Source organism: Salvelinus alpinus, chromosome 2 (assembly GCF_045679555.1).
Source record: "Salvelinus alpinus chromosome 2, SLU_Salpinus.1, whole genome shotgun sequence".
In the NCBI taxonomy this organism is placed as follows: domain Eukaryota; kingdom Metazoa; phylum Chordata; class Actinopteri; order Salmoniformes; family Salmonidae; genus Salvelinus; species Salvelinus alpinus.
Window position 1 is genome coordinate 56,732,326 of NC_092087.1, and position 134,812 is coordinate 56,867,137.

The 134,812-nt window shown below is 41.4% G+C and overlaps 1 protein-coding gene and 1 long non-coding RNA gene across 2 annotated transcripts; one reads left to right on the top strand and one right to left on the bottom strand.

Annotated features, from left to right (window-relative positions):
- Window positions 1-7,032: 7,032 nt before the first annotated feature.
- LOC139565425 (uncharacterized) lies at window positions 7,033-9,349 on the top strand. The gene is made up of 2 exons (XR_011672902.1): window positions 7,033-7,493; window positions 7,877-9,349. It is a non-coding gene; the product is annotated as an uncharacterized lncRNA (long non-coding RNA).
- A 3,965-nt stretch (window positions 9,350-13,314) lies between these two features.
- LOC139565436 (eyes absent homolog 2-like) lies at window positions 13,315-74,820 on the bottom strand. The gene is made up of 16 exons (XM_071385783.1): window positions 74,347-74,820; window positions 40,917-40,985; window positions 36,892-36,932; window positions 35,551-35,675; window positions 35,133-35,246; window positions 29,202-29,278; window positions 28,715-28,895; window positions 28,431-28,570; window positions 27,896-27,979; window positions 22,087-22,176; window positions 20,145-20,203; window positions 19,046-19,206; window positions 18,637-18,751; window positions 18,126-18,247; window positions 17,644-17,744; window positions 13,315-17,169 (listed from the first exon to the last, which is right to left on the bottom strand). Exons 4-16 carry the CDS (start codon window positions 35,651-35,653, stop codon window positions 17,089-17,091), a joined length of 1,428 nt encoding a protein of 475 aa, XP_071241884.1. The 5' UTR covers window positions 35,654-35,675; window positions 36,892-36,932; window positions 40,917-40,985; window positions 74,347-74,820; the 3' UTR covers window positions 13,315-17,088.
- Between the last annotated feature and the right edge of the window lie 59,992 nt (window positions 74,821-134,812).

Sequence of the window (134,812 nt, forward strand, 5' to 3'; positions counted from 1 at the left end):
TCCCATTTTACTGAAGTGGTTAACAGACCATACCACAATGTACACAGGCACCAAAGCACAGAATGAAATTATGAACATCATAACAGTCATTCGAGGCATCGCAGCTGAGATTAGGTCTCTTCCGATTGTACAATTTTCAGTAATTGTTGATGGTACTCAAGATGTCTCTGGTGCTGAACAGGAGAGTGTCTGCCTGCGTTATGTTGACCATGACCTTGTCCCTCACGAGGAGGTTATTGGGCTATACAGGGTGTCGGAGACAACAGGCGAGGGCATTGCGAAAGTGGCAACTGATGTGTTGTTGAGGCTCAATTTGCCCATGTCTGGCTTACGTGGGCAGAGTTACGATGGTACCTCAAACATGGCAGGAAAATACACAGGTGCACACGCAATTGTGAGGAGGCAGCAGCCATTAGCCCTCTATGTGCATTGTGGAGCACACTGTGTAAATCTGATTACACAGGCTGGCTGCTCAGCCTCCACACTGATCCGGGATTCCCTTTCTTGGGTCCATCAGTTAGGTGTCCTCTATGTCCAGTCAGGAAAGTTTAAGAGCATGTTTGAATCAATTGCCATGTCCGAAGATACACATCTGACCACCCTGAAACCCCTATGTCCAACAAGGTGGACTGTGCGGAATACTGCTATTAGAGCTGTTCTAGGGCAGTATGAGCGGGTTTTTAACAGCCTAGAGGAGAGGGCAAAAACTGAATCCAAGACAGCTTCAACTGCCAGTGGCTTATTTGAGCACTTCAGCAAAGGCAAGACTGTGTTGGGCCTCACACTTGCCTCTGCTGTTCTTGGAGCGCTGGAATGCGCCTAAACATTTCACTGCAGAATACTGAGACCAACTTTGTGATGGTTCTCAATGGAGATTATTTTAGATGAGATCGCACGATGCTCATTGTATTTACGAAAACTGCACCCATACACAGTGTACAGTACCATTGCCACCTACTGGCCTTTCTTGGTATTGCTGGTTGTAAATACAAATACCTGCATACATACTGGACTGATAAGGAACACTGCTATAACTATTATTTGTAGTAGTATTATAATGATTTAAAAATCAGTTAACTACCTATCAATTATCCAGTAGTAGTAATTATGATTCCACAATATACATTTAACGTATTACAACGTAGGCTATGTGTTACAGCTCTACTTTTGGTGTCCCCCTCAGGAATTTCTCTTGAGAAAATGTCATGTAATTGTCCCCTCCAAAGTTGATATCAGATTTTCGACCCTGGACAGGAGTAATTATAGAATTTTGGCAAAACATGAATTTACTTTAGGGCAATTCAGCATCCTAACAGTGCACTGTTCACTCGCCAACTTTCCTTTCCAATTCGCAAGAGGTGGAAACTAGAGGTCCGTATGTAATGACGAGATGCTCATGTCTCCGCCCTGACAATGGGAGTCTTTGTCCCAGAGGCGGGAAGGCAGGAGACAAGCTTAGGTCTGTATATTATTCCTATAGAAACGCGTTGGGGTTATACTGGACAAATTTTGGCGAGAGTAAGCCCTCTCGCTTTGCCTCTTCCTCTCTACTGAAACTAAATCACAGGAGAAATTATCTGAGTGAGCGAAGCAGCGCCCCTCTATACTGCCCTACCAAGCAAAAAGGAAGTAACTGCTCATAGCGTGGAACTAAGAAAAATTGCTTTTATTTACCTTGGTTTCACAGTAACTGTATGCAGTTACTGCTAACATGACCCCCATTTTCTCCAAAACACAATAGAGGCAGGATACTTGTCCACATGATTAAGCATGTATTTAACATGGTCTACACATAGTGAGACAGAGGGGCGCTATTTCGCTCACTCGGATGCTTCAAATGAGATTGATGTCTTTCTGTCGGCGAGCGTCTCGTCAAATAAATTATCAATATTTAAATATTTTACCCATAACACCGGCCCTAAATTACAGCAATAAATAATTTTGAATAAGATACTACCAACTCTGTACAAGTCTTAGGGAAACATACACTACATGTCCAAAAGTACTGTATGTGGACAACTGCTCATTGAACATCTCATTCCAAAATCATGAGCATTAATATGGAGTTGGTTCCCCCTTTGCTGCCATAACAGCCTCCACTCTTCTGGGAAGGCTTTCCATTAGATGCTGGAATATTGCTGTGGGGACTTGCTTACATTCAGCCACAAGAGCATTAGGGAGGTTGGGAACTGATGTTGGGCGATTAGGCCTGGCTCGCAGTCGGCGTTACAATTCATCCCAAAGGTGTTCGATGGGGTTGAAGTCAGGGATCTGTGCATGCCAGTCAAGTTCTTTCACACCAATCATTTATGTTTGGGCCTCGCTTTGTGCACGATTTTTACGCGCTACTTGCTTCAGCACTCAGCCTTCCCGTTCTGTGAGCTTTTGTGGCCTACCACCTTGCGGCTGGGCCGTTGTTGCTCCTAGACGGGGCAGTTCCAGCAGTGCAGAAATGTGACTGACTTGTTGGAAAGGTGGCATGCTATGACAATGTCACGTTGAAAATCACTGAGCTCTTCAGTAAGGCCATTCTATTGCCAATGTTTGTCTATGGAGATTGCATGGCGGTGTGCTCGATTTATTTACACCTGTCAGCAATGGAGGAGGCTGAAATAGACAAATCAACTCATTTGAAGGGGTGTCCACGTACTTTTGTACATATAGTGTATATCCATTGTTTTTCTCAAAATTGCTTAAGCTCAGTAAATGTGGTTAGGAATCATTGCTGGACAGCAATATTCAAACCTTGTCCCACACTTTCAAGCAGATTTAAAACAGGACAGACTAGACTCCTCAGGAACACTCAACACCTCTTGGAAAAACATTCTGGTGAGTCTTTGGCATTAAAATTAGTGTAATTGTCCCACTGAAAAATACAACTCTATCCCAGGGTTAGGTATTTAGAAGACTGAGGCACTGTGGCCAGAGGTGCTGTCTGACAGACATAGGTGTGATCTTGTCAAAAAGGGACCAAAACAGATCAGAGATATTGTATTCCCTCAAAGTGGGGACCCAGTCCCTTGAAGATTTAGCAGTGACAACTATGAAAAAATATATATTTCACACAGACATGGCTTCTGTATTCAAGTAGAGCTGATGCAGCTTTTTGTTTTTGTTGTCGCATTTTTGGAAAAAGTGACTTATTTGAGCAGTGATGGTTTTTGTAACTGGAAGAATATCGGGACCAATTTAGAAGCACATGAGTGTTATACTGAGCATTTACAAAACATGGAGAGTTGGCGACACCTTGCGGAAAGATTGAAAACATGCACAATCATTGACGCAATCAACCAAGAGTTAATGGCACTTGAGGTAAATCACTGGCAGGTGGAGTTAATGGCACAATTTGACCCTGTAATGAGTGAACGTTTGAGAAAGTTTGAAAATCAGGAAATAAGTGACTGTTATCTTAGCAAGAGTATCAACTTATAACTCTGGTTGCACATAAAACCATAGAGGGAATTGAAAAGATTAATAAGGTAAAATGATTTGCTGTCATCATGGACTGCACGCCAGATATAAACCATACTGAACAGCTGTATCATACACTGTGTGTGCAATACAATGATGTTGCCATTGACGAGCACTTTATGGGGTTCATCAATGTTCCCAAGAAATCTGCCTCCAGAAATAAAGCTTCTCCCAAGTGGGTGTGACACCTACTTCCGCTGCACTGCTGCTTGGATTCCACCTGGCGATCTGTTCACCGTCTACCCCTGTCTGGTACAAGTACCCCCACCACACTCCCCCCTCTCTACCGAGCTTTCGATCGCCTCGAGCACACAGGCACTGTTGGGGTGAGTGACTCAACTTCCAATGGCTAGCCCCAAGTCGTTGTTTTTTTCTTGTGCATTTTGCTATTTGTCTCATGACTCCTGCATGCTTTGTTGACTATGAACTTTCTTGTTTACCCTATCGTGGGTCAGACTATGTTTGTTCCCACACTCGGGACTTTGGCTCTCTATTGGTTACACTGAATTTTGACCGCTATTCTATTCTAACCACCTCTCGCTGGCTTTGTATTCATGTTACCTGATGAAATTGCTGTATAATATGATCCTGTTGCCGTCTAATGCACATTCAAATGTCATAAATCAACACTGCAGAGCTCTCCCTGTCCTCTGCTGTGCTTGATTGTATTACTGTTGATGATATCTGTAAGTCGCTCTGGATAAGAGCGTCTGCTAAATGACTTAAATGTTAAATGTAAATATCTGGAAATGTGCATGTACACTCTGGCCCATCTACTGTTGCTAGCCCCAATTCTGACTTGTGCGCTGATCTCTTTCACTGATTTCTGCTCTTGTAAAAGCCTGAGTTTTCTGCACGTTAACACCAGAAGCTTATTACCTAAAATGGATCAATTGAAGGTGTGGGTTCACAGCTCCAATCCAGATGTGTTGGTCATTACTGAGACGTGGTTAAGAAAGGTTAACATCAGTATTCAAAACACTCTTTCTGGCTATAACCTTTTTCGTCAAGACAGGTCTTCCAAAGGTGGTGGAGTGGCAATCTATACCAAGGATCACCATCAGTGCTCGGTTTGTCCCCAAACAATTTGATTCACTGGTTTTAAGCATTCAACTTTCAAATTGCTTTTTGTTGACTGTTGTGGGGTGTTATCGTCCTCCATCAGCACCGGCCTGTACCCTACCTGCCCTAAGCTCTCTCCTGGCCCACTAAGTCAGAATTTTTCCTGCTGGGTGACCTGAACTGGGACATGCTTAAACCACCTGACCAAGTCCTAAAGCAATGGGACTCCCTAAATCTTTCTCAGATTATTACCAATCCCACAAGGTATGACTCCAAACAACCAGAAAAGGCTACTCTCCTCGATGTTACCAGTCTGGTGTTTTCTGTAATGACCTTAGTGATCACTGTTTTCCAGCTTTTGTTCATAATGGCTGCTCAATGAAACGTCCTGTCCTGATTTGTCATAGACGCTTGCTAAACATTTTTAATGAGCAAGCCTTCCTTCATGACCTGGCCTCTGTAAATTTGTATAGAATCAGCTTGATCCCCTCTGTCGAAGAAGCTTGGACCTTATTTTTTTTATATTTTCAGTGATATTGTTAACAAACACGCCCCATAAAGAAAATGAGAATTAAAAACAGGTTCAGCCCCTGGTTCGACCGTGATCTTGCAGAGTTACTCCACCTCAAGAATTGCATTTGGCGAAAGGCTCGGCACACGCATACTGACTGGCTCTCGTTCAGGCAAATGAGAAATAAGTGCACTCAGGCTGTCCGGAAGGCCAAACTTAGTTAGTTTAAGGAGCAGTTCTCTCTCTGTGGTTCTAAACCCAAGAAGTTCTGGAAAACGGATAAAGACCTGGAGAATAAACCCTCCTCCTCACAGCTGCCCATGTCCCTTAAAACCTCTTGACACTACAGGGGGTGCTGTTTCAACTTGGACATTTATCGTTCCCAAATTAAACTGCCTCGTACTCAATTCTTGCTCGTACAATATGCATATTATTATTACTATTGGATAGAAAACAATCTCTAGTTTCTAAAACCGTTTGAATTATGTCTGTGGGTGAACCAGAACTCTTTCTGCAGCGAAATCCATGACAGGAACTGCGAAGGTCTGAAAACGAGGCTCTGTTCTCAGATCAGTTTAAAGCTCTGTATGTATCCTATGGGTCGACATGAACTGCACCCGCCTTCCCCTGGATGTCAGTAACCAATGAGAAGTGGAATGGAGTGTCTACGTAGTTCTCAGAGCTTATAAAAGGCCAAGGAACGAAGTGCGCTCTCTTTTCGTCGTTCGTCATTGCGCAAAGCAAGACCTCAAGATGGCATTTTGAAACGCTCAGTTATCGGCCTTAGCTATATCCGTCTGTAATTTAATTCGATATAGGTGTTAGAAACATCATAACGAAGTTATTTTAAACCGAGTTATATCAGTTTATGCGAGTATATTGCTATTTTCGGAATTTCCTTAGTATTGCGTTTTGGGGATTTGGGAATGTTGTGGCCACATAGCTATTGTTAGCTGCTAATTCCGAAGTTGAAGACGACGTTTTACAACCAAGCAACGATTCTTTTGGACAAAGGACACCTTGCCCAAGATTCTGATGGAAGCTCGTCCAAAAGTAAGAACTATTTATGATGTTATTCCGTATTTATGTGGAAAAATGTAAACGCATTTGTCCGCCGTTATTGCGGCACTAGTCTGGCTGTAACGCACACTGTATGTCTAGTAACGTTAATTTTAAAAATCTAACTCAGCGGTTGCATTAATAACTAATGCATCTTTCATTTGCTATCCAACCTGTATTTTTTAGTCAATCTAATCGATAAATAATTGTAAACTTAGGTGCCTTTCCAAGATGGCGCCAGCCAGAATGCATGACCTGTTGCCACTGATCACATTGTATAACAACGATTTGTGCTGCTAAATATGCACATTTTCGAACAAAACCTATATGCATTGTGTAATATGATGTTACAGGACTGTCATCTGACGAAGTATATCAAGGTTAGTCCAAAATTATATATCTTTTGCTGTATTGTTACGATCGCTAACCTGTGCTGCTGGTAAATTGCTTGTGTTTCTGGCTATTGTGCTAAGCTAATATAATGCTATATTGTGTTTTCGCTGTAAAACACTTAAAAAATCTGACATATTGGCTGGATTCACAAGATGTTGGGCTTTCATTTGCTGTACGCTGTGTATTTTTCAGAAATGTTTTAAGATGAGTAATTAGGTATTTGACGTTGGTCTCTGTAATTATTCTGGCAGCTTCGGCACTATTTCAGATTGCAGCTGCAATGTAGAACTGTGATTTATACCTGAAATATGCACATTTTTCTAAAAAAACATATGCTATACAATAAATATGTTATCAGACTGTCATCTTATGAAGTTGTTTCTTGGTTAGTGGCTATTTATATCTTTATTTGGTCGAATTAGTGATGGCTACTGATGGAGTAAAAAACTGGTGGAGTAAAAAAAGTGGTGTCTTTTGCTAACGTGGTTAGCTAATAGATTTACATATTGTGTCTTCCCTGTAAAACATTTTAAAAATCAGAAATGATGGCTGGATTCACAAGATGTGTATCTTTCATCTGGTGTCTTGGACTTGTGATTTAATGATATTTAGATGCTAGTATTTACTTGTGACGCTATGCTAGGCTATGCTAGTCAGCTTTTTTACTGTGGGGGGTGCTCCCGGATCCGGGTTTGGGAGGAATTAGAGGTTAAAGTTGGTGATGTGGTTATTACTGACAAGAAGCACATGGCTGAGCTCTTTAATCATCACTTCATTAAGTCAGGATTCCTATTTGCCTCCGCCATGTCTCCTTGGCCGTCCAACATTTCCACATCTCCCACCCCTTTTAATGCGACTAGCCCTGATGATTCTCCCTCTTTTTCCCCATGCCCTGCTACAAAGTTTCTCCCTGTAGGTAGTCACTGAGTCCGAGGTGCTAAATGTGGTTTTCTTTCAAAAACAAGGACATTTCTAAGTGACCCCAAACTTTTGAACGGTAATGTATATATTTTTTTCAGAACATTAACCATGTGTGTTCTCTTGTTTTGTAGTTTTGACCCAATGATTTTTTTTTTAAAGAAAAGGCACTGAAACCAAAATACCTTTAGTTTTGGTGATCCTCTCAGCTCTGGCTCATAATGGCTTATTTTGCAATCCAATGCATTGAACGAATGTATTAATTACAGTGATTTACTATTCTCATTCTCGGACTGGAAACATTGTTTGCAGAGTTCACGATCTCATTTTCAAATCCTTGTTTATAAAATAACGATATTTTGGAGATTATTTGGTTTTCAAATAACCGAAAGTCAGCAGTTGTAATCTGAATAAAGGCCAAATAATATTAATGAAGGCCAAAATATTTATTTCTGTTTTTAGAGGGAGAGAAACCAAAAGCCTACCTTGCCTATTTTTTGGACATGGACATCCCGGGCCGGCCATACCCTCCCCTAACCCGGACGACGCTGGGCCAATTGTGCGCCGCCCTATGGGACTCCCCATCACGGTCGGATGTTATACAGCCTGGGACTGTAGTGATGCTTCTTGCCTTGAGATGCAGTTCCTTGGACCACTGCGCCACTCAGGAGCCATGACCAACATGACCATTATATATTGTCCTGCTAATAGCCCATCCTAGAAACGTTGTTTACAGAATTCACAGCCTGCTTCGCTTGTGAAAAACAGGGTTAATAATAAGAACAATACTTTTTCCCCCTTCCTCTTGTTAAAGGTTCCAATTGATAAAGTTTTTTTAATCAATTAGTATATTTGAGTTTAACGCGGGTAGGCTATTGCTTCAAATCCTATTGCTTTTATATAATTCTAAATTAAATATAATAATTGTTTTGTTAAAAAAATTGTGTCTCCCGGTCATGGCCAGCACGGGTATCAAACCAGCATCTTTAGCAACACAGTTTACACTGTAATGCAGTGTCTTAGACCGCTGCGCCACTCTGCTGTATTGTGATCCAAAGCCATGAATGAGTGAGTCACTCAGCTTTATGTAGGTGCCGAGGCTATATGACTGCGCTACCAACTTGATTATTTAGCAGACATCACTTCCTTATTCAGTCAACACATATATTTTAAGAATATCATGGAATATAATTGAACATTTCTCTTAGAATAAAAACTTTAGTGTAACAACAGTTTTAGTAAGTAATACTGACGAGTAGTAACAAAAGAAAGTGTATTTTTCCCAGGACAGAGGAATAATAATTCTTACACTATTGTTCTAAATTCATTCACCTTTTTCATCATCATTCAATTTTGAAGTCGTGCACAATGATCAGTTTCTATTTGGTTTATGTCACCCATTCATTGTCAGTTAGACACATTAGCGCCTTGGAACTGAGAAGTGGTCTGTGGTCACCACCTGCAGAACCACTCCTTTATTGGGGGTGTCTTGCTAATTGCCTATAATTTCCACCTTTTGTCTATTCCATTTGCACAACAGCATGTGAAATTTATTGTCAATCAGTGTTGCTTCCTAAGTGGACAGTTTGATTTCACAAAAGTGTGATTGACTTGGAGTTACATTGTGTTGTTTAAGTGTTCCATTTATTTTTTTGAGCAGTGTACATTTGATTGATTGAGATCAGTGCAGTAAGCATCCACCTGAGGGTGCTATTGGCCCACATTTTCTCATTTTTATTCCTGACAATCAAAAAAATCTAAGTTAGTTTAAATACATGACCTAATCATTTTATTTGCTTGAGGTATCTGTACGCTAACCTCTCCAATTATTATTTGGTTTGAATGCGTTCTGGTTGAATATGAGTAAAAAAAATTATATTTGTCTTCAATTTGTTCAATCATGGCATCTTGAAATAAAAGTTATTGTGCTGTCTTCTCATGGGATAGTTCAATGTCAGAAAAATGTACATTCAGTTAAGGTCTGAAATGTTACAGATTGTGCAATAGAAACTTAACCGTTGTGTAGTAAAAAATTACCCACCTTCACTAAACCCCTAAAATAAAGCAGCTTAATTTAATTTTAAACCCCAAATCTATTTTGCATGAAGAAACAACCTGTCATTCATCACAAACTTCGTGAATATCTGGGTTGTTCCTCTTCACAATGCAGAAAGACTGCATTTAATCAGTGGACACCACTCGTTTTTATTACAACACACCTGTCATAATTGTTTTCTTTACTAAAGTAGAGGTTTATTATTATTATTATTGCTAAAGGTACTGCATAGGTGTAAACATACATTTTATAGCAAGAGATAGCACTTGCATAGCCTAAGAAAGTAGCAGAAATGTGCAGAAAGTAGTTTTGAATGCATTTTATTGAAGGGGAACAATAACAGTCTTGAACTTTTTGGCAACATAGTGATATATTCTTATATACTGTATGTACGAGGAATTCAACTACAAAATACTAGTCTTCTCCCATTTTTTTTAACCATTGCCCACACCCACAAGGTGTATAAACAGTAAATAAGAATAAGATAATAGATACTAAACAAAAAACGTGAAGAACATACATTTATCAACTCTAATAAGCACATGTAGGACAGTATGCAAGTGTGTGCATGGACTTTGCAGATGTATTTCTCACATGTGCAGCACATATTATTTGTTTTACAGTCCTTCTTTGGGGGACAGAATTGGCATATCTTCTTGCCTGCCCCAGCTGCAGTCTCAGGTGGATCAGGACAAGATTCAGCCCCCTGAACAGTTTTCACAAGCGCTGCAGAGGCTGCTGTGCGGGGGAGGCGCTCCCTTCTTTGAATGTGTGGGGTTACAAGTGCCTTTCCCAGCTGCTCCAGGAACACCCTACTCTTGTTCCGTCAATCAGGCATCCAGGTAGGGTTGATCTTGTTCCAGATCACAAAGGCATTGTATGAGGACACATCAATGATGTTATGGAAGATGACCAGGGGTCAGCGGGCAGTCATCCTCCTGCAGCTGTAAGTTCCAATCACCGTGTCCAGGTTGTCCACGCCTCCTGTGTTGTGGTTGTAGTCCAGAATGATGGCTGGCTTCCTGTCCTCATGATCACTGATTTCAGCTGTTTTGTGCAGTGTGCTCAGGAGGACCACATTATTGTTCCTCTTTGGGAGGTAAGAAACTAGAGTGGTGGTGGGGGTGAAGGCAAACTTTGATGAGAAGGCCTCTCTCCCCCTTGTTGCGAGGAGTGTAGGGGGGAGTTCAGGCTTGTTCTTTCGAACTGTGCCAACCATGGTGATCTTCCTCTTCAGGAGCTGCTGGCTGAGTTCAATCAGTAGCACACATAATCTCAATTTCTCATTGAATGTGTGTGTGTTTTTTTGTGGTGTGTAAATATTTGTAGAACTGCCGGGCCAGAAATTACCCTAAGATAATCTTTGTACCCTGGTGGTGTACAGATTTCATGGAAATATGTGACCCGACTCAGGAAACTAGGCGTATATCGCAAGTAACGACTTCACAGGAGAGCTGTTTGAACGTAATCATTTTTTTTTTGTGGCAGAAATGCCTTCTCGAACACGTGAACTTTCATGTGCGTTAATATCAAACTCATATGCCATCTGTAAATGCGAATAAAATTGTTAAATTACGAAGCCTAGTTGGTTCAGCCACAGAAAAGGGAGCAACCTTCCCACTAGCCATGATTGGCTGAGATAATGAGTGGGTTGGACATGCCGAGAGATGAGTTTGGATTGGTCTACCATATAGCACGTGTCTGTCTATTGGAGCTGGTCAGTATGTTTAGGTAATCGTGTCGAACGCGGCTTAAAAAAAAACATTTAGTACAACTGCATAAACCTAATGTCAAGTTAAAGTGTACTGTTAGCTAGCTAACGTTAGCTGGCTGGCTGGCTCGCTAGCTAACGTTATGTGTATGCTCTCCACTTTCTGGAGGACCGAGTTTTGAAATCATTGGAATTCGAGTATGATAGCTAAGGAGATGGAGAAAACACCAGTCTGGATTACTTTGTCAAACTAAGGCAACCATGCATGGCATCAGATGTGTCCAACCACGATGTATACTGGTTATATTTTCAGATATTACACGTTTCTAATTTTGACAGAAAGTGGTTTCATTTCAAGTGTACTGTTAGCTAGCTAACGTTAGCTGGCTGGGTCGCTAGCTAACGCTATGTGTATGATCTTATTCTTCGTATCTCAGACACATTTGCTTGACTAGTTATAGCCATATAACCTGGTTGGTTAGCTACCTGCAGATTCATGCAGGGTAGTAACGTCATGAGTTGTGATAATGGGCCATTGTTTAGCTAGCTAGCTACATGTCTTAACAAAAGACTCCACTCTAATTTTGACAAAGTGTTTTAATTTCAAGTTAAAGTGTACTGTTAGCTAGCTGGCTCGCTAACTAACATTACTTCATGCGTTGGGATTCATTGTTTACCTAACTAGCTATCTAGCTACATTTCTTAGCAAAAGACTATCGTCTTATTGTGCCAGAGCGCAGAATAACACCAGTTGAATATGTCCGGTGTCAGTAAACGTCGGCAACAAAGCGTAATTCAATTGTTGCCAGCAGCACAGTTACAGTCACCAACTCTCTGGATAACATGAAAAAAGCCTAACCAGCTCTGCTAGGGCGAGTAAAATGGTCTGAGTGGGGTGTTCTCTCATTGGCTAGCTACTTCCAGACACACAATGTTAGCCAGTTAGCTTGGGTGCTTGACTGTAGTTGTGAGGTCAGAGCTTTCGGAACAACCCTACTTATTGGCCAGAGCGTCCAGTGTGCGCTCTGAACGTGAAACCACAGATAGAGCAATAGGGCGAGTAATATTCAGTGAGCTTCTCTCTCTCTCTCTCTCTCTCAGATATCTGGAAGTAGCTGGCAAGTTAGGAAGTTGGATCAACCCTTAAAGAGATGGGTGGGGCTAAGGCTTAAAAGGGTGCGAACAATGCTGAATGGGTGTAGACAAAGAAGGGCTCTCCAATAGTTGACCCATAACATTGAAAGACGGTTTTCTCAAAAGTGAGTTTACAAGTTGATCAACTTTCAAAAGCAGAATTACTCTCCCGTTGTTTCCTCAAATGCAGTGCATGATATACAATTTTGTAGCTCTGAGTCTCTACTTTTATCCAATGTCAAAAAACATTAAAACATTAAGCTCTTTCTATGACATAAGCTGATCCCTTATTGATGTTATCACATTTCAAGTAAGACCCAGATGCAGACAACGTCGAAGTAACAACAGTTTATTAATCCAACAGGGGCAGGCAAAAGACAGGTCAAGGGCAGGCAGTAAAGGTCAACACCGGGAAAACAGGAACAATCGAGAGACAGGAACAGAGGGGAAAACGCTGGTAGGCTTGACGAAACAAAACGAACTGACAACAGACAAACAGAGAACACCGGTATAAATACACAGGGGATAATGGGGAAGATGGGCGAAACCTGGAGGGGGGTGGAGACAATCACAAAGACAGGTGAAACAGATCACGGTGTGACAGATGTAACTTATTAAATCCACTTCAATATCAGTGTAGATGAATGGGAGGAGACAGGTTAAAGACGTATTTTTAAGTCTTGAGATAATTGAGACATGGATTGTGTATGTGCAGGACACAATATTTTAAGTGCCTTTGAATGGGATATGGTAGTAGGTGGGAGTCACACCTGTTTGAGTGTCTCAAGAACACAACTGTGGGAAGCATTGGAGTCAACATAGGCCAGCATCCCTGTGGAACGCTTTCGACACGTTGTAGAGTCCACGCCCGACAAATTGAGGGTGTTCTGAAGGCAAAAGTAGACGTCAAATGACCTAATAGCTGAAAATTCTGGAATACAGTTAAAATGTGTAGTCAGTGAGCAATTCGATCTTAAATAAGATACACTTTTCTCAGAATGTAATTAATTTATCTTTATTAATCTATTAGAATTGTCCGTCAAAACAAATCAACAATAAAACCTTATATACAAATCATAGCTAAGCTGACAGGCAGTGTAATAGGCACATGCATGTCCAAAGACAATCACACCATTTTCATTACATACAGGCTATATAAACATTCATGGAGAAAGATAACAACAATTGTACACCCATCAATTCATGAAACAGAATAAGATTCAATCACCAGACTAAGTGCTCTATTCAATCTGTAAACCTGAAGTGTTACATATTCTGGAATAGAAATGTAAAGGTAATTTACAATTGAGCCGACCCATTGTGAATGCAATCCCCGCTAAAGCAGGAACATTGCCTTTAAATTTCAGTCACGCTTTAAAGCTGAACTTCCGCAATGCGGATTGAATAGAGCCCTATGTCCTCTCCATGACAAACGTATATGCTAAAAAGACTTTTCACAAGGAATTTATATTTCTTAAGTTAAGTATATGATTTCCTTGTGCTTTGTCAGGTTGCTTTGTCTGTTTGTCTTTCTGTCCGTCTTTCTGAACCTCTTTGCTTAGTTGCAAATGAAGGATGCAGAGTTGGCTTTTACCACTTTAAAAAAAAAAGAATGGCATGGAATGGATAAGATATTTGAGTATTAATCTTTGGTATATTAGATAACATTAAACAGTCATCTCCGGTAGGATTGGAAGTATTTTGTCCGGTTTAGATTGACTGCATAAGTGTGTTTGTTGCAAATCAATAGAATATTCAATTAAATGATTTATGACATATCATGGGTCAATGGACTATGAATCAAATGGTATGGTAAAATCAGAAAATGGTTGCTATCTCCATCTTCATTTTTGGATAATTGTCATTGGTAGGTTTTGCGAAAATCCTCTCCCATTTCTTTCTTTTAGGTCTCAGCTCATAATTTTGTGATTGGACACTTGACTGATTTTGTATTTTCATCTACAATATAATTTTGATCAGGCATAACTGAACTGATCAATAAATACCGTAGGTCACAAATTATAGGTAAAAAAATATAAATATTTAGACTATGAATGAGTCAATAACCTGCTGAATGAGACAGAGCTACTATTGGGGCCATAGTTGTAATAGAAATGTACAATGTATCATAAAAGCCATGTGAAAAGATCAAGTCAAGGTAGGATTTATCTTTAATAACTTGCTGGTAGTGTCTACTAGAAGGTCTCTTATCTTAACAATTTCCTCTATCCCATTCCTAATAAGAAAAGTGAGCACACAACAAACAAATAAACTAATCATCCCCCACGTAAGGACTAAATGCACTTAGTTGAAGTCGGAAGTTTACATCAACTTAGGTTGGAGTGATTAAAACTCGTTTTTCAACCACACATTTCTTGTTAACAAACTATAGTTTTGGCAAGTCAGTTAGGACATCTACTTTGTGCATGACACAAGTCATTCTTCCAACAATTGTTTACAGACAGAATATTTCACTTATAATTCACTGTTTCACAATTCCAGTGGGTCAGAAGTTTACATACACTAAGTTGACAGTGCCTTTAAACAGCTTGGAAAATTCCAGAAAATGTCATGACTTTAGAAGCTTCTGATAGGCTAATATACATCATTTGAGTCAATTGGAGGTGTACCTGTGGATGTATTTCAAGGCCTACCTTCAAACTCAGTGCCTCTTTGCTTGACATCATGGGAAAATCAAAAGAAATCAGCCCAAAAAATCATTGGGAGCAATTTCCAAACTCCTGAAGGTACCGCGTTCATCTGTACAAACTATAGTACGCAAGTATAAACATCATGGGACCACGCAGCCGTCATACCGCTCAGGAAGGACACGCGTTCTGTCTCCTAGAGATGAACGTCCTTTGGTGCGAAAAGTGCAAATCAATCCCAGAACAACAGCAAAGGACCTTGTGAAGATGCTGGAGGAAACAGGTACAAAAGTATCTATATCCACAGTAAAACGTGTCCTATATCGACATAACCTGAAAGGCCGCTCAGCAAGGAAGAAAGCCACTGCTCCAAAAATACCAATAAAAAAGCCAGACTACGGTTTGCAACTGCACATGGGGACAAAGATCGTACTTTTTGGAGAAATGTCCTCTGGTCTGATGAAACAAAAATAGAACTGTTTGGCCATCATGACCATCGTTATGTTTGGAGGAAAAAGGGGGACGCTTGCAAGCCGAAGAACACCATCTCAACCATGAAACACGGGGGTGGCAGCATCATGTTGTGGGGGTGCTTTGCTGCAGGAGGGACTGGTGCACTTCACAAAATAGATAGCATCATGAGGTAGGAAAATTATGTAGATATATTGAAGTAACATCTCAAGACATCAGTCAGGATGTTAAAGCTTGGTCGCAAATGGGTCTTCCAAATGGACAATGACCCCAAGCATACTTCCAAAAGGTGTGGCAAAATGGCTTAAGGACAACAAAGTCAAGGTATTGGAGTGGCCATCACAAAGCCCTGACCTCAAACCTATAGAAAATTTGTGGGCAGAACTGAAAAAGCGTGTGCGAGCAAGGAGGCCTACAAACCTGACTCAGTTACAGCAGCTCTGTCAGGTGGAATGGGCCAAAATTCACCCAACTTATTGTGGGAAGCTTGTGGAAGTCTACCCGAAACGTTTGACCTAAGTTAAACAATTTAAAGGCAAGGCTACCAAATACTAATTGAGTGTATGTAAACTTCTGACCCACTGGGAATGTGATGAAAGAAATAAAAGCTGAAATAAATCATTTTTCTCTCTACTATTATTCTGACATTTCACATTCTTAAAATAATGTGGTGATCCTAACTGACCTAAGACGGTGATTTTTTTACGAGGATTAATTGTCAGGAATGGTGAAAAACAGAGTTTAAATGTATTTTGCTAAGGTGTATGTAAACTTCCGACTTCAACTGTAGATCACCTAGGTCAGTCATGGGCAACTTTGATGGGTCTGGGGGACACAAAAAACTGAACTCATTATGAGGGATGGTAGTTGCTTGCGGGTCACACCAACCACATTGATAGCAAAGCATTTTAGCAGCCTTCCTCTTGACAGCGGAGAGACATTGTTTTATAGTTAATTTCATGCAATTCTACACATTTTGCCATGGGGCGTAGAGAAAATGTGGAGCTTTAAAGAAAGTTTGCTACAATTCTACACATTTTGCCATGGGGCGGATAGAAGATTTAGCAATTTTGTAACACATTTCCTGCAATTCTACTCATTTTGCCATGGGCGGAGAAGAACATTTGCTGTTTTACAGCAACATTTTTGTAATTCTACACATTTTGCCATAGGCTGGAGAGAAATGTTTGCAGTATTTAATATGATATCTGAGTGAGACTGACTAAGAAAATCAATGGTGGCCCCCGGCCGGTAATTCAACCATGATTGCTGGTTTAGATAGCTGACCGCTAGACGAACTTACCAATCTAAAACATTTTAGCTGATATGGGCTAATTGACATAACAAGAGAAAAACTGCTGAAGCCACCAGTTGCCCATCCCTGACCTTGGTCATTATTTTCAGTGCAACGCTCTAAAGTTCCAAAGTGGGATACCTTTCACATGTAAAAGTCCCTGTGTGAACGGGTGAAAGCACATGTAAAATTTCCAGTAACAATTGCGATTCCCTGCTGATACAAAGATTGGTCCGTCATTCTTTGCTTTTGTGTGGTGGTGAATCGTCGCCGCCCTCAACCCAATTGGTCCATTGGACAGAAAGCGGCATCACCAGGCAGGAACTGGCTAAAGGCATGATGGGATTGTTATAGCGCTCACTAGAGGTAGTCCAGCTCCAGTGCATGACTTAGAGCCTCCAGGTCAGGCCGACACGACACTCTCCAGAAAGGCATGTTCTTCTGCAAGACACAAACAGACATGTTTAGAACATTGACTAAACTAGCTACTGCAAGGTACAAAAGGACATGTTTAACATGTAGGGCACTGGCTAAACTACATACTGAAAGACACAAACAGAATTTTTTTAAATGCTGAACACTGGCTAAACTAGGTAGCTAATGTAACTAGCTGAACACTGACTAATGTAACTAGCTGGCTATTATTGTTCGGTTAACCACAGTCAAGTTGCCTAAGCTTGGCGAGCTAATACAATCTTAGACAGTGTTGGAGAGGGTTCAGTCAAAATAATACCGAACACAATTTCATCCTGCAGGATATAAACATTATTTTGTTTTTTTCAAATAATAAGCAAACGCATCAAATAATGTGTGGGTGCATATTCGATTTAATCTGACTTCCTAGCATGAAAAATAAGGCAGGGGGTAATATCTTGTGTACCCCCACCCCTTTTCCTGGTTACATGTGCGTCTCACCTTCTTGGCTACAGACTCTTCCTCCACTCCGTCCCCTATGACCACGTACACTGCTCGCCGGCCGAACCTCTGGGCCACACGCTCAAAGCAGCTCTCTTTCCCTGGAAAATAAGTGTTGTGTTACTTTTTAAAAATGTTAAGTGTTTAAAAGTAACAGTTAACAAATAAGTGTTAAACATATGTAAGTGTTCAAATTGTTTACAAATTAAGCGTTAAAAGTGTTAAACGTAAGTGTTAACAAATACGTGTTTAAATAACCCTTTTTAATAAAAAATTCACAAACATAAACAAGGATCGCACAAAACCAAAGTCTGCTAGTACTAGATTGTTTTCGCACCGTGGTTGGGAAACATTTTCTGTCGGGTACTACTATCTGTGCACAATCAGCCCAACTGTAAATATAATATTCCTTCCTTGACACAATGACTTGCGCTTTTTAACCCTGACAAGTGTGCTACGCCATATGCTGTGTGCTACCTCACCTGTCTTGGTGGCACTGTAGATGTTCTCTATGGGGAACGCTGAGCCCAGACCGTAGAGCAGGACCTTGGACAGGGCTGGGATCAGCTGGGTGGTGGTCACCAGCACATTCACACAGTTTGGTCTGGAAACAGAGAGATGTCAACACATGATGTCAATATGTGTGTCATGTTCAAACAAGTACGATAATTGCATTGTGTCAGTTTGAATGGGACAAAAAAAAGTGTGACAAGGAAAAAATACCAGCCAAAGGGTATTTCAGCTCCCGATCTTAGTCTTGTCAATATTTCCTGGTTGTGAATATACTGTAGCTCTATAGAGCTCCAGGTTTAATTTCAATACTTATTTATTATATTTATTAACCATGCAAAACATTAATCGTCAATACATTTGGAGTACTGTCCGTTTCATTTTTATGGATTACATAGGCTAATATCACTTTACATTGTGTATTATTTTCTAAATAGTTCCACCATAGAGTAGCTAGGCAGTTGAGAAGGGGTGTGTCCTGACCTGGAGTTAATGAGGGCCAGGGCCTTGACAGCCTGGGTCAGCCACAGATCTGTCAGGACCTCCATCTCCCTCCGCAGCTGCAGCCATTCCTCCCGCTTGGGGCTGCCCACCAAACCTGACACAATCACAATCACACACTAACACATTATTCATCATCGATTGGTATACAAAAACAAAACACCGATTGATAGCTGAGCAGTATATGAAGATGCAAGGTTCATTATTTATTATGATCATGATTATACAGAATGAACAAATAAAATTTACATTGTGATTTGTATATCAGTTAACCGCTAGAGAATATTTTACACACACACACACACACACACACACACACACACACACACACACACACACACACACACACACACACACACACAGCCCTCTTCTAGCTCCTGTCAGAACCCACCTCCCACGTTGTTCTTGTAGGTGTTGTAGATCTCCTTTACTCTCCGGTAGCGGAAGGCTAGTTTCCTCATCCAGTCCACCCCACCATGGACACCTGAGCCCAGGCACAGAGTGCCGGCACCCGCAGGGCTCTGGAACCCGTCCGTGCCAAAGTTATACATGCTGCAAGACAACAACCAGGAGAGAGCTAAGCATGCGATAGAAGCATGCCAATGGCTAATGCCTAATCAATGTATACATTTAGTTGATGTTTGGTGGGATTTGACCAGTGCCTAAGACCAGAACCTGTAGTTACATGGAGTAGGCCTAGTATAATATAATAACTGAAGTAAGGTAACGAAATAATGGATTAATGCATTATGCAACAAAAAAAAGAGACCAATAATAAAAAGAAAGATGCCAACCATGAGAGAGAGAGGCCTTTGGTTTTAAGACCAATAGCTAACAGTATAATTGACACAATAAATCAAACAAATTGAATATAGAATACATCAATATTATAAGTGCGTTATATTTAAATGGGAGAACATGCAGTTTGCGAATCCAATGTAATGAGGTTCATAAATATTTTTGTGTGGAAAAGGGTAACATGTCCAAAAGCACTTAAACGGTAAGGAATACACATTTTGAGCAACGTCTTGCACTTTTTCAACTATTTCTTTGAAATCTATCCTAAAATTCTCCATCAATTTATGTAGTAAAATGTCTGGAATAAGCCAGACCGAGAGAATGACAGTACTGTTCTGATGAGACGTTGAAGAATGATGATACTGTTATTAAATTGCCATGGAGAGCGAGCGAGAGACGCATACACACACGCACACAGAAACACACACACAGAAAGGGACAGAGAGAGAGAGAGAGACAGCCCACTGGGCACAGATGTCAAGTCAACGTCTATTCCACGTTGGTTCAACGTAATTTCACTGAAATGACGAGGAAACAACGTTCATTCAACCAGTGTGTGTGCCCAGTGGGAGACGTTTTCAAGAAAGAGAGCAGGACATATTTTCAACATACCCCCCTCCTTTACTAAACCCACTCAGTGCTGGTTTAAGTGTGGGGCCGAGTTGAGTTCAAGAGGAAAACCTGTACAGTACCTCAGGTCCTGCCCATTGTCGTCTGACGCCACGTCATCAATATGAACTTGGTCACATTCCTGGGGAAGGAGAGGGAAAGAAAGCGGATATATTAGAGAGGGAGATCCGTTTCAGAGCTGTGCACGGGCAGGTTTCTTCTTAAGGGAGCCTAGGGGAACGATAGAACAAAATAAAACATGTTCAACAAAAGACAACAGGGAGGCGGAAATAGGCTGCTGGGACATCCAGGCGCCAGAAGACGAAAAAAATGTACTTGGAATATGGGAGCGTACCAGCTCTACCTGACACCACCACACTCCACTAATAAACCCCACTAAGATTTACACCACATCAACACCTTTTGCCAACTGCCAAAGAACCTTCAGATATATGCCCACTAAAAACAAGATCCGCTGAACAGTATTTTGTGTAGTATTCATGTATTATTATTAAATTATTAAGATTTCTGGACTTTTGATATATTGGAAGTAAGGTCTATAGTAGATATAAGGCAGGGTAGTGAACTACTATGCAAAAAGTAGCTTCCTCAAACAAATCCTAAAAACGAATTTCCCATGACGCTACTATACAATAGATGCACTATCCTCCCACCTCCTCTCCACCAAATCCCTTTGAATCTCCACTTCTGATCTGCTCTTCTCATTTCTTCCCTTCTTTTATCCCCTGAAACCTACTTCAGTAACTACTGACTTCAATCTCTTCTCTCACACAGCTACACCGGACTGAGACACAGGAAGACGCTAACTCATCACACTTACATATCAGCATCCCTCATTCCCCCAATGCTCCCCTGCGACCCAGCTCCCACAGACACAGAGGGAATCGATAACACGACCCACAGAACGCAATAGGCTAAGCTAGTTTTTTTTATAGGCAGCTCTAGACCCCGCAGCAGTCATTTCAACACCTCTCCAACTAATAGTGATTTAATGACATGAATTGGCATGTAAGGACAAGTACATATCTGACGTGCAAAATGAACAGTGGCAGATTTTAGGCTATTCTCATAGTACAAGACCACCACATTGTTGGAGTTAGTTAAATTAGCCTCCATTTCTTCTGAAAGCATGTTTCTCTATAACCTGGTTATCATAGAGCCTTTCCTAGCTCGTATCTCTTCGTCGCGTACAGGTTACTCAGCCTGTGGCATCTATTGACGCTCTATTAGCTGACAAACCTGAAGGAAAATTCCTTCATAAATCAACCACAGCATATGACTAACAAAGATGGCCGACACTAGTCTACTGTTTGTATGGGGAACTAACAACAGAGGCTGACAAATGGAAGGAACTTAAAAAGCGGGTTTGAAAACTGCTTTTTCTGCCTTCTTCCCCTCAGCTGTTCCTCCTCCCCACAACTAATCTCCCTTTAAGAGACAGACACACACCTATAATTAACAACTCAGTGTTCCTTCTCACCACAAACCAAATTTAAGCCTGGTCTTTGTTAGAACAAGGCCGTGGAATGCACAGAGAAAAACCTACCTGTTGTTCATGATGTTAAAAATGCTCAAGTTTAACCCTAGCCCACTTAAACAGTTAGGCTTTCAACTCAAATCTTTTGAGAATATGACAGAGTAACCCTAAAAATATGAAAGGGAATCTTTTTTTTTTTTTAAACGTGATGTAATATTGTCATGAGGATTGTCACATAAATCCTGGGAAAACTCCTGGCCCTACTGATAGTATCAATTGAGGATGATGGATATAAGCAATGTTATGGATGATGCATAATAAAGAGGATGGATGATGTATGTATGATTCATAATAACAACAGTATGGATGATCAATGATGGATAATAAGCACAAATATGGATGATAGATTATAAACACAAATGTGAATGTTAGATGATGGATGAGCAACAGTATGGATAACGGAGGATGGATAATGAGCAAAGGAATGGATAATATATGATCTAATCCATTAGGTAAATGAGTCTCACCTCCAGGTCGTTGAAAAATAGCCGTGAGTCGGCCAAGTTGAAGATCATTTCCTCCATCCACAGCCCCAGCGACACTGCCTTGGATGAGTCCTGCCAGGAGACACAAAGACATTACAAAGGTCAATACAGCTGTTTATACAAGGATGTACTTAGTTTTCATCTACTCTCCCATTGACACCAATGCATAACTAGGTGAAAATTTGACTAAAGTGGAAGTTAGGTTTCGCCCCTTCATGAACCAGTTGTTTACATGTGTTTAAGAGGACTTACTCTCGTAACATTACTTACATAGGTCATTGTTCATCTCAGGAAAGAAAATGTTGTCTCTCTTGATGTTATTGGGTATAAAACAGGTAGGACGTTTGGCACAGTGGTAAAGGATGTATGAATATATGAATGTTGATTTTCTGCACGACACACCGTTGAATCAGCAGGACACAACCAAGCTTCAAATAGCAAATGAACTTGACTCCATATCCACACAGATAGAATTGAAGTTCAGTTGAATAGACCTGACTGAGATGTCATAAGAGGTTTGGTATGTAATTATGACAAAGTGTTTAGTCTGATTATCTAACACAGGGTTTCCCTACCACTGGGCCCCGGACGGGTACCGGGCTGCAGAGAGTTTGCTACCAAGCTGCCTTGGCATAATTATATTTTTTCCCCTAGCCCACAGGATGGGTAATCAATTCACTCGGTTCTGCCAAGTCTGTGAGCCAGTAGTGCATGTCTTACTCCCTACAGCATCTTTGTGAAAATAGTGACACTCACAACACATGCTAATTGGACGGACTGGACCCCCATCATGTCTCTGACACAGAGCGAAAGCGCCTTGGTAGTTACAGTAGCAAGCTTACATGGACATGATTGAAGTGAGGTGAGTAAATAGCCTATGATCTAATAACTTTGCTAATAACAAAAGCCCCTAATTTCTTTAGCCAGCTAGCATCAGGGATATCTCTCAGGGATCCAACAATGGTTAGTTGAAATGGATTTAGTATTCTCCCAAGTGAAGCTTGCTTGCTAGACAGGAATTAGATTAAAATAATTGCAGAGGAAAATAAGAGGCAATATACAGTTGAAGTCGGAAGTTTACATACACCTTAGCCAAATACATTTAAACTCAGTTTTTCACAATTCCTGGCATTTAATCCTAGTAAATATTCCCTGTCTTAGGTCAGTTAGCATCACCAATTTACTTTAAGAATGTGAAATGTCAGAATAATAGTAGAGATAATTATTTATTTCAGCTTTTATTTCTTTCATCACATTCCCAGTGGGTCAGAAGTTTACATACACTAAATTAGTATTTGGTAGCATTGCCTTTAAATTGTTAAACTTGGGTCAAACGTTTCGGGTAGCCTTCCACAAGCTTCCCACAATAAGTTGGGTGAATTTTGGCCCATTCCTCCTGACAGAGCTGGTGTAACTGAATCAGGTTTGTAGGCCTCCTTGCTCGCACACGCTTTTTTTCACATTTTCTATGGGATTGAGGTCAGGGCTTTGTGATGGCCACTTTAATATCTTGACTTTGTTGTCTTTAAGCCATTTTGCCACACCTTTTGGAAGTATGCTTGGGGTCATTGTCCATTTGGAAGACCCATTTGCGACCAAGCTTTAACTTCCTGACTGATGTCTTGAGATGTTGCTTCAATATATCTACATAATTTTCTTTCCTCATGAAGCCATCTATTTTGTGAAGTGCACCAGTCCCTCCTGCAGCAAAGCACTCTCGCAACATGATGCTGCCACCCCCGTGTTTCATGGTTGGGATGGTGTTCTTCGGCTTGCAAGCATCCCTCTTTTTCCTCCAAACATAACGATGGTCATGGTGGCCAAACAGTTCTATTTTTGTTTCATCAGACCAGAGGACATTTCTCCAAAAAGTACAATCTTTGTCCCCATGTGCAGTTGCAAACTATAGTCTGGCTTTTTTATGGCGGTTTTGGAGCAGTCGCTTTCTTCCTTGTTGAGCAGCCTTTCAGGTTATGTCGATATAGGACTCGTTTTACTGTGGATATAGATACGTTTGTACCTGTTTCCTCCAGCATCTTAACAAGGACCGTTGCTGCTGTTCTGGGATTGATTCGCACTTTTCACACCAAAGGACGTTCATCTCTAGGAGACAGAATGCATCTCCTTCCTGAGCGGTATGACGGCTGCGTGGTCCCATGATGTTTATACTTGTGTACTATTGTTTGTACAGATGAACGTGGTACCTTCAGGCATTTGGAAATTACCTTAACCAGACTTGTGGAGGTCTACAATTTTTTGGGCAGATTTCTTTAAATTTTCCCATGATGTCAAGCAAAGAGGCACTGAGTTTGAAGGTAGGCCTTGAAATACATCCAGAGGTACACCTCCAATTGACTCAAATTATGTCAATTAGCCTATCAGAAGCTTCTAAAGCGATCATTTTCTGGAATTTTCCAAGCTGTTTAAAGTCACAGTCAACTTAGTTTATGTAAACTTCTGATCCACTGGAATTGTGAAACAGTGAATTATAAGTGAAATAATCTGTCTGTAAACAATTGTTGGAAAAATTACTTGTGACATGCACAAAGTAGATGTCCTAACGGATTTGCCAAAACTATAGTTTTTAACAAGAAATTTGTGGAGTGGTTGAAAAACGAGTTTTAATGACTCCAACCTAAATGTATGTAAACTTCCGACTTCAACTGTATACCGCTATGGTATATAGACTGTAATCAGAAGAAATACTTGTAGATGCACTTGTTTTGAGTCGCGTGTGCACCAGGTGCCATTCTAAACTCCAACCCCCCCTAACAGTCATTATTTTCTCCCTGTCCAAACAGCCTTCTAAAGACACTGGCAGCCCTTCTCTCAGATTGACAGGACAGGTTCTATCACCTGAGCAGGAAGTCTGATTACCTTTCTGTCAATCATTCTTTCCACCAAACTGCACCCTGCTTTTTCTCTCTTTCTGTTTCTGTCTCTTTCTCTACCTCTTTCTTTCTGTCACACACACAACACACACTCGCACATGTACAAATGCACAAACACACACACACGCACGCACGCACGCACGCACGCACGCACGCACGCACGCACGCACGCACACACAGTTATTGAAGAATTCAGGAATGAAGAAGATACGCTTTTCTAATGATGGGAGAATTACAAATCTTCCGCAGAGAACAGAGAAATCAGTTTGTCAGAAAACAGTCCAGTACATTGTTGTTGTGGGGAGTGGCTGGGCACCAGCAGGGCAGGTGGCTGTGTGCTATACTGTACTGGGGCTGTGGCTGTAGTGGTGGTTCTACAACTTGGCAGTGTGACAAAATTGGAGGAGTGAGGCATCAGTCAAAGGAGTGTTAGATTTGGAAAAATGACAGCCTTCCTCCCACCTCCAATTGATCCACAGCAAAGTGGATTTGGTGAATGAGGGGGCGAGGGAGGAAGGGGGGCAGAAAGAGAGTGTTGGGATGATGAGAATGAGGGGAGGTGGAGGAGAGGGAGGGAGTGTTTAGTTTAAATAGAGATAATTATCCGTAATCACACTCTCTGCTAAGTCTTCTTCAATGCAGAGGGAGGTAGCAATAACAATTACAGAGGTCCAGCTTACTCTTCTTGCTAATTACAGGCAGGAATACAGGCAGGAACAAGAAAATATCATAAAGCACAAAAACATCCAAAATCCAGACAATTTCACTGATGCCTTCAGTGGTGGACTTTTGTATTCAAATCGTTTACGCATAGAGGAAATTCACACTCTCTAAGAAAGAGAGAGAGAGCAAGAGAGAGAGATGGCGCAGGCACTGTATGAAAAATAAAATGCCATTGGACCAATAATGTAGGGAATAAACTCCTTATGTGCTCTAGAGTTTACCTTGGTTTTTCAAAGGCAGTGAAAACAGTTTTTCATCACTACCATTTGTTTTCTACCCCTTCCTGGGTCCAGGCTTCCCTTGCTTGCCTGAACACAGGCCAAACACTTGTTTACCTCAATGAGTTTGGTCATGATACAATGACTGTCATAAGGAAGGAGTTACAATATAGTCTGTCTGGTATAGACACAGCATAATTTTTTTTTTAAAGAAAAGTTGGGATCCTGTTTCTTTAATATAGGGAAACCTAAGCTAACATAAACATTGGTCATTGCCTGACAGTGAGCATTATTGTGAGAAGACATATCAAACTCACTCCTACCTAATTGAAAACCAATTCCTGGCTCGTAAATAATCCCACTAGGCCTTTGGTCGGAATCTTTTTTGGGGGATTTGAGGATTCTACCCCCCCCCCCCCTACCCAAAACCTTTTTTTTCTCTGGCATGTCTAAATTTTGATGTCAGAGCATGTCGGATTGAAGTTTGCCGTTTCAGCGGGGAAGCTGGGTGGGTGGAATCAGGAATTTGGCACATCAGTCAAATGTCAGCACTTCCATCCTCTCCTTTCTCCCCGACAATATGTTGAAAAAGAAACAACGGAGTGCCGAAATGGTGGAGCGCTTAGGCCTAATACTTGTTACTCTCTCCCCCTCTGGCTCTCTCTCTCTCCAACTCCACATTTACATCGTGTCAAACCGCAGCGGGACCGTGAGAATTCAAAACACTGTTGTGGCCAAAAAAAAGAAACATGACTATTGTTGCCCTCATCAGCTGCCTGTCTATTATGTAAAGGTTAATCAGCTGTCAATCAAACAGTGGGACGTGGGTTGGCCAAACAAGTCCCCTGGATTATATAAAGAGACAAGAGGGCACAGAAGGAAAACACCAAGCGTGTGAAAAGTCAAGGAGAGAGCAAAGGACAAAAACACTTCTTAAAAAGTTAGGCTTTAAGGAGTGAATCCTAACTTCCAGTAGAATATTAATTTAGTCCCATTGACATCAACGCACACAATTCCACTGGAAGTTAGGATTCACCCCAACTGATATTACATAGTTTATATCATCAAGTATTAGGGTTGCAAAGGGAGAGAATATTACTGGAAACATTTTAAGTTTACTAGTAAACCACCAGAATTTTGGTAACTTTCAAGTTTGTATTTTTATTTGATCAGATTACATCTAGTGGCCTTTTTGGGTACTTCAGATTATCACAGGTGTCTAATTATCTCTGGCCGTATCAAATGTAAAATATATACAAATAGGCCTCCTGAGTGGCGCAGAGGTCTAAGGCACTGCATCGTAGTGTTGTGGCATCACTACAGCCTGGGATTCGATCAACCGGCCGTGACCAGGGGTCCCATAGGGTGGCGCACAATTGGTCCAGCGTCGTCCGGGTTAGGGGAGGGTTTGGCCGGTGGGGCTTTCCTTGGCTCATCGCGCTCTAGCAACTCCATGTGGCGGGCTGGGTGCCTGCAGGATGACTTCAGTTGTCAATTGAACAGTGTTTCTTCCGGCACATTGGTGCAGCTGGCTTCTGGGTTAAGCTGGCGGGTGTTAAGAAGCGCGTTTTGGCAGGTCATGTTTTGGAGGACGCATGACTCGACCTTTGCCTCTCCCGAGCCCGTTGGAGAGTTGCAATGATGAGACATGATCGCAATTGGATATCACGAAAAAGGGGGTAAAATTACAAGAGAAAAACCCCCACTGTATATACAAATGACAAAATAAGAATGTGTTATGCTAATTACATTTTATTCAAGTATAAATGACCCAATGACCATAAATGACCTGTTATTCACCAAAATTACAGATGATTCCACTAACTTTGTTAAATTACCAGTAGCTTTGCAACTCTATCAAGGATTAGTTTAAATAAGCCGTCAAATACTTTCAGGGTTATTTAATTTGAAAAGTGATATGGGAGAGAGTGTTTTAAGTCATAAGTCCATTTTCTATACCTTGCCAAATCGTGTGGAGAAGCTCCCTGTGAGCAAAGAGTGGAAAATGATGATGGTCTCGTCAAGGTCCCACACAAACACACGCTGGAAAATAAGACAAAGACATATTTAGCCAAATAGAAAAAGAACATAATCTCTACGTTGAAGAGAAAATGACAGTGCGGGCTACACATACAAACTGATCAATCAGTAGAAAAATGACTTGGAAAATCATAAAAGACCACCAAGAGCTACTAAACTGTTCTGCCATTATTTGTAAATGTTGTGCACTCTTTTATGACTTTTACTGAGCGAGGTCTATAAATGACACTACTGATGATTTCTTTACAGTTATGAAAGTGCAACTTCACTTTAAACCAGCTGTCTAACTGTCAGTAACCTATGTTCTTACCTTTTTAATAACAGTATGTCTGTTGTGTGCCTATGTGTCTATAGTGTCTGTGGTCATATTGTAGCTTACTGTGTCAATGGCTACCATTGACGGGATGTGTGTGTGTGTGCACGTGTTTGTGACTTCCATGGACTGTAACATTACCTCTATATCTGAGTCCAGGGGGGGCTGTGGGTCACTGACTCTTTTCCTGCCCCTCAGTTTCCCGTCTGAGCTCCGTCTGGCTGGCACCCCCTCTGGCTCTTTCCCTGGGGTGGGGGGGCTAGGCGGCGGATGGTACTCTCCTGGAACACACACACACACACACACACATCCCGTCAATGAAAATGTCTAAAACACCAAAGAATACGACAGAAAGATAAATAGAATGTTAATAGGACAATAAATCATTCTCAAATAAAGAGACGAGGCGGGCCAACCATCTGTACCTGGGTGGGACTCAGGGCTGTGATTGGGCACCACGGCAGGGTGTTCTGGATGCTGATAGGGTATGGGCGTGGTGATGGCGCTAGGGCTGATGTTGCTGCTTGCGAGGTACGGGCTGTTGTAGTGTGTGTTGTAGTATGGCGAGTACTGGCTTTGGCTGTAGCTAGAGTACGCTGAGAAGTCCTGACAGATGGAATAGGATGAATATTAAACACTTCATAAGATGTATGAAAGAAAAATACATATTACAAATGATCACGTATTGGGCTTCTCTTTCTTCACAGATTTATAAAAAATATATATCTACCATGTCATGAAAGAGGCTATCACTGAAGCCAAATGAGTGGCACATTCTATTGTATGTTGCAGTATTCCAAACCCATTTAATGCCATCCCAGCCATTTGGAAACTTTTTGTACTGCGAGAGCTGTTTTTATTTGTATAAAAGATGTCGTCCATAATGGTGTGCGTATTACATCCTGTACTGACCTGTTGTGTGGGGTTGAATGGAGTTGAGCCTGTGATGGGGTTGGCGCCCTGGAAAATCCCAGAAGAAATACTGCTACCTGGAAAACAACATTAAACCAACGTTAAAAACGGACTCACATTGACTGACATTTACAGAAGTTGGACTTGCACTGAAAGCTCCATTGAATATATATTTTTATTGGTATTGTAATACCAATAAATTTCACAAATGGAAATAAAACAGGCAAATTTAAGAACGCAAGGCAGTTAAACGTAACTCAACAGAAATTGCACACCTATCGTACAAGTATATCAGTCAATTACCCCTCATTAATAGGCATAACTATGCATTTGTAACGATGTGTACTAAGTGGATCGTGAGACAGCATTAGCCCTAGAGTTGCAAAATTATGGTAACCTTCTGGTAAAATTCACAGGTTTTCCAAAAATCCCGGTTGGAAGATTTTCAGAATAAGCAGGAAACAACACCTACTGTAATGTAATCAACTCAACATGAATCACAGAAGTAGCTTCACAACATGGCCTTCAAACATTGACTTGCCTCAACCCCTCCAGGGAGTATGGCGCTTGATTTATGAGTCCCAACAAGAACAATGCAGTTGGGGGGGGAAGCCTGGTGTGCTAGCTAGCTACTCCATCAGTGTTATCAACTCTGCTGAAGGAATACCTTCCTCTGGGCTCTTTTCCCCAGCCACACTCGTTTGTTACCCCTCAACATCCCCTCTTTCCCTCCATCCCACCACCCCAAAACCTAACCTTAGATGAATGACTACCCAGAACCACCCGGGAGTCTCCCAGGACAACAAAACATAGTCTTCAAAGCAACAACACAAAGAAACCAGAAGGTCTCCAAATAAACAGTGGAGTTTCTGGTTTTGATTTGGTCTGTCCTTTGTAGTGTAGTGTGTGGTGTGTGTGTGCGTGTGTGTGTGTGCGTGTGTATGTGGGATGAAAGGTCTGGTGGTCTTGTACATGGAGTTGCCATGGGAGTTTGTTTCAAGCCACTCTAGGTTTTTGTTTACCTGTACTGAAACACATGAAAGAAAGCAGAGTCGTCCCATGTATTCCATTGTTAGAATACCAGTGTTTCAAGTCTTACTTTCTGACAACAACGGTAGCTGGCTGAAGCTGGAACAGACTGACATTTCGTCCAAGCTTAGATTTATGAATCTGCTACAAAATACAGAGCAAGACAAATATAACAAATATACAAAACTCTCTTTGAAGATCAATGTGGATTCTATAAACCTGCTTTGCTATAGGGCCATATTCTCATCTCTCAAGTTTTTTTATCTTGAGTCTCCTCTTTTGGGTCGTATTCATTAGGATCAAACAGAAGAAAACTGAACTTGCCCAATAAAAAACGCTCATTTCGGTTTTCCATTGCTACAGTGCGTACTCATGAATACGACTATGTTAACAGTGGCCCTGCATTCCCCTGTCAGTAAGTCCATGCAGTTCCTTCATTAGCCTCCCCTCCCAGCACCACAACATGCACCTTAACCTCTAACCTCTGACAGAGCAAGGTCAATTTCACGCTGCTTTGAAAGCCATCAAGTCCTACTGAGCCAAGCATGCTTTGGGTGCCGAAGAACTGGGGAATGTGTGGAGCACAGACACACACACGTGGAACACACGGACGCACACACAAACACACACAAGAGCGTGCTGGTTCGGGCCGGGCCGTGGTGTGGGTGTGTGGGGATGAAGGGGCCTGACCTCCAGAGAGGAGAGAGAGAGAGATTGCTGACGCCAGGCACCCAGACCGCAGCTAATGGAGAACAGGCGTGGAGGAGGACAGACGGGCACTGCTACGGACACCCACCTGGAAATGACAGGACCCCACTCACTCGGCTCCTAGTCAGAGGGCCACATCATGATGGAGAGATCAGAGAGAAAAAGAAAGCGAGAGGGAGGGAGGTACAGTGGCTTGCGAAAGTATTCACCACCCTTGGCATTTTTCCTATTTTGTTGCCTTACACCCTGGAATTAAAATAGTTTTTTAGGGGGTTTGTATTATTTGATTTACACAACATGCCTACCACTTTGAAGATGCAAAATATTTTTTATTATGAAACAAACAATAAATAAGACACTTTTTTTTTTTTACTTGAGTGTGCATAACTATTCACTCCCCCGAAGTCAATACTTTGTAGAGCCACCTTTTGCAGCAAATACAGCTGCAAGTCTCTTGGAGTATGTCTCTATAAGCTTGGCACATCTAGCCACTGGGATTTTTGCCCATTCTTCAAGGCAAAACTGCTCCAGCTCCTTCAAGTTGGATGGGTTCCGCTGGTGTACAGCAATCTTTAAGTCATACCACAGATTCTCAATTGGATTGAGGTCTGGGCTTTGACTAGGCCATTCCAAGACATTTAAATGTTTCCCCTTAAACCACTCGAGTGTTGCTTTAGCAGTATGCTTAGGGTCATTGTTCTGCTGGAAGGTGAACCTCTGTCCCAGTCTCAAATCTCTGGAAGACTGAAACAGGTTTCCCTCAAGAATTTCCCTGTATTTAGAGCCATCCATCATTCCTTAAATTCTGACCAGTTTACCAGTCCCTGCTGATGAAAAACATCCCCACAGCATGATGCTGCCACCACCATGCTTCACTGTGGGGATGTTGTTCTCGGAGTGATGAGAGGTGTTGGGTTTGCGCCAGATATAGCGTTTTCCTTGATGGCCAAAAAGCGCCATTTTAGTCTCATCTGACCAGAGTACCTTCTTCCATATGTTTGGGGAGTCTCCCACATGCCTTTTGGCGAACACCAAACATGTTTGCTTATTTTTTTCTGGACACTCTTCTGTAAAGCCCAGCTCTGTGGAGTGTATGGCTTAAAGTGGTCCTATGGACACATACTCCAATCTCCACTGTGGAGCTTTGCAGCTCCTTCAGGGTTATCTTTGGTCTCTTTGTTGCCTCTGATTAATGCCCTCCTTGCCTGGTCCGTGAGTTTTGGTGGGCGGCCCTCTCTTGGCAGGTTTGTTGTGGTGCCATATTCGTTCAATTTTTTTAATAATGGATTTAATGGTGCTCTGTGGGATGTTCAACGTTCTGGATATTTTTTTAAACCCAACCCTGATCTGTACTTCTCCACAACTTTGTCCCTGACCTGTTTGGAGAGCTCCTTATTCCTCATAGTACTGCTTGCTTAGTGGTGTTGCAGACTCTGGGGCCTTTCAGAACAGGTGTATATATACTAAGATCATGTGAGAGATCATGTGACATTTAGATTGCACACAGGTAGACTGTATTTAACTAATTATGTGACTTTTGAAGGTAATTGGATGCATCAGACCTTATTTAGGGGCTTCATAGCAAAGGGGGTGAATACATATGCACGCACCACTTTTCTTTCTTTCTTTCTTTATTTATTTTTTGAAACAAGTTATTGTTTTCATTTCACTTCAACAATTTGGACTATTTTGTGTATGTCCATTACGTGAAATCCAAATAAAATTCCTTTTAAATTACAGGTTGTAATGCAACAAAATAGGAAAAACACCTAGAGGGGTGAATACTTTTGTAAGGCACTGTAAGAGAAAGGACTGGCCATAGAAAAAAGGATAGATCTCAGCAAAAGAGAGAGGTAAAGTGAGTGTGTATGTGTGTGAGAGAGAGAGAAATAGAGGGAGGGATACAGTAAGGAGGAATGAAAGAGGGTAGGATGGCTAGCCATTTGTAAAGTAGCGAAGAGATCAGAGCGAAAGGCACAACGAGAGGTGGAGTACTGACCTTGTATGTATGTGTATTTGGGTGTTTGTGTGCCAGTATGTGTGCCAGTATGTGTGCATGCAATCATCTGTGTGTCCGTCTGTATTCATCAAGATCTCATTGTTTCCATTTGAAACTCGAAGTATGCACGTCTATTTTTTACCCATTCATGCTGCTTGGTTAGAGGGTTAAAACAGAAACAATTCAAAGGTTAACAGTTTAGGCATTATTTCAGAGTGGTTAAGGCAAGGGCTATGGTTTGGGGAAGGATCTGCAAAACTACCGACCTCATACCATCAAGTATCATCAAGTATTCTCACGGCTTGCTAGAGTATTCTGAACTGCCGTAGCGCAGTGGTCTGAGCAGCGCACTTTGGCTCCAAGCATCACCAGTTCCCACCCAGTGCTGGGCAAGTGTGTGTGTGTGTGTGTGTGTGTGTGTGTGTGTTAGGGTTTAATATTTTCCAGATAATCAACACATTCTTTCCCCCGAGAAAATTGAGAAATTACCAGACATCCTGGTATTACCGTGAAAACCAACAGTGCTATTTGAAAGCATTCACTGACTGTACAAAACATCTTCCTCATATTGAGTTGCCCTCGGAACAGTTTAAATTCATTGGGGCGTGGACTCTACAATGTGTTAAAAGCATTCCACAGGGATGCTGACCCATGTTGACTCCAACACTTCCCATAGTTGTGTCATGTTGGCTGGGTGTCCTTTTGGCGGTGAACCATTCTTGATACACATGGGAACCTGTGAAAAACCCAGCAGCGTGGCAGATCTTGACACACTCAAACCGGGGCGCCTGGCACCTACTACAAACCTCGATCAAAGGTACTGAAGTCTTTTGTCTTGCCCATTCACCCTCTGAATGGCACACATACACAATCCATGTCTCAATTGTCTCAAGGCTTAAAAATCCTTCTTTAACCTGTCTCCTCCCCTTCATCTCCACTGATTGAAGTGGATTTACAGTAACATGTGACATCAATAAGGGATCATACTGTAGCTTTCACCTGGTCAGTCTATGTTATGGAAAGAGCAGGTGCTCCTAATGTTTTATACACTCAGTGTCTGGAGAGACCTGATAATAGCTGTGCAGCAATGCTTCCCATACAACCTGGCAGAGCTTGAGAGGATCTGCAGAGAAGAATGGGAGAAACTCCCCAAATACAGGTGTGCCAAGCTTGTAGCGTCATTCCCAAGAATACTCAAGGCTGTAATCGCTGCTTCAAAAAAGTACTGAGTAAAGGGTCTGAATACTTATGGAAATGTGATACTTCAGTTTTGTGTTATTTAAATTAATTTTAAAACTTCTAAAAACCTGTTTTTGCTTTGTCATTATGGGGTATTGTGTGTAGATTGATGAGGGAAAAACCACAATTTAATACATTTTAGAATAAGGCTGTAATGTAACAAAATGTGGAAAAAGTCAAGGGGTCTGAATACTTTCTGAATGCAGCGTACACTGCTCATTCCCCTCCCTATATCGCAATTCAACCTCAGTCCTACCTACCTAAAGGTTACGGAAAATTTGCTCTTTCAGTATTTCTCCAGTAGGTCTCCTGAAGGAGAAAGCCTCCACTTCGATGTGAAATATAATAAAACAAAAACACTATAGTAAATACTACAGTAAAGTCTGCAAAAACACTACAGTGAATACTACAGTAAAGTCCGCAAAAACACTATACTATGGGGCCTCCCGGGTGGCGCAGTGGTCTAGGGCACTGCATCGCAGCGCTAGCTGCGCCACCAGAGTCTCTGGGTTCGCGCCCAGGCTCTGTCCTCTCACCGGTTGTGATATGTTCAAGGGATTCTTGGGGAGGGTAGGCTATGGCCATCCTTTTTTTTTTTTTAGCTCTGATCTGATGTTTCCTGTAGGCCTACATCTGTTTGCAATGGCATGGTAGGAGAACCTGTAGGACGCAGCGACCTTGTGCAAGTAAAAACGGTAGGCTACAACAGCACACACACTCACACTGAGCGTTAATTATGCAGATAGCGAAGCAGAGAAGTCAGATTTAGACATTGCATATAATTTAACAGTTCCATTTCCCAGGCTGTTCATAGAAATAATGTATTATAATTTACTAGTTTCTCAACATGATTTATCTCGGGAAACGAGAATGGGTTTGGGCAGGATATCCCAGTAAAACTTGGTAATCCGGTTACCGATATTAAACCCTAGTGTGTGTGTGTGTGTGTGACTGACCGTGTGTGGAGTAGCTGTAGAGGCCCTGGCTGGGGGGAGTGCTGCTGAAGTTGGAGTAGCTCAGCAGACTGTTCTGTCCTGGAGAGTGGCTGAGGCCATCTTCTGTCTTAATGTCTGCAGAGGAAAGGACATAAGGAGATAAATGATCTACACTGGATTCAGTTACTGAAACTGGTTACACTGTATTTTACAGAGGGACATGGTGTAAAACTGGGTGTGTTGTAAAATGCGGGCAGCATTAAATCAGTTTGCGAGCCACATTTGGCCTGTGGGCCTGTAGTTTGAGACCCTGGTGTAAATGGATGTGGAGTTGTGGTTCCTATTCACGGTGCCTTAGATGCCATACTTTCAAGACAACTTTTAAACAGCCATATCCCCACCTCTTCACCCCCGTATTGAATGATATGACGGTACTTACTGTATGAGGGCATGCTGTAGCCCTGGGTGTGGTATGTATACGGTGTGTAGGGTCCCGCAGGCTGGAGGGCAGGGCTGTACTGGGTCTGTCCGTACGCCGCCATGACAGCTCTTAGGTCAGCTGATCTAGAAGGAGGAATTAAAGACTGGTAAGTTCCTAAGCAACATGGGGACTATATGTATTGTCCAAATTGCCATGTTGGCTGCTTAGCCTATGCTATGCTAAGCTATGACTAAGAATTGTCACACATCAGATGGCGTCACTCCTCCAGGACGCTCGTCCCTCAACCAATCTGTCTTGTAGGACCTGGAACTCTGAATATTGACAATTCAAAAAAGTAAAACATAGTTCCAAATTTCATAATATCACTGCACTCTCGTATGACTCTCCATGAAATAGACAAAATAACTAGCAAGCTAAATTATTACAAACGCTGTGGCAGTGATTTAATAGTTTGCATATGAATATAAAAAAAGCAGGTGGCGATCTGCGGCACAAATTCTGGTCACCAGTGCAGTGACTTGATCAGCTGTGTAGCTAACTGTTGTAGTTAGCTACTTTACTGACACAGTTAGCTAGCTAGCTCTTCCTTCACTTACATAAAAAGCTTGCTTAGCCTGTTTAAATTACCCTGAAGTTGTAGACATGTAGCCCCACAATTAAGAGGGACTGACTGTTATCAGAAATCAGCCCGTAGATCAGCATGTTTCTCCGCGATCGTATCGTTAGGTCAGCTGAGCACAGTCAGCAGCTGACTCCGGAGGCTACTGCAATGACTCATGGCAGAAGAACAGCTGCTTCATGAAAACTCATAATATTGTAAGCATTAGCACTACTAGCTACTGTAGCTTGCTAACTAGCTTTTGTTGGAAGATTCAACATTGTGTGTGCAGTAGGTAGCTGGTTGGTTAGCAGCATCGTTGCAGTCAAAGATGATTTCAGTGACTGGCTCAGCTAAAGTTAGCAAGCTAACGTTAATGTTGGACATATTATGCTAGCTTTTGTGCCATAGTCAAACTTCAGAAATACTGCTCATTGAAGCACTATAGTTCTTAGCTATATGTAAAATGGAGCGACTAAGACTTCCTCACCACAAAAGCATCAACATTATTGGCATATTAATTGTTTTCGCTTATATTATTTCAGACAGTTTTGATGCAGAAATGGGGTTCAGCAGATGTCACCTTGGTAATATTTTCAAATGGTAGACAGCACATTGTAGCATAACTACTTTTGAGCTATCCTATTACCCGTTGCAAGATACAAGACAGATCAGTGCAGGCGAAATCAACGTGCTATCTAACGTAAGAAAATGATGACTAAAACCTCAACAACACTCACTTGCAGATGAAGGAAGAGTCTGATATGGAGTCTTAGTGTCCCTAGATGAGAAAACAAATAAAAGAAACAGAGAAACATGTATAAATACCAATAAAAAATCATATTCACTGAGAAATGAAAAGGGCAATAAATAACTTGAGATATGGTTTCACAGTGATAAAAGGCTTTATACGATTCCAATTTCAACACTTAACCATAATGCCATAGTATGACATTTAATAAAACCTGTCTGATCCCACAGTGACTGTACATGCATACCCCAACCAGAAGCCATGGATTACAGGCAACATTCGCACTGAGCTAAAGGGTAGAGCTGCCGCTTTCAAGGAGTGGGACTCAACCCAGAAGCTTGTAAGAAATCCCGCTATGCCCTCCGATGAATGATCAAACAGGCAAAGGGTCAATACAGGACTAAGATCGAATCGTAAAACACCGGCTCCGACGCTCGTCGGTTGTAGCAGGGCATGACAACTATTACAGACTTCAAAGGGAAGCACAGCCGAGAGCTTCCCAGTGCCACGAGCCTACCAGACGAGCGAAATAACTTCTATGCTCGCTTCGAGGCAAGTAACATTGAAACATGCATGAGAGGATCAGCTGTTCCGGATGACTTTGTGATCACACTCTCCGCAGTCGATGTGAGTAAGACCTTTAAACAGGTCAACATTCACAAGGCCGCAGGGCCAGACGGATTACCAATATGTGTACTCCGAGCATGCACTGACCAACTGGCAAGTGTCTTCACTGACATGTTCAACCTCTCCCTGACTGAGTCTGTAATACCAACATGTTTCAAGCAGACCACCATAGTCCCTGTGCCCAAAAACACTAAGCTAACCTGCCTAAATGACTACCGACCCGTAGTAGTCACGTCTGTAGCCATGAAGTGCTTTGAAAGGCTGGTCATAGTTCACAACACCATTATCCCAGAAACCATAGACCTACTACAATTTGCATACCGCCCCAACAGATCCACAGATGATGCAATCTCTATTGCACTCCACACTGCCCTTTCCCACCTGGACAAAGGGAACACCTATGTGAGAATGCTATTCATTGACTAAGGCTCAGCATTCAACACCATAGTGCCCTCAAAGCTCATTAATAAGCTAACACCTCCCTCTGCAACTGGATCCTGGACTTCCTGACGGGCCGCCCCAGGTGGTAAGGGTAGGTAACAACACATCCACCACGCTTATCCTCAACACGGGGGCCCCTCAGCGGTGCGTGCTCAGTCCCGTCCTGTACTCCCTGTTCACTCATGACTGCACGACTCCAACACCATCATTAAGTTTGCTGATGACAGAACAGTGGTAGGCCTGATCACCAACAACGATGAGACAGCCTATAGGGAGGTCAGATACCTGACAGTGTGGTGCAAGGACAACAACGTGATCAAGACAAAGGAGATGATTGTGGACTACAGGAAAAACGTATTGTTGGATAAGCATTGTTGGATAAGGGCATGTAAGTAAGCATTTCACTAAGGTCTACCTACACCTGTTGTATTTGACGCATGTGACAAATACAATTTGATTTGATTCCTCTGTTTAAGTTACGTTAAATACCTGCTATTTCTTTAATGGAAAATACAGTGTGTTACAGCCTTAATAAAAAAAAATATTACATTCAGGTTTTGTGTCACTGGCCTACACACAATACCCCATAATGTCAACATGGAATTATGTTTTTAGAATTTTTTACTAATTAATAAAAAATTAAAAGTTGAAATGTCTTGAGTCAATAAGTATTCAACCCCTTTGCTATGACAAGCCTAAATAAGTTCAAGAGTAAATTAAATAGTGCTTAACAAGTCACACCCCTGAGTGAACAGAATCACCTTTGCCAGCAGTTACTGCTTTGAGTCTTTCTAGGTAAATCTTTAAGAGCTTTGCACTAGAGGTCGACCGATTAATCGGAATGGCCGATTAATTAGGGCCGATTTCAAGTTTTCATAACAATCGGTAATCGGTATTTTTGGATACCTATTTGCCGAATTGTATTTATTTATTTTTAAAATGTTTTTTTTACACCTTAATTTAACTAGGCAAGTCAGTTAAGAACACATTCTTATTTTCAATGACGGCCTAGGAATGGTGGGTTAACTGCCTTGTTCAGGGGCAGAACGACAGATTTTTACCTTGTCAGCTCGGGGATTCGTTTTTGCAATCTTCCGGTTACTAGTCCAACACTCTAACCACCTGCCTTATATAGCCTTATAACCACGATGAGCCTGCGTGGCAGGCGGACTACCTGTTACGCGAGGGCAGCAAGAAGCCAAGGTAAGTTGCTAGCTAGCATTAAACTTATCTTATAAAAAAACAATCAATCTTAACATAATCACTAGTTAACTACACATGGTTGATGATATTACTAGTTTATCTAGCGTGTCCTGCGTTGCATATAATCGATGCGCCTACTTCGACAAACGGTGATGATTTAACAAGCGCATTTGCGAAAAAAGCACTGTCGTTGCATCAATGTACCGAACCATAAACATCAATGCCTTTCTTTAAAATCAATACACAAGTATATATTTTTAAACCTGCATATTTAGTTAATATTGCCTGCTAACATGAATTTCTTATAATTAGGTCAATTGTGTCACTTCTCTTGCGTTCCGTGCAAGCAGTCAGGGTATATGCAGTAGTTTGGGCCGCCTGCGAACTGTGTGAAGTCCATTTATTCCTAACAAAGGCCGTAATTAATTTGCCAGAATTGTACATAGTTGTGACATAACATTGAAGGTTGCACAATGTAACAGCAATATTTCGACTTAGGGATGCCATCCGTTAGATAAAATATGGAACGGTTCCGTATTTCACTGAAAGAATAAACGTTTTGTTTTCGAAATGATAGTTTCCGGATTTGACCATTTTAATGACCAAAGGCTCGTATTTCTGTGTGTTATTATGTTATAATTAAGTCTATGATTTGATAGAGCAGTCTGACTGAGCGATGGTAGGCAGCAGCAGGCTCGTAAGCATTCATTCAAACAGCACTTTCGTGCGTTTGCCAGCAGCTATTGCGCTGTTTATGACTTCAAGCCTATCAACTCCCGAGATTATGCTGGTGTAACCAATGTGAAATGGCTAGCTAGTTAGCGGGGTGCGCACTAATAGCGTTTCAAACGTCACTCGCTCTGAGACTTGGAGTAGTTGTTCCCCTTGCTCTGCATGGGTAACGCTGCTTCGAGGGTGGCTGTTGTCGATGTGTTCCTGGTTCGAGCCCAGGTAGGAGCGAGGAGAGAGACGGAAGCTATACTGTTACACTGGCAATACTAAAGTGCCTATAAGAACATCCAATAGTCAAAGGTATATGAAATACAAATCGTATAGAGAGAAATAGTCCTATAATTCCTATAATAACTACAACCTAAAACTTCTTACCTGGGAATATTGAAGACTCATGTTAAAAGGAACCACCAGCTTTCATTTGTTCTCATGTTCTGAGCAAGGAACTTAAACGTTAGCTTTTTTACATGGCACATATTGCACTTTTACTTTCTTCTCCAACACTTTGTTTTTGCATTATTTAAACCAAATTGAACATGTTTCATTAGTTATTTAAGGCTAAATTGATTTTATTTATGTATTATATTAAGTTAAAATAAGTGTTCATTCAGTATTGTTGTAATTGTCATTATTACAAATAAATGTAAAAAATTGGCAGATTAATCGGCATCGGCTTTTTTTGGTCCTCCAATAATCGGTATTGGTATGGCGTTGAAAAATCATAATCGGTCGACCTCTACTTTGCCACCTGGATTGTACAATATTTGCACATTATTCTTTAAAAAATTCCTAAAACTCTGTCAAGTTGATTGTGATTTTGAGATATTTCTGTATTTCATTTTCAATAAATGTGCTTTTTATTTTTTTAAACATGTCATTATGGGGTATAGTGTGTAGATGGGTGAGATTTTTTTATTTGATCCATGTTGAATTCTGGCATGTGGAATAAGTCAACGGGTGTGAATACTTTCTGAAGGCACTGTATATTTTGCAAATGTCTGCACTACTTACTTGACTCTGTAAAGAGAGGGTTTTCTTCCCTGGCAAGGGTGTCACTCAAGGTCCTCGCCGTCAGCTTTCCTGTGGAAACAACAGTGAATAAGCATTGGAAGTATGCGGGTGCCGGACAAAGCAACATGCCTCGGGCACTGACTTACTTAAAAGTTGGAACAGAACTCAAATTTGGGCCAAAAGAGCAGGGGGATAATTATCGTACTTGGAAAGTTCACAGAGTGATTTAGGTTTAGGAAAGAATGGAGTTTTTGACAGAGAAAAAGAGACTGACAGCCGGACAGACAGGCAGACAGGCAGGCATGCTACAAGTCGGAGAGAGCTGACGAGGTTGATACAGTGTAAGAATGCACCATAAGGGATGCCACTGACAGACAACAGTCAAATTACACCCGTTTTTTCTTCCTCGTCAATCAAAATGGCTGTTTGTTAGTAAGAGCTTGACGGATGACATAGTTTCCTGGGAAAGCACAGAAGAATTCCCGACTTCTTTGCTTCTCTCTGTCTCAACACCTTGGCACCTGTACAGAGGTGTCACATCACAATGACTGCGGAGGTAAACTAGGTCAAGTTAACTGCATAATCGGACAGAACAGAGTTGTATGTAAAGCACTTACTTAGAATGACCTGGAAGCACACGTAAACTCAGGCACACTGTAACATTTATGTTGTACAGAAGTGTGAAATGCCAATATACACAAAGTACCAATATACAGTAACAGTCAAAAGTTACTTTCCTGTGGCGGTCCTCATGAGACCCAGTTTCATCATAGCGCTTGATGGTTTTTGCAACTGCACTTGAAGAAACTTTCAAAGTTCTTGAACTTTTCTGGATTAACTGACCTTCATGTCTTTCTCTTTGCTTATTTGAGGTGTTCTTGCCATAATATGGACTTGGTATTTTACCAAATAGGCCGAACTTCTCTATACCCCCCTACCTTGTCACAACATAACTAAGTGGCTCAACGCATTAAGAAGGAAAGAAATTCCACAAATTAACTTTTAACAAGGCACACCTGTTATTTGAAATGTATCCCAGGAGACTACATCATGAAGCTGGTTCCGAGAATGCCTAGAATGTGCAAAGCTGTCATCGGGGTAAAGGGTGGCTACTTTGAAGAATCTAAAATGTAACCTATATTTAGATTTGTTTAACGCTTTTTTTGGTTACTGCATGATTTCATATGTGTTATTCCACAGTTTTGATGTCTTCACTATTATTCTACAATGTAGGAAATAAAGAAAAACCCTGGAATGAGTAGATGTGCCCAAACTTTTGCCTGGTAATGTATCCCAATTCAGTTTAGCATAATGACACCTTCACCTTAATATGTAGCTATCCTAATATATTTAATAAACAAATAACAATAAACAAGCATTAAAATGGACTACAATAGATAAGGATGGGAGAGTGTGTGAGAGTGAGGGAGGGAGGGACGGAGTTAAAGCCAACAAGCTATTCCTGGAGTCGTCCTGTCCCTACTGTTACCTCCCTACCCCCTCTTTCTCTGTCCTTCTGTCTCTCTCTCTCTCTTGCAAAGCCCTAACGGGGACATAAACTTCTCCAAACTATGCGCTGACTATGTGCTCGATGGGCGAATTCAGACCAGAGTTACGTGCATGTAAATAGAACTTAATTCCCTTTTTATGCACTTTTCTCTCTACGGGTATTCTGACCTTGAACTTAAGCATGGACCAGTCAGCTATACATTTGGGGTGGAGATCACATAAATGGAGGTGTGACAGAGGTGTGTCTTCAGATACACAAATTCTGACCTTGACTTAATTCCCTCATAATTCCACAACCTTTACACGCGAGCAAACCATGAATAAGGTCGAGCACCTGTCGGTTCCAAGTGGAAAAACACAACAACCAAAAATTCTGATAGAAATAACACCATTCTCCATGTACTGTAATTTAAAAACTAATAAGAGCTAGGCAAATGAGTAATCCGTTTGGAGAAGCAGATTGTAAATACAATCAAATCTACAAAAAATAGTTGTAGATGATTTTTCCTTATGATCGCTGGATACAAATGTGAAACCAGTCATATGGAAGCAAACTGAAAATCATATCAACATGTATTTTGGCCCTTTTTCCAGTAGGCTATAAATAGCTGTGCTGTACTTTTTCGTATTTCTTTTTTTTTATTACAATTTGTATCATGTTAAATATGATCCATTATTGGTAGCCACCGTCAGTAATACTCACATACACTCATAACTGTCATTTTAGTGTTCATTTTCTTCCATTTCTAGCCTGTACATTTTGCAACATTCGATTCCGTTTACCTTTCTTTCCTCTATCAATATTTTGAGATATACAGTACATGTATGTAGCCTCTTTGAATCATTATGGAATGCAGATCACACTTAGCCGTTTAAACCTGGAGCCTAGCGCATGGGTTCAAGACGACTGGACCGTTGTCATTATAGTTCCATGATTAGTGAGGATTATTAGGGTAGATTTATAGGACTATTGTTCATCCCCTCTGGTACACTTTTCTCACGTTCCAATATTTCATGGATTGAACAATTTGAATATGGTAACATTCAGCATGAATCAAACCACTGTATTTTTGTTTCATCAATATATTTTGTGCATAAAGATTCTCCAAACCTGTTTTTTTTTTTTATTCATAAATATTTTCGAAATCTAAATCTCCAAGATCAGAGTATTTTGAAGTCTACCAATTGCTGCTGAAACGGAGACGAATATGCATATATGGATTTCTTTCATTGAGCCCTAATATTCTCAACCCATTCTTTTGATACTATATACAGTATTAAAGGTATACCGTATTTGAAGGGATGGCTTTAGAAACATTTACTGAAAACACTAACAAATGAAATTCCACGGGGAAATCTGACGGCCAGCAACTGGGAGGGTTTGAACGGTTGAATTAAATGTATTCAGTGTGCGCAAGGGAACCATACATGCAGAGCACTTCACGGGCCTGCTTAAGGTAAGTCTGAATACCAACTACTGACAAGCGCTTAGGGTTGCAAAGGGTTGGCAACTTTCTGGGTAAATTTCCAGAATTTTTCGGATATCTTCCATGGGAAGTTAAACCAGGGAATTTGGGGAATTTTGCTTAAATTCATCAAAAAAGTAACTTTTTTTGTGGGATACACATAAGGCAATTCTAGGTGTTGTGGCATATTTTGGTTAAACTATTCCCAATTCAATGGAATTGCAACCCTCTGCATGCACAGTGCATTCTTCCATCACATGTACAGCTGATTCTCAAGATCTTGCATACTAATGAGACGCTATTGAGCCCACACTACTACACTGTCTGAGCCAAGGACTACATGCTTTCTGGCAAGTTTTGATTACAATATTGGGTTGGGTGAATATATTTTATGACATACATGATTTTTTGTTAACTAGTAAATAGTGGCCTACAGCAAAGTGTGTTTAAATCATTTCTAACTTGTTAATTTCTGCTAGTTAGTTTTTGCTACCATGTAGGTTTTAGCTTGTTTGAGCCTGCTAACTGATGAGTGTTAATTCACCTGTTTCCATACATGTTTCATTTGAAAACATTTATCTTACAAAGGAGTTGTTTATCTAACTGCTTAACTATTTATCTGTACATGGAATTGTATTTGATTTTTGTTTTTACTTATTTTTTTCTAATCTTTACAGGAAAATGCCACGGGCACTATCTGATGTGTGGAGACATTTCACTGTAGCTAATGTAGAAGGAAAAGCTGTGTACATTTGCAAACACTGTGCCAAATCACATGTGAAGAATGCAACAAAGATGCAGAATCATCTGGCCAAGTGCATCAAGTTCCCTCAACGCTCACAACAAGCAACATCTGACAAAAGGCCCTCTACTTCTATTCCAGGTGAAAATTATGAATCAGACACCTTATTGATAGCAACAGCTCATGGTCCTCCTGGAATCAGAAGTTTTTTTTGACTCAATGGAGGAACGTAGTCAGAGAAATTTTGATGAATGTCTTGCTCAAGCTGTGTATGCAACTGGTTCACCTCTGATGCTCACAGGCAATATGTATTGGAAGAGATTTCTGAATGTTCTTTGCCCAGCAAACACCCCTCTAACCAGACATGCTTTATCTACTCATTTGCTGGATGCAGAGTTCAACAGAGTTCAAGTGAAGGTCAAGCAAATCATAGAGAAAGCAGACTCTATTGCAATCATCTCTGATGGGTGGTCGAATGTTCGTGGGCAAGGAATAATTAACTACATAATCTCTACCCCTCAACCAGTATTCTACAAGAGCACAGACACGAGGGACAACAGACACACCGGTCTCTACATTGCAGATGAGCTGAAGGCAGTCATCAATGATCTTGGACCACAGAAGGTATTTGCACTGGTGACAGACAATGCTGCGAACATGAAGGCTGCTTGGTCTAAAGTGGAGGAGTCCTACCCTCACATCACACCCATTGGCTGTGCTGCTCATGCGTTGAATCTGCTCCTCAAGGACATCATGGCACTGAAAACAATGGATACACTCTACAAGAGAGCCAAGGAAATTTATAGCAGCAATCGACCTCACCAAGCAAAGTGAGAAGAATTGAAGCTTCCCAGCAACACCCGTTGGGGTGGTGTTGTCATCATGTTTGACAGTCTCCTTTAGGGGAAGGAGTCTCTCCAAGAAATGGCCATATCACAGTCTGCCGATATGGAAAGCCCCATCAAGAGAATCCTCCTGGATGATGTATGTTGGGAGAGAGTGGTAAGCATCCTGAAACTCCTGAAATCTATAGCAGTAGCCATTGCACGGATTGAGGGAGACAATGCCATCCTGTCTGATGTTCGGACTCGGCTTACAGATGGTAGAGAAGAAATCCGTACTGCCCTGCCTACTTCACTGTTGCTCCAAGCAGAGGAAACTGCAGTTCTGAAATAGATCAAAAAGCCGCAGCGTACATGTTGGACCCCAAGTATGCTGTCAAGAGCATCCTGTCTGGTGCAGAGATCAACAAGGCCTATGGTGTCATCACTACCGTGTCTCGCCACCTTGGCCTGGATGAGGGCAAGGTTCTTGGCAGTCTGGCGAAGTACACTTCTAAGCAAGGGCTTTGGAATGGAGAGGCTATATGGCAGTCGTGGCAACATATCTCATCAGCCACCTGGTGGAAGGGACTTTGTGGATCTGAGGCTCTTTCCCCGGTTGCCTCCGTCATCCTCCAAATCCCACCAACATCAGCCGCCTCAGAGTGCAACTGGTCCTTGTTTGGCAAATTTGAGGCTTTTTGAGCCTGACAACGAGCCATCCTCAACATGGTTGGAAAGTGACAGTGAAGATGAGGCCTCAGAGTCTGATGTTCAAGAGGTGGACATTGAGGAGGTCCAGGGATAAGACATGGAAGCCTGAGAGGATGACAACCAAAGCTTTAGTTTCTAGACTATCATTTTACAGATGTATTCTGAAAACATTTTTTGGCGATGCACTGGATCATTGGGGATCATTCAATATTCCATTTATTTTGTTGTTCAGTGAAATTATCCCATGTGAAGAGTCAACTCATTTATTTAAAGTTAAATTCGTAACTAAATAGTTTATTGCTTTTTTTCTATTGGAAGGATTTAATAATTTGCAATTATGTCTAATTATGATAAGGTAAAAGGTTTACCATATGATATGGTAAATATATCCAATGCAAAAAACATCTACATTTAAATCGTATTAATATTAATATGCATATATTTCCGTTAATTCCCATATATTCCCATTAATTCCCATATATTCCCGTTAATTCCCACAGAAAGTTTCCACCTCTGAATATTCCCTAAAATGTGTAACCCTACAAGCGCTTAAATCAAAACGATTAAAAAAGTCTGAATCGAACCCTATGTGTTTATAAGCACTGTTTTCAATCAAAACGTGTGTTCAGGTTTCCTTGGTAAGAAAAAATAAATAAAAAAACATAGTGAGGAAGGGTTTGGATTCATGTAATTACTGTCTGAAAGAAATAGAGACTGCGGTTCACTTACCCTCGCCTTATGACCTTGGGGGAATCCCCGTCACCATCTTGAAGGGCCGTCCAAATGAATAGCCAAGCATGGGAAGTTTAAAACGTAAGCCCCTCAGCCCCCGCTTTTAGTCGAGTTTGCGAGTGTACAATTATGTTCAATCCGTGGCCTGAAACGACCCATAATTCAATTCGCGACGATTGTATTCCCGCTAAGAAAAGTCCGCCAAAACTTAAAAACAACATCAATGAAGAAGTCAACATACCTGTGTAAGAAAAAAACGAATGCAAATAAGTTAGAAATTGTGCTACTAATGCACATGACGGCACAAACACGTCTCGTAAACAGTAAATATGTTTTTGATTGGTTATCTTTTGGAAATTGTATGAATTAAAAAAAATTAAACAAGTTCCAGCTAGGCAGGCTAACATTAGTTAGCTAATTAATTTGCTAGCTATTATACAGTAGGCGTATATTAATAATTATATAGTTAATATAAGTATACATGCAATCATAATTGACTATAGCGCATATAAAGCACCCACAAGCTACCGGTGGTGAATGCTGGTAGCTGAATTTCCGGGCCATTTAAAAATCATTCCTTCCTCCCTCGCCCCTTGTCCTGCAAGTGTATACTCGTCAGACGTCATGATACATCATCAAAAGTGTCCACTTAATTTGAGGGCTGAGGGGATAGGGTGTGTCTTTTAAGTGTTTGGACTGCGGCCAGAACCTCACTGCGTAACAACTTGAACATGCTCTCATCTTGCAGGTCAAGAAGATTGAATGACCTAACTTAAAAATGTGATCTAGTGCTATCCTCCCGACAGAGTACCTCCAATGTGTTTTCAGTCATGAGTTTTCCTGCCTTGATTTGACATATTATGTAACTGTAAATATAATATAACAATTGTCACTTTCTCCCGTAAGTTTCAGACCCACTCTTCAATAAGTGGCTTGAAAACTGTTTATTTACATAGCAATTACATATGTGGATACAGTGGAATTTCAATGTAGACACATATCCATGTTGGTACATAGCACTTACAACTGTTCAACCTGTTTGTGGCAATTAAGTTAAGATATTAACTGAGAATAACTGACGGTGAGAGAGAGGAAGGTTGACAGTAAGAAAGAAAAAAAAGAAGAGTAAGAGCGAGTGAGATGTGTATATACACAGGGGCAAAAAAGTATTTAGTCAGCCACCAATTGTGCAAGTTCTCCCACTTAAAAAGATGAGAGATGCCTGTAATTTTCATCATAGGTACACTTCAACTATGACAGACAAAATGAGAAATAAAAATCCAGAAAATCACATTGTAGGATTTTTAATGAATTTATTTGCAAATTATGGTGGAAAATAAGTATTTGGTCACCTACAAACAAGCAAGATTTCTGGCTCTCACAGACCTGTAACTTCTTCTTTAAGAGGCTCCTCTGTCCTCCACTCGTTACCTGTATTAATGGCACCTGTTTGAACTTGTTATCAGTATAAAAGACACCTGTCCACAACCTCAAACAGTCACACTCCAAACTCCACTATGGCCAAGACCAAAGAGCTGTCAAAGGACACCAGAAACAAAATTGTAGACCTGCACCAGGCTGGGAAGACTGAATCTGCAATAGGTAAGCAGCTTGGTTTGAAGAAATCAACTGTGGGAGCAATTATTAGGAAATGGAAGACATACAAGACCACTGATAATCTCCCTTGATCTGGGGCTCCACGCAAGATCTCACGCCGTGGGGTCAAAATGATCACAAGAACGATGAGCAAAAATCCCAGAACCACACGGGGGGACCTAGTGAATGACCTGCAGAGAGCTGGGACCAAAGTAACAAAGCCTACCATCAGCAAGGGCATTGAAGATGAAACGTGGCTGGGTCTTTCAGCATGACAATATCCCAAACACACCGCCCGGGCAACGAAGGAGTGGCTTTGTAAGAAGCATTTCAAGGTCCTGGAGTGGCCTAGCCAGTCTCCAGATCTCAACCCCATAGAAAATCTTTGGAGGGAGTTGAAAGTCCGTGTTGCCCAGCAACAGCCCCAAAACATCACTGCTCTAGAGGAGATCTGCATGGAGGAATGGGCCAAAATACCAGCAACAGTGTGTGAAAACCTTGTGAAGACTTACAGAAAACGTTTGACCTCTGTCATTGCCAACAAAGGGTATATAACAAAGTATTGAGATAAACTTTTGTTATTGACCAAATACTTATTTTCCACCATAATTTGCAAATAAATTCATAAAAAATCCTACAATGTGATTTTCTGGATTTTTTTTTCTCTCATTTTGTCTGTCATAGTTGAAGTGTACCGATGATGAAAATTACAGGCCTCTCTCATCTTTTTAAGTGGGAGAACTTGCACAATTGGTGGCTGACTAAATACTTATTTGCCCCACTGTATAGGAAGAGAGTAAGGTTGAGAGTGAAAGAACGGTTGAAAGTAAGAGCGAGTAAGGGGGTTCGTCATGGTTGAGGACAAAAAGCAACAGCTCTTTCCACTCCCCTGATGTTGACAGTGGTCTATTTAAGCAATAAGGCCCAAGGAGGTGTGGTATACAGCCAATATACCAAAGCTAAGGGCTGTTCTTAGGTACGACGCAACGTGGACATGACACAACGCCTGGACACAGCCCTCAGCCCAAACCTGCGAGGTAACTTATTGCTATTATTAACTGGTTACCAATGTAATTAGAACAGTAAAAATACATGTTTTGTCATACCTGTGGTATACGGTCTGATACACCATAACTATCAGTCAATCAGCATTCAGGGCTCGAACCACCCAGTTTATAAGTGCCCTAAAGGCACCTTAATCTGGCCATGCAGAACACTACTGCTTACTGTGGCCTCATCACCGACATAAGACTGACAGAGACAGAGGAGAGGCAAGACAGATGAAGACAAGAGGGATATTAGCAACTGCATAGCAGAACGAGATAGGGCCCCAGGGGATGAGAGAAAGAGGAGGGAGGGAAAGAGAGATAGAGAGAGGGCGGGCGTACACGCGAGAGAGAGAGAATGGAAAAAAGCTAAATTGAGACATCTCATCACGTAGAAAGAGAAAGCAAAAATTGTTATAACTAGAACATTTGAAAGAGGATTGGAGTTACATAGGTTGTGACACATAATATTGAACAGCAGACTTGACCCCAAAAAAGTCTGTGTAGGGTCTACTTTACATCTACAGAGGCTAAAGCTTTTCACGTTAGCACATTAGCCCCAAAAAATACATTGCACATAATGATGAATCATATGTTTTGGCAACTCCAGCTGACGCAGCCGACCTCCCAGCTTCTCCAAACACGGTGTCGTGAGTCATTGCAGTACAGGCTGTTTTCATAGTAAATCATAGTATTCCTACTGTGGAGAGGGCAAAGGACTCAAAAAAACACTTATGTGCCTGCGTTAATGACCGAAAGGAAAACATAAACACGGTAAGACCGTAAATGTGTTAGGGAGCCGGGGTGATGTATGGTCAATAGTAGCTCTGGTAGTCGATAAAATGTATATTACCAAATGTTCCAGTACACCAAAACTACTGTTTTAAAAAATAGAAAGTTCCCATAAAAGGAATGAATAAAGAAACACCCTTCACTATCCATGTCTGGGATTGTCTTTAAAAATGAGAAAATGTAATTATATAATACAAGATCTGATGAAGATATAAACAAAAATATGCTATACTGTTCAAGTCTGGGAATGTTTTAAAATAATTTGTTTTTGCATACAGTTGAAGCCAGAAGTTTACATAGACTTAGGTTGGAGTCATTAAAACTCGTTTTTCAACCACTCCACAAATGTCTGGCTAACAAACTATATAGTTTTGTCAAGTCGGTTTGGACATCTACTTTGTGCATGACACAAGTATTTTTTTCAACAATTGTTTACAGACAGATTATTTCACTTAAAATTCACTGTATTACAATTCCAGTGGGTCAGAAGTTTACATACACTAAGTTGTCTGTGCCTTTAAACAGCTTGTAAAATTCAACAGCTTGTAAAAGTACAAAAGTATCTATATCCACAGTAAAACAAGTCCTATATTGACATAACCTGAAAGGCCGCTCAGCAAGGAAGAAGCCACTGCTCCAAAACCGCCATAAAAAAGCCAGACTACGGTTTGCAACTGAACATGGGGACAAAGATCATACTTTTTGGAGAAATGTCCTCTGGTCTGATGAAACAAAAATAGAACTGTTTGGCCATAATGACCATTGCTATGTTTGGAGGAAAAAGGGGGATGCTTGCAAGCTGAAGAACACCATCCCAACCGTGAAGCATGGGGGTGGTAGCATCATGTTGTGCGAGTGCTTTGCTGCAGGAGGGACTGGTGCACTTCACAAAATAGATGGCATCATGAGGGAGGAAAATTATGTGCATATATTGAAGCAACATCTCAAGACATCAGTCAGGAAGTTAAAGCTTGGTCACAAATGGGTCTTCCAAATGGACAATGACCACAAGCATACTTCCAAAGTTGTGGCAAAACGGTTTAAGGACAACAAAGTCAAGGTATTGGAGTGGCCATCCGGGTGAATGACTGTAGACAGAAAAAACGGAGGTAAGTTCAAGGCAAGCAAGACGCACAAAACAACAAAACAAACTGGAGGCTGATACGCTGGCACAACATACTGTTCATGGCTAACGATCCGGCAGGGAATGGATGTCAGGTCAGCGCTTATGAAGTGGAGGGGTGATGATCAGGACCAGGTGTGCAGATAGCTGATGGGATACAGGTGCGGGTACTCAGAGATCCTCCAACTAGCTACGTCGCCCGGCAACCAGACAGGGTGCGTTCCAGGACACCGAAAAAAACACTCCAGGACAGAACACAGGCAAAAACAGACTCAGGAAGCGGGATTCGTGACAAGTATATTCATTACCGGAGATAAATAACGGAGTGCGTGCCCTATTCGACGCACGCCACATTACTACAGCCAAAATGTGAGCCACCTAGAAAAACTACAAATTCTAAAGACTGTTGACATCTACTGGAAGCCCTAGGAACTGCAATCTGAGAGGTATTCCATTGATATTCCCAAAGACAGCCATTTCAATGAGTGGTGAGCTCAAAAAAAATCTGGATGGATTCTCCTTGGGTTTTTGCCTGCTATATCAGTACTCACAGACATTATTTTAACAGTTCTGGAAACTTTTAGAGTGTTTTCTATCCAATACTACCAATTATATGCATATCCTAGCTTCTGGGCCTGAGTAAAATCTGTTTACTTTGGGCACCTCAGTCATCCAAACTTCCGAATACTGCCACCTATCCTGAAGAAGTTTTAATGTGAAACCTGTTGTATTCGGAGCATGTGACAAATAAAATGTTATATAAATGACTAACAATATTTTTTCATGCATGTACAGTATGTGTTAACTGGCAAGTCAAATCAATCCTTGCACAATAACATCAGTGTAGTGACAGAGTTCAGATTATAAAACATGTATTAGCAATGTACGTCACCCTTATAAACATTTAATTAACATTCATAATTTAATATGCCAATAAATTCAATGAGGTGTGTCACTTGTTTACTCCATGTCAAGCTTTGGCTGTTGACATATACTTTCAAAAGTATTCAAACATTATTAATGATATATGTACAGTCAGATCCAGAAATATAGGCATCGTTGATAAAGATGAGCAAATATTTATTTTTTTATACTAATAAACTTGCTCAGAGAAAGATTTTGTTTAACAAGTAATAAAATCCAAATCAAAAAAAAGATGGGGGTCAAAATTATTTGGCTCCTGTTTTCAAAAGTCTGGCACCCTCCCCTTGTGAGGATAATGGCACTGAGCCTTTTTCTAAAATGTTTTATTTGATAACACATTGGGAGGGATGTTAGACCATTCCTCCATACAGAATCTTGTCAAATATTTGATATCCCTCGCCTGTGCTTATGGAATGCACTCTTTAATTCAAACCACAGGTTTTCAATGGGGTTCAAGTCCAGAGACAGAGATGGCCATAGTAAAATTTGTATTTTGTGATCAATTAACAATTCTTTTGCGATTTTAATGTGCGCATGGGGTTATTGTCTTGTTGGAAGATCTAATTGAGGTCAAGTTTCAGCAACCAGATTTTGGGAAAATATTTCCTGGCAATTGGTAGAGCTCATGATGCCGTTGACTTCATCTGCCACCTAAAAATAAACGTTCCCAGAACAGGCTCAATATTCACTTCCGTTTTCAGAATTTGAAAACTTTCTGTTTTACCGGTCAGGTAACGAACTTCCAAGGAACCACATGTGCTAGCTGGGTGTTTACCTAATTTGAAAATAAAAATCCCACACGAGTTATACATTATTTCAACATAATATGTGTGGGACTTTTGGCGTATGTGCACAACTTTTATTTTGACATGAGGTAAACAGAGAGGAAGTGGGTCTACAGACATAGGTTTGGAAATTCTGTTTGATAATAAGATCCTTTAGATATTTTGTCTCAAATTCCCCCCGTCATAATGACCAACCGTCCTGCCCATTTGCACAGTAAAATTAAATTATATTACAACCAAATACAATTTAAAAGTAATGCTAATGTATGTAAATAGACCCGCATTGTTAAAAGCACCTAGAGGACTGGGTGTTCCTGTCTTTCGCTGAAGCAATTAACACAAAAAGTTTGAAAGAGTGTCTCTGAGATTGGACTGGAATAAATGCATTTTGGATTCTCCTTTTCAGACAAAAAAAGCTATTTAGGGTATACTGTGATCAGCAAGCTGGCAATATTAAACAGTTGAGTATAACAATAGGCCAAGAGGAGGTATTGTGTTGCATTGACATTTTGGAAAGCTATCCATATATTGTATTCACAACGCATCAGGAGAAGATAATTACTGTCCATTTTAAGTCATTTCTCTTTTGTTTTGTGTTTCTTGAGGATGGAAATGTCAGGCTTGTTCAAAACTGCTATGTTTACAAGGCACCAGAACCAAGTACGCAACACCCTTAATACTTCTCATTTTACACTCAACCGACCATTTGAAATGAACCTCGCCGAATGCAGACAGGGGTCTATATTATTGCAATTTCTCTATCAATTTGGTAGATTGATACATTAGTTGAATTAGCTGTCCCTTTGCACTCATTGCGGTTTTGAAGAGGCAGGGCCTCTCATGATCCACAGGTAGGATTAGGGCTTCTGGCAGAGACTATTTCCAACAACATGATAGTGCATTGTAATGAGCCTTTACTGCGCCACACAGATACATTCAATCTCCCTCTCTAATCACCGCCAAGGAAGAGGCTCATCCTTGCTTCCTCGAGATGGAAAGGGGGATTTGCACCTATTCCCTATCCTCTGACATCCCAGCAAGCACATTTGGTTCCTTGGAAGTTGTGGGAACGTACAGTAGCAGTCAAAAGTTTAGACATACCTACTCATTTCAGGGTTTTTCTTTATTTTACTATTTTCTACATTGTAAAATAATAGTGAAGACATCAAAACAATGAAATAACACATATGGAATCATGTATTTTATATTTGAGATAATTCAAAGTAGTCATCCTTTGCCCTGATGACAGATTTGCACACTCTTGGCATTCTCTCAATTAGCTTCATGAGGTAGTCACCTGGAATGCATTTTAATGAACAGGTGTGCCTTGTTAAAAGTTAAAATTGCATTTGAGCCAATCAGTTTTGTTGTGACAAGGTAGGGGTGGTATATAGAAGATAGCCCTATTTGGTAAAATACCAAGTCCATATTATGGCAGGAACAGCTCAAATAAGCAAAGAGAAACGACAGTACATCATGACTGTAAGACATGAAGGTCAGTCAATGCGGAAAATTTCAACAACTTTGAAAGTTTCTTCAAGAGCAGTCTGTAACGGTTTTCTTCCTGGGATGAAGGAGAGGACCAAAACGCAGCGCGGCTAGTGTTCAACATGATTTAATAAAGAATATATTAGAACACTACAAACAACAAAACAAGAAATGTGAAAACCGAAACAGTCCTATCTGGTGCAGAACACAGAAGACAACCACCCACAATCCCCAACACAAAACAAGCCACCTATATATGATTCTCAATCAGGGACAACGATTGACAGCTGCCTCTGATTGTGAACCATATTAGGCTGAACACAGAAACAGACAAACTAGACACACAACATAGAATGCCCACCCAGCTCACGTCCTGACCAACACTAAAACAAGCAACACACATAAGAACTATGGTCAGGACGTGACACAGTCACAAAAACCACAAGAGCAATGATGAAACTGGCAGAGTTACTTCTGCTGCAGAGGATAAGTTCATTAGAGTTACCAGCCTCAGAAATTGCATCCCAAAGAAATGCTTCACAGAGTTCAAGTAACAGACACGTCAACATCAACTGTTCAGAGGAGACTGTGTAAATCAGGCCTTCATGGCCGAATTGCTGCAAAGAAACTACTACTAAAGGACACCAATAAGAAGAAGAGACTTGCTTGGGACAAAAAACATGAGCAATGGACATTAGACCGATGGAAATCTGTGCTTGGTCTGATGACTCCGAACTGGAGATTTTTGGTTCCAAATGTCGTGTCTTTGTGAGATGCAGAGTAGGTGAATGTATTATCTATGCATGTGTGGTTCCCACTGTGAAGCCTCCTGGAGGGATAGGTGTGATGGTGTGGTGGTGCTGTGCTGGTGACACTGTCAGTGATTTATTTAGAATTCAAGGCACCCTTAAGCAGCATGGCTACAACAGCGTTCTGCAGAGATACACCATCCCACCTGGTTTGCTCTTAGTGGAACAATCATTTGTTTTTCAACGGGACAATGACCCAACACAACTCCAGGCTGTGTAAGGGCTATTTGACCAAGAAGGAGAGTGATGGAGTGCTGCATCAGATGACCTGGCCTCCACAATCACCCGACTTCACCCCAATTGAGATGGTTTGGGATGAGTTGGACCGCAGCGTGAAGGAAAAGCATCCAACAAGTGCTCAGCAGATGTGGGAACTCCTTCAAGACTGTTGGAAAAGCATTTCAGGTGAAGCTGGTTCAGAGAATGCCAAGATTGTGCAAAGCTGTCATCAGCTGGCTACTTTGAAGAATCCACAAATATAAAATATATTTTGATTTGTTTAACACTTTTTTGGTTACTACATGATTCCATATGTGTTATTTCATAGTTTTGATGTCGTCAATGTTATTCTACAATGTAGAAAATAGTAAAAATAAAGAAAAACCCTTGAATGAGTAGGTGTGTCCAAACTTTTGCCTGGTACTGTATACACAGTGCCTTCGGAAAGTATATAGACCCCCTTGACTTTTTCCACATTTTGTTAGTTTACAGCCTTAATCTAAACATATTGAATCACTTTTTCACTCATCAATCTACACACAATATCCTATAATGACAAAACAAAAACAGTTTTTTAGAAATGTTTGCTAATTTATTAAAAATGAAAAAAACTCGAATAATACATTTACATAAATATTCAGACCCTTTACTCTGTACTGTGTTGAAGAACCTTTAGCTGCGATTACCGCCTCAATTCTTCTTGGGTACGACGCTACAAGCTTGGCACAATCATCCTACAAGATTGGCACAATTGTATTCGGGAAGTGTCTCACATTCTTCTCTGCAGATCCTCTCAAGCTCTGTCAGGTTGGATGGGGAGCATTGAAGCACAGCTATTTTCAGGTCTCTACAGCGATGTTCGATCAGGTTTAAGTCCGGGCTCTGGCAGGGACACTCAAAGACATACATAGACTTGTCCCGAAGCCACTCTTGCGTTGTCTTGGCTGTGTGCTTAGGGTGTCTTGGCTGTGTGCTTAGGGTAGTTGCCCTGTTGGAAGGTGGACCTTCGCCCCAGTCTGAGGTCCTGAGAGCTCTGGAGCAGGTTTTCATGAATGATCTCTCGATGCATCCATCCTGACTAGTCTCTCAGTCCCGGCCGCTGAAAAACATCCCCACGGCATGCTTCACCATCGGGATGGTGCCAGGTTTCCTCCAGACGTGACGCTTGGAATTCAGGCCAAAGAGTTCAATTTTGGTTTCATCAGACCAGAGAATCTTGTTTATCATGGTCTGACAGTCTTTAGGTGCATTTTGGCAAACTCCAAGCGGGCTGTCATGTTCCTTTTACTGAGGAGTGGCTTCTGTCTGGCCCCTCTACCATAAAGTCCTGATTGGTGGAGTGCCGCTGAGATGGTTGTCCTTCTGAAAGGTTCTCCCATCTCCACAGAGTAACTCTGGAGCTCTGTCAGAGTGATCATCGGGTTCTTGGTCACCTCCCTGACCTTCTCCCCCGATTGCTCAGATTGGCCGGGCGGCAAGCTCTAGGAAGAGTCTTGGTGGTTCCAAACTTCTTCCATTTAAGAATTATGGAGGCCACTGTGTTCTTGGCGACTTTCAATGCTGTAGAAATGTTTTGGTACCCTTCCCCAGATCTGTGCCTCGACACAATCTTGTCTCAATTGACAATTGTTGACAATTCCTTCGACCTCATGGCTTGGCTTTTGCTAATAGCTTTTGCTATTCACCTGTCATGAAAAGAGCAGGTGTTCATAATATTTTGTAAACTTTTCCACATGTTACGTTACAGCCGTATTCTAAGTTTGATCAAATATTTTTTCCCCTCATCAATCTACACACAATACCCCATAATGACAAAGCAAAAACAGGTTTTTAGAAATGTTTGCAAATGTATACATTTTTTAAAACTGAAATATCACATTTACATAAATATTCAGATCCTTTACTCAGTACTCTGTTGAAGCACCTATGGCAGCAATTACAGTCTTGAGTCTTCTTGGGTACAAGCTCAGAACAACAGTATTTGGGGAGTTTCTCCCTTTTTTCTCTGCAGATTCTCTCAAGGTCTGTCAGGTTGGATGGGAAGAGTTGCTGCACAGCTATTTTCAGGTCTCTCAAGAGATTCAAGTCCGGGATCTGGCTGGGCCACTCAAGACATTCAGAGACTTGTCCCGAAGCCACTTCTGCGTTGTCTTGACTGTGTGCTTAGGGTCATTGTCCTGTTCGAAGGTGAACCTTCGCCCCCAGTTTGAGGTCCTGAGCAGGTTTTCAAGAATTTAGATATCTGAGAGAGCCATGTGAGTGAGTGGTGCTTCGGCACACACAGCCCAACGAGGGGAATCATAATTATTATATTCAGTCCAAGGGCACATGTAGTTTTTAAGGGGACATTACGGCCACACAAGGGGGATGCTGCCGGGAAATTCAAGCCATTACCAAATGCTTGTCAAATTGTGAATGGGAGACTGATGAAGGGTGTGCAGCCTGTGCAAAAAACTAAGCAGAGCACATGCCTTTCATGCGACTTCAAATCATCATTAGAGTTGCATCATGCAGCCTTAGAATGTACTAAAAATGAAAACATATAGCCCATAGTTTGTATCACAACAAAAGTTACTAAACATATAGGAGGACCTGTTTTTTTTGTTAACCGCTCAACACAGATTAGCCGCATGTGCGCACTCCCTCAGAAACCATTTGGAGAAAATATCCTTTCAAATTTATTACGATATGTTGAATTGTATTCTCCATACTATAAAATAATATAAAATAATGCCACAGAATTCTAAGCAATTCTTATCTGCTAAAGGAACTAGATGTAGCCCACAGCCATATGGCATAGCCAGATCAGGGCCTAACATAAGAACTACTTAGAGTATGCTATTCTGTTCTTCTGAAATATATGAAATACATTTTTCTTTAGATCTGTCTATGCATGGAAGCAGACATGCTGTCAGAGAGTAAAATGTGCATTCTAATAAACCTATTCACCCAAATTTGGAATCATATTCTAATATTATATATTTCCATACCTAAATAATTTACAGTTTTATGAAGCGGCACCCAGAAGTATCCATCCGTATCCCGCAAGCAACCAGTCTGGCTCGAGCTGTTGGCTTCACCCCCACCATGACCTCTACCCCTGCCACAACCTCCGCCACAACCTCTGCCAACAACATCAACCTCCATCCCACAGCCTGCCCAGCACCCACAGGTCTTCAGTGACCTTGCTCCGAATGTTGGTAAGAAAAAACATCAGCATTCAGTTTAGGAAATATATAGTAGCATATAGAGTGATTAGAAATACTCGTTTATTAAACCAATATGCATGAGTTCTTGTTGTTGTTTATTTATTAGTTTGTTTGTTTGATTTTGTTCAAAGTACCAGTTCTACAACAACAAACTGTGGCAGAGGTCATCTTGGAGTTGTCCCCCAGGCCAAGGATACAGGACGTGAGGCCTAGGAAAAGAAAGGCTACAGTCCTAACAGCCTCACCCCACAAGAGGTTTCTGGAGAGCAAGGCAAACAAATAAGAGAGAAGGAAGAAAGCAAAGGGAGAAAGAAACCTGTGATACTGAAGAAAGCTGTGACGCCACTGAAAAAGGTTGTTCCAGGTTCCAAAACCACAACAAACACCCTAAAAGAAGGGGATGCAGAATGCTTGTTCTGTTACGAGCTCTTCTCTGTTACCTTGGGGACTGGAAACGGTGCGAGCAGTGTCAGAGGTGGGCTAACGAGCTATGCTCAAATTTAACTGGCGTGGGATTAACCTTACCCCGGTAATCTGGGGAAAATGTCCCTTTCCTAAAAAAATAATTTGATTAAATAACTACAAATCTGTTAACTGTAGCCATTTTATTTTCCTTTATAGTTTGTTACCCTAAGCATGGCCATCATCCAGCTACAATTGTTCTTTCCAAACTAAGCTTTTTTATGTCAGCAATTAGACATTGGTCTTAGGGAGGGTTGTCTTACCCCATGTTACCCTACTACCAACTATCACCCTCTGGCGCTCAAAGAGATTATAAATATTATGGACACGTTGGAATTGACGGATATTTGGAGGCTTAAAACCCGGATCTCGTAAGATATACTTGGAGAAGGCATAATCAAGCTAGTCGGATTGATTATTTTCTGGGATATTTTTCTATGGTGCCAAAAGTGAAAAAGGTATTGTTTGACGATCAAATGTGATCAATCATCAACTTATATCCCTCCATATAGCTATGACAGACTTTCCACAAGGATGGGTATATTGGACATTTTACCAGGGTTTATTGACTGACACTACTTAACAAAAACTAAATTCAAAAGACTTTTTCTTGCATAATACAGGTTCAGCGAACCCACATCAGCCTTTAGAAGCCATTCACTTCAATTTTCATCATAAAAACAAAAACGATATCGGTCAACAGAGAAAAGACTTACAACAGAAACATAAAATCTAACATTAAACATGAATGGTGTAGATACATGTAATACAGAAGCACTGAATAATCTAGACACAAAACAAAAGGAGTTTGAGGAACTTATTCAGGAATGATCGAGTTCCATTTATTTAAAAAGAACTGAGCACATTATCCCCAAAAATTCCTAAACCTTCAATATAGAAACGAATCCTTATCTCATAAACAAAGTTGCTCACTTGACGATGGGTTTTGTGATATCTTTCTCCCCCCAAAAAACATGTTAAACTATCTGCGACACAAACAAAATCTCGCGAAGGCCTAATTACACACGACGAACCATGGTTGGATTGACTCCTTTCAGACGAGGAAAACACCTGGACTCGATGGCATTCCAATAGAAATATATCAAACTTTTTATGAAATACTGAAAGAGCCATTATTATCATGTTTTAATTACTCATATATAAATGGCAGACTGTTGGACACACAAAAATAGGTGCTATTTTCTCTCCTACTGAAGCAGGAGCCAGGGGGGCAATACAAAGAAGAAAAAATATTGGGAAAATGTATTGCTCAAAAAAAAAATAATGATCGTACCGGACATCACTCATCACGATCAGATGGGATTCTTAAAAGAAAGATATATTGGAGACCACTTTAGACAACTACAACAAAATTTGAGAATGCAGGGTAACCAGGTATAATATTTCTAGCAGATTTTGAGAAAGCATCTAGAATCTGTTTATAAGTGCCTGGATTTTTTTTCTTCTTTGGAGAATCTCTCATTAGATGGGTATACCTCATGTACAACAATCCTTTATGTAAAATAATAAATACCAGTTCATTCTCTGAGAACTTTGAATTGTCAAGAGGAGTAAAACAAGATTGCCCTCTGTCACCATACCTATGCATTATGGCCATTGAACTGTTAGCTTTAAAAATGCAATGATAACGTAAGGGGCTAAACATTTATGTATCAATGTACACCGATGATTCAAGTTTTCTCTTAACCTTGAAGGGCCTCATTGAGGACCTGGATCATTTATCCAGTTTCTCCGGACTAAAACCCAACTATGATAAATATACTATATTATGGATAGGGTCTCTAAAAGATACAAACTTGAAATCAAACTTTCAATTGCCTTGTGGTCCCCCGATTAAATGGGCGGATGATGAAATCAATGTGTAGTACCCTCCAAACTCGTCATCAAGCTCGAGACCCTGGGTCTCGACCCCGCCCTGTGCAACTGGGTCCTGGACTTCCTGACGGGCCGCCCCCAGGTGGTGAGGGTAGGTAACAACATCTCCACCCCGCTGATCCTCAACACTGGGGCCCCACAAGGGTGCGTTCTGAGCCCTCTCCTGTACTCCCTGTTCACCCACGACTGCGTGGCCATGCACGCCTCCAACTCAATCATCAAGTTTGCGGACGACACTACAGTGGTAGGCTTGATTACCAACAACGACGAGACGGCCTACAGGGAGGAGGTGAGGGCCCTCGGAGTGTGGTGTCAGGAAAATAACCTCACACTCAACGTCAACAAAACAAAGGAGATGATTGTGGACTTCAGGAAACAGCAGAGGGAGCACCCCCCTATCCACATCGAACGGGACAGTAGTGGAGAAGTGGGAAAGTTCCTCGGTATACACATCACGGACAAACTGAATTGGTCCACCCTCACAGACAGCGTTGTGAAGAAGGCGCAGCAGCGCCTCTTCAACCTCAGGAGGCTGAAGAAATTCGGCTTGCCACCAAAAGCACTCACAAACTTCTACAGATGCACAATCGAGAGCATCCTGTCGGGCTGTATCACCGCCTGGTACGGCAACTGCTCCGCCCACAACCGTAAGGCTCTCCAGAGGGTAGTGAGGTCTGCACAACGCATCACCGGGGGCAAACTACCTGCCCTCCAGGACACCTACACCACCCGATGTCACAGGAAGGCCATAAAGATCATCAAGGACAACAACCACCCGAGCCACTGCCTGTTCACCCCGCTATCATCCAGAAGGCGAGGTCAGTACAGGTGCATCAAAGCAGGGACCGAGAGACTGAAAAACAGCTTCTATCTCAAGGCCATCAGACTGTTAAACAGCCACCACTAACATTTAGTGGCCGCTGCCAACATACTGACTCAACTCCAGCCACTTTAATAATGGGAATTGATGGAAATTATGTAAAAATGTATCACTAGCCACTTTACTAGCCCTACATTACTCATCTCATATGTATATGTATATACTGTACTCTATATCATCTACTGCATCTTGCCATCTTTATGTAATACATGTATCACTAGCCAATTTAAACTATGCCACTTTATGTTTATATACCCTACATTACTAATCTCATATGTATAGACTGTACTCTATACCATCTACTGCATCTTGCCTATGCCGTTCTGTACCATCACTCATTCATATATCTTTATGTACATATTCTTTATCCCTTTACACTTGTGTGTATAAGGTAGTAGTTGTGGAATTGTTAGGTTAGATTACTTGTTGGTTATTACTGCATTGTCGGAACTAGAAGCACAAGCATTTCGCTACACTCGCATTAACATCTGCTAACCATGTGTATGTGACAAATAAATTTGATTTGATTTTGATGTGCTTGGTATATATATCCCGAACAAGGGATATGTTGAGCGTTCTTGCAAATTTTTACTTTGATAGAAAACTTAGCAATTAAACTCAGCAAAAAAAGAATGTCCTCTCACTGTCAACAGCGTTTATTTTCAGCAAACTTAAAATGTGTAAATATTTGTATGAACATAACAAGATTCAACAACTGAGACATAAACTGAACAAGTTCCACAGACATGTGCCTAACAGAAATTGAATAATGTGTCCCTGAACAAAGGGGAGTCAAAATCAAAAGTAACAGTCAGTATCTGTTGTGGCCACCAGCTGCATTAAGTACTGCAGTGCATCTCCTCCTCATGGACTGCACCAGATTTGCCAGTTCTTGTTGTGAGATGTTACCCCACTCTTCCACCAAGGCACCTGCAAGTTCTGGGGGGAATGGCCCTAGCCCTCACCCTCCGATACAACAGGTCCCAGACGTGCTCAATGGGATTGAGATCCGGGCTCTTCACTGGCCATGGCAGAACACTGACATTCCTGTCTTGCAGGAAATCACGCACAGAATGAGCAGTATGGCTGGTGGCATTGTCATGCTGGAGTGTCATGTCAGGATGAGCCTGCAGGAAGGGTACCACATGAGGGAGGAGGATGTCTTCCCTGTAATGCACAGCGTTGAGATTGCCTGCAATGACAACAAGCTCAGTCCGATGATGCTGTGACACACAGCCCCATGACGGACCCTCCACCTCCAAATCGATCCCGCTCCAGAGTACAGGCCTTGGTGTAACGCTCATTCCTTTGACGATAAACGCGAATCCGACCATCACCACCGACCAGTACTGTCTGGTCCAGCGACGGTGGGTTAGTGGCCATAGGTGACGTTGTTGCCGGTGATGTCTGGTGAGGACCTGCCTTACAACAGGCCTACAAGCCCTCAGTCCAGCCTCTCTCAGCCTATTGCGGACAGTCTGAGCACTGATGGAGGGATTGTGCATTCCTGGTGTAACTCGGGCAGTTGTTGTTGCCATCCTGTACCTGTCCCGCAGGTGTGATGTTCGGATGTACCGATCCTGTGCAGGTGTTGTTTCACGTGGTCTGCCACTGCGAGGACGATCAGCTGTCCATCCTGTCTCCCTGTAGCGCTATCTTAGGCGTCTCACAGTACGGACATTGCAATTTATTGCCCTGGTCACATCTGCAGTCCTCGTGCCTCCTTGCAGCATGCCTAAGGCACGTTCACGCAGATGAGCAGGGACCCCGGGTATCTTTCTTTTGGTGTTTTTCAGTCAGTAGAAAGGCCTCTTTAGTGTCCTAAGTTTTCATAACTGTGACCTTAATTGCCTACCGTCTGTAAACTGTTAGTGTCTTAATGACCGTTCCACAGGTGCATGTTCATTAATTGTTTATGGTTCATTGAACAAGCATGGGAAACAGTGTTTAACCCCTTTACAATGAAGATCTGTGAAGCTATTTACATTTTTACGAATTATCTTTGGAAGACGTGGTCCTGAAAAACGGACGTTTCTTTTTTTCGCTGAGTTTAGATAGAATCTTGAAACCGTGGAGAGGGAAACACTTACTCCTATCCATTTACGGGGAAATTACCTGATTAATTCTCTAGTGATATCGCAGTTTACATATTTATTCATGGCTCTACCGACTCCTGGAGAATCCTTTTTCAAATAATGCGAGAAAATATTATTTCACTTTATTTGGAATGGCAAACCAAGTAACGTTAAAAAAGCATATTTATTGGTTAAACTATTAAATATTAAGGCATTAAACCTCTCTCTTAAAGGCTCCATTGTTCTGAAATTGTATCTAAATCCAAACTGGTTTTCTAGCAAGCTATTAAGAGAGTCCCATCCTATGTTTAAGAGTGGGTTCTTAGCCTTTTTGCAGATTAAAACCTTACATTTTCAGGGGATTGATAATGGATCGCTGTTTAAAGTCAGTTTGATATAATTTTAATTTCATCCTCCAGAAAAGGCAGCTCTAATATTACAGCAAATAATATGGCTAAACTCCAAAGTACTGATAGAGAAAAAACAAATTTTCTTGGAAAAAATTTACAAGAAGGGGATAATATTTATGAACGACATTGTAAACAAGGACGGTAAAATTACGTCACACAAGCAACTAACAACCGTGTATGGAGGTGTACGCTAAATACAATATTATAACCAACTCATCGTGGTACTGACACAAAATTGGAAGAGACAATTAATTTAAAGAAGAAATTACAGAATTAGTCACCCATTAAAAATCATGTGTAAAAGGTCTGACAGCAATGCCATATAAAATTCAAGATAGTTGGGAACAGGTCTTTGATGTCCCAATACCTTGGCATCTGGTCTATGAACTGATATAAAAAACAAAAATGGACGCAACAATCCGTTCGTTCCAATTTTAGATATTATCTAAAAGACTTGCTACAAAAATAATTGTTTACAGGAAACAGCCTTGTGCAGCCTTTGCCACAAGGAAAAATAATCAACAGAGCATCTTTTCTGGTACTGTCCATCGGTATCTCGCTTTTGGAGTCAGTTCCAGGAATGGTTGTTATGTCATAATATCAGGGTTCAGACCTGCAAACTGTATTGTTAAGGGATCTGAAAAACCATGATCAGTCATTGGGAAATATCATTATAGTCTTCGGTAAAGTATTTATTTTTAGGGGAATATCGGTAGAAATGTTACAAATAGGGAGGTTCAGGACCCTCGTAAGACATCACAGCAAAATGGAGGGATGTCACGTTTGTCGTATGAATCGGACCAAGGCGCAGTGTGGTATGCGTACATTCTTTATTATTATAACAATTTTTATTTTTTTATTTTTAAGTTTACGTTCAAACGGCTCTCCTGTGAAGTAGTGACCCACGACATACGCCTAGTTTCCTGAAACGGTTCACAAATGCGGAATAAGTCAAGGGGTATAAATACTTTGTTAAGACACTGCATGTAGATATATAGTAGACTGATGTCACTGGACAGGGAAGCCGCGAGGCTGGATAGACACATTGAAGCATATACTGTAAGAAAGGTGACACTTTAGTTTACAACTCCATTTCACCTGGTATCTTCTCGGTATTTTCGGAGAAAGTATTTGGTAACTATGAGTACTTTTTGATGCATACTTTAAAAAAGTATACATTATTTGAGCCAAACTACTTGCATAAAATGATTCATAACGGTTCTTGTTTGAATTTAATCCTAAAACAGAGTAACCTAACTCATTATTATGTCATACTGAGTCATTACCATTCTATTATATACCATTCTATTCTCAGTAAACGCCAGATAAACATTAGGGATAAAATAATAACCAGAAACAATGACTAGAAGCCTTAGCAGTGAATCATCATGCCCAAATCTGACCTCTTCCAGTCAGCTGATTCGTAAGCGTAAAAAGTAATCCCACCACACAGTACAAGGAAAACACACTTGTTGACTCACGGTTGTACAAAGAGGATATAATACTAAGCAGTACGCACTACATAGCAGACTGACCATGCCATGCTAGTGGGGAATTGAACATGGGAAAGTAAACGGTGACAGCCCTGTCCAAGCCCCCTGACTTCCCCTCTCATCCCTGTGATGTGCAGGGTGCTTCCTGGTAGAGTCCAGAGGAGCCCAGCAGCGGAGCAAAAGGGCATGGGAACACGAGGAGATCTGGACGGTTCCAATTGAAACCGAAGAGAAAACAAACCTCAACAGGGCCACGGCCCCATTGGCCTCGGTCGGCCTTGGTTCACCTTCCCGACTTCATTTTTGCAAGAGCTGGCTTTTTTTCACGGATATCGGATTCTGGTGCATTGAATGACGCGTTGCATCATACATACAGTATATCTATCTCTCTCTGACGTTTGGAATGACAATGGAAGATATTTCTAAATTGTCCTTCGGAACTGTTCATTGCCTGAATAAATGAAAGTGTGGTTACTTTTGCTTTAAAAATGTGTATGTACAGTATATCCTAAGGTACTATACGAAAATATGCATCTAGTCTAGTCTGAAGAAATGTGTGTGTGCGTGTCCTTTCGTGCATCCATCCATGCATGAGTGGATTAGTGTGTGTGTGCACGTGTGTCTGTACGTGTGTGCCAGTGTGATGGATGGCAGGCAAGTCGCACAATGGCAATGACCTCTAAATGAGCTGACCTCTCCCTGCAGCATAATGGCTCCATGTGACATGCATTACAAGGTGGAGAAGGTGACCGAATACCTCTTAATGACACCATATGGACCTCCACCTGGAACCCTAAATTCTGCACCACCGACTGCCTGGGGGTACTGAATACACTGTCTCACACAGACAGACCCCCGCTCTCTCTTCAACAAAGGCCCCTGAACAAGACTTCAGTATTGTAGCCCTGCCATGGCTAAACAGACTCCGTTCTGGATGTTAGTGCCATCTGCCCGTAATAACCTCTATGACCTTGTGTTTGCCCTTTGGCACAGAACTACAGAGCAATTAGATAGAAAAAACACTAAGAACAGTAAAGAATAGTACAAAGAGATAAGCCTATCTGAAAATATGTACTGTAATAAGTCAAGTGTGCATCATCTAGGTCGTCGACAGTACATTCGGGAGTAATTGGGCATCAATACTTATTTTGACATTAACTAGAGAGGCGCGTACAAGCAATAAGGTAATGTTCAGCTGAGACAACATAATCACAGAGAGTTTACAAAGTGTACAGTCAAGTCGCGGTATTGGGTATGAAATTGCTAAGGGAGTCATATAAACACAACACAAAACTGTCATACCCCAACAATCCTCTCAGGCTCTGCATAGCCAACCCACATACAGACTAGAGTAGAATAAGTAGAGTACAGTAGAACACGATAGAATAGAACACAATAGAATAGAATATAATAGAACACAATAGAACAGAATAGAAAATTACCATTATTATTCACACGGGCAACTTTCCACATGGACACTCAAATGTAATTCTATATATTATACCCTAGGAACTGACACACACACACACACACACATGCTCACTGGACCTGTCCCCACTCAGAGCACACAGAGCCTGCGGCTTCACCCCGTCTGCAGCCTTTGAACCGCATGGCTCGTAAATAAGGCTGCCTGCCACACTTGTGTGTGTGTGCTTGTGTGTGTGCATGCCTGCGCATGTGTGTGTCTGACACTGTGAGCAGATGTGAGGGGCGATTAGAGTCCAGTAATGGGCTCCTGAGAGAGAAGACTCTTACACAGGGATGACCTCAGAGCCCAGGGATTTCATTAACACTAGAACACTGAACACACACAAACACACACTAGAACAGAGCCCCCCCCCCCCCCATGTTGGCAGTAGGAGGAAGTAGCCCCTATACACTGGTCTTGGGTAATTTTTGTGCTTCCCCACTAATGGTTAATTTTAGGATTTTGGGAGAGAAAGCTCATCCTAGATCTGTACCTAGATATGTACCCTAGTTTCCCCAGTCCTAATCACTGCTTCTGGAATTCAATTCAAAATAACTTGAATCATCGTGAATGCTGTACATTTATTTTTTTTGACAGTCATTGAAATTCTCTTTTAAGAGGTGAACAATCTTTAAAAAAGTTGATTCTGTCAAAGGTCAGATGGTCAGATAATCTTTGCTAGTGTAATTAGCAAGTCTGCTATGAGACAACCATCGCTGTTGGTGTGGGGAAGGACATTCAGAAAGATGAAAGTGTTATTGACAATAATGTTAATGGGATGTGTTTATTGATTCATGTGTTCATTGATTGAACCATATGATCGGGACAAACAAATAAATACATATAGGCCACCTTTATGGCTCAAAATCATCTCCTGTTTTTGGAAAACCTGCTCCACATGTCCACGGATACAGCTGAGTGGAGCAAGGCAAGCCAAGTCAGGCTATGTGTGAGGTGAGAGAGTTTTAAGTTCATTTCCGAGCTTGAATTTGCCTCAGTAATGTACTATCAAACTGACTAGGCCTATGCTGATAGTTGCAGGAATGACAAAGATTCCTAAGTGGAAGAAACTAAAGAATCTAAATAAAAGCATAACAAATCATATGAAATGGCCAATAATACTGAAAGTATTCATTGAAATAATCGAAGAAAAAGTTTAAATAATGAACCCAGGGATAAATGTGACAAATGTACTCAACTCAAACAAGCTGCTACTATGCTCCATTGTCCATCAAAAACAACAAATGAACCAATAAAATCCAATTTAACATTCAAAAGAAAAGAGAAAATGGCAATTAAGTGGCTTTGAGCTCATAAAAGGTTCCTCCCTCTCGTACCTGTTGCCATTTGACGTTTGTGTGTGTGTAACACTAGCTGAGAGACTTGGTGGCCTTTTCCTTTCCACTTGGCGGACTCCAACCAACAAGCCTGCTTTTATGCCAGCTGCACGGGGGTCTGCACCCCCCTACCCCGCGTAATCGAGCCGCCTTTCATTCAATCAAGCTACCATGGATCTCTCTCCCTCTTTTATCTCTGTCTCATTCCCTCTCTCTCTCTCTCTCTGTCTGTCCTTATCCCCCCCCCCACTCTCTTGCTATCTATCCACCCCTAATATACCCCGTCCTAAAACAGCCCCTTCCACCTCCACCGCTACCATCACCTACCCCCCCACCAACTCTTGCCCAGAATCAGTGCCCCGGAACAAGGGTCAGGGAGAGGGACAGCTGGCAGACCTACCGGACGCCCCCTTAAAAACGAGGTGTGGGCCAGAGCGGTGGGTGACCCCAGTCAGATGGTGGTCTGCTCTCAGGTAAAACATCTGGTTCACTGATGAGAGAGGGGGGTAGGGACACACACACAGGCACACGCGCAGGCACACGCACACACAGTCAGGCATACATGCATGCAAAAAGCAGGGAGGCAGGCAGGCAGGCACCTAGGAACACACACACAGACTGAGCAGGCCTCTTTATTAGTCATTTGGACAAAAAGCGCTGCCCTCCACCCTTTCCCCTCTGTCTACACATTCAATGACAACGCCCGCCCTAGTTGCCAGCAGCTGTCCAGAGCTCACCAGCACACACAAACACACACACACACTGGAGCGAAGCATACAGCCATTACCCAAAGACGTGGCAACATTAGCTAGTGCCTGGCTGAATGATTTACCTGTAGTTTACTTGACGTGACAGAACTTGCCATTCCACCACATTAGGAGTAACAGCTAAATGACTCTCTGTAGGGGAAACTCATCAGTTTAAACTTAATATCTGAATGTGTTTTTTCCCATGGTAAACAGCCCAGTGCAACTGTATGTTATAACACAGGTGTCAATGATACAGCTACTGTATAAAAACTAATAATGTATGATGTATGTTAGCTAGGTCAGAATTCCCGATACAGAGCAGAATATGTGAATATCCTCAAATCTGGAGCTAGGCTCTAGTGGAAATTGTGAAAGAGGAAAGCAACAGGTGTGAACAGGTTGAACACAACAGCATGGTGTGTGTGTGTGTTTGTGTTTTTGTGTGTGTGTGTTTGTGTGTGTGCGTGTGTGTGTGTCCTCTCTCCTGGTCTGTCAGAATTAGAATGTGAAGGCCTCCCAAGGTGTTCTGTAGTATTTAGAGGAATTGTGTGTGTGTGTTCCTTATGCGTGTGATGTGTGCGTATGTGTGTGCTTGTTGTGGGTGTGGGTGTGTGTGCGTGTGTGTATCTGCACGCATATGTGTGTGTGTGTGTGTGTGGGGGGGGTATGGAAGCTTCTCCACAAACTGCTCAAGCAGAGCAAATGAGACCCACCCTCTCCTTCAAATCTCCCTTCCTCATTTCACCACATTCACTCAGTGTTCCCTCCTCACACTCCCCATATTCATCCAACACAATAGATCCATTGCTCGTGGTAATCAAGGATTACAGTGAACCTGTATTGCATTCGCCTCTCTCTTTCTAAAGCCTAAATGAAATGGTCATTGTAGGGGTTATTGGGTAAATGGTCACTGCAAAGAGACAGTGAGACACGGAGGTATGAGGATTTGATAACTATGAGATTATTATGAGACATTATAAAGGGGGTCGTATGCTTATGATAAGTCTTATAATGCGTTGTTTCTGCATCATCAGGCAATATAATTGCAAGCTTTAAGTCAAGTGTTACTAAGGTTTTAAATCAACAGATGGAAGTTAGGTTCTGATTGTTAAAGGGGAACAATCATTTGATTTTACAATTAGAATAGGAATAGTTATATTTAAAAACCAAGAAACAATGTCCTTCAACGTTTTATCTCAAACGCTGTTCTTGTTCTAATTGTTCATTGTGAAATCTAAAATCATAGTTCCACAGACGGACGTTGTGGTCAGAGTTCTTTGGTTGCAGCCTATGGACCGAAGGCTTAAATCCAGAGGCGTATTGTTGATGGAAGTTTTACACACAGTTCAGTTCAATGCTTTGACTGAGTTGCATTAAACCTGCCTCGTGATTTAAAATGTGTTTTTGGATGAAATAAATTGATAAGTGAATGTGACCAAAACAGCTGTATGTTACATTAAGCTTGCTGCTTTTATGGCCATTAGCTGTCCCCAGTGAATATAAATACAGTATGAACTACTAAATAAATATTAAGACATCTGGGTTGAGGGTTAACAACCAAAACGGTGAGATGCTGCTGTAATTTAAATAATTTGATTATTGAGAACCCTATTTGCATTTGATGAACAGTGAATAGAAGAGAATACTATATTCTGGTTGACAGATTGATTTTGCAAATAAAGTGCAGTTCACTAGTCCCTTTGAAAACACAATCTTTTGACTTATTCAGAATATCTGCACGTGCTGCTTTAGTGCACACACTTAGGACAGTCCCAATCCATTGCATTTATCCCGAGTGGTTCAATTGAATTTAACCCGAGTGGCTCTATTGCACAGAGGATTGGTTGAGCATACAGGCTGAGTCCCAGAATTCAAGCCCCCTGACTCCCAGTGAGAGACAAATGTGCTAGCTGTGAAATAATGAAATTAGTGGAGATAAAGTCAGGACGAGCAGAGTTTCCTATGAAAATATGTATAATTCCACAAACTTTTGGCTACAGAGGAGTTTTGAATTAATTTGTGTTTTCTTAAGAGGGGGTGCCTCGTGGTACAGGATGGGGAATTCTCCTCGATCCAGGACTTTGGGCTCCTGCTTATTCACTATTTATTAGACTCAAGTAATAGGAACCATGAAGGGAGAGGGTCCCGCGAAGCAGAAGGCCATTCCAAAAATGGGGCCTAATATCATTAGGATACGAAACAGAGTGTTAAATCAAACACACCCCAGTACACACTGCCTTCGGTATGTGGTCCACTTTTTTTTATTTCCCCAGATGTTGTTTGTGTGGGTAGAAATTCAGATATGGAGCAAGTTCCTGATCATTTATATTCAGTTGTATATATTATATTCAGCATTGATACAAAAAATATACTGGTTGAGCTGATATTTGCTCCACAAGTATATTTCAGATAACTAATTGACTTGGACGAGAGTTGATGAGTCAAAGATTTTTTATAAAATTTGGGAAAATAGTTGATATGAGGCATATTTTACTAGATTTAATACTTGGTTGTTTGCTGAAATACAAAATGGTGGGTTGTAGTCTTTCTGCCCATTCAGTTACATGAAAAATGTAAAATTCTGATGGATTTGCTCAAAACTTTGTAATCGGTTAGATACAAAACTAATACACTTCCTGGGTCTACACCACATGCATATATATGAATTAGGGCACAATTGAGTACAATTTCAGCCAAAGCAGCTGAATAATTGTATCTTCAGTTAACTGATTAAGTTAAGTAGGCCTACTAGTGTTCAGCACTAGATTATATTCATTTTAATAAAATAAGGGTATTGTAATAGCGTTCTTATTTTTCTGATGGAAAGGTATGCATATTTGATCACCTCAACAAGTCAAAGAAATGTAATATCCATATGCAAGCAATGACTGAACATTTGCCACATGCACTATTAAGTGTGGATCAAGATGTCAATGGAACCATTGTCTGCATTTCTCAGACACCGAATAATGGTTTTGTTATTTTTGTGCTGCGAGCAAGAAGGAGAGATCCAGACATGGCTACTTCTGACTGAAGCTCTCATGATCTATGAGTGTTTAAAGGTATTTGGAATGGCTACCAAAACACAGGAGGCGATTTTAGATTGGAGCTATGAAGGGGTCCTTGAGAAATATGAATACCCGTCTTTGAAAAATGCTTAGCGTGGTTCCCGTAAATTACTTAATTAGGTTCCTGGCAAGGAAAGGGCCTCCGTGATTTAGGTGTAATCTTCAGTACTTAGGCCAAGAACAAGTGTTGAAAGGATTCAACTGCCACGAAGGAAAACAAAGAACTTTAACGAAAAGTAGGACAGAATGGTAAACTCCCCCAACGTTCCCCGTAGTACACAGACAGACACTTTCCTCAAACACACACACACACACACACACACACACACACACACACACACACACACACACACACACACACACACACACACACACACACACACACACACACACACACATACACACACACAGAGACAAAAACGAAGTGATTTAGAATAACTGTGAAATTAACTGTGAAATGTATATTTTTCTAAACTTACTAGGCAGTAACTGGACAACTCACACCAAGTTATGTTGCCTTAAACTGTAATTGCTGCCATAGAGTAAAAAGGCAACGTTAGGTAATAGATTATGGGTGCATGTAAAAGTTGGATTCCCTGGAAACTTAACTATAGCTTATAATATAATGTACAATGGCGCAATGGGTATTGTATGCAATATGCATAGAAGTATATTAATCATAACTCATAGATCATAGCTATTGTTTTATATTATAATATTTGGCTGTCAAGTAACGTTAGGCCTTAACCTGCAGTGCAATATATTTCAGTTTTAAATTAGGAAAATATAGATTACTGTACATAGGCTACTCATTGGAAATAGGATTGAAATGTCTTTGAAATTGTCTGATGGGCTACTTCATTAAATGCATAGTAATTTGCTGTAATTCCATTCCAATTTAACTAGAGTAAATAAAAATACAAACATGTAAGAGAAAGGAAAACGCTGATAAGAAATATCAGTCACTGTCTCATATACTGTAGCCACATTTACAACCTGTGGATGTGTTTGGTTTTCAAACGGGTAGGCTTGTAGGCTACTGGCGCTTGAGCTATAAAGTAAAATGCGTATTGGCGATAATTATTAAAGAATGATTCAAAACTGCTGTACATTTTTACCAATAATGTTCCAAATGAAATTTAGTGGCTACTGAAACAGGATACAGGTGGCTTACGTAGTCGTCAGTTGATACGGCTAGGGCATGAGTTGTCATCAACTCAAATGCAAAAAATTGCTGATTAATTTTTTGATAAATTTGATAAATTGTTGGTTTAAAAATACAATAGGCACAAGCGCAACACATATTATCGTTACATTATGTAATAGACTAATATTGATATCACATTGCCTCGCTCTAGTAAAGTATTGTTTGTATAGTTTATTATAGTGTACTATGACAACAACAAAAACATACAGGCCTACTTTAAGTTAAATTGAAACGTGTTCTGTAGCATTGTAGCCTGACCTATAGGCCCACGGATAATTCAAGTGCTCAAAAAATCGTTTAATTCCACACATAATGAACACATGCTATAACACTTTTTCTGAACAGGCAATGAGACTTTCGAAAAGCAGCATGACATGATACGTTCAATCATATACTATTAATCCACTTACCATGATTTGTGTTTAGGTCAGGAAAAAGAAAATGCCGGTATTTTTTTTCAACAGTGTTGTCTCTCCATATCACGTAGTGGGTTCAACACTCTAGAGCAAAACGTCTTCCACAGATGAAACTGGAACGCTCAATGGTCAAGCTGAAGTCACAGCACGTCTTTTATCACTGTCTATGCATATATCTTCTTCAAAGTGATGACTGTAAGATTTTAGAATTGTATGCGCACTTCGTTTGGACTTCTTGAATCGTTCGTGTATGGTCGAATAACCCGAAATGGCAGCTATCGACCAAATCTAAGGGTACGTTTTCATCCAAAACATTGCGCCGTTTCTCGATTAGTGTCATATACACCTTCTGGAGCGTGTTTGCTTTGACGCTGGTAGGGAAGTGATGTTATGCAAATAGAAAAATCTTGGTTCCTCCTCCTGAGGATGTTCTCAATACCCACGAGCCGAGTGCTGTACAGTGCATTTGTGTGTGTGTGTGTGTGTGTGTTTGTTTGTTTGTGATCCCCGCGCGCGACCGTGCGTGTTCCATTACGCAGGAGTTGCTTTCAATTGGCTCTCTATTCTTCAGTTAACAAAATAGCTCAAGCAGAGTTGAGCTCTTCCTTTATCTCTTTATCTCACATTTACATCTTTGTTTGGTCAAGAGGGCCTCTCTCCACTGTTGTTTACACAAAGACAACTGTTGTTGACACAAAAAGAGAAGAAGAGCTCACTAGCTAAGGGCTTTTCTCTGAAAAGGGTGGACCTGGGTGGACCTGGGAGGTTGTAGGCCCACCCACAAGGTGCACGTGTGTAATGATCATGCTGTTTAATCAGCTTCTTGATATGCCACAACTGTCAGGTGGATGGATTATCTTGGAAAAGGAGAAATGCTCACTAACAGGGATGTAAACAAATTTGTGCGCACAATTTGTGAGAAATACACTTTTTGTGCATCTGGAAAATTTCTGGGATCTTTTATTTCAGCTCATGAAACATGGGACCAACACTTTGCACCAACGTTTTGCATTTATATATTTTTTTCAGGCTGAATTAGACTTTTTCAAGATATACTTCATTTAAAGTTTGACAAATGCCGTTTAATAATGCTTTGTGAGGGCCCTTTCCTATGCACACCTTTCCTACGCACTTCTCAGTAGTTGGTATTCAGACTTCCCTTATTTAGGTGCTTAATGGGATTTGCAGGCGTGGTTCCCTTGTGTGTGCTGAATACATTTAATTAAACCACTGAAAACCCTCCCACTTGCTCGTCAACAGATTTTCTTGTGGAGTTTTCATTCAATAGGGGTTTCAGTACATTTATCTTAGGCCATCCCTTTAAATACGGTGTAACTTTAATTTAAAAAAAAGTCCCGATACATCGAGAGAACAGGTGCAGAATATAGGGATCAATGAAAGAAAACAATCCAAATATATGTATATTTGTGACCGTTTCAGCACCAGCTGGTAGATTAAAAAAAAAATGTATATATTTATATTGCATGGCTAGGTGCCCAATCAGAATGCATTTTGAGATTCTAACTACTAAATATTACATTATTACATCTCCCTCACACCTCCTCATATCATGAGCACACACCTGGCATATAGCCTCTGTCCCAGTCTGCGCTACTGGCAGGCCCGGCAGCGCTATATTGGCATGGTTAATCATATACCATTTGTTATGTTAATTGAGAAACATAACTGGGGGGGGCACTAATTCTTTCTGGGGTTTCCATGCCTGGCTTTGCTACCCGGTAGAGGCCCTGTATGGAAAGTATTTCAACTAAACATTTCACAACCAATTGCAACTTCAAATGTGTGGATGGATCCTTCAATTCTAATGACCCTAGGCTTTTGGCTGGTTTCTATAGGTCGTTAATGTGTGTACGTTTTGAGATCTTCTAGGCTTCTCCTTTTAAAGTAACACTTATAACCTGCTTATATAAAGTAACGATTTTATATATGAAGCAGGCTTTAAAAAATGGTCAGAGAATCCAGCCACCCAAGTCATAGACTGTTCTCTCTGCAAAGAATCCAGCCACCCAGGTCATAGACTGTTCTCCCTGCTACCGCAAATCAATCGGTAATGATGAACCAAGTCTGGAACCAAAAGGATCCTGAACAGCTTCTATCCCCATGCCATAAAACTAATGAAATAGCTGCATTGACCCCTTTTGGTCAAATTTTCACATATGCTGTTGTTACTGTTTACTATCTGTCACTTTATACCTAGTTATATGTACATACAGTTGAAGTCGGAAGTTTACATACACTAAGGTTGGAGTCATTAAACTAGTTTTTCAACCACTCCACAGATTTCTTGTTAACAAACTATAGTTTTGGCAAGTCGGTTAGGACATCTACTATGTGCATGACACAAGTAATTTTTCCAACAACTGTTTACAGACAGATTATTTCACTTATAGTTCACTGTATCACAATTCCAGTGGGTCAGAAGTTTACATACACTAAGTTGACTGTGCCTTTAAACGTCTTGGAAAATTCCAGAAAATGATGTCATGGCTTAAGAAGCTTCTGATAGGCTAACTGACATAATTTGAGTCAATTGGAGGTGTACCTGTGGATGTATTTCAAGGCCTACCTTCAAACGCAGTGCCTCTTTGCTTGACATCATGGGAAAATCAAAAGAAATCAGCCAAGACCTCAGAAAACAAATTGTAGACTTCCACAAGTCTGGTTCATCCTTGGGAGCAATTTCCAAACACCTGAAGGTACCACGTTCATCTGTACAAACAATAGTACGCAAGTATAAACACCATGGGACCACACAGCCGTCATACAGCTCAGGAAGGAGACGCGTTCTGTCTCCTAGAGATTAACGTACTTTGGTGCGAAAAGTGTAAATCAATCCCAGAACAACATCAAAGAACCTTGTGAAGATGCTGGAGGAAACAGGTACAAAAGTATCTATATCCACAGTAAAACGTGTCCTATATCGACATAACCTGAAAGGCCGCTCAGCAAGGAAGAAGCCACTGCTCCAAAGCCACCATAAAAAAGCCAGACTACGGTTTGCAACTGCACTTGGAGACAAAGGTCATACTTTTTGGAGAAATGTTCTCTGGTCTGATGAAACAAAAATATAACTGTTTGGCCATAATGACCATCGTTATGTTTGGAGGGAAAAGGGGGACGCTTGCAAGCTGAAGAACACCATCCCAACCCTGAAGCACGGGGGTGGCAGCAGCTTGTTGTGGGGGTGCTTTGCTGCAGGAGGGACTGGTGCACTTCACAAAATAGATGGCATCATGAGGGTGGAAAATTATGTGGATATATTGAAGCAACATCTCAAGACTTCAGTCAGGAAGTTAAAGCTTGGTCCAAATGGGTCTTCCAAATGGACAATGACCCCAAGCATACTTCCAAAGTTGTGGCAAAATGGCTTAAGGACAACAAAGTCAAGGTATTGGAGTGGCCATCATAAAGCCCTGACCTCAACCCTATAGACATTTTTTAGGCAGAACTGTATGCGAGCAAGGAGGCATACAAACCTGACTTGGTTACACCAGCTCTGTCAGGAGAAATGAGCAAAAATTCACCCGACTTATTGTGGGAAGCTTGTGGAAGGCTACCCGAAAAGTTTGACCAAAGTTAAACAATTTAAAGGCAATGCTACCAAATACTAATTGGGTGTATGTAAACCTCTGACCAACTGGGAATGTGATGAAAGAAATAAAAGCTGAAATAAATCATTCTCTCTACTATTATTCTGACATTTCACATTCTTAAAATAAAGTGGTGATCCTAACTGACCTAAGACAGGGAATTTGTACATGGATTAAAGTCAGGGATTGTGAAAAACTGAGTTTAAATGTATTTGGCTAAGGTGTATGTAAACTTCCGACTTCAACTGTATCTACCTCAATTACTTCGTACCCCTGCACATCGACTCAGCACTGGTAGTCCTTGTATATAGCCAAGTTATCGTTACTAATTGTGTATCTATTATTACTTTTATTATTACGTGCTTTACTTTCTTTCTGCATTGTTGGGACGGGCCGTAAGTAACCATTTCACTGTTAGTCCACACGTGACAAAAACTCTTTCATTTCATTTCATTTGATATAACCTGCTTATACACTCTAGGCAAAATAGTGTATTTCCATAATAATTGGCTTATACTATACATGCCCAATGAACAAAAATATAAACGCAACATGCAACAATTTCAACTATTTTACTGAGTTACAGTTCATATAAAAGGAAATCAGTTAATTAGGCCCTAATCAATGAATTTCACCTGAATGGGCAGGGGCTCAGCCATGGGTGGACCTGGGAGGTTGTAGGCCCACCCACAAGGTGCACGTGTGTAATGATCATGCTGTTTAATCAGCTTCTTGATATGCCACAACTGTCAGGTGGATGGATTATCTTGGAAAAGGAGAAATGCTCACTAACAGGGATGTAAACAAATTTGTGCGCACAATTTGTGAGAAATACACTTTTTGTGCATCTGGAAAATTTCTGGGATCTTTTATTTCAGCTCATGAAACATGGGACCAACACTTTGCACCAACGTTTTGCATTTATATATTTTTTTCAGGCTGAATTAGACTTTTTCAAGATATACTTCATTTAAAGTTTGACAAATGCCGTTTAATAATGCTTTGTGAGGGCCCTTTCCTATGCACACCTTTCCTACGCACTTCTCAGTAGTTGGTATTCAGACTTCCCTTATTTAGGTGCTTAATGGGATTTGCAGGCGTGGTTCCCTTGTGTGTGCTGAATACATTTAATTAAACCACTGAAAACCCTCCCACTTGCTCGTCAACAGATTTTCTTGTGGAGTTTTCATTCAATAGGGGTTTCAGTACATTTATCTTAGGCCATCCCTTTAAATACGGTGTAACTTTAATTTAAAAAAAAGTCCCGATACATCGAGAGAACAGGTGCAGAATATAGGGATCAATGAAAGAAAACAATCCAAATATATGTATATTTGTGACCGTTTCAGCACCAGCTGGTAGATTAAAAAAAAAGTGTATATATTTATATTGCATGGCTAGGTGCCCAATCAGAATGCATTTTGAGATTCTAACTACTAAATATTACATTATTACATCTCCCTCACACCTCCTCATATCATGAGCACACACCTGGCATATAGCCTCTGTCCCAGTCTGCGCTACTGGCAGGCCCGGCAGCGCTATATTGGCATGGTTAATCATATACCATTTGTTATGTTAATTGAGAAACATAACTGGGGGGGGCACTAATTCTTTCTGGGGTTTCCATGCCTGGCTTTGCTACCCGGTAGAGGCCCTGTATGGAAAGTATTTCAACTAAACATTTCACAACCAATTGCAAATATATAAGGCTATACCCCCCCCCCCCCCCCCCCCAGAGTCGATTGACGCACTGGTTATATATTTTAAAAAATCCTCATCAAAATCCATCAGTTTAAGCTAGAGATATATTTTTTTTGCATTGGATGTAGCGTCCGAACGGTTTGACCTACAAAAGGGTTTGACCTACAAGCAGACGGTGTTCTCCTTTTTGCTCTATGACCCCCACAAGTAGCACGGCACTCATCTGAAGGTAACCAGTATCGGATTTTAAAAAACGAATGGACGTACGAAGGTAGTTTTGTGCCTACCCCCAAAAAAGGGTTAAATGTGTGTAAAAAAAATTGATATACACTACCGGTCAAAAGTTTTTGAACACCTACTCATTCAAGGGTTTTTCTTTATTTCGACTATTTTCTACATTGTAGAATAATAGTGAAGACATTAAAACTGTGAAATAACACATTTGGAATCATGTAATAACCAAAAAAGTGTTAAACATATCAAAATATATTTTATATTTGACGTTCTTCAAATAGCCACCCTTTGCCTTGATGACAGCTTTGCACACATTCTCTCAACCAGCTTCATGCTCAAATAAGCAAATAGAAACGACAGTCCATCATTACTTTAAGACATGGTCAGTCGCAAAAACCATCAAGGTTGATGAATCTGACTCTCATAAGGACCGCCACAGGAAAGGAAGACCCAGAGTTACCTCTGCTGCAGAGGATAAGTTCATTAGAGTTACCAGGCTCAGAAATTGCAGCCCAAATAAATGCTTCACAGAGTTCAAGTAACAGACACATCTCAACATCAACTGTTTAGAAAAGACTGTGTGAATCAGGCCTTTATGGTCGAATTGCTGCAAAGAAACCACTACTAAAGGACACCAATAAGAAGAAGAGACTTGCTTGGGCCAAGAAACACGAGCAATGAACATTAGACCGGAGTAAATTGTGTCCTTTGGTCTGGAGCCAAAATTGGCTCCAGACCAAAGTGAGACACGGTGTGGGTGAACGGATGATCTCTGCATGTGTATTTCCCACCATAAAGCATGGAGGAGGAGGTGTTATGGTGTGGGGGTTCTTTGCTGGTGACACTGTCTGTGATTTATTTAGAATTCAAGGCACACTTAAACAGCATGGCTACAACAGCGTTCTGCAGCGATACACCATCTGGTTTGGGCTTAGTGGGACTATCATTTGTTTTTCAACAGGACAATGACCCAACACACCTCCAGGCAGTGTAAGGGCTGTTTGACCAAGAAGGAGAGTGATGGAGTGCTGCATCAGATGACCTGGCCTCCACAATCCCCCGACATCAACCAAATTGAGATGGTTTGGGATGAGTCAGACTGCAGGGTGAAGGAAAAGCAGCCAACAAGTGCTCAGCATATGTGGGAACTCCTTCAAGACTGTTGGAAAATCATTCCAGGTGAAGCTGGTTGAGAGAATGCCAAGAGTGTGCAAAGTTGTGATCAAGACAAAGAGTGGCTACTTTGAAGAATCTCAAATATAAAATATATTTTGATTTGTTTAACACTTTTTTGGTAATGTATAATTTCATAGTTTTGATGTCTTCACTATTATTCTACAATGTAGAAAATAGTAAAAATAAAGAAAAACCCTTGAATGAGTTGATGTTCTAAAACTTTTGACCGATAGTGTATAGATATTTCCCGATTTTTTTTAAAATATCTCCCTGATTTAGGACAGACACTTTAAAACTATGTTTCTCATTATTTATTTTTTTTGACTGTACTTTTTGCCATTTATGAATGTGTTATTCAATGTGTTTCTATGGGCTTTAAAATCTTAAAACAATTCCATTTGTCAGCTTAGCACCCCCCCAAGTCTTAGACTCTAAAGAAATAATAGACATTATGTCACATAAATGAATATATCCCACCGCAGTTTCAGTATGCTTTGTGTGCATTAACATCAAGTGGCCTATGTGTAGCCTAACATTTGCTACAATAAGCACAGAAGCATTTCCAGGCACATACAGTATCAGCAAATTTGCATAAGCAATATACCAACAGAACATTTTCCAACCAATTGCATCGATATTAGGCTACATTGTGCATATAATATCACATAAGCATAAGCATATATTTTATATCACAGACACAAAACCTAAGCCACATAATGTAAACTACGTTAGAATAGGGGCAGGCGGTTGTCTGGGAGTCGTGTCGGAGTCGTGTCCTTCCCAGTCTGGATGTACATCCTGTAATATGAGCAAGTCTGTCGCTGTGAACCTGCGAACTGCAGGCCTAGCAAAAGAGGAAACAGGTCTCCTGGTGCGTTTCCAATAGAGAGATCTCTCTGACACCCTTTTGACACCTCAAGAATGATAAAGTCAACCAGCAGGAACGCAGGCAGGAGTTTCTCGTGCATGCTAACTCCTATTTAGAGACTGAAAACAAGGAATATAAGGTTAAATTATCCCCAATTACTGTTATTTTTGGCACACGGAGTAGGAGTATAACCGTGTGTACATTTTCCAATTTCACCATCGCTTTTGATGCGTTGGTGATGAATTTCAATAGCCCTTTGACAAATGTGTACATTTCCTATATTGATACTCTCTCACTTATTGTGGAACTCAAAACAAAACAGAAGAGCAGAGGGAAGTGGTGCGGGGAGAAATATGGAAAAGTTCCGTAACATTACCTATGACTCTGGGATGTAATGTGACCCAGACATGGAGTTTGTCTGCCTCTGATTCATTTGCAAGGCGGGTGGGCAAGTTCCATTCTTCCATAGGAATGTGCGGCGGAGAAATAAAAGCAACCATTGTCTTGTCTTCCTCTAAAGAGATTGGTTGGCTCACTGCAATGGTCGCCCTGTCACAAGGCTTAATGGCACTGATGATGGTCTTGCTCCCTCAGAAAACCTATTCTCCTTTTAAGTATCAAAATACTTTGCTACATCAAGTAAAATGTGTATAAAATACTCAATTGAGCCTTGAAACGCTTTTATAAGGCCTATGCTGAGAACGTAAACAGGGAAAGACGGATGTAATAGTACACCTCACAGGGTGTTTACACAGTGGAAGCTATCCTGTAATAACTACCACATCTGTGTGTCCCCCCTACCACTCCCCCATCACCCTCCAAACCCCCAAACTTGCTCTCCCCTCTCTCTTTAGGCCAAATCTCTCTCCTCCTACATCCATCCTTCCCTCTAACTTTTTGCCTCCATGTTACCTAATAAACACCCAAGTGACTCCCAGTCCATCCCTCCTCCTCCCCCTCCTCCCCCATCATTGGATCGACCCTCCCTCCCTCCCAGTGAACGGGAGCACTTTCTCTCAGGGTGGTTCTGGATGCGTGTGTTACCCAGCCGACCCCCACCCCTTACCCCGGTACCGAGTGGCCCCACCACCCCGTCCGCCCCCACGCTGCGAATCTCCATACCGATCCCCTTGTCTGCGGAATGTGAGAATGATTGCCTTAATTTTATAACGCAGAGGGCTCCCTTTGGTTCAATTTTCACCAACACCATAAAAACACTGCAGTTGTAAGAGCAGCGGAGCCCATCTGGTTTTGTCATTTCCACGGCTTTAATGACCAGGTAATAAAAGTTCAATTTGACAAAAATTACAACAGATGTTTCAGGCTGTAAACCTCCAATAGAGACAGTTTCTCGGGAGGAATTCTTAACCTGTGAGTGAGGCCACCCTTGCCACTTACCTAGACACAACAGGTTTCTGATGTATGTACCACAATTTACTTTATATGTGCAGTAATAAAAAGAGTGAGAATAAATTTTTAATTATACAAAACGATGGACCGTATGTACGTGATACATTAAAAACTGTTGTCACTGGTTCTGTGGCTTTTCATCTCATATATTCTGAAAATATAATCATAGTGAATTATGCAATGTCATATTTTCAGTATTATTGTTAGAATTATGTAGGTTAGACTTTTAGATTTTGGGGCTTTTAGAAAATGTCAACAACATTATATTATTACATTTATTTGGCCTATTATCTATAAGTTATCCTATCTAATTCTACACTGAATTTGTTAAGATTAAGTTTAGTTTAAGGAAAACGTATTTGCACCAAAGAAAACAAGTGATAAACAACAATACAGAAAAAAACGAATACATTTAAAAAAGGTGTGCAGGTGTGGTTGGAAGAACAAGGGCTTATATGAAAACCACACCATCAAAGATAAAAAATAAAAAAAGTTTGTTACACAGATAACAAAACCTACCAATTATAAATGTATAAATTAATTGATCAGTAATCACAACAAAAATATATATATATATAATAATATTTGTTCACCCTACTGTTCCTCTGAGCTAAGTACACCTTCCTTGCCAGCCATTGTTTCTTTGTTCAACCCTGTGAAAATGGGTGCTCCTAAGACAAGACACACATCTCACCAAATACATGAACCATGATACATCATCATAAATGTACAGGAAGGTCTCTGCGGAAATGTAGAATTGAATGTCCTTGAGGCAGGTACTCATTTAATAAATGTACTTGCTTTCAAATGCAAATACACATTACACCAGTTGTGTCAAATTGTGTTAAAATTGTTTACATACCTGTCATATCACATATAAATCAGCAAACAACAAACAATTTGATGCTGTATGTTATATCAACAAAAACAACTTGATACTACTCCCCAATATTTTATTCACAATAAAATCTTCCAAAAACACTTACAGTATATACTAATATGATTAAATTATTATCAACAGTAACAATTAGATGGTACTTTTCACTATAAGCTATGTAAACAACAATGTAAGAGGTTATGAGCACCTTGGAAGTCATAAAACCCTGTTAGTACTTTATGGCAAAGTGTGAGGTCTGTTGCAATCTAGGGGCTTCTCTGGCCGATGACCATGATTGACACTTGTTCTTGCCTCAAGAGATTTATAACCCCGCATGAATGCTTATAAAGCCTAGCCACATCCAGCCAGTCACCCTATCTTATGACCTCCTGCAAGAATTGCAACTTTTATTTCCCACGTCGGCGCAGAGGTGAGAAAGATACGTTCCACATAGATTTTCAGGTTCCCACGGCAGTCAAAAATGCATCAGGCTGCAGGGCCCATGCATATTTTAGAATGAGTGGGGATTTTTTATTCTTAAAGGGGACAAGGCGTGTCGACGTATAACCTTTCTGAAGAACTCTCTATAGGCCAGAAAGACAGTGTGAAATAGTTTCACACGCAACACGGGCTCTGTTTACATTGACAATACGCAGTGTGTGTACTGACGGTGACATGGCTCAGACATACTTGGGTGACGACGTCTCTTTGAGTAAGCCACCTGAGATAATGGTTTGTTGGAACGGTGAGAATAATCCTGCTCCAGGCAAACTCAGCAGTGTTGGTGGGATAATAGGGCTTTGTGAGGTAGCTTTTGACTTATGTTTATGGTTTCCACCCTAGTCAGGCTGCTTGCACTGCTGTTGTTGAGTAGCTATGGGAAAATATGATGGAGTTGCTCGTGGGAGAATGTATTGTTCTGGAAATAATACAACAGCATAGGTCATATGAGCAAAGCAGTTGCCATCATAACAACTACAGTTTGTTTCCGTATTTATCTCCTGGCCAATGACATGGGTGAACTGAGATGAGGTCAACATATGTTTGAGGCAATATTCAAAAAATGTGTTTGAGATAATAGTTCATTGTGGTAGTTCCATGAGCTTACACCCTTGTGGCATGACATTTATAGTTGCTTTCCTGTAAAATTAGGGAAACGTCAGTTTTGCCCTCCTGTCTCTTTAAATATAGTGTAAAACACATCTCACACACATTCATTTTCTGCAAATATGTAGCGCATTGTAATTAGGCTTAAATCAACTTGAATGGCCTGGGGCAGTTGCATTGCGTGACTTAGGATCTTCCAAGACCATCACTTGCTTCGTAAACAACAGGTGTAGACTAACGGTGTAGAGTAAAAAAATAAAAAATAAACAACAACAAAAATTGAAATAGTGACATTAGGAATAAATACACAGTGAATAACAAATAACAATAACGAGTAAAAATAACATGACTATATACAGGGAGTACCAGTACCGAGTCGATGTGCAGGGGTACGAGGTAATTGACTTAGCCATGTACATATACAGTGCCTTCAGAAAGTATTCAAACCCCTTGACTTATTCCACATTCACTGTCTTCTTGTAAGCGACTCCAGTGTACATTTGTCCTCGTGCTTATGTGTTGTCCTGCTGAAAGGTGTTCTTCTCCCAGTGTCTGTTGGAAAACAGACTGAACCAGGTTTTCCTCTAGGATTTTGCCTATGCTTAGTTCCATTCTATTTATTTTTATCCTGAAAAACTCCCAGTCCTTAATGATTACAAGCATACCCATAACATGATGCAGCCACCATTATGCTTGAAAATATTGGGAGTGGTACTCAGTAATGTGTTATATTGGATTTGCCACAAAAATAACACTTTGTATTCAAGACAAAAACCACATTTTTTGCTGTATTACTTTAGTGCCTTGTTGCAAACAGGGTGCATTTTTTTATATATATATTTTTCTGTACAGGCTTCCTTCTTTTCACTCTGTCAATTTTGGTTAGTATTGTGGGGTAACTACAATGTTTTTTATCAGGTATGAAGGGAAGACCCAGATGCAGACCACGTCAAATAAGCAATAGTTTAATGTTCCAACAGGGGGCAGGCAAAAGACAGGTCAAGACAGGCAGGGGTCAGAAAACCGGAGGTGGGGCAACGGTACCGGATGGCAGGCAAGCTCAGGGTCTGGGTAAGGCAGAGGTCGGTAATCCAGAGGGGGGCAGCGGTACAGGTCGGCAGGCAGGCTCAGGGTCAGGGACAGGCAGAGTGGCCAGGCAGGCAGGTTCAGAGTCAGGACAGGCAAGGGTCAAAACCGTGAGGACAAGAAAAGAGAGACTAGAAAAAGCAGGAGGTGAGATAAAACGCTGGTTGACTCAAACAAACAAGACGAACTGGCGACAGACCAACAGAGAACACAGGTATAAATACACAGGGGAAAATGGGGAAGATTGGTGACACCTGGAGGGGGGTGGCGATAATCACAAAGATGGGTGAAACAGATCAGGGTGTGACAGTTTTTGATCCATCCTCAGTTTTCTCTTATCACAGCCATGTAGCTGTTTTAAAGTCACCACTGGCCATACAGTATGGTGAAATCCCTGAGCGGTTTCCTTCCACTCCGGTATCTGAGTTCGGAAGGATTCCTGTATCTTTGTAGTGGCTGGGTGTATTGATACACCGTCCAAGTTAAATTAATAAGTGTAATTAATATTTTTACTCCAGAACTTATTTCGTACAGTGATGTACTGGGCCTTACTCATCACCCTCTGTAGCGCCTTGCGGTCAGATGCCTTGTAGTTGCCGTACCAAGCGGTGATGCAGCCAGTTAAGATGCTCTCAATGGTGCAGCAGAATAACTTTTTGAGGATCCAATGCCAAATCTTTTCAGCCTCCTGAGGGGGAAGAGGCACTGTCGTGCCCTCTTCACAACTGTGTGGGTGTGTGTGTAGACCATGTTAATTCCTTAGTGATGTGGACACCAAGGAACTTGAAGCTCTGGAGCACCACAGCCCCATCGTGCTCGCCCCTCCGTTTCCTATAGTCCAAGACCAGCTCTTTTGTCTTGCTGACGTTTAGGGAGAGGATGTTGTCCTGGTACCACACTAACCTCCCCCATATAGGCTGCTTCATTGTTCTCTGTGATCAGTCCTATCACCGTCGTGCCATCAGCAAACTTGATGATGTTTTGCAGTCATGCTAGGGTGAAAATGGAGCATAGGAGAGGACTAAGCACACAACCCTGAGGGGCTCCCGTGTTGATGGTCAGCATGGCGAATGTGTTGTTGCCTACCCTCACTGCCTGGGGGTGGCCATTCAGGAAGCCCAGGATCCAGTTGCAAAGGGAGGTGTTCAGTCCCAGGATCCTGAGCTTGGTGATGAGCTTGGAGGGGAATATGGTGTAGAAAGCTGAGCTGTAGTCAATAAACAGCATTCTTACATAGGTATTTTGTCTAGGTGGGTGAGGGTAGTATGGAGTACAATAGAGATTGCGTCATCTGTAGATCTGTTGGGGCATGCAAATTGGAGTGGGTCCAGGGTTTCTGGGATGATGGTGTTGATGTGAGCCGTGACCAGCCTTTCTAAGCATTTCATGACTTAATGTCAGTTCTACAGGGTGATAGTCATGAAAGCAGGTTACCTTGGCATTCTTGTGCACGGAGACTATGGTGGTCTGCTTGAAACAAGTTGGTATTATAGACCAGGTCAGGGATAGGTTGAAAAAGTCAGTGAAGACACCTGACAGCTGGTCAGCTGAGTACGCGTCCTGGTATTCCATCTGACCCCATGGCCTTGCAAATGTAAACCTGTTTAAAGGTCATGCATAGTTTAATGTTGCTTGCCTTGAAGCGAGCCTAGAAGGCATTTAGCTCATCTGGTAGGCTTGAGGCACTTGGCAGCTTGCGGCTGGGTTTCCCTTTGTAATACGTAAAAGTTTTCAAGCCCTGCCACATCCATTGAGCGTCAGAGCCGGTGTAGTAGGATTTGATCTTAGTCCTGTATTGACGCTTTGCCTGTTTGATGGCTCATCGGAGGTCATAGCGTGTTTTCTTATAAGCGTCAGGATTAGTGTCCCACTCCTTGAAAGCAGCAGCTCTAGCCTTTAGCTCGGTGCGGATGTTGTCTATAATCCAGGGCTTCTGGCTAGGGTATGAACGTACGGTCACTGTGGGGACGACGACGTCAATGCAATTATTAATGAAGCCGGTGACTGATGGGGTAAACTCCTCAACGTTATCGGCTGAATCCCGGAATATATTCCAGTCTGTGGTAGCGAAATAGTCCTGTGGTTTATCATCCGCTTCATCGGACCACTTCCGTATTGGGCACGCCACTTGTACTTCCTGTTTGAGTTCTTACTTGCAAGCAGGAAGCAGGAGGATAGAGTTATGGTCTGATTTGCCAAAGCGAGGGCAAGGGAGGGCCTTGGATGTGTTTCTGTGTATAGAGTAAAGGTGATCTAAAGTTTTGTAGCCTCTAGTTGTAAAGGTGACATGCTGATAAAAATTGAGGTGCAATGTATTTCAGTTTCCGTGCATTAAAATCACCGGCAATGATATGAGCATGATCATAATAAACTTACCATACTTATTGCCAAGTTTAATCATATGATTTTTTTGCCCACATGAATAACAAGCTCCCTCCCATGCAGTGTTGTGGCAACATACTGTAACAATGCAATCAAAAACAAGGAATTCCTCTACTGGGGTTACAGCCAACCAACTTAATGAAAAATATTGCATCAACAACTAGAGGTTGTAGATGTACTATCTTTTTGAATATCAAACAACAAGATACTGTTTTTTGTATGTATTGTTTTAACAGTGCATGACCAAAACACCAGACAGCCATACTATATATAGGTTGCATTGTTATCATAATGAATGCTATATCTGAAAAGCTGTTATCGTATTAATTTGAACTATTCTGTATTGTGATTCCTGTCTGTTGTGCTGCAGAGCTCTTGTGTCTAGAGGTAGCAGAGGGCTATTGGCATTCTGTGTGTGCATGTCTCTTAGTGCTATTCCTTTATCAGTCCTCGAAACAATGGGAAATAGAGAGGAGAACAACAAAATGGAAGGGAGACAGAGAAACGGAGAGACAGGAAGAGTGTGTGTGAGCGAGAGAGAGAGAGAGAGACAGAGCAAAAGAGCTGATTTACAGCACCTCTCATCTCTTTCTGGTTCCACCTGCTCTAGGCTTTCCTGTCAGAACGCACTCTTCACTGGAGCCACATCTCAAATGCTCTCTCCACCAGCCTCCGGCTATCTGGCCTGTCTATACTACTCCTGGGGCCTGCTTTGATTACACTTTAAATCTTAAACGCCCCCCCCCCCCCAAAAAAAAGGGAGAGAGAGAGAGGGAGCCTTGTTTTTATGAAAGAGAACAATGTTGGGTACTTCTGCTCGGCTTCCTGAGTTTCAGAAGCCCCGCAGACTCACAATCTGAAACAGATTTGCATCGCAGACAGAGAGAGAGCGAAGGAGAGGCCATGGATCAGTCACTCAGAACCTCCCTTTGCTGTTCCAGCAGGTCATACTGTACAAAGGTATGCAACCTTGAGGGACACCAAAATGCACCTTTTTTTAATAATGCTGTGCTGAAATGTTGACATGTTTCCTGACTGTCTTGGCTCGGGTGCTATATGTGGCTGTGTTTGCCGCCCAACGTTTGGTGTATGATGGAAACAATATTTTTTTCCTCTTAGTATCCAACAATGCTCCAAAAACACACAATGGATAACATTTGAGGGCTCTCTTAAAATTGCTTGTGGCTTTGAGGTCGTTCCTCTGCATCCACATTCATATTTGAAACATACAATTAAAAACGTATTTTAAGGCTACACTTAATTGGGGACATACTGTAATGTTGAATTGTATTGTTATGTCTGACTTCAAATATTAAAATATACTTTATTTTATTGAGGACATTAAACAACCCTTTTAATGTAAGGCCAGATGAAGGGCAAACCCTGAATGAGGTCATTCTTAATGAGACTGACTGATTGACTGACCGACTGCAGTCGGACTGCACAGAATCACTGATATATAAATCACCCTGGGTCCTGAATCACTACTCATTATGTGATCAAGAGTAGAGCTTATTCGCCTCGCCTCGCCTTGCTCAATCTGATCCCCTCAAACACGTTGATCGGCTGACCCTATTACTTCTTCGGGACAACACATTTGGGCCAGTGTAGTCAAATGGCAGGGTCTCATTCGATCAATTTCATTAGTCGAGTAAAAATATACCGTACCTTTTGTTTTCACAATATCAAAATAAGTAATCTATTTTTATATAAAAAACATTAACATTAGAGCTAAATGTTTCAAAACAAAAGATGAGCTGTAACATTAACAGACGTGAATGTCCCATAAATATGTATTTGAAGGTTAAAGAAATGTATTTGGCAATATGATACCTCCTTTGACGAGTTGCAGTTGTTAATGTGTTATTGATATTGAGAAGTTATTGGAGATGATGGGAAAATGCTTAAGTGATTTTTGGTCAATACGCAGCATGAAGTACATATGTTTTTATGGATTGGATATCGGACAGAGGTGGGGAGGACATTTTGGTGTCATCGGGTTTACCAATCTGCTTTGACTGCAGTGCCATTGATCGTTTTTGAACAAAATCGGGGGAGGGAGGCCTACCCCTATGACTTTTACCCCCCTACCACCCCTGATGCTCACAAGTTAAGATGGTTCATTGCAAATCAATGAGAGAGGGAGAGATAAAGAGAGAGAGAGAGAGAAAGAGGGACGGAGGAAGAGCGAGAGAGACAGAGGGAGTTGGAGGGGTAACAGTAGGAGTTGGGGAGAGAGAGAGAGAGAGAGAGCCTGAGTCCAAGAGTAAAGGAGCCAATTGAACGTGGAAGTTAGGTGAAGATAAAAAAAAAAAGAGCCAGGTAACAAAAAGAAAGACACCTGTTTGACTTCTCAGAGTTCCATGCCACTGGGTTAATCTGGAGCGGAACCCCAGCAGGTTGTTTTCTTCTTCTGTTTTTGTCTTAGAAGAGTAAGGGATGGGCGGGGTCACAGAGGGAGTCTCCAGGTGACCTTTGTATTAGCTCTTCTATGCCCGAGGTGGCTGGAGAGTTTAGAGAGCGTCAAAGGTGAGAAAACATTTTTTTTGCGATATGTTCATTTCCTCCTCTCCTGTTTGCCAAGTGGCTCCAGGCTCTACATTTTCACTGCCTCATCTTGTTCCTCATTGTCTTGTCACTCTGAACTATGAGAAATCTCCTTCCTTTTTCAGGACGAGTCAAGTAACGTATAAAACCCTCAAACTAAACTCTGGACTGGTTCCACTGCTTTTTTTTCATTGTTCCCCTGTAATCACAGACTGATTTAGATCTGGGACACCAGGCGGGTGCAATTTAGTATCAGGTAGAACGTAAAACCAGCAGGCTCCAGACCTCGTAGGATAAGAATTCAATATCCCTGGTATAGAAGAACAGAGGACTTAGTAGACTTTGAACCATTAGGAAAATGTTTACCATTTCAAACATTCAAGTGACTCTACTGAAAGTGTTTTCTCTCACTAGTCAAGGAGTGCAGACCTTACATAACGCATCACATAGCTGTCTGTGCTCTGACACAGGCGTGACATGATGGATGTCGTAGGCAGTCATTATTGTATATTACTGTAATTTCTGACAAATGGTCTTGAATGGTCATAACTCATGCTTTGGTTTAGGATAGGTTTATCATGTTGTCAGGCTAGAGCCCACATGAAAGTCTCACTGTCGCTCCATTGCCACAAACGCAACCAAAATGTCTATAGCAACTTCATTGTCATATTTATAACAGCCCAATATACTACAGAGGGTTCAACTAAAGTGTTCCCACCATGGTCAACGTTTTCCTCTGACTCCCTTTCATGAAAACCCAAGTCTCCATCCAGCACCCTCTGTATCGTCTCTCTCACTCATTTGTTTTTTACTGACCTTCTTTTGTGTTTTTTGGTGCCCATGCCAGAGCCTCACAGCAGTCGCAGGCCTTATTGGTTCCATCCCTGTCTTGTGGGCTGTTACACGGTGAACATGTTTACGACCATGTCTGTGAGCGACCAGCAGACGCTGGAACACTCCAAAACCACACCTAATTAAAACAAGATTGTGGGACTTACTGCATTACCAGTGATTACTTTTGCTGTAGACTAGACCTAGTTCTGGAAAAGTCACTTTACTGAGAATACAGTACAACCCAGTGTGACTTAACTTCTAATTAAGCTATTTCTGATATGCTCACCTTGTTGAGGTAGATGTAGCTAACTGGATGGATGGATGAGTTCATGGATGTATGGATGGATGGATGGATGGATGGATGGATGGATGGATGGATGGATGGATGGATGGATGGATGGATGGATGGATGGATGGATGGATATGGATGGATGGATGGATGGATGAGTTCATGGATGGATGGATGGATGGATGGATGGATGGATGGATGGATGGATGGATGGATGGATGGATGGATGGATGGATGGATGGATGGATGGATGGATGGATGGATGGATGGATGGATGGATGGATGAGTTCATGGATGGATGTATGGATGCATGGATATGGATGATGGAAGGATGGATGGATGGATATGGATGGATGGGTGGGTGAACGGACGGTCGGATACCCCACTATTTGAGAATACGAGTCGATGGCGTTTGAACCTACAGTATGGTGGATCCTCCTCCCGCAGATGGACTCTATCCATTATTGAAGACCCCCAAAGCCCCCATGGGTTCCAGTAGCCTATCAATAATTCAGCTCCGATCAGTAACAGATTCCTCTATTGGCTAATTCAATTATCTGACAAGTAAAAAGGGTTTTAAGGGCCATGCCTTTCTATTAGGCTAATCCCTTTATTGATGAACCATAGGGGATGGTTACTGTAGGCCTATCGATGCTAGGCTAATCGCCAGGGGCCGGGATTCATTGACGGACACTGAGTGATTTAAAAAAAAGAATTACATAGTGAACAGTGTCCATTACGACCCTCCCACTCCCTTGCTAGTCTTATCATGGCTGTGTCCCAAATGGCACCCAATTCCCTGTATATTGCGTTACTTTTGACCAGGGCTCATAGGCCTACTAGGGTGCCATTTGAGACACATCCCATGTTGTCTTCAAGGTGGCTTTGATTGGTAGCTACACAGCATGACATATCTGCCTTAAATGGTTCAATCTGTCATTGCTCTCCTTGATGAACTAGCTAGCCGATTTAGCTGTGTTAGTTTCACACAGCTGCATCACATTATGTGGATTGTAAAAATATTGGTCATATTTTTTTGTTGTTGTAGTTTCTAATGTAAGTTCCCAATAGAGGGTCATTAGCTTGAACTGCCATTGAGTTGCATTGTCCTCATTTCTCTCATGCTTATCTTTCCTTTTCATCTCTCTGATCCATGCTGTTATTCCTCCTCTCGCCCTCTTCCAATCCCAGCCGTCACCACACAATGAATACTCTATTCAATTCCAAGCGCTGCCTGTGTGGAATCTCTTCCATGTATATAACCACAAAGTGAATTTGACATATTGGAACATTTGGAGCTCGAGGAATACTAGCGTAGATATTACGCGGCTGGGCTTCGATGACAAAGCAGACAGAGAGAGTCTAAAGACTATTCAGACTCCCGGATTGTGCTAATGGGACTTCAGGGAGTCATAAAGCCTTGCCGACTGCAGTCTGAATGGTGTCTGAATGTCTCAATGTGTGAATCATGTTTTCGACTCCTTCTTGCACCAAACTTTGAGATATGAATGTAGTCTATATGGTTCTCATTTGAATCAGAATAATAGCAACATAATGTTGGTGTCTGAATGTCTCAACGTGTGAATCATGTTTTCGACTCCTTCTTGCACCAAACTTTGAGATATGAATGTAGTCTATATGGTTCTCATATGAATCAGAATAATAGCAACATAATGTTGCGCCTGTACTTGCTGTGCTATTGAGATAATGTCAGAGAGTTTTGAATGTCTCAATGTGTGAATCATGTTTTCGATTCCTCCTAGCACCGAAGATTGAGCTACCAGCGGAGGCTATGGTTTCGAATTTGGAGAAGAGTTCACATATCGATGTCAGAGTTTTTCCCCCCCAGAGCGTTCCATTTGAAGTGAATCCAGAGGGGCCCTCCCCCCCCCCCCCCACTCCTCCCCCCACTATCATCACTTCCTTCGACCCAGATCACAGCACTCACCTCAAGTCTCCTTAAACACAGGCTGCTGCTCTGGTCCCCATCTGAGGCTGGGAAACCTGAGCAGCCTTATTGATTGGACCTAGGGTCATTAGCTCCATTCTACACTTGGTGTCCTGCCTAAGAGAGCTGGTGGTGGATACTAGACAATGTTGAAAGGAGAGACTGACTTTACCGTCGAGAGGAGAGGAGAGAGAGAGGAGACAGTGTGTGCCCTCTGAGAAAACATAGATTTTCTCTAAATGTACTTATTGAATCACCACTTGACCACTTGCTTTAAGTCTCTGACTTTCTGCATGGACAGTTTTTTGTTTAACTTAATGTTTACTTGTTTACAAAATATTCCTGCCAGACTGATCTTTGATAAAATAAGCAGAAAGAAGATTAATAGAAAATAGCAAAAATAAAGAAAAACCCTTGAATGAGTAGGTGTGTCCAAACTTTCGACTGGTACTGTATATATATACTCACTTCACTTATCTCCATAACTTTGGACTGAGACTAGATGTTGGCTCTTTGATATGAATGTAATGATTATCTTGCTTTTGTATTAAGAACTAGTACTCCCCAGTCTCTCCAGCAGTGAGACATGATTGTTAGACTTGGCGTAATCGCAAGAAGAAAAAGAATCAAACAAAAGAAAGTGAAGATAGACAGCGAGGAGGGGAGATGCCAAAGAAAAATATCAGAACGGCATTTTGCAAAGCACCTCTTAAGTTAAGAAAACATTGGGTCTGAGGAGAAACAGCTGTGTGCAATGAACGTTGGCATTTGGGATGAAAATACATGCCTTTAATAAAAAATAATAACTGGCAGAGCTCATAATAAAAGGCCCCTGGTGAGATAATTCAGTGAGTGAAGGGCCTCCAGCATCCCAGACTCCCCTGTCACTGCTGCACCCCTCTCCACAGCGTCCACCACAGAGGGGGAGCCTGGGATATCGTACCCTCACCGCCTCGTCCCTCTATGGTGCCACACGTGGAGGTAGGCTCTGCCATGTTGACATTGGCATGGCGTCAGCAGCAGCAGCCGCCGAGCCCAGAACGATCCTGAATGCTTCAGCATCTGTACACGTGTGTGTGGAGAAAAAGGAGGGGTTCCTTAACCCTGGTGTCAAGACATCCAGGATGCCAGGGATAACCCTCGCTCTCTCCCTCCCTCCCTCTAGCACACACTAAGATGCACCTCTCTCTCTCTCTCTCGCTCTCTCTGCCATCTGGCTCCAGTAAACAGACATCTGACAGAAGCGCTCAGACAACCCCAGTCATATGGGTCTCTGTGGTGTTAAGAGGGCTTATTTTATTACCCCCAAAATCTCAACACTGAATCACTAGGGCCAATATCTCTCTGCCAAGAAATAAGGAGGCAATAAATAGTTGAAGATTTCATAATTTGTAGAGAAAAAGTACATGATCATAGGGAAAGGAAAAAGAACAAGTAACATCAGCCCATCGGCCATTGTCACAAAGTCTATCAACATGGTCGTGAATAGACACTGATATAAATAGTAAGGTATTTTTCAATTCACCCGTATACCTTGTGCTTTTGGCCTCTGTAATTCCCCCGAGGTATGTCTGTGGCATGAGTGGCATGAAGCCAAGCTCACTATTTCCCTGTGATTTATAGTATACCAGGGAACAGGAATAAAAAAACAGAGGGGAGACTTTTAGAACATAAATCACCATCATCACAATAACGACGCTATAATAAAACACCAGCTCAACCTTTCATGCGCAAAGAAGTGAGGGAGAGAGAGGAGAAAGGGGGAAAACCGTGAAGTCGACAGAAAAGGGAGAAGTGTGAGAACAGAGAAGAGGACAGATATGTCCAGTAAACTGAACCCCGGTAGAATTAGTCATGCCTTCGATGGCCTAGAAAATGGCCCTTATTTCCCCAGCTTCAAATGATGGCATAGTCTGGTAGAACTGTGTGTACCTACACTTACCTGTTCTCTTTGTTGAACTACAACCTTAACCCTCATTTCTAGTTGTGTGAATAACTTACAAAGGTTACAAAGCTATAAAATGGTTTACTGTAGTAGCCATGCATTTCCTGGGTATAACATAATGGCAAGGGAGTACTGTCTATGTTCTGTGAGCCGCTGCAAAGAAAGACCACTTCGCCATTGAGACGGAATTGATATGGCAACATTCGAGAATGGTCACCTCAGGTTGCCCTGAAGGGGACTGTTGTTGTCGTTGCGAAAGGAGTCGGTTGAGGAGGAAGTAAATGTTACAATCTCACTGGGTTTACATTTAGCCCATAGCTGAGCTACAGTATACTCTCAAGGATCCTTTAAAGTTTAAGTCGACGACTGATTTGTAAACACTTCAGGGGGAAGAGGAGGCATACTCCTGTTCATCTGCAGGGTAACTGGCAAGGGCGGTGGTCATTTATGCACTAGGAAATACTGCACAACTGCTGTATTTTAAAGTTGATGGGGCACTTACTGTAATATATTCAAATCTGTCTAGCTTACTTTTTCTCTATCATATAGAACAGCTAAATTCAAGCTGTTGAAAAGAGTAAAACTATTTATAGTGTGAAAACATTTCGTATTGACAACTCGCAGGAGCAGGTGATGAATTTAGGTGATATTAGTTTCGTGAAAATAAATACAAAGGTAAAACCTAAGACCAGATAATACTTAACTTAAGTTATATTTACTGCACTAATATAATATTTAACGTTGTTGTTGCTATGTCTGTCATTTAGTGTAACAGGCCTCCTGCCCCTATTCAACATCACTTCCACCTTTGTGATGGCAGTGTTTACTGAGCTTTCGCCCAGAAAACCCAAAACATCCTCACAATCATGTGTTGTTCATTACCTCCAAGTCTGTCCTGAGACTCCAGACCAAGGGCTTCCACCACCATGCTGAAAATCTCCCTTGATCCCAACCATCTCCCCCTTCAAATCTCCCAACCCCCATACCCCCCACTCCCGTCCACCGGGCCTTCCCCATGAGGCAGTCTGATTGGCAGGGCTGGGTCCTCCGGGGGGATTATGGAGGACGAGGGGAGGATTAGGCGCACTGAGCTTCATTAACCTGAATGTTTACACAAGCTGATCTCTCGCAATGATATATTTTCCTTCCCACAAGTGTCCCCTTCAAGTCTCCCCCCGCCACCACCGCTACCACTACCACCACCATCACCACAACCTTCAGTCCTTTGCCTCAGTGGTGGGCTGTTGAGCCCCACTGAGGGTGCATGGGGGTGCAATGGGTTGGGAGTGGGTAGGTTGGGAGTGCTGGTTGGTGAACAGAATGATAGACATCATATTGATGTGATCATGGAGAAGTGTTACAGTGAATACACCAACGAGTCTGGAAAGTGAACTTTGTGAAATACCTTTCACACATTTCTAAAGTTAGATACATAGTTAGAGATATAGATAGACAGGTAGTTCACACATGTATCAAAGACAGAGAGGGAGAAAGAGAGAGAGAAAGATGGAATGAAATGAAAGGTGGCTGTTCTCTACAACACTTTATCGGTTCCGTGCTTAGGACAGTAAAACGCTTCAGAGTTCAACTCAACCGTTGAATTTCCGTCAACAGTTGAAAAAGAAAGAGACATTCTGGCTGTACCATTCTAGTTGGCAACGCAGAGACAGACTCAATTATGGTTGAATGAGGAAAAATGGGGAAAGAAGCCGTAAATGACTGCCCATCAAGAGCTAGACTTCAAATGCACTGACTCATGCTTTTTTGTTGCTACTCTCACAGGACCCATTCGGTAAGCCTGAGTTGTGCCTGAGCTCTTAAGACAACACTGGGAGCTATTTGCCTTGAGATTAAAGACCCCTTCCTAGATAGCTAGGTGAGGACCTGCTCTCCCTATAGAACCGTTAGCGCACAAGGTATGCCCACATTGTTTAGTTACTCTAGGCCCGGGTGTTTTTTTCTCAGCACTGAGGTGGAAAAGTAAATTAGTTTTCCCCCTAGCTCTGGCAACAAATTGAATGGTCTGACAGCCACAGAGTTGCACTGGTCTTAGATGGGGCTATGGTGAACATAGAAACACAACTCAGTCCACACCAAGACGGATGGTCCGTGGCACAAACTCAAAGAGGACTATCACATTTGGAGGTGCTTATTTAGTCAAACGTTGTATTTCTGTTTTTCTTGAGTGACTCGCCCATGTAGGCCTAATTTTTCACCTCGAATGATTGTGACTGTTCAGGGAGGTCGGTCGGAGGTTCGTGCTTCCTCGACAGGAAGCCAATTCTCGGCGAGAGAGAGAGAGCGCGGGCGGCCAAATCACGACCGCCGAGGACCAGTCCAGTCCACTTGACATGTGGAATCTCAGACAGGAAAAAGGGGGGAAAAAGAGAGGAGGAATGGAAAAGGGGAGTGGTTTAGGAAAGAGAGGTTAAATGGTTAAGAGGAGGACATCTGGATTTGATTTGGAGGGGTGCTGTGGACACGCTAGGTTGTGCTTGTTTTGACTGGGATTCCTGGGGAAGTTGCCGTTGTTTGTTTTTGAATAGCAAGTGGGTTGTTAATTGATGAACACGGGGCGCATACACAATGAGTATAGGAGACACAGGGTTCAAGGGTCAGGGGGGAGAGGGCAGAGGAAACAATACATGCAAATGGTAATTTCTCCTTTCAGAATCCAACCTGTTTACGTTTGGTCTGGGGCTGCAAGCTCATTAAAGGTGAGCGACAGTTTATCAGTTGTCTGCCGGTTTGTGACCCAGTTCTGATCCAAACATCCAATAAGCAATAATATAAAACGGATTGTTTCGGCCATGCAATCTGATTAGACGAGAGCATTTGAAGCTGTGCTATAGCTGTACACATTTATAATGATCTTCCTGAAAAGTTGACAAGATGCAGACTAAACTTTTGCACATTCTATAATCTTCCCAGTTACTTATTGGTAAACCAACGTTTCGGTACCCAGTCTCTTCTTCTCTTTGAAACTACAAAACAAAAAATAGGAATGGAACAAACATATGAGACATTGAGGTACAGTGCTGAATGAGAAGTGACTCTCTTCAGCCATTTTGCATGGTGTTCATGTCACAACAGAACAGCCCCATTTGTGACCCTTTTCAGGAAACTAGGCGTATGTCGTGGGTCACTACTTCGCACGAGAGCCATTTTAATGTAATCTTTTTATTTTATCAAAATGCGTTTTTTTGTTGTTGTCAGAAATGCCTTCTGGAACATGTGAACTTTAATGTGACTTAGGAACAAACTTGTATGCCATCTGTAAATATGAATACAATTGTTAAATTACGAACCTAGTTGGTTTAGCCACAGAAAAAGTAAGCAACCTTCCTGCTAGCCATGATTGGCTGAGATAATGAGTGGGCTGGACATGCCGAGAGATGAGTTCGGATTGGTCTGCCATATAGCCCACTTCTGTCTATTTGAGCTGGTTAGTATGTGTAGGTAATCCTGTCCAAGGTGGCTTTTACATTGTTTTTATTGCTTAGTAGAACTGGTAAGTGTTGCTCTCCACTTTCTGGAGGACCGAGTTTTGAAATCAGTGGAATTCGAGTATGATAGCTAAGGAGATGGAGAAAACACCTGTCTCTGGATTACATCTTCAAACTAAGGGCAACCATTGCATCCGACAAGAGACGCGTCCATCCATGATGTATATGGGTAAGATAGTCTAGCTAGCTACATTTCAGATATTACACATTTCAAATTTTGACAGAAAGTGGTTTCATTTACAGTTAAAGTGTAGCTAGCTAACGTTAGCTGGCTGGCACGCTAGCTACATATGATCTTATTATTTGTATCTCAGAGCCATTTGCTTGGCTAGTTATAGCCTAGTGTTAGCTAGCTAACATTGAACCTGGTTGGTTAGCTACCTGCAGATTCATGCAGGGTAGTAATGTCATGAGTTGGGATTATTGTTCATTGCTTAGCTGGCTAGCTAGCTACATGTCTTAACAAAAGACTATGCAAGTGTCCATTTTAATAGAATGTCACTGTGACAACTGTTAGCCAGATAGCTTGGGTGCTTGACTGCTGTTGTTAGGACATAACGCTTGGATTAACCCTTAAAGAGATTGGTGGAGCTAATGCTTAAGAGGGTGTGAATGATGCTGAATGGGTGTAGACAAAGAAGAGCTCTCCAGTAGGTACCAAAAAATTAAACAGCCATTATCTCAAAAGTGAGGTTACAAGTTTATCAACTTTCAAAGCAGAATTACTTAGCCATTGCTCCTCAAATGCAGTGTATGATCTCCCGAGTGGCGCAATGGTCTAAGGCACTGCACTGCATCGCAGTGCTAGCTGTGCCACTAGAGATTCTGGGTGAGAGTCCAGGCTCTGTCGCAGCCGGCCGCGACCGGGAGACCCATGGGGCGGCGCACAATTGGCCCAGCATCATCAGGGTTAGGGGAGGGTTTGGCCGGCAGGGATGTCCTTGTCCCATCGCGCACTAGCGACTCCTGTGGCGGGCCGGGCGCAGTGCACGCTGACACGGTCGCCAGGTCACGTTGTTTCCTCTGACACATTGGTGCGGCTGGCTTCCGGGTTAAGTTCTGTCAAGAAGCAGTGCGGCTTGGTTGGGTTGTGTTTCGGAGGACGCACTGCTCTCGACCTTTGCCTCTCCCAAGTCCGTACGGGAGTTGCAGCGATGAGACAAGACTGTAACTACCAATTGGATTCCATGAAATTGTGGAGAAAAAGTGGTAAAAAATAAACACAAATAATGCAGTGTATGATATACCATTTTGTAGCTCTGTGTCTCTGCTTTTATCCAACGTAAAAAACACAATTTCAAATTTGCTACATAAGACCGAATCAAGGCGGTCGGTCACATTTACAAACCATCAGCGTCAGGAGTTGCCAAGCAAATCTCAGCACAGTACAATTCATAGCAGAGAATAGAGCTTGAGGCCTACTTGAGGCCTACCCCTCGTTGGCAAACCCCCAACAGCCCACCAGAGTAAATAGGCCATCAAAAAAAGTTTGCAAATCATGCACGCACCTCCTTTTTATTATCCTGCCATGTTTTTCATATGTTTTCCAATTTTCTCACAATTTCCATCTCGTTAGAGGGAAATGGCAAACATTCCAGGAGGTTCCAGGAGATGAGAGAGGGGGAGTTTGGAGGGAAAGCTGCTGGACTTTTGGGAAGCGTGGCTGCGGAGCTGAAACTCTAGATTTAGAGCAGGGCTTCTCTCTCAGCGCTCAGAGGCTCTGATGATAATTAGTAGTGATGTGTATTTGGTAGCAGCAGCTCCAACAGGAGTCTAGGCCCCAAGAGAGTATGGTAGCTGAATTGAATGCATTGGGATTGGGTGAGGAGGTGAATATTGCACTATGATGATAGCGACTAGCATCATCATCATTGCCATTATTGAAGGCAGCGGTATTATCATAATCATCTTCCTCCTCCTCCTCCTCCTCCTCCTCCTCCTCCTCCTCCTCCTCCTCATCATCATCATCATCATCATCATCATCATCATCATCAACGGTATCATGATGATCATCTTCGTCATCATTTTCACTGTAATTTTTGTCAGTCCATACCTTTCCAGATACGCACAAACCACTGGGCACACACTGGTTGAATCAACGTTGTGTCCAAATAATTTCAATGACATTACATTGAACCAACGTGGAATAAACATTGAATTGAAGTCTGTGCCCATTGGGAAATTGGTACAAAGGTGAACGTCTAGAGCTTGCATAACTTGGGTATGCTTTATTTAACAGTCAACTAACTTCTTGCCTGTATAGAGATATTACGTTGTAAAATGATCATTCCAGAATATTGATTTAAAGCTGCAATATGTAACTTTTTGGGCGACGCGACCAAATTCACATATACATGTGTGTTATATATCTGTCATTGTCATTGGAAGGAAGTCTAAGAAGCAGTAGATATGTTTTATGTGCACTGTTTCTATACTTCCCCCCCCTCTTAAGTTTTATTTTTGCGTATTTAACTTTTGGTTTTGTACGCCAGCGTCAAACAGCTGAAATATATATTTCACAGCGGTTTAGATGGTACCCTGTATATAGTCTCGCTATTATTATTTTACTGCTGCTCTTTAATTACTTGTTCATTTTATTTCTGCATTGTTGGTTAGGGGCTTGTAAGTAAGCATTTCACTGTAAGGTGAATACCTGTTGTATTCGGTGCATGTGACTAATACAATTTGATTTGATTTTGATACAATGACTCTCTTCACTGTAATTGCTTGTTTTGTCACATAAACTGAAATTAGGCGAAAAATTAGAATTTTAGCAACCACGAAATGGCGGTGTGATTTCTGCATAGTGCATATTTAATAATGAAATTGTAAATTCTTTCAGTCATTCAAACAAGCACCATTCCAGGACAAGTACCAGGTAGTTACCAATCATCTTAAATCCTTTTCAATAATAAGAAAATGTTGTTAGTTACCGTATAATTTCTCTGTAAAACACTGGGTACATATCTGCTGAAATAGGTTGTAAAATAAAGTATAAGTGCTCCTAATAGAGTTGAGCTTGTTATCCTGTTTTCTTTCATTCTGTGAGACCCAACATTCTGGCCAGGCACCGCATCTTAAACCGCAGTTACCACCAGGGGGTCAATGAATCTCTGGCTGTGTTTCAAACTCATAAAAGACACACTCTCGTCCACTTACCCTCGCCTTATGCCCTTGGGGGAATCCCCGCAGCCATATTTGTTGTCCGTCCGAATGATTAGCCAAGCAAGGGAAGTTTGCAACGTAAGCCCCTCATCGTAACCCCCCCTGGAGTTTGTGAGTGTACAATTATGTTCACTTCGGGGCCTTAAACGCCCCATAATTCAATTCGCAATGATTGTACATCCGCTAAGAAAAGTCCGCCAAAACTTAAAACCTCATCGTCAATATGGAGTCAACATACAAGTGTAAGTAAAAACAAATTTAAATAAGTTAGAAATTGTGCTTCTAAAGCACAAACACGTCTCATAAAAGTAATGATGTTTTTGTTTGGTTAGCTTTTGGAAATTGTAGAAATAAAAATGTTTCCTTCTTCAGAAGTTCCAGCTAGACAGGCTAATGTTAGTTAGCTAATTTGCTAGCTATCATACAGTAGGTATATATTAATAATTATATAGTTAATAAGTAGACATGCAATCCTAATTGACTGTAGCGCATATAATGCACCCACAAACTACCGGTGGCTGAAAACACAATCATAGCGGGATGAACGAGTGCCGAATTTCCTGGCTTAAGCAATTATGGTAATTCCAATTGCCCTTATCTAGTTGCGTAAGCAGTTATGGTAATTCCAACTGCCCTTAACTAGTTGTCTTTGCTAGACAGAGAGAAGAAGACAGAGAGGAGGGGGGGAGTGAGAAAGGATGAAAGTGACAGAGGGAGAGAGAGATGTGGGAAGAGAGTGAAAGACAGAGAGAGAAACAGAGAGAAAGACAGCAGTGCAAATTGACTTAGACTTGAGTATTTCAACAACTCTTGTTTTTCAACTTGTTAGGGAATCACATGTATCTACGGGGAAAGGATGGCCAGCCGCACAGGAGGGTGATTTTCACTGAGGAGAAGGAGGCCGTGGTGACCAAGATGCATGATGGCCATTTCGGAGTGAAGCATGATTGCCAAAATCAACTTATGCTTCTTATGTAAATTCTATTATATCTGAAATTATCATGATTTCAATGAATGTCATTTCAGAGAGCACACAATGTTTCAAATTTGTTACTTTGTGCTTAAAGGTCAGTACCTGTCTAGCCTGCCAGAAGATTGAGAGGGTGAAGACCGTGGCGCCAGAGTTGAAGCCCATCAGCTGTTTCACCATCGCACATGGTCAGTAAGTGGCACAATAAAAAAAAATCCCCTGATAAGTTGTTTTGTATTGATTGCTTTATTTGACCAGAGCAGAGTTCAATATTATACAATGTGTGTATGTGTGTCAGTATCCTTACAAATATGAAAATCTGCATTCTGTATAATAGATACGGGTAAGAATTGAGTAATCTTCTCTCTACCACTTTAAATGTTATGAGTGGACCTCATCGGACCCTTCACGAAATCCAGGATTGGCAACAGCTGGTGTCTGACAGTGACCAATTACTTTACCCAAGTGGGTGGGGGCAATACCAGTACATGCTTAACTCTGATTCCATTTTTATAACCCATTAAAAAGGATGCTTGGAACCAAAAATGTATTTTTGTTTTGTATGATACCCATCAAGGACGAGACTGGCGAGGCCACCTCCAATGCGATGATGGACATCTTCAACACTCACGGTTCTCTTGAGGTCATCTTGAGTGACAGAGGTTGTGAACTCTGGATTAAGGTATGGATGTTCTAGGTTATATTCTGTCACCAATGTTTTTTTGTTTTTTTTGTTTTTTTCCCCATGGTTCATAATCAGACATATTTCTATATCTTACATTGTAAATAGATATAACCTTCCTATCCCTTCCTCCAGGTTTGGATGGACGGACTAACCAGACCCTCAAGGCTGCCATGGGCAAGTCCCTTGACGGGTACCAGGAACGGTGGGAGGACACTTGTGTGTATAAGGTAGTCATTGTGAATTTGTTAGATTACTTGTTAGATATTACTGCACTGTCGGAACTAGAAGCACAAGCATTTCACTACACTCGCATTAACATCTGCTAACCATATAAACCAATAAACCAATAACCAATAACTAACCAATAAAATTTGATTTGATATTATGATTCATTTTTTTTCAATCTGTCATAGCTTTGTTATTGAATATATATGTAACTATTGTAGGTCCTAGGAAACAACAATGAATAATGTTGAATTAACAAGGGACACCTTACAATTTAGAACAATGAACACCATGTGAAACAGCTGTGAAAACCAACCTGGCAATATTTAAGATTTAAATATATAAACTTTGATTTTGTTTTGGTTCAGGTGTGTCAGTCAATTATTTTCACTGGAGTCATACAGCTTAACAGTACCTACCTGTCAGCGGAGGTTACTTATCATGACCCAGAGGTTAGCCTTTAGATATACTATCTGGACAAACCCCTGGGCCAGGTCTCGCCTTCCTTTCGTCCTTCTTCCAAACCAAGTCATTCACCCAGATGTCGAAGCACTTGGTCCTCTTCTTGATTCTTATCCGGTAGCTCCCCTGTTTCTCCTGCACCTTGTCGATGTTCAGTCTCACCTTGATTGATAACAGAAATAAATGCAATTATATTTCATATTATTACAAATACATCTCTTACATATCTCTTGGAGGGCCAGAAAATTTATTAAAAGCGGACAATCATTTTTACTTGCTCAAAAACCTTGAGCAAAATTGGTTAAAGAAAATTGTGAAAAATACAAAAGTATACCAATTTCATTTAAGGACCAAAAAATGTACAGCTATGCCATATATATTGCAAAATAGTCGGGGAGAGATTTTCGATGTACCGATTCCATGGCACATGGTTAAAGAACCGAAACGCAAAAAGATACTGGATTCAAAACATAGACTTTTTCAATTGAAATTATTATACAAATTCTTGCAACCAATAGAATGTTATATATTTGGGGGATACAACCATCCTAGCTCTGCAGATTTTGCTGCGAAGAGACAGAATCATTAGTTAATTTGTTTTGGTATCATCCATATGTAGCTTGTTTTTGGTTGCAAGTCCAGGAATGGCTGAATAATTGCAAGATTTACCTGGAGCTAACTCTGAAGATAGCACTACTGGGTGATTTGAAAAGTCATAGTCAATCGATCAATAATATAATAATACTTTTAGCAAAAAAATGTATCTTAAATTTACAATCTGTAGAAACTATGAGAATAGAAGGTTCAGAACTTATGTGAAACATTACAGCACAGTTGAAAAATATATGGCAAATAGAAATCCAATATGGATGGTGTTAAGGTGTTAAGAGATAGATGGAAGAGGTTGAGTGGGGCTGAAGGGTGGGACTAATAACAACAAGATAACTAATGTAAAATATACTGTGTCCATTAAATGCACATACTGTAGGTTCAGAACTTTTGTGGAACAGTACAGTTAAAAATATATGGCAAATAGATGTCAAACTGGATGGTCTTCAAAAATAGATGGGAGGGGTTGAGGGTAGCGGAAGGATTGGAGAGTAAAAACCAACAAAAGATAACTATTGTAAAATAGATTGTGTCCGTAAAATGTATATAGTATGTATAAGTTGGAAGTAGAAGCGTAAGTGTTGTGGTTCATTAGTTTACTCCAATTAGGGGAGGGGTGGAAGGGTTAGTGGTATAAAATAAAAGAAAAAGTTTTAGAACCCCTACTCATTCAATGTTTTTTTATTTTTTTATTTTGAACTATTTTCTACATTGTAGAATAATAGTGAAGACATCAAACTATGAAATAACACATATGGAATCATGTAGTAACCAAAAAAGTGTTAAACAAATCAAAATATATTATATATTTGAGATTCTTCAAATAGCCACCCATTGCCTTGATGACAGCTTTGCTGTCATTCTCTCAACCAGCTTCACCTGGAATGCTTTTCCAACAGTCTTGAAGGAGTTCCCACATTTTCTGAGCACTTGTTGGCCGCTTTTCCTTCACTCTGCGGTCCAACTCATCCCAAACCATCTCAGTTTGGTTGAGGTCGAGGGATTGTGGAGAAGAGGTCATCTGATGCAGCACTCTATCAACCTACTTCTTGGTCAAATAGCCCTTACACAGCCATGAGGTGTGTTGGGTCATTGTCCTGTTGAAAAACAAATGATAGTCCCACTAACCCCATACCAGATGGGATGGCGTATCGCTGCAGAATGCTGTGGTACCAAAAGGATCCTGAACAGCTTCTACCCTCATGCCATAAGACTAACGAAATAGCTGCATTGACCCCTTTTGGTCAAATTTTAACACATGATGTTGTTACTGTTTACTATCTGTCACTTTATACCTAGTTATATGTACATACAGATGAAGTTGGAAGTTTTCATACACTTAGGTTGGAGTCATTAAAACTCATTTTTCAACCACTCCACAAATTTCTTGTTAACGAACTATAGTTTTGGCAAGTCGGTTAGGACATCTACTTTGTGCATGACACAAGTCATTTTTCCAACAGTTATTTACAGACAGATTATTTCACTTATAATTCACTGTATCACAATTCCAGTGGGTCAGAAGTTTACATACACTAAGTTGACTGTCCCTTTAAACAGCTTGGAAAATTCCAGAAAATGATGTCATGGCTTTAGAAGCTTCTCGTTTGAGTCAATTGGAGGTGTACCAGTGGATGTATTTCAAGGCCTACCTTCAAACTCAGTGCCTCTTTGCTTGACATCATGGGAAAATCAAAAGAAATCAGCCAAGAACCACCCCCCCAAAAAAATTGACCTCCACAACTGGTTCATCCTTGGGAGCAATTTCCAAACGCCTGAAGGTACCACGTTCATCTGTACAAACAATGGTACGCAAGTATAAACACCATGGGACCACGCAACCGTCATACCGCTCAGGAAGGAGACGCGTTCTGTCTCCTAGAGAGATTAATGTACTTTGGTGCGAAAAGTGCAAATCAATCCCAGAACAACAGCAAAGGACCTTGTGAAGATGCTGGAGGAAACAGGTACAAAAGTATCTATATCCACAGTAAAACGAGTCCTATATTGAAACAACCTGAAAGGCAGCTCAGCAAGGAAGAAGCCACTGCTACAAAACCGCCATAAAAAAAAAGCCAGACTACAGTTTGCAACTGCATATAGGGACAAAGATCGTACTTTTTGGAGAAATGTCCTCTGGTCTGATGAAACAAAAATAGAACTGTTTGACCATAATGACCATCGTTATGTTTGGAGGAAAAGGGGGGAGGCTTGAAGCCGAAAACACCATCCCAACTGTGCAGCACGGGGGTGGCAGCATCATCTTGTGGGTTGCTTTGCTGCAGGAGGGACTGGTGCACTTCACAAAATAGATGGCATCATAATGTAGGAAAATGATGTGGATATATTGAAGCAACATCTCAAAACATCAGTCAGGAAGTTGAAGCTTGGTCGCAAATGGGTCTTCCAAATGGACAATGACCCCAAGCATACTTCCAAAGTTGTAGCAAAATGGCTTAAGGACAACAAAGTCAAGGTATTGGAGTGGCCATCACAAAGCCCTGACCTCACTCCCATAGAAAATTTGTGGGCAGAACTGCAAAAGTGTGTGCGAGCAAGGAGACCTACAAACCTGACTCAGTTACCGCAGCTCTGTCAGGAGGAATGGGCCAAAATGTGGAAAGCTTGTAGGAGTCTACCCAAAAAGTTTGACCCAAGTTAAACAATTTTAAAGCAATGCTACCAAATACTAATTGGGTGTATGTAAACTTCTGACCCACTGGGAATTTGATGAAAGTAATAAAAGCTGAAATAAATAATTCTCTCTACTATTATTCTGACATTTCACATTCTTAAAATAAAGTGGGGATCCTAACTGACCTAAGACAGGGAGTTGTTACTAGGATTACATGTCAGGAATTGTGAACAACTGAGTTTAAATGTATTTGGCTAAGGTGTATGTAAACTTTTGACTTCAACTGTAGATCACCTAGGTCAGGAATGGGCAACTTTGATGGGTCTTTATATAGTGCCTACTCTCTTCTCTGTATACATCAATGATGTCGCTCTTGCTGCTGGTGAGTCTCTGATCCACCTCTACACAGACGACACCATTCTGTATACTTCTGGCCCTTCTTTGGACACTGTGTTAACAACCCTCCAGACGAGCTTCAATGCCATACAACTCTCCTTCCGTGGCCTCCAACTGCTCTTAAATACAAGTAAAACTAAATGCATGCTCTTCAACTGATCGCTGCCTGCACCTGCCCGCCCGTCCAGCATCACTACTCTGGACGGTTCTGACTTAGAATATGTGGACAACTACAAATACCTAGGTGTCTGGTTAGACTGTAAACTCTCCTTCCAGACTCACATCAAACATCTCCAATCCAAAGTTAAATCTAGAATTGGCTTCCTATTTCGCAACAAAGCATCCTTCACTCATGCTGCCAAACATACCCTCGTAAAACTGACCATCCTACCAATCCTCGACTTCGGCGATGTCGTTTACAAATTAGCCTCCAATACCCTACTCAATAAATTGGATGCAGTCTATCACAGTGCCATCCGTTTTGTCACCAAAGCCCCATATACTACCCACCACTGCGACCTGTATGCTCTCGTTAACTGGCCCTCGCTTCATACTTGTCGCCAAACCCACTGGCTCCAGGTCATCTACAAGACCCTGCTAGGTAAAGTCCCCCCTTATCTCAGCTCGCTGGTCACCATAGCAGCACCAACCTGTAGCACACGCTCCATCTCTCTGGTCACCCCCAAAGCCAATTCTTCCTTTGGCCGCCTCTCCTTCCAGTTTTCTGCTGCCAATGACTGGAACAAACTACAAAAATCTCTGAAACTGGAAACACTTATCTCCCTCACTAGCTTTAAGCACCAGAGCATCTCACAGATTACTGCACCTGTACATAGCCCATCTAATATTTAGCCCAAACAACTACCACCTCCCCTACTGTATTTATTTATTTATTTATTTTGCTCCTTTGCACCCCATTATTTATATTTCTACTTTGCACATTCTTCCACTGCAAATCTACCATTCCAGTGTTTTACTTGCTATATTGTATTTACTTCGCAACCATGGCCTTTTTTGCCTTTACCTCCCTTATCTCACCTAATTTGCTCACATTGTATATAGACTTATTTTTCTACTGTATTATTTGACTGTATGTTTGTTTTACTCCATGTGTAATTCTGTGTTGTTGTATGTGTCGAACTGCTTTGCTTTATCTTGGCCAGGTCGCAATTGTAAATGAGAACTTGTTCTCAACTTGCCTACCTGGTTAAATAAAGGTGAAATAAATTAATTAATTAAAATTCAGGAAGTACTCCTTTTCCACATTTTGTTACCTTACAGCCTTATTCTAAAATTGATTAAATTGTTTTCCCCCCTCATCAATCTACACACAATACCCTATAATGACAAAGCAAAAACAGTTTAGAATTTTTTGCAAATGTATTAACAGTAAAAAACTGAAATATCACATTTACATAAGTATTCTGACTCTTTACTAAGTACTTTGTTGAAGCACCTTTGGCAGCAATTACAGCCTTGAGTCTTCTTGGGTAGGATGCTTCAAGCTGTATTTGGAAAGTTTCTCGCATTATTTTCTGCAGATCCTCTCAAACTCTGTCAGGTTGGATGGGGAGCATCGCTGCGCACCTATTTTCAGGTCTCTCCAGAGATTTTTGATCGGGTTCAAGTCCGGGCTCTGGCTGGGCCACTCAAGGACATTCAGAGACTTGTCCCGAAGCCACTCCTGCGTTGTCTTGGCTGTGTGCTTAGGGTCGTTGTCCGGTTGGAAGGTGAACCTTCGCCCCCCATCTGAGGTCCTGAGCACTCTGGAGCAGGTTTTCATCAAGTATCTCTATGTACTTTGCTCCATTCCTATTTCCCTCAACCCTGACAAGTATGCCAGTCCCTGCCACTGAGAAACATCCCCAAAACATGATACTGCCACCACCATGCTTCACCGTAGCAAAGTGCCAGGTTTCCTCCAGGCGTGACACTTGGCATTCAGGCCAAAGAGTTCAATCTTGGTTTCATCATACCAGAGAATCCTGTTTCTCATGGTCTGAGAGTCTTTAGGTGCCTTTTGGCAAACTCCAAGCAGGCTGTCATGTGCCTTTTACTGAGGCGTGGCTTCGTCTGGCCACTCTACCATAAAGGCCTGATTGGTGGAGTGCTGCAGAGATGGTTGTCCTTCTGGAATGTTCTCCCATCTTCACAGAGGAACTCTGGAGCTCTGTCTGAGTGACCATCAGGTTCTTGGTCTTGATCAAGTCCCTTCTCTCCTGATTACTCAGTTTGGCCGGGTGGCCAGCTCTAGGAGGAGTCATGGTGGTTCAAAACATATTCCATTTAAGAATGATGGAGGCCACTGTGTTCTTGAGGACCTTCAATGCTGCAGAAATTTGTTGTTACCCTTTCCCAGATCTGTGCCTCAACACAATCCTGTCTCGGTGCTCTACGGACACTACCTTCGACCTCATGGCTTGGTTTTTGCTCTGACATGCACTGTCAACTGTGGGAACTTATATAGACAGGTGTGTGCCTTTCCAAATCATGTACAATCTTGAATTTACCACAGGTGGACTCCAATCAAGTTGTAGAAACATCTCAAGGATGATCAGTGAAAAGGGATGCAGCTGAGGTCAATTTCCAGTTCCATAGCAAAAGTTCTGAATTCTTATGTAAATAAGGGATTTGGTTTAATTACAATTTTTTTCATTTGCAACTATGTCTAGCAACCTGTTTTCACTTTGTCATTATGGGGTATTGTGTGTAGATTGATGAGGATTTAAAAAAAAAAAAATGGGGGAATAATGCTGTAACGTAAAAATGTGGAAAAAGTAAAGGGGTCTGAATACTTTCCGAAAGCACTCGACATACACTACCGTTCAAAAGTTTGGGGTCACTTAGAAATGTCCTTGTTTTTGAAAGAAAAGCAAACATTTTTGTCCATTAAAATAACATCAAATTGATCAGAAATACGGTGTAGACATTGTTAATGTTGTAAATGACTATTGTAGCTGGAAACGGCTGATTTTTCATGGAATATCTACATAGGCGTACAGAGGCCAATTATCAGCAACCATCACTCCTGTGTTCCAATGGCACGTTGTGTTAGCTAATCTAAGTCTACCATTTTAAAAGGCTAACTGATCATTAGAAAAACCTTTTGCAATTATATTAGCACAGCTGAAACTTTTGTTCTGATTAAAGAAGCAATAGCATTTGTGGGTTTGATTACAGGCTCAAAATGTTCAAAACAAATAACATTCTTCTGAAACTTGTCGGTCTATTCTTGTTCTGAGAAATTAAGTCTATTCCAAGTGAGAAATTGCCAAGAAACTGAAGATCTCATACAACGCTGTGTACTACTCCCTTCACAGAACAGCGCAAACTGGCTCTAACCAGAATAGAAAGAGGAGTGGGAGGCCCCGGTGCACAACTGAGCACGAAGACAAGTACATTAGAGTGTCTAGTTTGAGAAACAGATGCCTCACAAGTTCTAAACTGGCAGCTTCATTAAATTGTACCTGCAAAACACCAGTCTCAACGTTAACAGTGAAGAGGTGACTCCGGGATGCTGGCCTTCTAGGCAGAGTTCCTCTGTCTAGTGTCTGTGTTCTTTTGCCCATCTTAATCTTTTCTTTTTATTGGCCAGTCTGAGATAGTGCTTTTTCTTTGCGAACTCTGCCTAGAAGGCCAGCATCCCGGAGTCGCCTCCCCGCGCCTCGCCTGCACAGCAGCCTCTGCAGCGCTTGTGAAAGCTGTTCAGGGGGTGGAATCTCATCCTAATCCACCTGAGGCTGCAGCTAGGGCAGGCAAGAGGAGGAGATACCAAAGAAAGACTGTAAAACAAATACTATGTGCTGCACATGTGAGAAATACATCTGCAATGTTCATGCACACACTTGCATACTGTCCTACATGTGCTTATTAGAGTTGATAGATTTATGTTCTTCACATTTTTGTTTAGTATCTATTATTTTATTTTATTCTTATTTATTGTTGTTGTTTATATAGCTTGTGGGTGGGGGCAATGGTTAAAAAAATGGGAGAAGACTAGTATTTTTTAGTTCAATTCCTCATTGTACAGTATATAAGAATATATCACTATGTTGCCAAAATGTTCAAGACTGTGATTGTTTCCCTTCAATAAAATGCATTCCAAACTATTTTCTGCACATTTCTGTAGTGCAATGCGTACTGGCGGCAGAGATGTCAGGCTCAGGATAGCGAAAACTGATTTACAATGGTGTCGTTTAATGTCCATAAACCACCGTCAGAACAAGAACAATACAGAACAATACAATAAATGGGTCAAACAAAACCCGGTAAATACCAGCATACCATGCATAACCACTACAAGAAACAATTACCGACAAGGACATGAGGGGGAACAGAGGGTTAATACACAACATGTAATTGATGGAATTGGAACCAGGTGTGATGTTAGAGAAGACAAAACCAATGGAAAATGAAAAGTGGATCAGCGATGGCTAGAAGGTCTTTGACTTCGACCGCCGAACACCGCCCGAACAAGGAGAGGGACCAACTTCGGCGGAAGTCGTGACAATTTCTGCTAATTTCTTAGGCTATACAAGTGTTATCTCTTGCAAAAAAATATGTTTACACCTATGCAGTACCTTTAGCAATAATAATAATAATAATAATAATAAACCTTTAGTAAAGAAAACAATTATGACAGGTGTGTTGTAATAAAAACGAGTGGTGTCCACTGATTAAATGCAGTCTTTCTGCATTGTGAAGAGGGAAAACCCAGATATTCACAACGTTTGTGATGAATGACAGGTTGTTTCTTCATGCAAAATAGACTTGGGGTTTAAAATTCAATTAAGCTGCTTTATTTTAGGGGTTTAGTGAAGGCGGGCCATTTTTGACCCTTTAGAACAAGGGGAGTGTACAGAATGTTAAGACTACACATGCCATTGCTTTAACCAATCATCTGACAAACACTTTTATTTTCCAGATTAGGGTGTTTGTCCCAAATCGCACCCTATTCCTGTTATAGTGCATTACTTTAGTGTACTATATAGGGAATAGGGTGCCATTTGTGATGCATGCTAGATCTGTACAGATCTAATGCACTGTGAATGTGCCCTAGTGGGAGTGGGAGTAGCAGAGCATTAACTCACTTATATCCTCATGTTGTAGCCAGAGAAGTGGGAGGTCCTGGAAATCCAATTTACCTGATTTCTTATATCAGCAAGCACAATGCAATTGAGTTAATATCCTGTGCAGTAATTCGGTTTTGCTTCCCACCCAGATGTGCAGCATTACATCCACTACAACATGACTTGCTGACAGAGTATGATAGGCTTGTCAAAGTAAAAACTTAAGTGATGTACTGTATATCACCATCAAGCAAGGCAAAAACACCATCACAACCTCTTTGAAACAGAAATAGGGTTTTGTGATAGCTAAAGAGATGACTGTATCAGCATGAAAATGAATGTTGATGTAAAAAAATGTCAACAGGAAAAAATAATACGTTTGGGTGCAACCTGAGCTTAAACGACCATACTACCAGAGATCTGTATATAATGACGAGATGCTCATGTTTCTGCCCTAACAATGGTAGTGGTTGTCCCTAAGGCAGGAAGGCAGGCGACAAGCTGAGGTCCAAAATAAGTCCATAGAAACGTATTAGGCTTATTTTGGAAAGATTTGGGCAAAAGTAAAACCACTCACTTTGCCTCTTCCTTGCTGATACTACTCATAAAAGTATGGTAGTCCTTAGGGGCAAAGTATAAAATAGTATTTCTGTGTAGTCAGACTACTTCCTGCGTGACGTTTTTTCATTACACTTTCCCTTATCTCGGTAATTAGACAATCACTCTCTGGGTGTCAGAACAAGAACCCGCAGGTGGGTCCTATGGCTGTCTGTCATTATCTCATCATCCTATCAATCATTTCCCCTGGGTCACCAAGAGGAAAGCATCGCCCCCAGGGCGTGTTTGCTAATAGACATACAGGTGACTCACAAGCCTGTGTGAAAGGTGTGGGAAAGTTAGCCCGGGTTGTCTTTTTGTGGTATAAATGACTCTGTGCCAGCCTCGATGCAGAGGGAAATATCGTAAATGATCCTCCGTAATGAATATTATGTAGAAACAAGGTTTGATGGGCAGAACTCTATAGAAGCCATATTCAATGAACATTCAACTAATCAAAATATGAAACTATTAATAATAATTTCAGCGACATTATTAACATTTCAAACATTTACCTGCTGCAAGACATGTGCAGTAGGAGACACTCCATTTTATTGCTACCGTGTCTATCCTGTGCACAATACTAGTGGGTATCCCTACTTTGTTCCCACCAGATACCAGTCTCTTTACCATATATGATACGTGCATATGCCCAACATTCCCTTCACTTTACATAAGCTGTAAGCAAAACACAGTCCTTGTCACTCTTCACTAGCCTTAATGTAACTGCAATAGTAGGCATCCCTTTGGCTGCTCCTACTCTATACACACAGCATCAGTCACTACATCACGTGTGAGTGAGAACAGTGCATCATGGGTATGGTACTGTACAAGTCTCTCTAGCCAGTGTAAAGGAGTCTGCCACTGAGCTGGACTAGGGCTGGAGCTGAGTGGGGCTGCAGCCCCTGGACTCCCCTCTCAACTCAACACTGCAAATTTATTGACAGCCTTTAAACATTTTACTGCTCCACTTCCTCTCCCCACAGGCACCAAGGCTGTAATCTCCTTCCCGGTTTATTAGATCATTTGTCAAAGCCCCAAGATTTTCTTCTCTCTTTTCTTTTTGTCTTCCCTTCGGTGAGAGTTATTGTGCAACCAACGGGCTATGCAGGTCAGAGTGGGAGATTAACTCCTTCCCTGCCTCCCCTTTCCTTTTTAAAACAGAATTTACAGCTGATTAGGCTCCTTGGTATAGCAAAACATTTATGCAAGGCCAGACGCGCAGACCCTTATAAAAAACACGTGTTCCTCCACAGCCCCATACCCAAAGGTCCCAGCGGAGACTTCTACTACTCAAAGGGGGGCTTGCAGCAGTTCATTGGAGAGCTGTGTGGAGAGCTGTGTGGAACTGGTAAGAACATCAGAAAGGAAAAAGCGGTGGTGGGTTTCATCTGGCTGTGGTGCACGTAAAGAAATAAACAAGGCCAAGTGGATGTGACTCGGAAGACCTGGTCGCCAGGCTCCCAGTGTGTACATTGAAACTCACCGAATAATCACAATGTCGACGTACATGTATATTTGGTTTTCTGCATCTGATTCAAAGTTAGCACTGAGCTCATCATCCATAGCAGTCTGTGGAATCACCATTTTGCCATTTCTCTCATGTGTGTCTGAGGCTAAGCTAAAAAAAATGGAAAGTGTGGCTAATTTGCATTCCCCCAGCATGTAGCAGTGTGCTATTACCAAGGTGTATGGTGAGGCGGCGGTTGGGAACTGGGACATGTCGGCTCCAGAATGGCCACCAACCTCTGTGTGTGATTTCTGCCACGTGCCCACAGAGTACACAGGGACGGCCACAGGTATGTCCCGTCGGCAAACCCTTGGCCGGCCAACCAGCTGTCAAAACCTCTAAAGCTCTCTCCGCATGCTAACGAGATTTGACCAGAGCTGAGCAGCCAGCGACTTGGGGGACTGTTCCATTATAATGTGTTCACACACACACACACACACACACACACACACACACACACACACACACACACACACACACACACACACACACACACACACACACACACACACACACACACACACACACACACACACACACACACACACACACACACACACACACACACACACACACACAACTTAGACTGATATATGGAGATTTTCCCCTTTCGGTTTCAGAGTAAACTGACTGGCTGGGCTGAGTGGTAGAGTTTTGATATGTGACTGTGGAAAAGATCATGTAAAATTGTGACTTTGCATAATAAGTGTGGGCAGGTGCAGTAAAAGTGGTTCCCTGGGCCACTGTCTGGCACCATAGCCTCGCCTTGGAAGGATCTGAGGCCTTTCTGAAGTGGTTTATCGCAAATGACTTGGTGAATGAAAGAAATAAGCTGAAATGAAATGAGTTGAGCCGAGACTGTTACTATAGGGGTGCATCTGACATTTGACCTGGGTCAATAGGGGATATAGGGAATATGGTGTCATTTTGAATACATGTAGGAGTATTGCTGTTAAGCATTGCCTACCATAAGAATCAGTCAACATAACTTTATGTCTCTTAATCCCCTAAGGAAGAGTGATACGTCACATAAGGGAGAGAAACCACAGATCCTGTGTATTTCTACATCATACTTTGCAACTCATTAATCGCAAATGAGAGGTGACCAGAGCAAATCAACAGAGTAAACCACATTATAAAAATGTCAAGGAATATTATCATGGGGCTAAACCGTGTCCTGTAGATTAATAGTATTGAAGCACCTATACAGACAAACCTGAGTCATTTCATGAATGTATATCTCAGTAACATCGTGTCGGCACACATCAGATTACATGTTTGTTATACTTACCCGTGTGGTGTAGCGCTGCTCACATAATCCATGGATTCAAGTTCTTTATTCAATGGATATTTGTGTTTGCAGTTGTGAAAGGCTTACCGGCCATTGGCGTACCACACACACCCGCAGCCACTGCAAGGTGTGAGGGCCTACGGGCTCTGGGAGCACACTGGTTCTGGGGGCCTGTCATACCAAATAGCATCCCTCTGACAAAAAGGGTCCCGCCACTGCGTCACAATAGGATTCGATGAGTTCTAGCTTCCTTTGCTATGCTGGTTGCTTGCGTTCACAGAGGACGCGGGCAGTTCTAGTTCTATTTCACCTCATAAACGCTCGCTCAGTCCGCGCAAAATTATTACCTCAGAATCGCTCTCCAAGGATGGTGTTTTTGACGGCTACTACCTGCTGACTGCCTACTGCTTCAGAGGACCGACAAGACTGTAACACTTTCTTTACCATGTATTTGTCTTTATATAAGAAAATATTGTTAAATAGGAAGAAATAATTTAAGCTGTTTCTACATTGACGTTGCTAGTTACTTTATTTATTTACCGCAGCATGCCTTGTCAGCCAGATAGCTAACCAGACAGTTTTATTTAGCTAACGTTAGCTAGCTAACTGTTATTGTAGCTTTCTGTTTGTCTGTAGCTTGCACTTCAATGGCATCCCTCGAGGAGATTTTACCACTGATCTCAACAACATTCGTAAGCAGCAGAGAAATTCACAATTCCGGATAACTTTTAAGCAGTTAACTTCTATTAGATAACTGGAAGGATTTAGCTATGTACAACCCTTTTTCAACAAGCATTTTCCATCTAGCTAGTTGGTCATCTACATGTTGCTAGCTATACATGTATACTGAACAAAAATATAAATGCAACATGCAACAATTTAAAAGATTTTACAGTTCATATAAGTAAATCAATCAATTAAAATACATTCATTAGACCCTAATTTATGGATGAGGGTCTCAGGATCTCGTCACAGTATCTGTGCATTCAAACTGCCATCAATAAAAATACAATTGTGTTCATTGTCCGTAGCTTATGCCTACCCATACCATAACCCCACCGCCACCATGGGGCATTCTGTTCATAACGTTGACATCAGCAAACTTCTCACCCACAGACGTGGTCTGCGGTTGTGAGGCTAGTTGGACGTACCAAATTATCTAAAATGACATTGGAAGTGGCTTATGGTAGAGAAATTAACATGAAATTCTCTGGAAACTGTTATGGCGGACATTCGTACAGTCAGCATGCCAATTGCACGCTCCCTCAACTTGAGACATGTGGCATTGTGTTATGTGACAAAACTGAACATTTTAGATTGGCCTTTTATTATCCCCAGCACAAGGTGCACCTGTGTAATGATCATGCTGTTTAATCAGCTTCTTGATAAGCCACACTTGTCAGGTCGATGGATTGTCTTGGCAAAGAAAAAATACTCACCTCTAGGGATGTAAAACATTTGTGCACAACATTTTAGAGAAATAAGCATATGGAAAATGTCTGGGACCTTTTATTTCAGCTCATGAAACATGGGACCAACACTTTGTTGCGTTTATATTTTTTTATTATATTTTCTATATATATTTTTTTAAATATTTTTTTTCAGTGTAGTTATATGTCTGTCATGTCATATTGAAGTATCTAGCTATAAGTTCAACCTGATCAATCAAATGGATAGCTGTAAGCAATTATGGTAATTCCAACTGCCCTTAACTAGGTGTCTTCGCTAGACAGCGAGAAGAAGACAGAGAGATAGATGGAGAGAGAGAAAGACAGCAGTGCAAATTTACTTAGACTTCATTATTTCAACAACTCTTCTCTTCCAACTTGTTGGGAAATCACATGTACCTACAGGGGAAGGATGGCCAGCCACACAGGAGGGTGATTTTCAATGAGGAGAAGGAGAAGGTGCTGACCGAGATGCATGCTGGCCATTTTGGAGTGAAGCACATTATTGCCAAAATCAACTTATGCTTCTGGCGTGGGATTGTGAAGGATGTGGACAGCTGAGCAAGTGAAATTACCTTTTGTTTATCAATTCTATTATATCTGAAATTATTATGATTTCAATGAATGTCATATCACAGAGCACAATTTGTCACTTTGTGCTTAAAGGTCAGTACCTGTCTAGCCTGCCAGAAGTTTGAGAGGGTGAAGACTGTGGCGCCGGAGTTGAAGCCCATCAGTTGTTTCACCATGGCACATGATCGGTAAGTGGCACAATTAACATTTTTCCCTGAAAAGTTGTTTTGTAATGGCTGCTTTATTTGACCACAACAGCGTTCAATATTATAGAATGTGAGTCAGTATCCTTACAAAGATGAACATCTGCATACTGTATGACACCGATACGGATAAGAAGGAAGTAATCTTCTCTCTAAAACTTAAAATGTTAGGGATGGACCTCATCGGACCCTTCATGAAATCCAGGAATGGTAACAGCTGGTGTCTGACGGCAACCGATCACTTTACCAAGTGGATGTAGGCAATACCCATTAGGGTCAGTAAAGGAAGAGAATGTGCTTAACTCTAAATCCCCTTCTGTAACCCATTAAAAAGGGTGCTTGGAACCAAAAATAGATTTCCGTTTTGTATGATACCCATCAAGGACGAGACTGGCGAGGCCACCTCCAAGGCGATGATGGACATCTTCAACACCCACGGTTCTCCCGAGGTCATCTTGAGTGACCAAGGTTGTGAACTCTGGAACAAGGTACGAATGTTCTAGGTTATATTCTGTCACCAATGGTTTGTTTTGTTTATTTTTTACAATTTGTCTTTGTTTTTCCATTGTACATAAGAAATACACTACATGACCACCTTGTTGAACATCTCATTCCATAATCATGGGCATTAATATGGAGTTGGCTTTCCACTAGATGCGTTCCAATTCATCCCAAAGGTGTTCAATGGGGTTGAGGTCAGGGCTCTGAGCAGGCCAGTGAAGTTCTTCCACACCGATCTCGACCCAAAAATTATGTATGGATCTCGCTTTGTGCACGAGGGCACTGTCATGCTGAAACAGGAAAGGGCCTTCCCCAAACTGTTGCCACAAAGTTGGAAGCACAGAATCGTCTATAATGTCATTGTATGCTGTAGCGTTAAGATTTCCCTTCACTGGAACTAAGGGGCCTAGCCCGAACCATTAAAAACAGCCCCAGATCATTCCTCCTCCACCAAACTTTACAGTTGGCACTATGCATTCGGGCAGGTAGCGTTCTCCTGGCATCCGCCAAACCCAGATTCGTCTGTCGGACTGCCAGATGGTGAATTGTGATTCATCACTCCAGAGAACGCGTTTCCAGTGCCCCAATGGCAGAGAGCTTTACACCCCTCCAGGCAAGGCTTGGCTTGCGCATGGTGTTCTTAGGCTTGTGTGCGGCTGCTCGGCCATGGACACCCATTTTATGAAGCTCCCGACAAACAGTTATTGTGCTGATGTTGCTTCCACAGGCAGTTTGGAACTCGGTAGTGACTGTTGCAACCGAGGACCGACAATTTTTAAGGGCTTCAGCACTCGGCAGTCCCGTTCTGTGAGCTTGTGTAGCTTACCACTTCGCGGCTGAGCCGTTGTTGCTCCTAGACGTTTCCACTTCACAATAACAGCACTTACAGTTGACCGGGGCAGCTCTAGCAGGGCAGAAATTTGACGAACTGACGTGTTTGAAAGGTGACATCCTATGATGGTGCAACGTTGAAAGTCACTGAGCTCTTCAGTAAGGCCATTCTACTGGCAATTTTTGTCAACGGAGATTGCATGGCTGTGAGCTCAATTTTATACAACTGTCAGCAATGGGTGTGTCTGAAATAGCTGAATCTACTAATTTGAAGGGGTGTCCACATACTTTTGTATATACAGTGCATTCAGAAAGTATTCCGACCCTTTCTCCACATTTTGTTACGTTACAGCCTTATTTCCTCATCAATCTACACATAATAGCCCATAATGATTTGAAACTTTTATTAGCAAATGTATTGAAAATAAAATACTGTAATACCTTATTTACAAAAGTATTCAGACCCTTTGCTATGAGACTCAAAATTGAGCTCAGATGCATGCTGTTGCCATTGATCATCCTTGAGATGTTTCTACAACTTGATTGGAGTCCACCTGTGGTAAATTCAATTGATTGGACATGATTTGGAAAGGCACACACCTGTATATAATTTCCCACAGTTGACAGTGCATTTTAGAGCAAAAACCAAGCCAGGTCGAAGGAATTGTCCGTAGAGCTCCGAGACAGGATTGTGTGGAGGCACAGATCTGGGGAAGGGTACCAAAACATTTCTGCAGCATTGAAGGTCCCCAAGAACACAGTGCCCTCCATCATTCTTAAATGGAAGAAGTTTGGAACCACCAAGACACATCCTAGTGCTGGCCGACCGGCCAAACTGAGTAATCGTGGAAGAAAGGCCTTGGTCAGGGAGGTGATCAAGAACCCGATTGTCACTCTGACAGAGCTCCAGAGTTTATCTGTGGAGATGGGAGAACCTTCCAGAAGAACTACCATCTCTGCAGCACTTCAGTAAAAGGCACATGACAGCTCGCTTGGACTTTGCCAAAAGGCACCTAAAGGACTCAGACCATGAGAAACAAGATTCTCTGGTCTGTTGAAACCAATATTGAACTCTTTGGCCTGAATGCCAAGCTTCACGTCTGGAGGAAACCTGACACCATCCCTACGGTGAAGCACGAGGGTGGCAGCATCATGCTGTGGGGACTGGGAGACTAGTCAGGATCGAGTGAAAGATGAACAGAGAAAATTACAGAGATATCCTTGATGAAAATCTGCTCCAGAACACTCAATGCCGCAGACTGGGGCGAAGGTTCACCTTTCAACAGTACAACAACCCTAAGCACAAAGCCAAGACAACGCAGGAGTGGCTCCGGGACAAGTCTCTGAATGTCCTTGAGTGACCCAGCCAGAGCCAGAGCCCGAACTTGAACCCAATCAAACATTTCTGGATAGACTTGAAAATAGCTGTGCAGCGACGCTCCCCATTCAACCTGACAGAGCTTGAGAAGATCTGCAGAGAAGAATGGGAGAAACTCCCCAAATACAGGTGTGCCAAGCTTGTAGCGTCATACCCAATAAGAATCAAGGCTGAAATCACTGCCAAAGGTGATTCAACAAAGCACTGAGTCAAGGTTATGAATACTTATGTAAATGTGTTTTTTTATTTTTGTAAATTTGATTTGTCATTATGGGGTATTGTGTGTAGATTGATGAGGGGGGAAAAAACGATTTAATCCATTCTAGAATAAGACTATAACGTAACAAAATGTGGAAAAAGTCAAGGGGTCTGAATACTTTCCGAATGCACTGTATATTATATTTCAATATCTTACATTGTCAATAGATATCCCTTTCTTACCTCCTCCTCCAGGTTTGGATGAACGGACCATCCAGACCCTCAAGACTGCCATGTGAAAGTTCCTTGACGGGTACCAGGAACGGTGCGAGGACAACCTGAAGTAATTTTCTTTGCACACAACAGCAGCGTCCAGGGCTCCAACAACTACTCACCTTATTGCCTGCTGTACGGACGGGAGCTACAGCTGTTGACTGAGGTAAACAATGCAATTGTAAATACAATTATTGCATTTTCTGTAGTCTTTAAAATGTGTGATTGACTTACATGCTGACCACACCACTCGTGTCTTGTGCGGTGCAAAATAAATGTACACATACATGTTATTCAATCATTGCACCCACACTACTCGCAAGTGTCTGCGTGGCCGGGCTCTAAAAAAGAACTTGGTTCTATTTTTGACGCTCAACACGCTACAAGTCCTGCCTCTCAAATCTCCTCATTGGTTTTTAGGAGCATATACCCACGTGGGTGATTGAAAGATGAAGTGACGTCCACACTCCGGTCGATTGTAGTAATGCAAAAAGTTGCCAACCACCATATGAAGTCCAAAGAAGAAAAAGAAGCCTGAAGGAAGGAGGAAAGATGACGAGAAACAAATTAGGCTTCCCGTTTTATCTGTGGATTAATTGTCGGAGTAGAGGACCTTGTGCATTTTAGGTCAAATAACAACCCAATGTTTATATCTCATTCTAGCAAGCTAAATTGCCATACATTGTTTAATGCTTTTCGACCTGTCCCCAAATTAATATAATTGGTTCAGAGTTTGTTTTGATATTTCAACATGTGTGTCCTGATCGTGTCTGGTGTGGGGATACAAAATCAACCGCGCGCGTGCAGTTTGGACAGCATGTTTGCTATTTTAGGATAACGTACTTTCAGATCACTGAAACCCCACCTGATGTGGTAGAAGATCAGAACGTCAACCTCCCGGGTGGCGCAGTGGTCTAGAGCACTGCATCGCAGTGCTATGCTGCGCCACCAGAGTCTGGGTTCGCGCCCAGGCTCTGTCGCAGCCGGCCGCGACCGGGAGGTCCGTGGGGCGACGCACAATTGGCTTAGCGTCGTTCGGGTTAGGGAGGGTTTGGCCGGTAGGGATATCCTTGTCTCATCGCGCTCCAGCGACTCCTGTGGCGGGCCGGGCGCAGTGCGCGCTAACTGAGGGGGGCGGGTGCACGGTGTTTCCTCCGACACATTGGTGCGGCTGGCTTCCGGGTTGGAGGCGCGCTGTGTTAAGAAGCAGTGCGGCTTGGTTGGGTTGTGCTTCGGAGGACGCATGACTTTTGACCTTCGTCTCTCCCGAGCCCGTACGGGAGTTGTAGCGATGAGACAAGATAGTAATTACTAGCGATTGGATACCACGAAAATTGGGGAGAAAAGGGGATAAAATTAAAATAAAAAAAAAATAAAAAAAAAAGAAGATCAGAACGTCTTCAAGGACCACCTTCAGGCACGGGCTGAGAAGGATGTGGTGGTTTTAATAATATGAAATATAATTGCATTTATTTCTGTTATCAATCAAGGTGAGACTGAACATCGACAAGGTGTAGGAGAAACAGAAGTAGAGCCACCAGAGGAGAATCAAGAAGGGGACCACGTGCTTTGACATCTGGGCGAACGACTTGGTTTGCAAGAAGAACGAAATGAAGGTGAGACCTGGAAAGCCCTGCTTCTCTTTCACTCCTAGCTGGGGTCAGTTAAGTTGAATATAAAAATCTCAGATAACTACTTGCATTAGCACATAAAATAACCTGAAGCTAGTTTTAGTTTCCCTAACACCGATATTTTACTCTTTGTCTTCCTAGGGTTACCTCGGTGGAAGCCAACAATCTCCTCCAGTTGGAGCAGTTGGACGGTCAACTATTGAAAGCCCTGACACCCTACACTTCGGTGAAGCCCAATAGACAAAGTATGTTAAGCTTTGGTTAACATTTGAGAAAGCAAGAAATGGTAGTTATGCTGAGTTTATGAAAATGTACCTTAATTTACCTCTCCAAATGACGTTAGGACCATCACCTGTCCAAGCCACCCAGGAGGTATCCCATCCACCAGAGCCAGTGACTTCGGATCAGTCTGATTCTCTGTGCTCTGAGTCGGAGGGGCCCAGCTTGAGGTAGGCTATACCTTCAAAAACTGTTGAAATTATATATCTCCCATTTATAACACTGCACTAATCTATCAAATGTTCTCACATTGAATTGTAACCTGTGTTTATTTGTTTACGTCTCTTTCTCCTACCATGCATCACTCGAGAGGTCCAAGAAAACTTTCTTAGTAGATAATGACAACATAACAGTAGCTGTAGATGATGTAATCAAAAGTTGGAGGGTGGTTGTAATGGAGGACATCAGGTGGATCTACGTCTGGGTTTTAGGATCTACGTCTGGGTTTCCACCCACTGGGGAGCCAGGCCCAGCCAATAAGAATTAGTTTTTCCCCACAAAAGGGCTTTATTACAGACAGAAATATTCCTCATTTTCATTTGCTGCTCGGATGGCTGGTATCAGACAATCCCGCAGGTGAAGAAGCCAGATGTGGAGGTCCTGGGCTGGCGTGGTTACACGTGGTCTACGGTTGTGAGGCCGGTTGGACGTACAGCCAAATTCTCTAAAACGACATTGGAGGTGGCTTATGGTAGAGAGATTAACATTCAATTCTCTGGCAACAGCTCTGGTGGACATTCCTGCAGTCAGCATGCCACTTGCACGCTCCATCAAAACTTGAGACATCTGTGGTATTGTGTTGTGTGATAAAACTGCACATTTTAGAGTGCACCTGTGTAATGATCATGTTGTTTAATCAGCTTCTTGAATCTTGATATGACACACCTGTCAGGTGGGTGGATTATCTTGGCAAAGGAGAAATGCTCACTAATAGGTATGTAAACAAATTTGTGCACAAAATGTAAGCTTTTTGTGCATATGGAACATTTCTGGGATATCTTATTTCAGCTAATGAAACATAGGACCAACAATTTACATGTTGCGTTTATATATTTTTTTCAGTATAGAACCATCTTTTGTATAGAACCATCTTCCTAACCAATACACAACAGCTGGCCATCATTCTCTCTACATGACAAATGTCCTTCAGAATACCCATGGCCAAGAAGAACGTGTTCAAACATGAATTTGTTCCTTGTGCTGTTGGACTTCCAAATGCAATGTAAATTGTATCGGTATATGCACTTATCTATTTATCGAACAGTGCAGTAGGGGCAGCGGTCAGTCATGATTGAATGTATCAATGTCCTTTATTCTATTCTATGCATAATGCCTCCATACAGCGTCAAAGAAATTAGGGGAACTCTCAGTACCACTAATGATTATGTTACAGAGGTGACTGGTGCATAGAGGAGAGCCAAGGTAACTTACTTGGAACAGAATGGACTCCTGTATCTCCTGTCTCTGTCAGCTGAGCAAAGAATAACATCACCACCACATATTAGTGACAGAGGACCTGCATGAAAATAGGGATGGAGAGAGAGAAATGGTTTGAGGTCATTCTCATTTATTGTACCTGAGACGCATGTATGATGTGTAACTATTTTTCATTTTAAAGTGTTTTTCATGGTTGCAAAGCCTAGGGATGCAATGGCAATGCCAACCGCAATACAAGACGACCCTAGACCTACGGAAACAGGCTTACTCACTCTTAGAGAAATCTAAGTTAACACTGAGAAAGAGACGTGAGACAAGCAGGGTCACTAAGAAAAATGACTTGCTATTGTCTCCCTCAGAAGTAAAGTAAACCACCATCATAAATTGGTGCATACTATAGATCAGTCACGTTGTTTGGTAGCTAGCTCACGTTAGTGATCCTTCTTTGGTAGACTACCAGCGAAAGCCCGTAGCTAGCCAAGCAAGCTTGCTTCAGATGTCGTCAGAGCAACAAGTTAAATTAAGATGATCATTGGAAATCACGTCACCAGGAGGTTTCTATCGACAAATCAGTGCACCTGGCAGCAAACCCCCCCCCCCCGCCCCGACCCCCTATTATTTAGCTGTTAACCAGCTGATTAAACATTGCTAAAGTTGTGTGACTGTTGAAATTTAGGGCAAGCTTGCATGGCAGACATTTTGAAACTCTTGATGAAAAAGTGCACAGAGGAGAACAAGCAGAATAAACCACCAAGTCAGACCTTGTAAGACCATTCTATTTTTTTGTACTAGAAAATACAATCACTACAAACACTAACAATAAATATTCAACATGCAATTACATTATTAGCAACTTTGTATTACCTTTTTGAGATTAAATTACAATGGACAGGAGTACCTCAAATTCCAGTTTGCAAATTTGTTCGACTTATCTGGACTTTCCAATGCTTGTCTAGCCTACCTTTGCCATCTGCTAGTACTTGTACTGCCATGTTTTATTGCACAGGCTACGATAAATAATCAAGGTAGCCAGGTTCCCACTATATGTAAAGTCACAATTGGCATTATCGTAGCTTTAGGTTAGCAGGTTAGGTTAGTTAACTAGCTAACCTGCTAGTCAACCTGCTAGCTAACTAGCCTAACCTGCATGCTAACTAACCTAACCTACTATGTATATAAAACTAACCTGCTAGCTAATCTAACCTGCTAGCTAACATTAGCCACAAATGCTAATGTAACGGCACTTCCATAAAATGGAACCACGTGACAGCTAACAGCTATTCAGAGTGACTCGTGGTTAGGGCTGTTGCGGTGACTGTCTTACCACCAAACTGGCAGTCATGAGTCATGACTGCAGTAAAATTCCACGTGACATTTGAGTCATGGTATTTTCCTCTTATGCACTCTGGACACGCGTTGGTAGTACCCAACTTGCTAATGCTAACGACCATCAGGTCGCAATGGCCTGGTACTCAGGGCTCTATAATTGTTCCTCTAACCACTCTGACATCAATGGAAATGCAATTGAAAATCACATCAAGCCCACATCATCAAAACAGTATTGTGCTTTTAAAACTCACCTCACTGTGATGATCCATTTGAGAAAAAAAAGATGTTCAACAGCAGGTTGAAACTGAGAGTAAAACATGGTCATTGTGGATGTTGTTTCAAAGCCTAACACAAGGAAACGGACAGTTCTTTCTAAGGTGATGATTAATTCAAAACAACCATATGCATATTAGAGCTTAGCATACATAGGCTTAATTAAAACCTGAATTAAAAGTATGATTGTGCCGTTATAGAATACATTGCCTACAGCATATTATGTATGGCAGAAAAACATAAAACAAAACTGATTTTTAGATGTCTTTGGTACTTAATTGGTCTAGCCTATACAAATTTGAGTAATCCTCATTGAGTATGGACTATATAATTTTGCATACTGGATGGACTGGTTACCTTATGCTACGCTCCATAATGTCTTTTCAAGAGTCTGGGAGAGAACGTATAGCCCTAGGCGACTGTTGGTTCATTGATTTCACAGGGCGGCTTACAGTTAGCTTACAATTATATTGAATTTGTATTTGGACTAGCTTAGTAGGCCTAATAGGGATTTAAAAAAATATATTTTCATAATTAATTGGGTGACACATTAGCTTTAACTATACAGAACATCTGACCACAATGCGTTTCCATCTCCTCCTCTCTCTCCTTAATTCCTTATTCGAGCTCGCAGAGGGGCCGTCAATAGTTTAGTGCAGGTATTCCCAAACTGGGGTACGCGTAGTGCCGTAGGGGGTACACCAAATAAAATAATGATTCGCACACATGCAATTTATAAAAAAAAAAATTAAATTCACATTTTCAAACAGTCCATTTATATTTTCCAGCGGGGCTATACATTTGAGTGAGGTTTTTTCTTACCTAAGTAGCCTCGTTTCACTGCCAAAAATAAAATGAAACCATCTAGTGTTCAGCGAAATAACAACACAATGTCAAATACAGGTAGCCTCGTCAAATAATGAACATCCAATCACATTAACCGTTACTCTCTCTAACTGTTACTCTCTCGCGGGAATTCCACTAACGGTCTGTATGTAGTCAAACATAGCTGCTGCTCATGTTGGTATCTGTACTGATGACACAAACAACTGTATTCATTATACCTTTCATGCCCTGCCTCCAGTCCACTTACTGATATCTGAACAAGAGAGCCTCATCGAAATTGCAACAAGCGGTTCTGTGAAAATTGAATTTAATCAGAAGCCAATGCTAGATTTCTGGATTGGGCTGCACTCAGAGTATCCTGCCTTGGCAAATCGCGGTGTTAAGACACCGATGCTCTTTGCAACCATGTACCAAATGTGAGAGTGGTTTCTCGGCCCTGGCTACCATGAAAACTAAATACAGGCGCAAACTGTGTGTGGAAAATGATTTAATACTGAGACTCTCTCCAATACAACCCAACACTGCAGAGTTATATGTGCATCCTTTCAAGCACACCCTTCTCATTAACCTGTGGTGAGTTATTCACTATTGTCGATTAACAAATAAGGTTTTATATGTAAGATGGTTAAATAAAGAGCAACATTTTTGATTATTATTATATTATTATTTGTGGTCTGGTCCTATAAGAGCTCTTTGTCACTTCCTACGAGCCGGGTTGTGACAAAAACTCACACTCATTCTTATGTTTTATAAATATATCATATAGTGTGTGTGTGGCAGGCTTACAATGATGACAAAAAACAACATTTGAGAGTGCGCTGACCCTGGTGCTAAGGGGGTACGCAACTGGAGGTCGGATGTTTGAAGGTGTACGGGACTATAAACAGTTTGGGAACCACTGGTTTAGTGAAGTATGTTTTTTTTGTGAAAACGTGTTAATATCGATGTCCCCGAACGGATTTCACTCGGTTTCCAAAATTAAGCACTGGGTAGCTGCAGGAACAGGGCTGGAGAGCTCATGGAATACAGAATTTGGGCGGAATATCACCTGCATGCTCCTCAAACAGTGGTTGATGTGTGGAGTGAAGTAAGCATACTTAAATGTATTTCTCAGCTGCTCATATTAAGCACATGCTCCGCTATTGCAGCCTCCATTTGCTATTCGAGTTCATATAGATGACGTCTTTTCCCCCCCCTGCCCCTGTTCCTTCCCATTTGATAATGGGCCATTCTAAATCGAAACAACTTGTACATATTAGTAACAACTAGAGCTGCCAAATAACTCGAAATCTAGCATATAGGACCTGTTTCAAATTATCACTTTTACGCTCAACATAGCCACTTCATATTTGCACTCGCTCCGGAATGGGAAAATGATCCTTTCTTTTTAATTAAGCTGAATTCAATTATATTCTTCTTACTATAAAATCATATAATAAAAAATAATGGCACGGGACTTATAAGCATATCTTGTCAGCTAAATGAAGAAGCCTACAGCCTATGGCATGGATTATAGCCAGATTACATACAATAGGCCAACTCATATTCTGTTCTTTTCAAATAGATTTTCTTCTTATCATGTTTCTTTAGACCTGACTAAAATAAATAATGGATTTATTGTGATGGTGTATATTAAATTGATTTATTAGACTTTTTTAAATGTAGACGTCCCAAAGGTGCGCATCAGCGGCTTGTATGCAGCTTGTATGTGTGGAGGCCTGGAGAAGCTAAAGGTGTTTATGTTAATTAACGGTCAATTACCACGAGACTGGCAGTCTTTTGGCCGTCTTTTGCATGACAATAACTGGCTGACAAAATTTCAGGATCGCCACAGCTCTACTTGTGGTCAAGATGTAGGATTTTGTATGGCCAAGGCTGCATTTGTTATATGATACTGTACAACTGCTTTTCCAGCAGTGCAATGCCACCAGACCATTTGTAACAACACAGTGTTTGTTTACAATTGCATTGTTTTATTAAAACAAGCTTATATTTGGGGTTCTGATGGGGTATGACAGATGAACTAAGCTCATGAGGCTTTTATAAGTTATATTCCTCAAGAATCAATGTGTATACAGTATGTGGCTATGCCCCACGCCAAAGACATTAAAGAGACCCAACGTATACATGGGACCATGCTGAGCACCCTACTGAAGAAGCAAAATTGTAAACCAACTAGTTCATTTAGGAGACAAGACAGGCTTATGTCCCCTTGCCTTTATCACAGTCAACACCCTATTAAGAATTTTAAAAGATTTTCTGGTACTTTTGTATACTTTTTGGCCAGTAGTTCTGAAAGTAGAACTCACAAATGGTTGTCGAAACTTGCTTACTACGTCACATACTGTATGTGCAAATATGTGCACCACATCATTGCTATTTCTCTCTCTCTCTGCTGTGCCCACTGAACCGTTGGGCCCTAAAACTTCATTGGTCTACGCTGGACAGGCCTCTTGGTAGCTGAAGCTCATTGGCTAGAACTCAAATTGCTAGGGGGCTGGCTCAGATGTGGGGGGGGGGGGGGGGGTGTAGGGAAAATGGCACGGCACAGCTTCAGGAAAACAGTCGCTTTAAAACTAGGGATTTCATGGCTGAGGTAAAACAGTAATTCTGCTCATAGATTATGCATGTATGAACTACACATTGGTACATCCAGCCCAAAGCGGGAGGTTTAAAGAATACTTTCAGAGTCGCCAAAGTACCGGAGCATGTCTTTAACAGAATAAAATATAAAGGATATTTTCCCAAACAAGCTATTGCTGAGTGTGGCCAGTGCTCACACATGGAACCGTATTATTCTACAAAAAGGCGATATTCTGAAACAGAGCCTATCCGCAAATTTTTTAAGGTTCATTTGACAAATGCAGGTGTGTTAGAAACCTTAGATTTTGCTCTTTCTGGTGGTATATAGGAAGCAAAAAGTTTGGGCTGTATGCCACTCTGTAGGAGGATTTGTGTTTACACAGGCAGCCTAATTCTGATATTTATTTTGATTAATCAGATCAGCACTGAAAAAGATCTAATGTGAAAAGATCTGATGTGATTGGTCAAAAGACGAATTAGTGGAAAAATGATCAGAATTGGGCTGCCTGTATAAACGCAGTCTCTTCATTCACAATTTGACAATTGATAATATTGTCACCCATCAGACTTGTCAATTTAATTTTGTATTTTGCCTATATCTATTACATGTGTTTAATTAGTTTCAATATAGTTTAGGTGTAGTTTCTATGGCTCATTATCAGTTGGGAAGGCAACTGTCGGGTGAAGAAGGAGCAGGGAGAAAAAAATACGTCCTCAAACTGAACACAACCTCTTAATGTACAGAATTGACAGAATCTGAATCATCCACATAAGTATTCGATTTAAAATATTCCACTTATTAAATGTAAGCACATCAATAAATTGTACAGTTATAGCAGGGCAAAACCGTTAAACAGAAATTTACAATAGCTCATATTCTTGAGCATGTCTGCACACAGCATGGTGTCATTTCATGGCCCATCCTTTGTACCCATATAGAATCATGAAAAGGCTTTTCAAAATAACCTAACTTTTTTTAAATCCCTGAACTGGCTGAAGTATCACTCTGTCCACCATAATTTCCTTGTCTGCTCTCCAAGTGAAGTTTGAAAGGCCAGATGAAGTACAGCCTCAGATTTCTACCCGTGTGTGTCTGTGCGCGAACGTGTGTGTGTATGTGCATGCATGTGTGTGTGCGTGTTCATGTGTGTGTCTGGAAGGGGATCTAGTTCTGGTAGCCCTGGCCAATTCAAACAGAGCAATTCCTTACCAATTAGAAACGCTAAATGCATTTGACTCAGTGCCATGCCCAGTCTGATACGTATAATTAATGTTGCCCTTGTCTCCACTGACTGGTTCAAATGGATACAGTTACAGTTCAAAGCAAGTGGTGGTGTGATTGTGCAGAGATGATTGTAGGCCTTTAAACAGAGCTGACATGGACATTCAGTGGCTGTGGTTCTCAATGGTTCAGCCGGTGGTGTGTAACTTTGGTAGCAATAATACTTGTAGCCATCAAGGGTTGAATTTAAAATGTGAGGGGAAGTACTGCAGGGCATTGATGATGATATTATATTGCCAGAGTGGATGGACTATAGGAACATTGATAACTGTATCATTACACGGGGGATAAACTGTGACAACAGCTTGAAAATGTCACTTGACTTTCACGTGAATGACTTCTACTCATAGTTATGCACATAAGGCTACTGTACGCTAAATATGATACATTCTGTTTCCATCCGTGTTTGGTCCATCTCTGTCACATTGCGGCTTACCTCTGGGCAAAAATTGGTTGAGTAAACATACTTTAATTGTTATTTAAACGTACAGTACTACTACTACCTACATATCTTCATACCCCTGTTACATGATTGGTTGAATTTTCAAAAAGTCATCAACCTGCATAGTTTTAAACCAACAATTTTTCGGCCAATTTTAACCCAGATTTCAACCACAAATGCCCAAGTCTCAACGTTTGGTTTATTTCAAGTTGAATTCAAGTTTGTTAACAACAATAAAATATCAACCAAAACTGGATGACTTTGACTTTGCCACAGTGATAGAACGCCAGTGTCAGGCTTGGAGTCTTGGTTTGCATCAGATTAGGGAGTTTAAGTATTTCAAAGAGAGTTTACTAACAGTGAGAGCAATCCATTGCCTAATGATAATCCATACCTCAAAACATTTAGCTGTGTGTGTGAGACAAGAAATGTAATAAAACATCTGAATTACAGGAAGGCCTAATCGAACCAGCCGACATAATGGAGAAGCATTTGTCTTTGTTTGTCTATTCGTTTATTTAGTATTTTTGCATATCGAAATATGACTGCACGACCAAATCTCCGGAAATCTATTTCTTGCCCCAAATTACGTTCAAATCTGTTTTTTTCTGGCCTGATTTTCAAACAGCTAATCAATCATTAGGCCACAGATGTCTACACAATGTTACCACTCCACTAACTAATGGTCACTCTCAAACAAGCACGTCGATGGTAAACTAATCTGAACCCTGGAAGGCACAGGAAACCAATCTTATTAGCACTCAATGAGCTATCTTCCAAGGAAACTTTCATCTTGGAACCGGCCTGACAAAAAGCCTAAGAGCAAGTCTGATGTGACTCACCACTTCTGTGTGAAGGCCTACTGTAGGGGTGACCGGGGCAAAAAGTAACATTTACAGTCTTTTGCTTATTTATGAAAATATTAGATTCATAATATTTTTATATAAACAACATACACTTACTCCACATTGTGTTACGTTACAGCCTTATTCAAAAATTGATTAAATTATTTTCTTTCTCATCAATTTACACACAATACCCCAAAATGACGAAGCGACAACAGTTTTTTAAAATATTTTTTACTGTAATACTTTATTTACATAAGTATTCAGACCCTTTGCTATGAGACTCGAAATTGAGCTCAGGTACATCCTGTTTGAGTTTGAGTTTATTTTTACAGGGACAGTGCACATTAATCAACGTTTCAGTAAAAGTGCCGGTTTTAGCCAGCCGGCTAATTTTCAACCGCAGTCCCTGGGCAGGTTATTAAAAACAATTACAATATAGACAATAGCAACATAGAACAAGACATAGCATACAGACATAGCAACATAGGACAAGCAAGACGTAGCATACAGACAGAGCAACATAGAACAAAAAGCAGCAAGACAAAATTCATAAAAGCAACAAAGTGTTTCCACACCTCACAATGTTTCCATTGATCATCCTTAAGATGTTTCTACAACTTGATTGGAGTCCACCTGTGGTAAATTTAATTGATTGGACATGATTTGGAAAGGTACACACCTGTCAATATAAGTTGACAGTGCACGTCAGAGCAAAAATCAAGCCATGAGGTCAAAGAAATTGTCTTTAGAGCTCCGAGACAGGATTGTGTCGAGGCACAGATCTGGGGAAGGGTACCGGAACCTTTCTGCTGAACTGAAGGTCCCCAAGAACACAGTGGCTTCTATCATTCTTAAATGGAAGAAGTTTGGAACCACCAGGACTTTTCCTGGAGCTGGCCGCCCGGCCAAACTGAGCAATCGGGGTAGAAGGGCATTGGTCAGGGAGGTGACCAAGAACCCGATGGTC

Excerpts from the sequence above, each read along its gene's own strand:
- LOC139565436 (XM_071385783.1), bottom strand. The coding sequence starts at position 35,653 with ATGGCGGCGTACGGACAGACCCAGTACAGCCCTGCCCTCCAGCCTGCG. Across the intron at positions 35,247-35,550 it reads CTACAGCATGCCCTCATACA|ACATTAAGACAGAAGATGGC; the intron begins GTAAGTACCGTC and ends TTTCCTCTGCAG. Across the intron at positions 17,170-17,643 it reads AAGAGTCTGTAGCCAAGAAG|AAGAACATGCCTTTCTGGAG; the intron begins GTGAGACGCACA and ends TGTGTCTTGCAG.